Source organism: Diadema antillarum, unplaced genomic scaffold, assembly GCF_040938485.1.
Source record: "Diadema antillarum isolate AM-2024a unplaced genomic scaffold, OU_Dant_1.0 scf00000106, whole genome shotgun sequence".
Classification (NCBI taxonomy): domain Eukaryota; kingdom Metazoa; phylum Echinodermata; class Echinoidea; order Diadematoida; family Diadematidae; genus Diadema; species Diadema antillarum.
The window spans coordinates 495502-639680 of NW_027270995.1; the positions used below are offsets into that span (position 1 = coordinate 495502).

General features: G+C 39.2%; 7 protein-coding genes across 7 annotated transcripts in view; 2 read left to right on the forward strand and 5 right to left on the reverse strand.

Annotated features, from left to right (window-relative positions):
• Positions 1 to 722: 722 nt before the first annotated feature.
• On the reverse strand, positions 723 to 18231 carry LOC139719170 (eukaryotic translation initiation factor 3 subunit I-like). Its single transcript, XM_071630603.1, has 9 exons — positions 18205 to 18231; positions 17686 to 17866; positions 15877 to 15942; positions 13996 to 14145; positions 10669 to 10796; positions 9124 to 9237; positions 8064 to 8153; positions 6091 to 6257; positions 723 to 804 (listed from the first exon to the last, which is right to left on the reverse strand). The coding sequence occupies exons 1-9, from the start codon at positions 18229 to 18231 to the stop codon at positions 723 to 725; spliced, it is 1005 nt and encodes a 334-aa protein (XP_071486704.1).
• An 18569-nt stretch (positions 18232 to 36800) lies between these two features.
• Positions 36801 to 90550, forward strand: LOC139719171 (acetyl-coenzyme A synthetase, cytoplasmic-like). Its single transcript, XM_071630604.1, has 16 exons — positions 36801 to 37198; positions 66737 to 66828; positions 68095 to 68198; positions 71255 to 71327; positions 74500 to 74575; positions 76801 to 76909; positions 77892 to 78007; positions 80530 to 80722; positions 82040 to 82173; positions 82369 to 82501; positions 83919 to 83975; positions 85146 to 85226; positions 85573 to 85681; positions 88616 to 88819; positions 89595 to 89636; positions 89829 to 90550. The coding sequence occupies exons 1-16, from the start codon at positions 36873 to 36875 to the stop codon at positions 90032 to 90034; spliced, it is 2055 nt and encodes a 684-aa protein (XP_071486705.1). The 5' UTR covers positions 36801 to 36872; the 3' UTR covers positions 90035 to 90550.
• Positions 43509 to 49041, reverse strand: LOC139719155 (zinc finger protein 862-like). Its single transcript, XM_071630588.1, has 6 exons — positions 48490 to 49041; positions 46389 to 47012; positions 45168 to 45391; positions 44676 to 44881; positions 44152 to 44266; positions 43509 to 43863 (listed from the first exon to the last, which is right to left on the reverse strand). The coding sequence occupies exons 1-6, from the start codon at positions 49039 to 49041 to the stop codon at positions 43509 to 43511; spliced, it is 2076 nt and encodes a 691-aa protein (XP_071486689.1).
• LOC139719164 (zinc finger protein 862-like) lies at positions 53011 to 58543 on the reverse strand. The gene is made up of 6 exons (XM_071630599.1): positions 57992 to 58543; positions 55891 to 56514; positions 54670 to 54893; positions 54178 to 54383; positions 53654 to 53768; positions 53011 to 53365 (listed from the first exon to the last, which is right to left on the reverse strand). Exons 1-6 carry the CDS (start codon positions 58541 to 58543, stop codon positions 53011 to 53013), a joined length of 2076 nt encoding a protein of 691 aa, XP_071486700.1.
• A 10121-nt stretch (positions 90551 to 100671) lies between the features above and the next one.
• On the reverse strand, positions 100672 to 112428 carry LOC139719157 (replication protein A 32 kDa subunit-like). Its single transcript, XM_071630590.1, has 8 exons — positions 112264 to 112428; positions 109180 to 109298; positions 107582 to 107683; positions 106293 to 106406; positions 105423 to 105617; positions 104809 to 104925; positions 102302 to 102396; positions 100672 to 100855 (listed from the first exon to the last, which is right to left on the reverse strand). Exons 1-8 carry the CDS (start codon positions 112277 to 112279, stop codon positions 100774 to 100776), a joined length of 840 nt encoding a protein of 279 aa, XP_071486691.1. The 5' UTR covers positions 112280 to 112428; the 3' UTR covers positions 100672 to 100773.
• Positions 112429 to 112533: 105 nt separating this feature from the next.
• Positions 112534 to 117462, forward strand: LOC139719158 (ethylmalonyl-CoA decarboxylase-like). The gene is made up of 3 exons (XM_071630592.1): positions 112534 to 112558; positions 113731 to 114126; positions 116478 to 117462. Exons 2-3 carry the CDS (start codon positions 113820 to 113822, stop codon positions 117170 to 117172), a joined length of 1002 nt encoding a protein of 333 aa, XP_071486693.1. The 5' UTR covers positions 112534 to 112558; positions 113731 to 113819; the 3' UTR covers positions 117173 to 117462.
• Positions 117463 to 131197: 13735 nt separating this feature from the next.
• Positions 131198 to 144179, reverse strand: part of LOC139719159 (L-threonine 3-dehydrogenase, mitochondrial-like) — a 15093-nt gene continuing 2111 nt past the window's right edge. Inside the window, exons 2-7 of the mRNA XM_071630593.1 lie at positions 141811 to 141924; positions 137068 to 137183; positions 135257 to 135463; positions 134035 to 134125; positions 133028 to 133294; positions 131198 to 131477 (exon numbers count right to left, since the gene is read on the reverse strand). Coding sequence (XP_071486694.1) covers positions 131308 to 131477; positions 133028 to 133294; positions 134035 to 134125; positions 135257 to 135463; positions 137068 to 137183; positions 141811 to 141924 — 965 coding nt within the window. The 3' untranslated portion in view covers positions 131198 to 131307. The remainder of the gene's footprint in view (positions 131478 to 133027; positions 133295 to 134034; positions 134126 to 135256; positions 135464 to 137067; positions 137184 to 141810; positions 141925 to 144179) is intronic.

Genomic DNA, 144179 nt, shown 5'->3' on the forward strand with positions numbered 1-144179 from the left:
TGTGTGTAAAGGGAATGACAGAAGATTGGGACTGTAACATCAGTACATTGTACAATTTGCATTGTATATAAATGTATACAACCTATGAATGTGACAGAAGGACCGAAATCAATAATTCATGTCTTGGGGAAAAGTGATAAAACTGTGAAACAAGTTGTTTTTGCTGCTGCTTTTTTAATGCATGATCGGCAAATGTCTGGGAAAGAGTGAGAAGACTGTGACACAGTTTTTTGGGGGGTTTTTTCAGTGCAATTTTGGTAAAATTTCTACTGTTCTCCTCCAGCTTATTCCACCCAGTCTATCAAAATCCACTCAAACCAGGAGCAAATCATCTCTTTCAACTTTTCCAGCAAGACGATGTCTCACCAAATACCATGGCCCTGCACCCATCAGGCAGATAACACTCGTCAAATTGTTCATGATATCACTAAGCCTCCAAGTCTGGATCAATGAAATGCAATCGGGAGAGAACTCTGGTGATAAAGAGCCCCGATCAGCGGACTGAGATATGGTGGCACCAAGCTCTTTCAGTAGCTCTTTCAGTCACATAATTTCTGCAGCATGTATTCGTCAACATTCGGTGAAGAGACATGCATGGAATCAGATGGACAGGGAGCGTCTTTGTGCCCGATTGTGGGATTGGGAAGGAGAAATCTGACTTTATAAATAATAATATCTCAATGAGAGAGAAGAAAAGGGAAGGTTCTGGAATCTGCTATTGTCTAATATTCAAACTCAAAGTCATAGTATTGCGGATCAAACGTGTGGACTCGGACATATCCGTCTTCCCCGCCACTGCTGTACCTGTGACAAAAAAAGAAAGTGTGAGAAGAGAGGGAGAGAAAAAAAAAATAAGTGACAGAGATATAATGCAATAACTGATGATGTTTTCCAAGTGTACAATTTACAATAAATGCAAGAAGAATATCACTGAAGAGAGAAAAGGAAAATATTCCAAATTTATCACACAAATTGCAAAGCTGCTAATCTCTGCAAATCAAACACATTACTAATACAGAGTTTAAAAAAAAAAAACAGAAACAGAAACAGCGAACTTGTTCTGAAGGCAAAAATATTTCAGTTAGAAGATGGAAAATACAGTGGGCTCCCAAAACAACCAACTTCTCAGGACTCGAAAAGTTACTTTCTATAGACATTTAAATTCTTTTATATCAGCAAAAGCGAAATACAAAGAGTAAGGCACTTTCAATATTGGGTCATGATTATTACTGTATTTTTTTCAATAATGGAAGTTTGTTTCATAGGCTTTCTTTATAATGGAAGTCCACTGTAACAAATATGGTCTACTAAATCAAATTTCAGGAAAAACATTTTTCATTTCAAATTGATATATTCTCCATTTGGACAAAGAAAAAAAAATGTTCTGTGAAGAAAAACAGCATAATGGTTGACAGCTCTTGGAAGATGGGGAAATTCAGCCTGTTGGCAGCAAAGTTTTACTGTACATGTTTTTTCTTTGTCAATCAATAAAGCACTTGACCAATTTTATTTACAGAAAAAAAGATATATCGCTACGGCTACTGATATGCCTCCGCCATAATGCATGGTTCTCCTAATAGGTCTACAGTACAATGTCTTGACAATGTGTGATGACAGTTTCACACAATTGGCAAAATATCAAAATGACAGGTTTGACACAAATGTGCTGAATGTTCACTTTCCTAGAACTAGATTCAATTGGATGAATGATTAAAATGTCAGAGTGCAGGTATTTGGGGGAACTGATGATCTTTACTTGACTTTTGACCCTTTTATAAGTTTATGCATTGAGTAATTTTCAAGGTATTGAAAAAAAGTATAATTTCAGTATCAAATGGGAAAATAGCATTATCTAAACCTGGCCTTTGACCTTTGACCTCACAGTTCCAAAGAGAATCACTGTTAGGTTGAACATGCATAAATATGTAAGTTTCATGATGATATCTTGAGTTACTTTCCAGATATGGAGGAAAAAGTGCAATTTAGCACTTTCACTTGACCTTTTACCTTTTGACCTTTGACCTTTTGGCAAGAAATTTCCCCCAAAATATATATTGGGTAATACATGCCATACATCAAGTTTAAAAAAAAAAACCTTCAGGCATATTGCATTTTAAGGAAAGTAGTGATATTTTGAGGAGTTGACCTTGACCTTTGACCCCATGACCTTTGACCCATGACCCCCAACTTCCCTAGATAATCACTGCCTATCGGTACAAGCATATATACTAAGTTCCATGAAGATACCTTGAACCATTTGCGAGATATGGAGAAAAACATGAAATTTCTTTTTTTTTCTTCACAAAATAACCTGTGACCTTTGACCTTTGACCCTGTGACCCTAAAATCCACACAAAGTATTATCCCCCAAGGATATACCCTCATACCAAGTTTGATGTAAAACCACCACACGGTTCTTGAGATATCGACAAAAACAAAACGGGACGGACGGACGTACGGACGGGCGTACGGACAGACGGACGGACGGACGGACAGACGGACGACCCAAAAACATAATGCCTCCGGCCACTTCGTGGCGGAGGCATAAAAATGTCATAGGTAAATGGGTAGCCAATGAGAACATAAGAGCTGATAGCAATCATAACGACAGACATGTGACTGCACCATGATGTGCACACTTACATGTACAGGGGAAAGAAATCCAGATACAAATGTGGATTGAGTGAATGCAGCAACACAATCAGTGAAGATTGATAAAATCAGATAATCCATTGAGAAGTTATGATTTTTTTATGTTTCAATGCCTCCATCGCTAGATGAGAAGACTACAACTATTTTTGACATCATGCATAAACGATATTATCAGAACATAAAGAAAATTCTGACAACAAAATGCCAATTTACTATCATAATGAAAGAACACTTGACATGCTCTGTTTCAGAAAACAGGTGAAATAATATCACCCTGAATATCACAGAAGGAAGTCTAGGAAATGTGAACCGTCATAGAAGAAAAATGAAATTTCCAATACTGCTGCATTCACTCCATGTGTTGTGTATACCATGTTGGTTTTCATCCCCAAGTAAAATTCCTTCAGCTTGATTTATTTATTTGTGGGTTGTTGTTTTTGTATTTTGTTCGGGGGGGCACAGAGCCAATTGCCCCTTGCCTAAGGAAATCAATATTCACTGTGTGGCAAGTACAACGAATGGCTTCTTGCCTGAACATGTAAGTAAACATATGAGCCCCTTGCTCACATGCCCCTTTTCACTGGTGGGAAAGCTGCACAAAACCTTTGTCAGACAGAATTGACAACTTGTCTAACTTTCTAGACAATTCATCACTTTTTGGGTGTTTGAGTTTTCCCCAAAAATTGTTACTGCTCTACTCTGACTTTTCTGTTTTCATACGATGCAACATAATGTCTCAATGCAATTTCCCATAAATTTGTATAATTTAAAGACAGAGCACAGCAGTAAATCAGAATTACTTAAAAATTACGACACCGTGTGTGTTCAAAACTAATGAAAAGTAGTCCATAGCATGGCTCTAATGTGATGACTGCCCTCTAGTGTTCGCTATGGTCTACAGTAGCTGTATCATTTGTATTTCTTGCAGATCTTGTTTACAGTTTTGCTTATTCAAACTAAAAGTGTCTTCATCACTTTATACCCTGTAATAAGAGTTTTGGTTTCCTTCAACAAAAGCTTCACCACTTACATCATGACATCCTTGATAAGCTTTGACTGGAGTGACAGGAATCAAAAAGAAGAAAGGGCCTGGCAAAAAGAATCGCACAGGATTGTTACAGCACTGTAACTTTGGTAAGTGGCGCATATCGACACTTTTTGTTGAACTTTCAGTGATTTGTTTCGCCACATTCAAGCATCAAGCATCTCTCCACACGAGATGTATTCTCGTATTACAACATGAAACCTTTCAGTTTCATACATACCTCAACACCAGAGCTAGTTGAAGGAAATACATCCTAATTAATTGGGGGGCCAAGCTTCTTTTAATAGACTTTTTTTTCCCCTGTTTTGCTTTACGTCTCCTCCCCTCCAACTGCCCCCCCCCAAAAAAAAAAGACGAAAAAAAAAATAGTTTTAATATTTACTTAACTAGTAGCTATTTTAACACTTTGCATGCTGCCATTCCGAAAAACTTTGAAAACAATAGAAAAACTGTCGCCAAACAGGAAACAATGCTTCCGATCATCTTAAATCAACTGAACAATCACAAAAATAGAACTACACCTAATCTATCAGAGATGGCCATGAGGTAACAATGTTGGCTTAACTCGAAAAAGACTGGGGAGGGGGCTGATTGAGCCATCCCCCTTCAACATTTTTCGTGATAAATTCGTAACGTACACATCTTGGGCTGTGACATTTCATGACTTTTTTCTTGTAAGTCTTGTGCAACTTTTAAGACCAAATTTGCGATGCCCAGGTACGCAATTCTGAAGTTACACAATATCATGTAAGTGCATATCAGACCCAAAATTGCTCAAAAACGATTTCATGTACAAATCCAATGAAAATTCTATTTCTAGCCAAAATTCATAAATGTATCGTTATTTTTAGTTTTACCGATTAAAATCAATTAATTTCTTGTTGCTTATTATCAGAATAGTGTCCCCGATGATTTCCACCGAAAAAGAAAATAAAAAACAAAAAGTCGAAAAACAATGAAATACATGAGGAATTTTTACAATAACGAAATATATAAGAAAAAAAATTTGATACCGTCAAATTTTTTTATGTACATCCTAAAAACAGTACCTAGACCAAAAAATAGCACTTTTGGACCTTTATTTACAGATTTACAGGCAATATTTTAATTTCATGCACAATTAGCATAATTAATTAGAAATAAATGTGAATAATTGGGGAATAATTCACGATTCAGTTTTGTAGATTAAATTATGGGTGACATGCGTACCAATTTTCATCACGATCATGCGGTCAAAGGCCAGCCCCCCCCCCCCCCCCCCCCCCCAAGTCTTGCTAGGCATCTAAATAATCAAGTCTTTCTAGGGTTAAACACATAAGTTTGAAAGCTGCAGCAATATAACATGCTACAAAATAAGTATAAATTTACTCAATAGAAATGCCATTCTGTTTCAAAAGTGTGATGACTAATCACTGCTGCACATCATTGAAAACCCTGGCCCCTGCTGCATAAAAAGATGCAATCAAACATAAATCAGATATCAGCCAATCAGAATCTGGGATTCATAGACTTTACCCTAACTTACCTGGTGGGGGGGGGGGGGGGGGCCCATAATGGCCGCCCCTCGACAAATTCCGCGACCATTCCGGCGCCCAAAACTTTTTGACCGCGCCGCTCGCTGACTTTTTACTTTCAAGTCTCGCGCAACTTTTGAGACCAAATTTGTCACGCCCGGGCATACCGTTCTGAAGCCACGCCCCTTCAAAAAATTTTCGTCAACCCCAAAATTGCTCAAAAACGTGATTTTGTGTACAAAGTCAATACAAATTGTGTTTTTTCAGTTAATTCATATAAAGATTCATATTTTTTATTTTAATGGCTGAAATCAACTTATTTTAGTCTAATTATGCTTCAAAAAATGTGTATGACAAATTCTGCTGAAAAAACAACAAAAACAAAAGTTCGAAAAAACAAGGAAATACATAAAAAATTGATTAAAACAATAAAAAACATAAGAAATTAATTTTGATACTGAATTTTTTTTTATGCACAAATGTTTGGAATGTCACTGGGAATATTTACACCAAAAATCAGCGTTCCATAAACTTTTATAAGCCAATTACAGACGAAAATGAGGTTTTTGCATATATTTGAATAATTAATTGATTTAAAATAGAAAATGCTAATTTTTTGAAAATTTAACTGAACAGTCTTGTAGATTACATCCAGCCTTATGTTCATGCAAAATTTTGCGGCGATAGCGCGATCAACAGCCGAGATCTGAAGGGGGGGCCATAATGCCCCCCCACGAATTCAAGCTCGCTAAATAGCCCAGGTAAGTTAGGGTTAAGCTCTATTTTCTGACTTTCGCCATACTTTATGTTTGATCTGAACCTCTATGAATTGGTATAATTTTCTTTTTTTTTTCTTCTTCTTCCCTACAGACATCTTACCCTCGTCCATCAGGATGGAATGCCACACTGTTGATTGGACCAAAGTGGCCCTTGACCTTGCCAAACTCGTCCTCAAAGACGGAATGGAAGAAGCAGGCGTCAAACTTGCCGATTCTGCTCGACGTCCTCGTCACGTCCATAGCCTCCTGTCCTCCTCCAACAAGCACCTGCATGGCGAGGATGCGTGAGCAATGTTCAGAGACATTATTGGAAGACACATGCTACTAGAGTGAAGCCAATGACAAGCACTTGTTCAGGTCACATGACCATGCATTCATTTCTCACAACATGCACGTGGGACACTCAACATTCAAAACATTACCAATCATCTGGATGTTATACAAATGAACAGTCAACCTTGCTTACAAGTGTAAGTTGACCTCACACAAGTTGAATAATCGCCTACATGGAAGGTCTTTTCTAGTCCTCTTGTCTATACATTTTATTGATTTTAATCACTCATATTAGCCCAAAGTCGAATTTTCTCTCGGTTGAAGCTATTTATTTAGTCCAAGTAGATTCGACTTAGGCAAGGTTGACTGTAAAGCATTGCTTATTATTTTTACCATTATCACTATACTGCAAAAACCTCTTCCTGTCTCTTAATGCTGCGTTTACACAATGTTCCCGGCAACCATGGCAGTCCCATTTGCCCGAAACATAATGCACAGTGAGTAGATGAGAAATTCTCCTGTTTTTCCCCTTCATATTCTAGTCTTGTTCGTTCCAGTCCTTGCCCCGGTGAACGTATAGCTATCAGACCCTGTCCTTATGGCGTCTGGTCAGGCTAGACTATCAATATTTTCCATCACAGCCCGCTACGAACCGTCTCCCAGTTTTGTTACGGCGTACTGTGTGCCGTCATGTTTTGCTCAATGCTGCGTTCGCCCTGTTTTATCGCGGCATACAACATTCCTCATAAGCACCGGGACTGCCGTGGCAAATTTTTTGACAGTTTAAAAATCTGACACGGCATCGACGGCAATCACAGCCTGTCCCATTTGCCTATCCTGTCTCACCGCGTTGTCTCGCCTCCAGCCCATTTTGTCCAAGTTGCCCTGAAACATGACTGCTGTGGCCACCGAGAACATGGTGTGAAAGTAGCATTACGGTGGCATCCTCTTCCCCTCCATCCTTTCTCTATTCGTCCACCTCTTTATCCTCCTCTTCTTCATCAACCCTCCCTCCTTCATCCCATCTTCCTTCTTCGTTCTTCTCCCTGATTTTCCTCCTTCTTCATCATTCTCTTTTTCTCCATCTAACTACAGTGAAACCCCGTTACAACGAGGTCCGTGGGAGCAGTGATATTACCTCGTTATACCCGGTACTTCGTTATAACTGTACGCATCAAAAACAAAGTAAAACATAAGCAAGTCATACCCATCATCATGATGCACGGAAAATGTCCTCGTTATAACTGGAATCTTGTTATAACCAAACTCGTTATAACTGATTCATTCTGCCATAGGTTTACACGCAAAGGAAAATGGGGCTGATGCGATCACCTCGTTACAAGCGGTTCCTCGTTATAACCGAACTTGTTATAACGGGGTTTCACTGTACCAGCCATCCTCCTCCTATTCCTCCTTCTTGTCATCTTTGTCTTGTCATCCCCCTCCTCCTCTTCCACCTCGTCTTTCTTATGCTCCTTCTCCTCCCAGTTCATCTGGTATTTCCTCCTCACATTCCTCCCCCTCCTCCTTCTCTTCTGACCCCACTGAAAATTTTGGTCAGTCAATGGCTATACAGTGGACTCCCATTATAACGGTGTTCTTGGGACCAGCAGTTTTCTTTCGTTACATCAAAATTTCGTAATAAACAAACAAATAAACAATAACAATACATAAAAGAGGATAATGTGTGGCCTGAATTCTTATTTCGTTGTAACTGGAAATTCGTTATAACCGTGTTCGTTATGAGAGGAGTGCACTGTAGAATGAAGACAGAATCATTTGGGAAAGAATTCTACTCACATGGTCCCTGAGAGGTGAGATGGCTGCTGAGTTCACAGGCCTTTCTGTCTTGTAAGTCTTCAGATGTTTGAGGTCTGGCAGTTCTATCAGCTGAAAATCAAACAAATAAATGAATTCAATATGAAGGAATAAAATGAGAGACAGACTGTATTAACAAAGAAAAACCTTCCAATGCAATCTCATAGAGTGTCTACCTTACATGGGCAACAGCAGCAAGCATTTTCATTCAAACAAAAGAAAAGCAAGAAAGAAAATTAAGGTATGATGGCATGACAGGAGACCTTTCGTAATGTTCTCCGATGAGCAAAACATCCTCCTGTACTCCAATGGAAAAATATAGTAAAACCAGAAATTTTCGCGTGCATCAAACTTTCACAAATTTCATAAGGAGCCAAGATTCCTGAAAGTAATATGCACACACTAAAAAAAAAAAAAAAAAAAAACTTTAATGGATATTGAATGAAAATTAAGGGTGTGTTTCTGCATAATCAGTTCACTAAATTTTCGTTTTCTATACAAGAAAGACGCGAGTGCTGACAGTCTGTATCACATATGGAGGTGTGGTCTTGGAAGCAGAAAATGAATACAAACGGACATCCCAAAACATTAACTAAGTACGCACTGGGCATGACTGAGCTGCAGAGACACTGTTATACAAACTGTAATTTGGCACTTGGTGTTCTAGAGGAGAAGCTATTTAAAGATTCCTCAGTTTAAGGGGTTTGGAATCCCATGAGGGCCGCCAAGGGGGGCACGGTGCCTATTTGAACAAATTGTGATTCTATCTGCTTTTCAATAGGGATGCTACTTGCTAAGTTTGGTGAAAAGTCATGGAGTTTTCAAGAAGATCAAAACGAAAAAAAAAAAAAAATAGGCATGACGCACAACACACACTGGATGGTGAGCAATCACAACAGCTCACTTGAACTCAGTTTACTATTTTTTACCAGACATCATACAGTTTTTGCCATCAACCCGTAGCCAAACTCATACGCCAAAAGCAGATTTACTGACTCAGCAGGTAGAGATCCAGCGAAATAGGCCAAGTCAAACAACTCACCTTAGCTGTGTTGTCTTTGGATGCTGTCACGACGAGGTCATACTTTATGTGCTTCTGCAAATCGTTTATACTCTTGGAGTGAATTTCACTGTTGCTTTCTATGCAGTCTTGCATCTGGATAGAGAAAATTAGAATGCAATGTTGCAAATGCAGCTCAGTTGAATTGATCATGCTGATGAAGTTGACCTCATAGATGAAGTGTTCTATACAAAAGGCAATTTTGTGGTGCTTAAATTTTCATTCCCCCTGCACACTAAATGAAGTAAAATGAAAATAAAAACATGACTGTTTCCTTTTGAAATGCTACTTCATAAACAGAAATACCAACACCTAGAAAATGTGCAACTGATTGACAAACTGCCCTACATCGACGTACATGTAAATAAGCACTGAATTGATCAGTGTTTTAGTAGTAGCAATGATAAAAACATCGTGGGCGTACTTACTCGAGCAGGATTCAAACCTACGACCTCCTGATCTCCGGACAGGTGTCATCTCCAACTAGACCACCGAGCTTCCGCCCGACAGCGAGTGTTGGTTCTAATCCTTATAGCATGCAGCGGGTACTGCAGGTATTTACGCCAATGTAGGGCAATTTGTCAATCAGTTGCAATGAAAACACCTCAACGGTAAAATTTCATGAATTTGGACTTAGAAAATTTGTAAACAAGCACAAAAGTTCCCTGAAATCTGTCCAATGTGACAGCAAAATTCATTTGTGACAATTGTCCCTTGTAAGTCCTATTTCGTGGAATATTATGTTTACCAAAGATATGACCTACACCCTGTACAGATGTTAATGGAAACGCAAATTTGGAAAACAATGACCTTCATGTGTAGGTGTTTAGGTGTACTTGTGTGTGTGTGTGGGGGGGGGGGGGGGGGGGGGGGGGGGTTCAACTGAAAAATTACAAAAAGAAAGGAAACAGCAGTATGAATGTATGTGTTTGCTTGTTTTCATTTTCCATCTGAGAAGATGGCTGGATAGCCCATATTCAGCTACACTATAACTGGTCTTCCTTGGGGTCCAGCTGGATGTGGGGTGGGACCACTTCACCAGTTATGCACTCTGCTCTTGCGATGAATGAATGAAGCAGGATCTTCTGCATGGGACCTCCATTTTATGTCCTATCTGAGGGGCAGAGTGTCTTGCCACTACTAAAGGGGACAGCATGATAACACACAGCTTTGCTCAGGAAGACTTGCTGCTATTCGAATGGTGACACAACATTTTATCCTGTGTCGATTGCTCCAGTCTTATTTCCTCCAAGGACTTTGGGTTAGGGTTGTGATAGGGGTTTAGGTTTTTAGTTTGATGTGACGATTAGGATTAGGGCTAGGGTTATGTTTGTGGGTAGAATTTACGCTTGGCTTAGCGCAGATATTTCATCGAGGGAGCAATCATCTCAGGAGCAAATGTCATGAAACCATTTGAACCCACAGCCAAACTTGAGCCAAGTGATTCCAAAGCAGATACGCTACCAACTGAACCCCATCCGCCAGGCACTTTGGTGAATGCATAATGGTTCTTTTGTTAAAGCTAACCTTGACATCCCAGAGTTTGAGGAGACCATCTTCATGGCCAGTCAGAATGGCTGTGTCCTGGTGTGTCCAGATAGCTGAGGTGATCTTCGGTCCATCCATGGGAATGCGCATGAATGGATCATTGTTTTCTGCCCAAGTAGAGAGAGAAATTTACAACACATGTAACATTTCAAACAGTCAGAAAAATAAAAGAAATGGAAAAAAGAATGCAAACAGTCATTGTCAATGCAAAAATTTTCTTCTATGAAAGTTTGGTAACAACAAAAGCTTATTTTTTAGAGAAGATGGCTTGCTTTGTCCAATGCACTAATAAGCAACTATATGATTTAAAAAAAAGATAACAAAACAAGAAAATCACTCGGAGAGTACAGATCTCCACAAAGCAGCTCATTTCCACCAATACACAGAGTTAGGCCTATTGAAGCCTTTCATGTCATCAGCTTCCAGCTGAGCGGCATCTCACCCAAGCAGAGCATACTGTGCTTTCGTGCGTGTATTGCAAACCTCAAATACACACAACTCGAACTCCCACACTCATTGACTCCATCTGCCGAAGTGATGTTTATAATCATGTTTTTGTCGAAAAATGAAAAAAAGTAACTGAAAATGAATTGAAGACCAAACTAGAAATGTCGCTATGGCGACTGGTATGCCTCCGCCATAATGCATGATTCTCCTAATAGGTCTAGATAGTCCATGTGGACAATGTGTGATTACATTTTCACAAAACTGGCAAAATATTGAAATGACAAGTTTGTCAGAAATGTGTTAAATGTTCACCTTCCTTGAACTTGGTTTAATTGGATGAATAGGAGAGCATGTATTTGGGGATTTAAGGACTTTAACTTGACTTTGACCCATTCATACATTTATGCATTGAGTAATTTTCATGGTACCGGTATGGAGAAAAAGTGCAATTTCTGTACTGAATAGTAAATTGTTACCATGTTCATCTGGCCTTAGACCCTAAAATTCATAAGATAATCACTTTCAGGTAGAACATGCATAGATACATGTATGCAGTAGGTTTCACGATAAATTGAGCCACTTCCGAGATATGGAGGAAAAAGTTAGTTCAGCACTTTCACTTGATCTTTGACCTTTTGACCTTTGAGGCAATAAAAAAAGAAAAAGAAAAAAAACTCTCCAGAGAATTTCTATTAGGTTACACATGCATACACCAAGTGTAAAAAAAAAAATACTAATCCTGCTGGCATTGCATGAACATGAGGGAAATAGTAAAATTTTGAAGTGTTGCACTTGACCTTTGACCCCTGACCTTTGACCCCATGAACCCTACATTCTCTAGATAATCACTGCCAGTCAGTACATGTATATATACTATGTTCCATGAAGATACCTTGAACAATTTTCCAATTTACAGAGAAAAAAAAGAAGTTTTAATACTTTTACTCGACCTTTTGACCTTTGACCTTTGACCTCATGACCCAAACTTTCACCAGAGAATCTAAATTGGGTAATACATGTATACACTAAGTTTCAAGAAAATATCTTCTGGCATTGCATAGATATGGTGGAAATAGTGAAATTTTATGTATTTGACCTTGACCTTTTGACCTTTGACCTTGAGCACATGCACCCAAAAGTTGATAGGCACAACTTCACCCCCTAATACACATACATGCCAAGTTTCATCAGGATACCTCAACAGCTTTTGATAGTTACCTTGTCCACAAAATTCATTACGGACGGACGGAAAGACGGACGGACGGACGGAAGGACGGACGGACGGACGGACGGGCGGAAGGACGGACGGACGGACGGACAACCCGAAAACATAATGCCTCCGGCACCACTTCGTGGCGGAGGCATAAAAATCCTTCATAAATAAAAATTATGAGATTACTACCAAGATTTAATCATCTGTTCCTTGTGCCATTATCAACTTTTCCTGCAAGTTTCAACCAAATCCATTCACAGTGTTTTCGAGCTAACAAGCAAACTGACAACAATGAAAACATGAAATCTTGCCTTGGCAAGGGTAATAATAATGCCTTTGGAGCAGGGACATATACTTAAAGTTTATTAAGACTGTACTCAAAATAGAGAGTGCAATTGTTCAAGAGGAGACATGGGCTTAACACACATGCACTGTGGGTGATGTTAATACATACTGAGGGTACAATCTTTTATACTTTGTCAAATCTACACTGCATACAAGATCACTTTTATTTTCTGCTACGAGTATGACAGTAAGCAGCTCTGTATCTTTGACATGATGTGCGTTTCTAAACTCGCTCAGATTCATAAACTTTGAAGTCGTAGAAAATGTGCATACAACACAAAAGGTGCGGTCAGACTGGCAAAAGATCAAGAAGATTAAGTTCACGATCTTTAAAGGCAGCCGATCGCCATCCCTAATGGTACGTAAACTCCGAACGACCGAAGTTTGTGCATGCAATTGCGCAATGTCAGACTCGGTGCTATATCCATAAACATGTGGGACAATGCTACCACTGAGACAAGTGTGTGTGTGTGCGTGTGTGTGTACGCATCATACACAAACATTGTCACCGCGAGCTGCGGTGATTGGAGGAGAGAGGCCAGAAGACGCTGCGGCGTGTGTGTGTGTGTGTTTGTGTGTGTGCGTGTGTGTGTACGCATCATACACAAATATTATCACCGCGAGCTGCGGTGATTGGAGGAGAGAGGCCAGAAGACGCGTGGCTCTTTTGGCCTCTCTTCATGCGCATGCCCACTGAGAGTGTGCGTCCATTCGGAAGCTCTCGTGGCTCGCTGGGACAGCCATTTTGGGTTAGGAGATAAGCACAGGGAGCTCTCTTGTAGCCTACCGTATTTTCGCTGACCCATTGAGCCAGCACTATTCTAATTCGGGGGTCACTACACTTGATACAGAATGGGGGAGGCAGCGTGTTGCATTCGTCTCCGTGCCGCACAAACCACTCGCCACGACTGAGTGTCTGTAAGATCGCGAAGTTTTGCCAGTGTGACCACAAAATTCCCGCAAAACTTCTCGCAAAACTTCTCGCAAAACTTTCCACCCCAGCTAGAGATATTTACCTCGCCCCCAACAAACTTCTCAATCTGTTCGTGGGCGGTGTCTCCGAAGTGCCAGGCCATTGTCATGTACAGATGTGCATTGTTACATCAATATCACTAGCCATCTGACGGCACGCTCTTTCTTATTTCTTGCGCGCACGTACCAATGACCCAAACTTCTTGATCCAAGTTTGGCTGCCTGTGTGACCACAAGACAAAAGATCGCAAAAACTTCGCGATGTGAAACTTCTCTATCTTTTGCCAGTCTGACCGCGCCTAAAGAAGAAAATTGTCCCCCTTTAATACCGATTTGGTTGCCATCCCTGAGGTCGTAGACGCACAGGTCACTGGTCTGCCCCATGGTGCTATCGGTGGAGGTGAAAAAGATGTTGCTGCTGTAGCTAAAGCCATTCGACCTAACCGCTGACTTGTACTCCAAGGTACCGATGCACTTGCCTGTTGGCAGGAAGAGACAACAAAGATGATACGTAATATATAATTTCATCTATATGCTTTTTTCTCTCACTCAATCTATCTATCTATCTATCTGTCTATTATAAAATTCAAACATACTGTACATAAAAAGACAACAAGAGTCACCCAGACAAAGACAGAGGAACATAATAATGTTTGTTTGGGTTTTTTGTGCATGATGTGTTTTTTCCCTGTCTCACTGCATGGACTACTGTATACGCCATATATTTAGCAAGTCTAAATTTTTGCAAGTCGAGACTTCCCGACAATTCGCAAGTCGTTAAATTCGTGATCGTGGCATCCTGTACAGAATGGAAAAATGAATATGCATACGTCACAGTCATATCAGGCTCAAACTCAATATTTTCATGCGTCTTTACAATTTTTCGAAAATAGCACCTGACTTGCAAAATTCAGGAAAATAAAAACCTTGCAAAATATTCAGCGTATACAGTATCTAATCACATTTAAAAACAAAGTAATAATATCACAGACATCCACAACTTCACTGGTTTCTCTATCTTTTATATTACCTTAATGCAGTGGTAAGAAATCATCCAGACTGTGGCTTCTACACAGTGTATATAAGCTAAATGGAAGGGCTTTTTTACCGGTAACCATCAAAAGACTACTGGTACTATTAAAGTAGTCCCAAGTATTCTCTAGCTGGGGTTACTGGGAATTATGCATCGTACAGGAAAATCAGTCTGTCTTCAACAGGTTAACCTGTTGAAGATGAGTCCAGAGTACACTCGTGCAGGTGTCTATGTTATAGCAAATTCAGTCTGTCCTCAACGGGTTAAAAAGTACTTCATTTCTCTTGGTATCTTATTCAAGGTATTCATATTCCAAAGAAGATGGAAACAGCAAACAAATGCACAATACAATCTGCATGTACATGTCAGGGTTCGAAATTGGCAATGGTCCGCTGGCCATTGGCCACCCAAAATCACGTCGGACTAGCTAAAAATCATAAAATTCTGAAGTAACTAGTCCGTCTGGCTAGCCAAAATATTGCTTCAGTGTCAAAATTGATTCTAAGTAGTCCGCCTGGCTAGTAAAAAAAAAAAGTTAAATGCGACCCCTGCGTACACATTGTACATGCATGCTCATGGATTCTACTTAAAACTACACTTTGTAGAACAAAAATATGAACACACAGACACTTGGGAGGGATTTACGAAAGTGTACTGTGGAACTTAAGTCCTTAAAAAATTAAGAGGAAATGCAAGCAAACTACTCATTTGGCTGAGTGCAAAATACAAGTGGTGCAGAAGTTTCAAATTTGGCAGTAACATACAACTTCACCATCATGTCACATAACAGGAACAGTTCGCATGCTTTTGTTTTATTTGTCAATGTCAGTCCATCTCGTCAATTATCCATGGCTTTCTCAAACTGTGCATTGTGCATGTGAGATGGTACACCAAATTCATACGCATTCCAGGTCTACACTGACATGTTACAATGTACAAAAGTATTCAACAAAACAAGGATACTGGAATATTTGGGTGGGATTTTTATGGTCCAATTTGTGACTTTCTTTTGGATATTAATTTTAGGATTTCTGGAGCAGGTAAAAGGAGGGTGATGAAGATAGATGAGAGAGAAAAAGAGAGAAGAGAGAGAGAGAAGAGAGAGAGAACGTACATCGTATGTAATTGTGTGAGAGGGTGGGGGCAATAAAACAATGTGTAAAAAGAATAAGAATACCTGTTTTGACATCCCACATTTTGTGACAATTATCAGCACTTCCTGTAATGGCTTTTGTTGTTTCCCCTGAAAAATACTGTCAAGGAAACATTGCTATTGAAGACAAAGAAAAAAAAACAAAGTCACATTCATTTTAATATAATGCTCAAGTTTGGTCACAGAGAAAAAAATATTACAGTCTTTTATTTAATAGCAGGGGGGTTGATGCATTTAATTCCTTGAAATCTGCTTAAAATATCTTCTTTGACTATTTTTTCCACTATGAGTTTACTGAATTGGAAATAGAATGAACAGTGCAATGGTTTCTTTCGATCAGTACTAAAACATGCCATCTTTTTCATTGGCGTTAGCATGATCAGCAAAAATCCTGGCTATATACTGTAAAACATGAAATATTCGCGGCATGAAATTTTCGCGAATTGGAGCCGAAAGCCTTTTTCGTGGCATGAAATTTTCGCGAATTGCTACTGGCATTCAATGCATGTAGTGTAGACAAAAGCTTTCGCGTGCATTTTAATTTCGCGAATTTTGGCGCTCGCGAAATTCGCGAAATTAAAATGCATGCGAAAATTTCTCGTTTTACAGTATTACAATTACATTCTGCTGAATTAATCAATCAGATGGGTATACCACACAGAAGAATCCATGAAACAGAACAAATGGTATAACATGCAGTCTCCTCGAATAAATAAAGAAAATGATGAAAATTCCCTGATACTTCAATCATTAGTATATCTTTCCTCTCTTTCATTACAGGTCATCAAATTGTAGGTGTTTTCCAGAAAGATGCATACTACAGCAAGAGTAGGGTCTTTAAAAGTATTTGTACTTCCTACATTGCAACCAACATCCTAAAAAATCTCAAAATTTATTTTATCAATAACAACAGCTAGTTTTTATATCACAGAATTCAGAATTGTTAGAAAATTCAATGCTCTTTGCTATTTATTATCATTTTTTACTCAATGCACATGAAATGGGCCCGTCAATCACTTGACTTGCAGAATTAATCTAATCACAGCCACAAATAAGCAACATGTGAGCATTTGGGCTTCTTTTGACCACAAACTGTTTTACATGTATTTTTTGCATGAAACACAGAACATGCACGCATCACTTATTGATGCCACATGAAAATGCTGATGACAAGTGGTATTTTAATGATATTGCTGGTTTTTAAGGGCCATTAAATAATTATGTGCAGGTCAGTAGCTTTAAAAGACTGAGAATCTAAATTGTCTGAGGGACAAATTTTCCTTTAAATAATGATAGCTTTGAAAGTTAAGTCATCAATTTTTTTCTATTGCATGGCACATGCTAATTCATGATTTTTGTTTTTTCATTGCATGGCACATGCAGATTTATTGGCTTGATTAGCATGTGGGGGTCACATCATTTTCCATGGAGGTTCGTTAGTAATGTTGGAAAGTATATTAATGTATGTACAGCTGTGCATGTCATGATAATTCTGGGAGAAAGCTATTTTTCCATTATCTGTCAGTGCTTACAACAAGGTAAAAGGAATACTTTTGTTTCCTCGTGCCTAACACCCGGTTAGGAATGTACACGGATCTTCTATTGTGTCACATCTGTTTCATTCTCAAGAAATCCCACTTTGGAATTGTTACCAACTTGATACCTTCAAATCTGAACTGAAGACCTATCTTTTCCAGAAACTTTGTGAATGATGTGTGACCCATCATGTGGCAGCCAGGTGTCTTTAAATGTGCCTACAGATAAATGGGGCTATATACAAATCCTGTTCATCATCATCATTGTCATCATCATTACATCATCATCAAAGGATACAGTCCACGTCTATGCACCACACTGCTCCACCGTGTCCGTCGAACGTCCCCAACCTCTCACCATTCAGGGAGAACCAGATGTTTGGGGACGTATCCTTGGCGCAGGAGAAGAGGAGGTCACCCTCTCGGTTGTACTTGATCTGGGTGATGGACCGCTCATGGCCGAACAGAGCGATGGGTTTCTGGAGAGGGCAAGATGTTGCAGTTCATGAGAGTCAGTCGTGTGCTTAGCTTGTGATTGGATTTCATAAACAAAATCATGTGAGGGTATATTTTTAAGTTCCGCATGGGCAGAATATTCTACCATGTTTTTTCTCCTGTAAGAACATCTTTGAGTGCAAACAAATGACGAAAGGTACAAATAGGATGCAATGTATTTCAATGTGTGTGTGTGTGTGTTTGTGTGTGTGAGCATGTGTGCAACTGATTTTTTTTTTTTTGTCAGTAATGTTATAACTGTTTTAACTTCAAGTTTACTCGAAGAAGGTCTTACTTCGCCGATTGACAAAGAGGATCTTACGCCACCGATCGACGGTGGCATGGCCATGCCAGCAGGTAGCCAGGTCAGCCAGTCAGCAGCAGCACAAATGATAACGCTACCATTATCGTGTACATACAACTCGTACACACACAAAATGTACTGTATATGCCATTACACGTAGGGCCTTCATTGCATTTTGCACACATTTGCATTTACAAAGTAAGTGTTAATATGAGTAATTAGTTTAGGTACAGGCTGCGCATGGGAAGTTGATACTATTATAGTCTCCATCCCATCGTAGCATTGTAATTGATCCTAGTCTAATCAATGATGTCCTGTCTCGCTCAGCACACTGCATGCATCATGCCATTTATCCCTATCACAGCAGACGACAATCTTGTATTGGTTGATGATTGGTTTGCTATCGTTTTCAATTATGAAGGGCTTTCCTTCATTGGTCGGGTTGTTCTCCCACAATGCCTTTCAAAAATGACATCACCGCTTTCTTCCATTCATATTTACTCAGCTCTACATGTTGTTATCAAGTACTCCTCCATGGCTTTGTGGAAACTGACATAAATTTTCCTCATAATTTTGCCCGTTCTTATGGAATTTTCCAGAAATTTGTGCCGGGAATATGTCATCAATGGAGCAGTTTTGGTCCTACATGCATCAGTCGCCACGTCTGCACTCAAGAATTGCCACGCCGCCGCGCCTGGCGACACTCACGCCAGTAATCGCTCGCATTTCAGCATTCGCATGGGTCATTTGACATCGCATTTAAATCCATGATTTTAGATATGATGCCTCGAACCGATTTTGCTCAAATTTCGTAACTAGGAAACTTGTGAAGCTTTATGGACATAATCAAGTGAATTGCCGCAGTCCTTTCATTTTCGCGTTGCATTGCAAAAAAGCGTGGAGACTCCTTATAAGGGGTGCCCCGGGGGTTACTTATAAGGGGGACGGGGTTACTTATAAGGGGGACGGGTTAACGGAGGGGCCCCCCTCTTGTGAGTGGGTTTCCCGAACTGAATCCTATGTCAGGTTGGTGTATGAAGCTTTTCGTTGTATAAATTACAGCTACAGTAAATTACCGGTAGGCCTATAAATATTTAGGCATTGGCCCTATTATTACGCGGTAAAATTTACTATTTCTACTAAAAATTTACACATTTCCACACTGACAGAGATCGCAGTGTATGGGACCGATATCTACATTACGCACTGCATACTACACGCGACGCAACGCCGCTGCGGTCACCCGCCATACGTTGCATAAGATGAGAGAAAAACTGTTGTTTGGATAGTGATTTAACAGTAAATATCATTAACAACGGCCGTAAAAATATATGATAATGGTGCACCTTCGACATCTTACCATTTTGAAAACCGTATAAGGCTAGCACAAAAAGGTACAAATTTTTTTCACTGGTCAGAACAAAATTCAGTCGTCGCACGTGTGCGCTTCCCGCATGATGAGAATGGATATGTGAGCATTATATTGTGCAGCCCCGCATTCCGTGCGCTTCTATACTCTTCGATCTTTGGTTCTGTACTTTTGGGGGTTTGACTACCGAACTATACCGAACTAATAGTTCGGTGGGTTTGACGCGCCCGATGCTACACAGGTACATGTACAAATAGTACAGGCACTAGGTACAGGCGCTATATATCACTTGTAAATATTAAAATAAATGTGATTAGCTTTTTTTGTAAATAATTAAAAGTAGTATAGGTTTTGTAATTGAATTTAAAGGTATATTTGAATAATTATATTTTTTGGAGCAAATTGCCCACCCGGCAGAGAGTTCCAACAAATCCAAAACAACAACAACATACAGGCGCTAGGCACATACACTGTCCTTGCGGTCGGCTACACGTCACTTCCGGTCGACTGGAGTGAAAACAAACAGCTTGCAAGCGCTAAGCCTGCATTAATGCGCATACTGCATGCTGTGCATGTGCGACGCGTGTAATTTATGTGCAACTCTACGCAGCTCAGACATGGGGACTGTTTTTCATTATTCATTTTGTCATTTGTGCCATCATTCATGAGATACATGCATCATGTCTTGCCAGCAATATTCTAAAAATCTGGATCCTGTCGATCGATCGGTCCCGGTATTTTGCCAAGTTTAAGGCGGCCGGACTGGACCTATGCCCGTATGAAATCGCGGCAGGACTCTGGATCAACGACCCGACAAAATGGCCAGATGTGCAGTAGAACCTCTTTGAGTAGGCCCTACCCCGATATCTACGCTTACTTAGTACCTCATAGAAACTTCAGGTAGGTCTAACGTTAGTACTGTAGTACTTTAGGGTAGGGCCTAATTTAGAGTAGGCCTAGGGCCTAATCCTGCCGCCCGCACAGCTACAGTACGAGCTTGCGCTAGCGCTATGCTCGCGGGGCGCCCCGGCAGAAAACACGTACAGCGTTCACTCCAGGCTCACGCGAGTGGTTTGTTTTCACTCCAACGCTATCCATGACCCCGTGACACGCAAAATACCCGGATGTCCGACCATCCCTGTCATTCATTCCCGGTCCACTCATTCTTTGATTCATTGCTTATCATCATACAGTAATTAGCTAGCTACGCCTGATTAGTAGTAAAGCTGCATCCTGGCAATCTGTATCCGAGATGGCTTTTGATTATTGTATGGTCCTGGTATGCACCCTATTTGTCATCTGTGAAGCTGGAGCTCTCGGAGGTGAACGATCAGACTTGAAGTTGGAGTCGGACATGCTGTCTTGTTCAGTGCATGGTGGCGGCAGTGGATTGGGACAAGGCACAGAGCCGTGTGTGTCCTACCTTCACCCACATTCAGACTCGATTCCGCAGGAAATCTGTGAGGGGTCTGATGTGAAAATACAGGCAAAAATTGACCTTCCGCATTCGTGGGATCCTGGACAACTTCCTCCAAATAACATTACTGTTGCTGGACGGGAAAATGGCCAGATCTACATTCGAGGAATGGATACCTCGGGTACAAACGGATTTGTAAGTTCTGATAATCCTGAAAAAGGCCGCTGGAAATCCTGTGTGTGCTACCATGATTTGTACTGTGTGATACTCTCTGTAAGCGTACGTAGTGTCACTTCTATCGACGAACATACGATGTGTATACAACTGGAGCATGGCAATGTTATATACCGACACTGCCTTAAAAATGCATGGTTTCATGTGCTTAACAAGACAAATGAGATCTGCCAAAGGCAAAGCACCCCAGTTGATCAGGAGTTGGTAGATGACACGAGTCATCCACACAATGATTCGGGAAACAATGAAACTTCTGGTGAGAACTTTGTCTACTCTGCAGGAGACCTGCGGGCTATTTTGGAAGAGACACTGCTGACTATTCAGAGAGAGACACTGCCGATTATTTTGGAAGAGACACTGCAGAAGTTTATTGGCAGACTGATGTCAGATAGATACTCTGTAGTTGTAACACTTTTAATAGTCATACTGCTCACACTGTTGTTAATTGCACTGTTCCATATTTCCAAAGTCAAGGAATATACTCTGAAATTAGTGAAGTACATTTGGAAGAAATGTCTTGAGCCCATATGGAAATTTTGTAAATGCTATGCTTGTTCGACTCCGCAAACTTCAAGAGAAGAGACTGTTGATAGTGAGAGTGGTGCTGCTGGTGGTGCTGAGAGTGGCATCAACGATGGTATTGCGGATAGTGCGACAGGTGGTACCGATGGTGGCATCACCAGTGATAGCGCAGATGGCGCTATCGACACTAGAGGTGCTGGGAGTATCATCTTAGACAATTTAGATGGTGATAGTGCTCAGGATGGCTCCGCTCTTATGCCTACTACTAGTACTGGGGATCCAATCGTGCCCAGGTTGAGTTTCACATTGCAAATCGATGATCCAGATGATGATGATGCCTCACTCTACAGTGAACAGAGTCAATCGACTGAGGGCCAGCAGTTGATGCCAACTTCTGCAATCCAGCATTCCTCAGTGTTAGATGGGGCACTCGTACAAAACAGATGTACCGATGGCTGATAACACTAACAGCTGAAATGAATGGACATGATTGCAATTGATATTTTATTATGTACTGCATATACTTACTGAGCTTACCCAATGAAGTGCTGCACATCCATCTTAGTTACATGTATATTATTTATGTAGAATGTAGTGTGGCAAGGGTGAGGGGGATATTTGCCCTTAGTTAACCAGAAATGATCGTACAGAAGCTCTGTTTTAAAACTGTTAAGTGTACTGAAAAATGTATGTGAGGTTGTGTAGTGCAGAACGCAGGAAGTACTTGTTTTATTTAGGTCTACAAGTATGTTTGAGGATGAAATTGCCTTTTTATCAAGTTTGAACATTAGAATATGAAATTTCAGCCTCAGAAAATTTCTCATGATCTTTCTGCAACATGAATACTTCCTGGTACAGTTTGTTTTAATTACTACATCTTACTTTATTCATTTTTGGTCAGTTTTCGTCTGTTTCCGTTTGTTACAAAATAAACATTGGCCGAATATAGATCCTTCGGAGTTCTACAAGACGTTATTGACTGATTGATTGCATACAGAGCATGCAAATTTGAATCATGAGATGTGATGTGTTCCTTTCCAGTCATGTTCTCTCATGGCAATCTAGCAGATACATGTGTACATGTACAGTGTACCTGGTAAAGTGTACATACAGTTGTATCAGGGAGGTTGTATGTACACAGTGTAATGTACAGAAATGTTGTTCATGTAAAGTTGTAGAGTACTTCTTCTTCTTCTTTCGTTTACTTCCTCCAGTCCTGGAGAACTGCGTTGATTTGCAGAAAGAAATTTTAGCGATACACTAATCGTCATGTACTAAGGCTTACTACATTGTAATGTGGTCAGGATTAGAACCAAAGACAACAGACAAGAACCAAAGGAGTATAAACAGTAAAGAACAGAAAAGATGAGGAAGACAGGGGTTTGATCATACAGAATGTATGTGTATGAACTGGTTACAACACCATGGATGAACACATCACATGCATGTGTACATGTTACGAACAATGTATCTGCAGGGAAGCTAAGGGAGTTGATGTGAAGATCTGCAGATTTTTTCAAGGGGTTGTTGGGGTCATTACATCATAGTTCTGACAAATATCAGGCAAACAGCGAGTGTGGCATGCTTGTCTAGGGGTGTCCGGGAGAGCAGTTTCTGTATACTTATACGAAGGTGTGTCTGGATGAGATATACAGTGTACAATGTACACTTTGTATGTCTTCCTCTCCTATAGTGTAGACTAGTAAGAACATATAATATTCCCCCAAGGAGATGTGTAATGATCTTGTCTTCCAACTACCTAACTTGCCTAATGCCATGTAATGCTCTGTAGTGTTGCTTCCCTATCTGGGCTGGAAAGGTGTTTGTACAACCTTGTAGAGTAGACACCACACAACAGCTGGTATTACACTTGTATCTCCTGACACTTGTGACAGAGTGAATGCGAGTTAAAACAAGTAGGGAGAAGGGTAAGGGTAGTTACCTGTGCAGGTTCCATGGAACTGTGGCCAGCAGATGAAGAGTAGACTTGGTGGCCATTCCCTCTGTCAGAGACTCCAACCCAAAGCACCTTCTGATCGGGAGATTCTCCCGCCTGAAACCCCTAGCAAACGGGAGACTCCAATTTGATGTGCGCGAAGTTCCTTGCTCTAGGGTTCTAGATGCTCTCTTGTGTTATCTAAGGCTTACTTTTTCAACATACAATGATGTTAAGTAAGAAATCATTTCAAGCGGGCGACACAGAGCCAGGGCGGGAGAAATTAAATCTCAGGCGGGAGAACGGGAGATTTTGCAAAAAAGGGATTTCGGCGGGAGATCTCCCGTCGAAAACGGGAGAGTTGGAGTCTCTGCTCTTGGACTTGCCTTCTCTGTACTCTGTAGTGCATACAATTGCAAGTACAATGTACAGGTGTAGGCCTACATTGCATGTACTTTACAATGCACAGTCCGACCTCTCCTATCTGGCCTCCCTTTTTTTTTTATCCTGATCTTTCTATTAACAGGTATCCAGTTGCAATCTCGGTGTTGTTGTTTTTTTTTTCCAACCTAATAATTATGGGAAAAAGGGGGATTCCAAAATTCCCACACAAAATAACATGAATGACACATTATTCTCAACATTTTTATCAACATACATTGATTTTCATCTATAACATGCATTTAGACAGTCACCACCCCCCAATCACTGCAAGAACATGGCGGATAGAAAACTTTTCATTAAATCAAGACACAATACAGGCGATGACTCTTCGGCAGCTGCATGTTTTAAACATTGAGTCTCCCATATCTAGCCAAATCCCTTATCCAGATTAGCATTGATCCCGAGATGTCTGGATAGGAGAGGTCGGACTGTGTGTAATTGTTACAAAGGGTGAGTACAGTAATACACATGTACACCATACACATGTACATGTAGGCCTACTGTATGTACATGTAAGTAGGCAGTTCACATGTACTGCATCTGCAGGGCTCATAATCTTTGGAATGGCCTGCTACTTTATTTGAGCTGTACAAAGTTGTAAGTTATTGAAACTAAATTGCAAGAAGTTAATTCAAACAGTTAGCCTCTGCATCATCAAGGGAAAGAGCTTTGCTCACTGTACATGTACTGTATATAAGACCTGTACTGTACATTGTGCATGTGCAAGCCATGTACCTGGTAGTACACAATGTACACACTGTATGTTTTTGTTTTGTGTGCAGCCAGTGCTGTTCCGGTACATAATACCTCACCTCTCTCTCTCTCTCTCTCTCTCTCTCTCTCTCTCTCTCTCTCTCTCTGATCATGCAGTGAATGTTCTGCAACCCAACCCACTGATACAAAGAAAATGGAACATTTCTATAAATTGTGAAGGTAGCAGTACAATGTACTACAGACATGCAAGTGTATGTACTATTATACAGTACGAAACGAGTGTACAGTACAGTTGTACTTTTATATAATTTCAGTGACACACGATTACCCAATGTACATGTACAATGTACACTGTCTGTAATGAATACCATACTGATATGAGAAGAAGGGCATTTGAGGATGCTATTGCAAGGTGACTGAGGCATTTCTTTGAATGAATGTGAACAGAGAATATTAAATTGGAACTGCTTCATAAATTGCCAAAATAACTATTTGGTAAACTTACTGACTTCATCAATCCACCTTAATAGAAAGTACAGTAAATTTTGGCACTGTAACATACATTGAACAGTTTTATCAAGTTTTTTTGTTTGTTTATCTTTGTGTAATATTGTGATGTGCTTTTGCCACAAATGAAGATGAAATAACTTCTTTCTGAAATTATTATTTTGTGAGCATTTTATTGGTGCATTCATGCATCTACATGTAGTGTATCTGCTTGATTTTCATGTGCAGTGGTTCATCAGAGTGTATTCAGTGCAACCAGGAGGTAGACTAACCTAGTGTATTTAATGATTCTCCTTAATAGACTATCTCCATATTGTGAATTCTTGGTCATGTGATTATACATTGTACATATGTACTGCATTACTTTTGTCTCGTCTGTTGTACATTTTGAACACTACAATGTACATGAGTGCAGGGATGATTGCAGGATGTACAGGTATTTAATCAAGAATGTATCTTCAAGAATAGATTATACAGTGTGTATATAAGCAGAAGTTATTACAAATGTATAGGAGAAAATACATACAGTACAGCTGTATGTACGGTACATACCATTAATGTGTTTTGCCAATTTTGTGTTACATTAACCTGTTGAGGATGAATCCTAGAATACTCGGGCAGGTGTCTATGGGAAATGTGTGTTATAGCAAAACCTGTCCGTCCTCAATGGGTTACAAAAGTAAATGTACACAGAGTCTCTATACATGATGTACCTTACATTGTACAGGTAGTTGTAGGTACATTGTACAGTACATGAGCAGACAGTGGAAATTACATCTGCATTACACATGTACATTGTACAGTCAAACTACAGAGTGTATGACAATCACTGATTGATGTTTACTGACTTTGATACACAGTGGTACAATGGAAAGTAACACAATAGTCTTTATCAGGAGATTTTATGCCCCATTTTGTTCTTTCTTTTTTTTCGTGTTAAAGATGTCTCTCTTTTTTTCTATCACATTCCATACTGTGTATGATTACAGACAGGTCTACCAGTTGCCCAAGCTAGTGACGTTTCTGTTTTTACTGGTTAACTTGTATTTTAAAAACTTCTCAAACGACATACAGTTTTTGGGCAAGTCCAAGGTATTTTGCACCAGTAACGTGTGGGACATCACAAGAAGATTTAGCCCTATATTGCACTGTTAAGATTGAAATTTCATATGTTGGGTTGCTTTTGATAGCTAGTAGGTATCTTCATTCAAAACAATAGAAATAATGAGAATCACTCGTTCAGTATTTAATTTATGCAAATTTATTCTCCAGTAACGCGTGGGACCACAAAATTTTTTTTTGTTCTTTTACTTTTATCTCAATTATTGTGAAAATACTTGGTATACTATAAAATCATTACAAACATCTTTTTCTACAACAATAACTGTACCTGAAACAAAGCATTTCAGAAAAAATCATGAAACTGTTTTCTCTCAAGGTCAATTATAGAAAGATAGGTATAACCACGCGTGGGACAAGTAACGCGTGGGACATTTTTGTCACTATGAATATTGTGATGTGAATTGCACATTTGCTCAGAGAAACTTTAATATGAGGTACTAATTATCTGAATAGATGTATTTCTAATAAATTCTTGCAAATTCAAATGATTTAGACCCACCAGAACAATAGATATAATAAAAAATATGAAATGCCTGTGTTATCCTTTATTTTTTGACATTTGACTTTGAATGTGACCTTGAAAATAGCATGTAATGATCTTTTGTGAATTATTTATCCAAAGTGGAACTTTTCACCAAATTTCAAGTCAGAATTCAGAAAATTACAAAAAATCCCTCAATAATGTACACATTTCCCATAGAAGACTAAGATTTAGTACACTTCCATTGACTTGTACACAAATCGTCCCACGCGTTACTAAATTTAATTGAAAATTGCAAGTATGAGATTTATCAGACTAACTTTTTATCTCTTGGATATGATTAGGTCCATTGTGAATTTGGTCTTTTGAAAGTTTCAGGTCAATTAAATCATTAACTTTTATGCAAATGAGAAATAATGACCTAAAAAAGTAACGTGTGGGACATGCTGATTTTGGCCCATCCCTCATTTGCATATTTAATCAGTTGATAAACTGAAAATCACAGTCATGATAACTTGTTAGTCAGACTTAAGGTCACCATACTTATTTTCATAAAAACTTGTAAAAATTAAAAGATACATTCTAAAATGCAGAATTTTTGAATGTCCCATACGTTACTCTAAATTGTAATTTAGGCAGATTAATTCATTTATTGCTGGTTATGCGGAAGGATTTCTACTTTTTCTTTTTGAAATTCATGTATTTTAACTTCTTAGCTTTAAAATGATACCAAGTTTATGTAGATTGACCCATTTTGAATTTTCAGTCTTGTGAGATCAAATAGCTTGGACTTGCCCTTGTACATGTAACCTTGAGTTTTGCTGTTACATGTACATGTACACGTGTACAAGACATGCTCAGTAAAACATTCCAAATTTGGGGGTACATTGTATTTAAAGTATAATATTTGCAAAGTACACTGCATGTGCTATGCATATTAAATGTACTTTCATGATACTGATAGCTGTTTTGCCATTTTATATTTTTGAAAGAACATTTGAAGGTCACCATGTATTTTGCTATTTTTTGTTCATGTTTTCATTTTAAATTTCTCTCTCTCTCTCTTGTATGTTCGCCATCTGTCATCATCTGAAATTTTACATTCTCTTCACATAGAGGCAAGGTTTCCCCAATCATGGAAATTCTGCGAAGGACAGAACGTGATACTTGAAAACTTTTTTGTTTCTATGTCATGGAAAAAGGAGAATGTACGTAAATCAACACAGCAAAGGAATGAAAACTGATTTTCCTTCAACTGCCATTTGTATTCTGAAAATGTTTTCCCGTAGGTTCTATTTTAAGGTATGTACATGGTATGTACATGTACTAGAATGTACATGTACATGTACAGTGTTCAGTGTGATGTAGTTGTGCATAATTGTATACAGTTGTATTATAATAACATGCGTATTTTTGTTTTATTGTACAGTCATTTAATTCATTTGTTAAACATGCAGGAACCCTGTCAAAATCAGTGGTTTGAAAGATGTGTTCAGTGTGAACAGTGTGCATTGTGTGCCCCAGTGCTTCACATGACGGTTTACAAATTTTGTATTTGTACACTTTAAACAATGTGTCTACAGATCTCTCAGTGGGATTTCTGCGTGACTCTTTATACTTGTATACACATGTGTGTTTTAATGTTTACTTTTTCATGAATATGTTTAAAAGTACTGCACATTGCAACAACTGATGCAAAGTGTAATATAGCAAGTACTATTTAATTCTGATAGCGGATTAATTTATAGCTCTTTCCAGCTTTTAGTACCTGCACCTACATGTATGAAAAATGTGAACGGTTTCTTCGCATGTACAAATGTACAATACATGTACGTGTATGTACATGTACATTATACTGTAGGAGGATTGTTTCAAGATGAAGCAGGGGAGAGTATTAAGAGCTTTTGATATGTGCCTACCGGTACTTGTAGAGTGGTACATGTAGCTGTGTGAAAATTTAATAATTTTTTATGATACAGATTGCTCCTCAGTGAAGAGCAGATGCAATGTATTCTCAAGAGAGAATGTGTAGTATGCAACAGCAAGGGTTTGAGCTGAAGGAGTGTAACATTTTATATTTTTTTACTTGCTGAGCCAAAGGCTCAGATACACTTCATTGTACTTTGTAAGCATTTAAATTATCCCTTGTCCAGCATGTGTCGTGTGTTGTGCATTGTGCACCGAACATAATAAATTTTCACCAAACTTGCCAGGTAGTATCCCTGTTAGTACCGTATTGCAAATTCACCTTCCGCACATTTTTGCATTTAAATACAGTACTAGTAACCAGATATTTTCACATGCATGAAACTTTCATAAATTTCACGAGAAGCTAAGATTCGTGAAAAATGCACACATTATAAGGGTTTTGTTTTCACAGTGCTTTGAATGCCAATGGCAGTTTGCGCAAGTTTCATGCCATGAGAAAAGCTGTTGGCTCCATATGAGTATGTACTACGCCCATGATTGTTATCGTGGCTACTACTAAAACACTGATCAATTCAGTGCTTATTTACGTCAATGCAGGGCAATTTGTCAATCAGTTGCAATGAAAGCATCTCGACGGAAGAATTTCATGAATTTGAATAGTTTTGTTTGTTTTATACAGTCTGTTTATAATGCACAGTTGTACTTGGGGCAATACACTACAGGTGTATTGTGTTAAAGTATACACACGATATGTATGTGTGTACTCAAGATGTGTACTGGTATTCATGAGAACAGTTTTGGACCTGATGCTTTCATAAAGTGCACTTTGGTGAAACAAATGTACATGTATGCTGTACATTGCAGATAGATGAGGTACATCCGCGTACACATTGTACATGGTTGTAATGACACCACTGCCTCCTGTGTCTTCCATGGATTGACCTACTGTATGCTAAATCTTATAGCTTTTTTTTTTTTTTGGCATGATTTCAAAGTAAAAAAGTATGTCTGTCACATCATATTTCTTGAATTGAGGATTTACCGATGAAGACTTACAGGTAGAAGGATGAAATTGCTAGTAGATTAGTGACTAAAACAGCGTGTGTACTGTACTTCAGTTGCATGTACAAACTTTTGTACTGAATGACTGTTGGCAGGGTTGATAGTTACATTGTACTACAGTGTACATCATCACTTCAATCTGTTCACCTGATTTTGCAATATGTGATTGCAAGTTAGTGCTATCACTATTTTGTGAAAAGGAATAGTCACCTTACAGTGCAGTATTTTTCTGAATTTTAATGGAGCTTCCATCAGTGTTTAAATAGCTTGATAGTAATATTTCTCTCTTTTGTGATATATCACTTGAACAGAATTGGAAATGATGCTCACTGAAACATTTGAACAAACTTGGGAGAGCTTTAAGACTGTAACCTTACCTGTGTGTATATGTGTACGGTACAATGTGTGTATGTTTGTATAATGTATAGTCCATGTGTGTGTACACAGTGTATGGGGGGGGGAGGGCTGATGACATGTCAGTAATGGAAATGTATCAAGAATAGTTCTGTGTTTTATATGTTTATATCTGGTAAAAATTATAAATTTCTGAAATTCAAGTCAAACTGAAATTTACCATTTTGCCAATTTTTGTAGAAACATTGCCATTATTTGTTTCCTCTTTGCCTTGCTAAATCGTGTTCAGGACCATAGTGTGTGTAGGTTTAACAGTGTCACAACAGCTTGTACGTGTATATAGGGTCTTTCTGTGCCTTTGGGCAATACAACACGTAACTCACCTTAGAAAGACCTCCAAAGTATAGTCTATGAAAGTGATCCATTCTAGTAAAATATGATGTGAATCAATTTTCTGTATTTAAAAATTCAAAAATTGTTTCTGCCAGTAAGTAAGAACGCAAATACCCGCCAGTCTTTCTTGGATGCTGCAATACAATTATATACATTCAAGAAAAAAAAAATCACCTTTGCCACATAGAAAATGGATTTTTATGATTGTACAGTTAATCCTGTTAAAATGAACATTAAGATTTTTTGTTGTTGTTTGAAGTAGAATTCAGGTCCCAAAACTCTCTGTATCTTTATGTAGTTTATTTATTTATTTATTATTATTTTTTTTTTTTTGCTATATTGAAAGAAAACTGTTGGTCCCAGAGGATTTGTTATTACAGGAGTCATATGTGTGTGAGTTACAATGTAGTGTATAATTTCAAAATAGTGCTGTTCATCTACAAAGACTGTGGTAGGACTGGGTTGTGAGTACAATGTATGTGAGAGTGTAAAGTACTGTCCATTAGCCTAAAAAGGGTTATATTGAAATTCCTGTTTATACAACAGTCCTGAGGACTTTTTGTTTTAACGGGAGTCGACTGTAATATTTTTCATTCTGGCTGTGTATCCACACAATAGTGTCCAAAAAAAAAAAAAAAAAATCAGTGCAGTACTTATAAACATTGTATGTACAAACTGTAAGTAGGTAGAGAATGCAGCTTAAAAAAGAAAATGCAAATTATTCTTCTGTGCAAGATTGTTCTTATACTGTACATACAAATACAGTGGTGGTATGTGGGTATGACGCTCTTCTTGTTTTGAAATTTCTGTGTATGCACTGGAATTGTAAGCCTACTGGGCAGCTGCCTGGTAATTTGTATATTTTAACTCATATGGTGACCAGGGATGACATGTCATAGCACTTTGTATCCAGTGGAAAAGGTGCTCTAAAAATATCAACTATCATTAAGAATGTACATTATGTACAGTATCTGATAAGCTAGTAAAAATCAAATTTAGCATGCATCTCATAGCTTTTGATTTATCAGTCAGGTGAATTGTACGCCTTAGATCAACATGGATCATTGTTACCTCTACATGCGACTATTGAATTATTCTATAAAGGCAGCACTTTTTACTTAAAATCAGTCTACCCAAAATAACTGTATTCTGATCAGAGTTTGTTGCCTCTCTTGAATCAGATGGACTTTACCCCCACCCCTCCCACCCCCATAAAATCTTGGATGCAATGTGTCAATGTGAGAGTACAGTACAAGTGCTTGTATTACAAACAATATTTTAATGTGCCTTAAGGTTTTAATCCCTCCCTCCTCAAAAAAAAGACAAATTATACAATATGTCTTTATCAGATTTATATCATAGCAGTGTCAAAGGGTGCCTCCACCCATTCCCCAAATAGATACATACACTTGTACTTTGTACATTGTGTAATAATAGCAGTCAGAACACTTTCTTAATAAAGTGCCTTGATATTGTACACCCCCCCCCCCCTAAAAAAAAAAAAAAAAAAAAAAAAAAAATGGAGTGTAGGCCTACAATGCATTAATATCAGAATCATGGCAACTTTTGTATCCAAGTGTTGGATTGCAATGGTTAATTAATTGTAATAAAATCATGTAGACCTGCTACTCAGACATCAAGTGTTTTGTGTCCTGAATTTATCATTACTGTGTAATTTTTGAAGTATAATAATGTTCACATACACCGTATACACATACACTTGTATATGCAAACAACCACACATACGTGTATACTACAAATCAATATTGTAGTTGCTCTTTAAACCTGATGCACACTGTATGGCCATGTACAAAATCTATCATACATGTATCCAAGTTTTATTTCAGTAACACACACATTAGTACTCTCCAGTTGCCACAGTTCACCATGTCCTGGAAACTGTTTCATGAAAGAAATAACCATAACAGCATAGAATGAAGTGCAATACAGATGTACATGTGTACAGGTGTATATGCACTTAACTTGTTATCATGACAAATGATATCTCTGGAACAAACTCTAACTGCGGTCACCATGACAACTATGAGTGCTTAAATCTCTTGACTGTCACAATACAGTGTATACCCCGTACACTGTGTATACACTGCGTATACACTCAGAGTTTGTTCCAGAGAATTCACTTGTCATGATAACAAGTGAAATGCACTTCTTCAATATGTCAGTGGAAACTGCTGCCACAATATAACAGGTTTTCCATGTACATGTACATGACCCACGCTGCAAGCATTAAAAAAAAATAAAGAGTTTGGTCGCAAAAACCGATAAGTCCATTTTTGAAGATTTGGAAGTATGGTCTCTGTCATAAAGTACAAAATACATTACCTTTTAAATGATATATTGGTCACGACATAAAGGTATGGTCAAAAAGAAACAACAGTTTTCTTATTAATTTACTCTCTTTATTTTCTTTGACCTTGAATCGCAAATATCTCCATTTGGCAAATATGGACTTATCGGTTTTTTGCGAACAAACTCTTCAAATGTTCTATATAATAACAATTTGTATGCAGTACCGGTAGTACTCTATTGTAAAACAAATATTGTTACATCGTATGCTTATACACACATCCATCAAAATGAAGCTAGTTATGAAATTGGTATGTAGAGCAAATGACACACACACACACACACACACACCCACACACACTCATATATGCATGTATGTGTGGATATATTATAACCCATTGTGCCATAAAACTTGTTATAATGTAAGCTTATGTATAGAAATACACTAACATTATACATAATGAATTATGATATATATGAAGAGTTTTATTGCAAAATGAGCTAAGTGCCATCTTAAAATATTTCCAAGTAAGTCCATCAGATAGAGCAAAATTAAATCTTTCCAGTAATACTTCACTTGTGACATAACAAGGAATATTCTAGAAGTTTTGATTAAAATATCCTATATTTTCTTATTATTTTCTTTGTTTTTAGCAGCTTTATCCCCAAAATATCTCAACAAGGATGGATTAAGCTCATTTTGCGATTAAACTCTTCATATGCATTAAATATGTATACTGCAGAGCTAGAATGAATGTCTGTTGCATGAATTTTTTGCAAATTGCAACTGGCAAATTCAATGCATACAGTGCAGACAAGAACTTTCACATGCATTTTGCAAATCTTGGCTCTCAAAATTTGTGATATGGAAATGCTCACAAACATTTCCAATTTTACAGTTTATAATATATTTTATTATCCTTACCGTACTACTACTACTACTATTTCCATTTTGATTCATTTCACTATGATGTATAATGTACCACATGTTTTACTCTTTTGCACTGTATCCGGGCAATTACCCCCCCCCCCCCCCCCCCCAAAAAAAAAGGCAATTACCCCCTGGCTACACACTGGATCTAGGGTTAGGGTTAGATCTAGGGTTAGAGTTTGGGTTAGGGTTAGGATTAGGTTCTGAATTAGGATTAGGGTTAGGGTCAGGGGAAGGGTCTGGGTTAAGTGCCCAGAGGGTAATTGCCCTGGACTCAACCTTTTGCTCAAAAGGGTTCCAAAGGCATTATGTTGACCTTGGTTAGATACCAAATTTTGAACATCTTTTATGTGAAAATTTATATAATAATTTGCCATGGCATGCCCAGAGTACATGGTGATCAAATGCTGGAAAATATCCTTACCGGTAAAGGTCATAAAACCTTGGTAAAATTGTACAATTGTATTCACATCATAAAACAATTCAGCCATAGCTTGGGATAAAAATACAGATGAGGTCAACAGTTGAGGTAGTTTGGCTAAAAATGTAATTTCTAAGCTTTAGCTTTTACTAGGAATGTCGGATACTGCCAAAAGGGGTGGGAGGGTGGATACAGTTGCATCCAAACATTTATCATTGCACCCAACCACATATGAAACCACTGAACCCGCCCCCCTCAAAAAAAAATAAAAGAAGAAGAAGAAAGAAGCAACAACAGTAACAACAAAACATAGAAATTAACAGAAAAAAGTCCCACAGCGATTGGAGAGACCACCAATTCAGGTATGTCCTGTTTTTTACTTTATGAGTCTACTTCTGTGTGGGTGTGTATATATGTGTGTGTGTGTGTGTGTGTGTGTTTATAGGCACTTGTGACTGATTTTAGTAGAAGGTTCTTGGTGTGGATTAAACCCAAATATATGAAGAGTTTGTTTGCAAAAACCGATAAGTCCATATTTGCCAAATGGAGATATTTGCGATTAAAGGTCAAGAAAAATAAAAAGAATTATAAGAGAATTGTTGCTTCTTTTGACCATAACTTCAAAAATGTACCTTTATATGTAGTGACCAATATATCATTTAAAGGGTATTATTTTGTACTTTATGACAGAGACCGTACTTCAAAATCTTCAAAAATGGACTTATCAGTTTTTGCGAACAAACTCTTCATATTTCTTCCCTGTTAGTGGCCAATGGAGGAGATGTTTTGTACATTCATTTCCTTTTCAACCCTTGGATGTGCATTGGTGGGGACCTAGAAATGTTCAATAATAACCATTACAGGGCCCTCTGGTTTTTACTGAGCAGTGGCAGCACTGAGAAAAGAGACTACCCCTACAAGATCACATGTTTTGACCAAAGAGTATAAAAGTGCACACAGTGCGCTTCTACGCTCTTTGGTTTGGACGCGATGCTGAGTGATAATGGTGTGTTTACATAAAAATATTGTAAAAACCATCACAACTTTCAATTCATATATAATTCATTTATATATCAGTGCAAAACATTTCAACTCGCTAGACTGTAAAATGTTTTCATAATCTTGAAAGTCTACTCTGGCTTATAATGATCATTCAAGAAAAAAATACAGTGTATCATATGGAGACATTTTTATTTATCACCGCTAGTGACACTACCCTTTTGATTTTAACCCTTAAAAAAAATCAGTGATGCAAATATTATTTTTGCTAAATTTACATTCTCATTATTCACTCCAAATAGATCTGAGTAGATGTACATGTAGGTTTTTTTTTTTTTTTTTTTTTTTAAATAATGAATAGGCCCATGTTTTCTTTCCCTGTCCCATCTTAGCAAGAATTACAGAATAATGTAGGCCTACATATACCATATTTCCAATTGATTCTAGGTACCGGTAGTCCTGCTCAGAAATCTGACAATCTTTTCTTTCTATTCAGCAAATTCAGTGTAGGACTTCAAAAGAAAGAAAAAGAAATGAATAGCAGGTCCTCCATCATAAAGAAATATTGCCATCAATCATATATAAGTCCCCCATCCAAATGCAACTATGCAACATCTTATAAATGAGTTGTTATTGATATACAATGTACTTGTATCAGGTTTTAGGGATGAATTGACCACAAATCTGATATGAAATTTTAATCAGTAATCTTTTTTTCATCAAACTTGCCTTTTTCATCAAACTTGCATATGAGGCTATCTTTTAAACTGTAATCAGAGAGGTGTGAGACACACCTCGGTGGTTAGAGATAATGTGACTCTTTACCATTGAAGTAAAAAGATGACTGAACATTCATAATACATTATTTTGTAATGCAAATTGATACAATAGTTAGGCAGGCCTATATTTATTGTGTCAGCGTTGTAAAGTCAAGACAATTTATACAGATTGATTACAATTTGATACGGATCTTCAAAAGGACGGATGTTTGCAGTTCATCGCAAGCTGAAATCAATTGCAAGTTTTGTGATAAATTATTACGTTGAACAGTGAGTTGAAAATGATGTAGCGTGTACAAGACAGCAGTAAACTTGTAGGACTAAATTGAGATTAATTGGGACTTTTCGACTAGGCAGAACTTAACGCCCAATGCCCACAAGAGGACGCTCTTTATCTACGACACACTGGTGCATCGACCACAATACAGGGCCAGGGGCTGTGTAAATTACGAACAGAATCATCCGACCACTGGCGACCCAACCCTGGGACAGCGTGTGGCTTGATCACCTCCATCGCCTGATCGGCCTCGGCAAAAGTGGCAGCAGAGACCACAAAACCACCTGACTCTACTCGGACTCCGTTGAATCTATAGGCATTTTCATTGCATAGCTGCAGCATCGCAGCGCGTATAATCCGGATCTATAAAGCAGTAGTAGTAGTATAGTACAGTGTAGTCCCACACGCTTGTATAACTGAAGTTAGTGCAAGTATACTCTGGTGGACGACCGTGTTGCAGGCTAGATTTTGAAGGTGATTTGGCAGTCATGGCGAACGAAAGTGGCGACCAAAAAACTGAGCTCTATTATCCCAACGGTGATTTGCAGAAAAATGCCCACGTAAAGTCGCTTCCACAATACAAAGAGCTTTACGAGCAATCAATCCAAGACCCGGAGGCGTTTTGGAGTGAAATAGCCAAGCAGTTTTATTTCAAAACCCCACCAACCCCGGGGAAATTCCTGCAGTACAACTTCGACGTCAATGATGGGAAAGTTTTCGTGAAGTGGTTAGAGGGAGCGACGACGAACGTCTGCTACAACGTTCTGGATCGTCATGTAAAGAATGGTTTGGGCGACCGAATTGCATTCTTTTGGTAAGTAAGACATGGTAGATGGCTAAACAGGATGAACAAGCTCATATGACATGTGATAAATCAAATGCCCGACAGTAGACTTCTAATCCTCGAGTTAATATGTGAATAACACGTTAACAGTCTGGGGAAACCAGAGGGCCAGGGAGGGGGGGGGGGGGGGGGGGGGGGAGGGTTCTCTGCTGCAGCTGCTTAACGTTAGACAGAAAAACCTGTTTGTCATGAGGAGTCTTATCATTTTTTGACTTTATCTGCTCTCCTCTGTACAGTCGCAGCGGACGGGTAGGCCTACAATTAACTCACTGTTTTCATTTTGACCTGACTTCGCTTTCCTCTTGAATGAACACGTTTCGCACGAAAACCGCAAGGAAAGTGTCGCAGCAAAACTGCTGTAACTTTACTATTTATTCATATTTTTTGATAATCCGAACGGTTATGAAAAGTTAAAACCTCATTTTAACCTGCCATTGTGTTACCTTTTTTAAATAACGACGATAAGATATTCCAAAATGGAGCATAACTTCACTCTCAAAACGGAAAATAATTGTCAGAAATCGTTGCTAAAATTTCACATTTTGACTTCGTGAACAACAAAAAACTCTCAAGTATGTTACTAAGACGAATAAGTATGTATTTCTTTCCGGAACTCTGAAATATCACATTCGAGAAGTCATGCGTCCGGATATGTCTGGAAATAATCGAAAGTGGTGCACTTTTTCTAGCACACGGAAAGACAGGGTACAGTCCCACGTACCCACATCTTTGTCGCTCTCACGTCACCTGTACTTCAGTGCCGTACGGCACTGCTGTACTCTGATCGTAACTCGTACCGGGAATTCGTTGTTGTAGTAAATGTTATTACTAGTGCAGTAAATCTGCGTTAAGTCCGAATAATCCAATGTCATGAATTTGCAATTGGTATCATAGCTGATAGATATTCAAATATTAGCTACATTCTTTTTAATAGGCCAGTTCTGATAAACGCTTGTTTTTGAGGTGGCGCAGTCCCCTGCAGCGCACTGCTACATTGTGCTTATCGACACCCCGCGTCGACCACTCTCATAGCATGCATGTGCAGTGTACTAGGCATCCGCAGCAGCCACCTCGCCATCGCACAGTAACAGTACGCTGCATTGCATTCGACCAATCAGCTCAGTGGATCGAAGCGGCATGGGAAAGTCCATTTATTGCGCAAGCGCAAATCAGGTTTTCTTAGAATATGACGTCATTATTCTCGTTTGCTGCTCTGAGATTTCTGACAAGATACCTCATTTATTTTCACTTGTAAATTCAAAAATAGGTCTTTGGCAAAGCGAACAGGGCTACATTGACGTCCGCACATGTCTTATGACTATGTATGTCAAGTTTCATGAATATTAAGTGGTGCGTCCAGATGTGTCTGGAAATAATCGGACGGTAGTTTTCCGAGACAGCAAAACATGAAATGTTGTATAACTTGAAAAGTTCTCGATCGTTTCACGTGATTTTTCGTATGACGATAGAAATCATGATTTTGCATTGATACTGAAAGTTTGAGCGATTTTGGTCGACGTATAGCGGAGATATGAGAAGGTGAAATTTTGGCGAAAATGAGAACGTCCGATTCGCACTGCCTCGATGACAGTTGAAAGTTCAAAACGTTTCGAGGGTTTCGGGGGAGTTAATTATAGTCGTCCGCTGCGATTGTGTAACCGTGGAAGAGCTGTTGAAAAGGGGATTCCGTGAAGCCAAGCCAGATGCAGTCTCCGCAGAACGTATCCCCAACGGCAACACTCAACACACGGCATGTCCAATGACCAGATCCTGCTTGATATGAATCTCTCCTCCTCACGCACTCCCATCCTGGGCCCTAGAAAAACGTTACCGGTAGCTATTTTATGAAGAGTTATATAGACTCTTAATTGATTATTCCCTAACGTCATCCTCAATTTGCGTGTATTTCCTATGCACTCCCGGGTTGGCGAACTAACGATAGGCACTGAATTAGTCCAATGCCCATAGCACACCTAACTATACACAGCGCAGTCGCTGTACTTACAGCATCTGGTCGGGCTTTAGCACACCATGTATTACTGTATACGCTGTTATTTTTGCGTACAGATATTTTCGCGATTGATGAGGTTGTAGACATTTTCGCGAGATGTTTTCGCGAATCGACGCCGATGCTTACGTTATAATAGTATTAACAAAGGGCATGGAGACAATTTTGTGTGTTGTTAAATTCGCGATCCAACTGTGATTCATGAAATTTGCAGAAATTAAACCCTTGCGAAAATAACAGCTTACCAATATAATACCACTCGCATGTGTTATACCCCATATTTATTCCCATACACACTTCAATGGAGGATGCGTTGTGCATCATCGCATTTGAAAAACTTTGTTTTAGAATCAGCCACCTGAAATCCATTCGATATCAAAAACATTCTCCGAAATGGTGCTGGGCCACTGCGGTGATTGTTTACACAGTCGTGCGTTGAGCAGATATTATGCGTATTATGGGTTAACTTACAAATGGGTAATACCAAAACCGAATAGGCCTAGTGCATGCGAATTTGAGTTGCTCCAAGTTGTTTCAGGCGACGCAGGGTAGGATAGTAATTCAATATGTGTTGGGTGCCTTCATATGATATTAGAATAGATAAGGGGATCACTAATTACCGTGTTGCAGAAGGCATCTGTGTCCTTTGTCCTTGGCAAAATTATTGTATGAAATAATGACTGTAGGATCATTATTTTGTCAGCTAACTTTGCTGTATCTTGTTTGCTCGAGATCCCTTTGCTGTCTGTCTAGACCTTATTAGTAGATTGCTTTTCAGCACTGCCTTGCAGTCTAGTGCAGTAATTCAGTTCAGTTGTCACCCCCATGGTCATTGCTTCAGATACAACAATAATGTACCTAGTTCCTCTTGATCAGTTTTGTCACCATTCTTTCTTCATTCACTCAGGTGTGTTCATTCATTCCACCTGACTCCTGATTATTTAGTTGAGCCCAGCTCTCATTATGTGATCACCCCTCCTACTTCTATCATTCAGCCAGTACATGTACTCTATTTCTATCAAAGGTAAACTTATTGTCATTCAGTCAATACTCTATTCCATCCCAAGGAGGGGATCACTACCGGTAATTAACCTGTTGCAGAGGAAATGGTAAATAATGACCCCAAAAAGGTCCTCAAAAATCTTATCCCAATCCGTCTGTTAGTGCTACTGCACCTTCGATGGTTTCTACACAGTTTCAAATACAGATTTGCTGTACAGGCAGCCATCAAATGCACACACACCTGCCTAGCCTCCGTGGGTCGTTTGCGTGAGTTTGGGCAGTGGGGGATGGATAAAGGAGGCATACAAATATTTCCGTGATTGTTGTGGCTAAGATAGAATAGGGAGCTTTAGATTTGCAGTGCAGACGCTTGAGACGACGCTTGAGCTGGACGTTCTCCACTCCCATGCGTTGTGCTGAAAAGTAGCTTTAGATTACGCTGGGACACAACATGTAAAAAATAAAATGGCGCCCCCATATGATCGGTGCATGAAGCAGCTCCCTATGTACGTCGTGAATCGAGCGGACGTAAAAATAGCACAGAACGCGTAGTGAAAAACGCAGGAGACGCAAGCTAAAAATAGAACGACTTGATGCACGTATCTGCGCATGCTCAGAACATGTTTTTTTTCCTCTGAACGTCCCCGTCGCAACGCGAAAATCTAAAGCTCCCTATTGTTAAAAATTGGAGGCTGTTATGGGCCTACTACATGTAGTAGCCCAATCAGACGGTGTTGTCACTTGCTGTGCGGCGATAGGGCTGTGTATAGTTAGTATGGACCCCGTTGCTAGAAACTGAACATGCACAACTTCACATCAAACGTCGTGTAGGACCTGGTATCACCTGGAACTGTTCATTTGATCAGTATCAAAGCAAAGTCACAGAGTGTACATTGATTCTTGTAGTTGGTACCCCAATAATTTTCATGCCAGCACTGTCCGGAAGAATTTTGTTACTTTCATTTCATTTCAGTAACTGTTTACTGCAATTAATGCAAAATGCAGGTACAACAACTAGGGCACATAACTTTTCAAAGTACCAGCGTACAATGTACCTGTTCCAGGGCTTGACCTTAACTTTTTTTCTAAGAAGCCAGCCGGGCTCCTCAGAGACCTTTTTAGGGAGCCAAATTGAGTTTTAGGGAGCCACGTTTCCCTAAGTCACAATCAGCAGTTATATAACATGCATTTCTCCACAGACACAAGCCTGAGATACCTTGTTCTTAGTCCAGGGCTTGACCTTAACTTTTTTTCTAAGAAGCCAGCCGGGCTCCTCAGAGACCTTTTTAGGGAGCCAAATTGAGTTTTAGGGAGCCACGTTTCCCTAAGTCACAATCAGCAGTTATATAACATGCATTTCTCCACAGACACAAGCCTGAGATACCTTGTTCTTAGTCTCTAACGGGTTTTAGCACAGTGACAGTGTGTGTGTGTGTGTGTGTGTGTGCTCGCATGTGTGTGTGATGTGTGTAACTGTTTGTGACTGAGTGTGTGTTTAATTCTTTGTGTGTTTAAGGGTGTGTGATGTGGGGCCCATCATGGTGATTTTAAGAGGAAACATCAACTTCAGCAAGACTACATCAAGCAAGACTTCACCTGCAAGAATCAGAGATAGAACCGGTCCTGTACGATGCAATTTAGGAGCCTGACTGATAACAATACATCAGTTAACAAACAAATATCGATTTGGTCGTATTTTATTCATTCAAGACAACAAACACTTGTTTCATGTCATGACAATGAATGATTGATTTAACTATTCATTTTCAATTTTTTGAGATAATTACTCACGTATTAAAGTCTGTTACACTACAGTCTGTTAGATAAACACACAGTGATTAACTAAGTATGTCAACTCTGTATGTGCCATAGGATGGTTTTAATCGGACATCCCCTGTGTGCCACATTATTCTGATACAGCAAGTTCCAATATAGTCCTGCTTTGGGAAAATATTCTGTGTTTCAAATCTATGTAACTTTCATAAATTTGTGTGGTCCTAGAAATGTAGTGCGCAACAATGTAGAGAAAATGGCAAACTTTGCTTTGATATAAACTGTACTCTCAAATCCAGTAGGAATCACCGCTAGATATTCAATCACCACATAAAAAACAAGCTACATGTGGCAGGAGTGCTTTTATCGTACTCTGGCATCTGGCGATTCATCGTTCAGTTTGGGCAGGTTTGTGGGTTTGAGCAGAATATGCAAACAATGTAACAGTGTAAGAAAGGCATGACTTATTTCCAACAAAATACTGAAATAGATACAAGATATCGAATACTGTTACTACGCCTTTACAACCAAAAGGATTGCACGCAATTACAAAGTCTTAAAATTAAAAACACCCTTATTGTGTGTAGAGAAAATGGCACCCAAACTTTGTTTTGATTAACTGTACTCTCAAATCCAGTAGGGATCACTGCTAGATATTAAATCACCACATAAAAAACAAGCTACATGTGGCAGGAGTGCTTTTGTTGTACTCTGGCATCTGGCGATTCATCAATCAGTTTGGGCGGGTTTGTGGGTTTGAGCAGAATATGCGAACAATGTATCAGTTTAAGAGAGGCATGACTTGTTTCCAACAAAATACTGAAATAGATACAAGATATCGAATAGTGTTACTCCGCCTTCACAACCAAATGGATTGCACGCAATTACAAAGTCTTAAAATTAAAAACACCCTTATTGTGTGTAGAGAAAATGGCGCCAAAAACTTTGCTTTGATTAACTGTACTCTCAAATCCAGTAGGAATCACCGCTAGATATTCAATCATCACATAAAAAACAAGCTACATGTGGCAGGAGTGCTTTCATCGTACTCTGGCATCTGGCGATTCATCGATCAGTTTGGGCGGGTTTGTGGGTTTGAGCAGAATATGCGAACAATGTATCAGTGTAAGAGAGGCATGACTTGTTTCCAACAAAATACTGAAATGGATAGATATCGAATAGTGTTACTCCGCCTTCACAACCTGACAACCAAAAGGATTGCACGAAATTACAAAGTCTTAATTCAAAACACCCTTATCAATTCGGGTATCTTTCCCTTCTTATAAATCACACAATTACAGACAAGGTTTCTTTACAACAAAAATTCCCACAAGATTCACTGGGCAATACACGGTGCAAGGCGATATTCCACAACTTTCAGGTAGTCTTATGAATCCTCTGCTAACAAATCGCTGCAGTGAATGAGTCTAATAATGTGTGTCCCAATCGTAGCTCGACCAACAGGAGACCAATATGTCGATAAGTGTCCCGAACTTTTTAGTCCTGTTCGTCAGATGACTGATCATCCTCAGAATGAGAGGGACTATGATGATGACTGTCGGGGCGCCTTGTCCGTGAACCCCCAGAATGCCACAGACTGATGGCTTGTTCTGGGTCATATTCACTTATGTCCGCAGCGTGTAGCATGATCAGGAGCTGGTCTGTGACCCTGTCGTCACCCATAACGGAGCGTAGATTGGATTTGACGAGATTGAGGCGGCTGAATCCTCGCTCGGCATCCGCGGAACTTGCAGGAACTGACAGCATAAGATCCAAAAGGCAACATATGTTGGGCAGTTGATCACGAAGTGCAGGGATAATGCTGCTCCAATCCTGGCCCTTCTTGCTGTGTCTACAAAGTGACAATTAAAAGGAAAAACTGCATTCTACTTAGCATTTTCTGCATTGCATTTCACCTACCTGGACCATAATGAAATATCTTCCCCAAAAATCATGCGTAAGAACTAAGCTAGTTATCCATTAGCTAAGTTTAAGGTAAAGTGTTTTAAATCAACTACACTGTAGTATTCATTTTAAAATCATTCAGCTATTACATGTAATATATGCTTCACCAAATATGATTTCAACATAATAAATTAATCATGAAAAAGATGTTCAGTGCTAAGCTTACTTGGTGTACATTCTTGCTTTCAGAAGATCCCACTCCACTGCAAGTTTGCCTCTATTGACCCCTGCCCCTTCCAGAGAACTCTTGAAGTGCTCTCCAAGGGTACGTACAGCTTCGTCTCCGAACGCTGAAACGAAATTAAACACAGGAATGTATTTAGTCTTTGTGCACTGCTTGTAAAATTTTGAAGAACTTGTCATCCCACATTAACTCATAATCATCATTGCCTGCCCCTGCCCCCCACACACACACAAACACACAAATACAAACAATCTATAAATCAAAGTGGCAAAACATAAAACTTTGTCAATCTTTTTAACAGCATAAACCAGCAGTCCACAATTTTTAATTGTTCATACATTCTGTTACTGGTGTAGTGAGCTGGATCATGAACAATGACCCCCTCCCTCCCCCCTCCCTACCAAAAAAAGAAAAAAAAAACATTGTGTGTAATCCAGCTCGCTATTCCAGTGCATTCTGTGGAAATTAGTGAGTGATTCAAAATATTTTGCTTTGATTATACACCATTATCTTACCATCTTCATTTTCCTCTGGCCAGAAGTCGAAGCTGGCGATCCTCCATGCATCCAGAACACCCTCATTCATGTCGTTAAATCTGCCAGTAAGACTTGTCTCTAGGCCATCCAACAAATCCCTGATTCCTACTTCGATGTTGACGTCTCTGGTAAGGTCTTCATCTCCAAAGCACCTGTGGAACTCTAGCATGCCTGGTGATGACATCCTAAGCATTAATGGCAGGAACATTGGGAAAGATTTAATTTACTTTAATATCATGTTTGGTATGTTTAATAATCATGTCTGAATTGGTATATTAGTGAAATTGGATTTTACATTGAAATATATATATATATATTTTTTCTTTTTTGTGATTTGATTTTTGTAGTGACCAGTCACTTCCTCAACAATTAATTTGGCTTCAGTTTGTGGTGTAATTTCTTTGTTCAAATTTATCACATTTTAAAGTAAAATATGAATATTGTCCAATTCAGTTGTTTCTTAGTACTTACCTGTTCTTGTACTTCCTGAGAGTGACTTGAGAAGCTTCTATCGCAGCTGATACATCTGCCAGTGTCGACACCTGCTTTTGTCCAGTGAGGGACACTTTGGAGAGCACAGTCACTACATCCAGAAGGAAAAGGGAGTACATCAAGACATCTCTGCGTTCCAGCAGCCGGAGATACCCCTTGGCCTTGGCTCTAGCGTCATTGGTGTAACCTGGTTGCACTTCAATCTAAGTAAAAGAACAATCTGATCATTAGTTTATATTACAGACGGGGCATTTTCTTTTGCATGCCTTAAAAGTAACATTGTGTAAATACACTGGTGTATAAAAGAAAATACCATTAACCTTTAGGAAAAGTATAGGACCTAGAATTTCACTTTTGATGGAATTTTAGTGACCGTTAGATTTTTTATTCAATTACAGTATCATAGAGACGAAAATTCCTAGTGTACTTTCAGACCCTAACACTGCTGATATGTGAAATTTATTTACAATTTACAAATTGTACCATACTACACATTCATTACAAATTTTATGCATACTCGTGCAGATTCATAGACCAATATTACTGAATCTGAAGTAAATACTACTGAACTGACTCGGTTCAGTTAGTTTCAGATGGAAACTAACTGGCATAATGCAGTGTTTGGTGCATTTTTCAAATTCTAAGTAATTACTAACTGAGCTTCAGATTTCACAGACATGTCATTCAACAGCCTAAGGGCATTAGTCAAGATGTTTTGTTGTACTGCTGAAGGGCTGCAAATGAGATTACCTGCCTTTGAAATAATGGGGTATAAAAGTTAGATACAGGAAAAAAGTAATCAATGAATTAATGTTTGTTAAATAGACCAATTGTCATTTTGCAGGGAGTCATTTCCTAAATTAGAATGTTGGCGCACATGACAGAGAATTCTAGTAGATTCCATAACTCAAAGGGGTGAACTGAAATAGCAAAGATATCATTTTTTCTCTCTCCATAGCTCATGAATTGATTTAATTGAAATAAACAAAAATACTCTGATTGAATACAAGTGAAGAGTAGACTGTATACACTATATAAATCTTATGCACTATTAGTATTACTATTTACTTGTATTCAATCAGAGAAGCAATATGTTTACTTTTCAATAAGAATATCACTTAGTTACTAACATGTAGATGATTTGTTTGGCAGTTTAGATCACCCCTTGAGTTAATAGAATCTACTAGAATTCAGACCTACCTGATGGAGATGAGTTACCAGCGCACGATAGCCTTTCACAAGAGTCTTGAGAGCACGCTCCATGTGTGGAAGCCACCTGGTTCCTCCAACTCTGGTAGGGATAGCTATGGGAGCGCCCACTGCTTCAGCAGCCTCCTTGAGAGCACTCCGATTCTTGGAGCTGTACTTGTAGTAGAGGTACAAACTTTGAAGTAGCGTGTTTACATTGTTACACAGGGGTGCCTTTTTCATCGCATCTTTAAAGGCAAGTTCCAAGCGATGAGCGGTGCAATGCACAGCTTGTAGCTCTGGATTCAGTTCTCTGAGTCTTGTTGACACACCATTATTCTTGCCAAGCATGACATTAGCTCCGTCAGAGCCAAAGCCCACCATCTTTCGAGACATACCCTCAGGTGTGATGCCAAGATGGTCGGAGAGAGCACGTATGATGGCATCGGTGATGGACTTGGAGTCTGCTGTGATTACCCCCGTCACAGCAACGAACTCGAGGTGTATTTTGCCATCTTTTGCGTGGCGGAGGTAGACTATCTCATCTTCAGTGACGGATGCATCAGTTGTTCCATCACTGATGACGGAGAAAAAGCTGGATTCCTCAACGCGTTTTTGCATCTTGAGTCTTTCCGCCTTGAAAGAGAATAAAATATAATAATTTTATTAACATTGCAAGACATATTGTGATTTGTCTGTCCAATAGTTACAATCATTCTATAGTGTTAGTAGCTTGACTGATCATCTGGAGGTTAAATTTCAGAATATCTGTTTTTCATACTGGAGGCCACAAGACAAATTGAAAGTTGAGCAGGTGTTTTAAGAGACAATGCATGAATATACACGCTATCGGGAGGGTTTCTGTGATCTCCTGCTGGTTTCCATGCGTTGCGTGTTTGTGGTTGCGAGTGTGTGTGTGTTGGTGTGTGTGTGTGTAAAGCAAAATGTCTTCGGGTAAAGCTTTGCTTTGCCGGTGCTATCATGTTCCGAGATTGTAAAGCCCGAGATTTTAAAGCTCGATGCGCCAAAAACTATCTTGTACACACATATTTTCTTCAGTGCACTCTACAGCTAGCACCGCATGTTGTAAGTGTATACATGCAAGGTGTGTGTGTGCGCGCGCACTGATACATCATGCAGAAAATGAGGTGGGACGGCCGTAGGCAATCTGATGCTGTGATTGGCTTTCTACGTAGGGAATTCCCCATCTTCACACACACGCAGTCATACCGGTAATTAATGTACGTATACAGAATGTGTCGCATGCACACACAGCATTATGCAGATCATATTCAAGCTTTCCACACACAACACACACCCATACCAGCCACGTACACACCAATCCACAGACGATCTTGACACAATCGCAAGCTATATAGATTTACGAAATTCACCCAAACATCTACAATTAATAAGAAACACATTCTTGATATTGGATTTCATTGGCAAAAAACATCCTCTTACCCATAAAGATGAGCAATTCCCTCACACACATTTACCAAGTTATGAGTATTGATTGAAAGATGATGGGTAGTCCCACATGTGCAAATTAATATCGTTATGTATGGTATTTAATTGCTTTCTTTTTTACCAACTGATTATAACGGGATATCGGCTAGAACGAGGAAAACGGCTCGGCCATCTCGTTATATCGAGTTTCCCTTGGGGTACTACCTCCGGGTAAAGGAGGCGGCCCCATGGGGGAGCTGCGGGATGGAGTGATTGTTTACTTCTAGTCTAGACTAGTACTACAGGATCATAAAAATCTAAAAGTAACTACATTAATGTCGTTGACCTGGGACGTAATCTACCACAGTCACACTCTCACCGCGCACACACAGAGCAAAGAAAACGGTGACACGTAAACAAATCAGCAATCGTCGACAACCGAATATCACGGACCGTATCGCAGAGCGGATTGATACTTTATTATGGTTGCTATCGGCAAGCGTAATTATGCTCTTTAATTTTCAGAGCGATTTGCGCTATCCGTGATTCGCTACCAGTATTCTGTAATTTACCCTCTTCAATTAGCTTTTATTATTTACCATAATCGACATCTATTTCAGCACTAGAAAATATTTCATCTTATCATGTAAAATCTATAACTTACTTTTGCAATGTAGTGGGTGAAGACTTGCGCATATTTGTCCGTTCGGTATGCGGTCCCGATGTCAATGCCCTTGGCCTCATCCAGCTTGCACAACCACACAAAATCGGTGAATGGACGGCACTGTTTTGATATGGCATGTGCATTTCTGAAAAGATGCGTCAGTCGATTGACCACAGTCTCATTCATTTTCCGGATCGCCTTTTCAGCTTGCGATGTTCCGGGAGGCGCATCGTTGGCGGCCTTGATTCTTAAGGCCACACGGTGATTTTCACTTGTTTCATGTTTTTTGACCGCTTCTAGTTTAAGGTTTTTGCAACCTACATAAAACAAATTCTGGCCTCTTCCTCCTACTGCGCCTTTCGTTTGCGTTTCTCTGCATACAGTGCAGAACATAACCTTTTCCTCCTCATTGTACCTCAACCACGTGTGGTCCCTCTCCCACTCCTTTCTGTAATTTCTTACCCTAGCTGTTTGTTCATACTGTCTGTCTTTTTCTGTTCTTCTTTTTTTAGCTTCGAGTTCAGGGTTGGAAACATTCATGTAACGCCACATGTTGTGTAACTGATTGGATCAGTCTGGATCGCTAGCCCATCGATGTCTATCTAGTGTAGTTTGTAGTATGACATGGCCAGGCAAAGACGCTTATTAACAGATAAGACAGGAAAGTGCGCGCTAATCCTGTATGTAAATGGACAACGCGCGGTCCTCATGCGTATTTACGCACATCACATGAGACCACTCAGTTACTTTCAACTTTCAACTTACTAGTACTAGTCACTTCAAAGACAGTGCGTCTCAGGTGATGATGATGTGCGTGTTTGCCTCAGACGCGCTGTCTTTGAAGATGTTGTTTATCTGAAAGCGTCCTTTTGATTGTGAGATCATGGTGTTGCCAAATTTTTACCTCCACGAAATAATCATTACTTTCAAATCTCGATCTTCAAAATAATCCCCTTAATCGAAAAAAAGCTACGACTATAGTTTTTAAATCTTTTTAAGATAATAAAGATACCACTTACCTTTGGAAATGAATGATGTTCCTAGGTGTACTAACTTTGTACTTAGCTCTACATTGTATTTTGTATCTCATGTACATTGTAGTTTCAAAGTTTAAAGTTTGAAAGTTTATTTATTTACTCAACAACCCAAACTCTGGGTATCGCCATTCGGAGCCCAATGAAAAACATATCATAGCACATTATCATATCAATAAATAATAATTGAAAATAACTCTGAAAAGTGTACAAAACGATTATAACAAAGAAAATAATGAAATGCGATTGGTGAAAAGAAAAAAATGTACAGAAATATACAATATATACACGATATATGGTGAAAAAAAAACAAAAAAAAGGAAATATTGAGAGAGAGAGAGAAGGAATATGGAGGTGAAGAGGGAGAGTGAGAAGGACACAACACTGGTGAATTAACAAAAGATATACGAGTGACTTTTGGTTCAGGAAAAAAAAAATAGAAACAAAAAAAAAACCCGCAAAGACATACAAAATTGTATTCATACGCTAAGTGAACAAGAATGAAGGAAATATGGAGACGAGAACGAAAACAAGAAGTAGAGAGATGGAAGAAAGAAGGAGGAGAGAGTGAAAAGACAAAAAAAGTTATGTATCAATTGTAAAGAAGCCACAGCCTGTAAAAAAGGCTTATATGTAGTATTTGCAAAAAGGATAAGAAATACTAGTATTAAGTAATCTAAACATGTGTCATTATATAACTACAAAACTTGGTTAAATTGGAACGGACTGTTTTCTTTTGACAATTATAAAAATTGATCCATCTTCATAGTGTTTGGGTATATCCAGTAATATTTTTGTAATTATTTCTTTCGTAGCCATTTTGTGTCCATCTTTATCGCGCACCTTCGTTTGGGCATGGCCAAAGATCAAAAAGCACACTCTTCGCACGTGCTTAGTCTTGCTCTCGTGGCCATATCGACGATCCACGTGTGCATGCAGCGCGCGCAGTACAACACTGAGCATAGCACTAGTAGAACGCGTGTTCTTTGATTAATCTCGCAAGATCGAGCGGTAGTCTGCATAAGATATGAAATGAGGACGCGCGGCTCGGCGCGGGTATATTATGACTGGGCTAGCGTGTCCGGACTGAAACTTGTGCGCACCACGATCCATTGAGGGGCACCCCTCCCCGATCCCTGAGTGATGCATGCAATCTTGAATGTCACCCCCATATACCAGCGCATACTTGCAAAGGCCTGGCTACTACTGTACATACACCCGATGCAGTGTACTACTGTACGCAGTCGTGGAGCGTACGGAGATTACTGAGTACTAGTATACGAACGGGCCAGCGGCGAATGGCCGGGCGGCCGGCCGGCCAGGCATGGAAAGACGTCACGGTCATACGACTTATCAGTGATGACGAATGTGAGAGAGCCAGTATTTGATGTTTTTACGCTGGTTTTACCTGATTATGTGAGGATATTTTATCAACATTTCGTCAATTAAATGATAATGTGAGTGTGTACTGTGTTGAAACGTGAGGCTTAGACTATACGGCAAAAAAACTTAAGGAGCCAGCCGGGCTTTTTTCATACATTTTTAGGGAGCCCGTAGCGATTCTGGGGAGCCAATGGTCCCCGGGCTCCCGCTAAGGTCGAGCCCTGTTTAGTCTCTAACGGGTTTTAGCACAGTGACAGTGTGTGTGTGTGTGTGTGTGTGTGCTCGCATGTGTGTGTGATGTGTGTAACTGTTTGTGACTGAGTGTGTGTTTAATTCTTTGTGTGTTTAAGGGTGTGTGATGTGGGGCCCATCATGGTGATTTTAAGAGGAAACATCAACTTCAGCAAGACTACATCAAGCAAGACTTCACCTGCAAGAATCAGAGATAGAACCGGTCCTGTACGATGCAATTTAGGAGCCTGACTGATAACAATACATCAGTTAACAAACAAATATCGATTTGGTCGTATTTTATTCATTCAAGACAACAAACACTTGTTTCATGTCATGACAATGAATGATTGATTTAACTATTCATTTTCAATTTTTTGAGATAATTACTCACGTATTAAAGTCTGTTACACTACAGTCTGTTAGATAAACACACAGTGATTAACTAAGTATGTCAACTCTGTATGTGCCATAGGATGGTTTTAATCGGACATCCCCTGTGTGCCACATTATTCTGATACAGCAAGTTCCAATATAGTCCTGCTTTGGGAAAATATTCTGTGTTTCAAATCTATGTAACTTTCATAAATTTGTGTGGTCCTAGAAATGTAGTGCGCAACAATGTAGAGAAAATGGCAAACTTTGCTTTGATATAAACTGTACTCTCAAATCCAGTAGGAATCACCGCTAGATATTCAATCACCACATAAAAAACAAGCTACATGTGGCAGGAGTGCTTTTATCGTACTCTGGCATCTGGCGATTCATCGTTCAGTTTGGGCAGGTTTGTGGGTTTGAGCAGAATATGCAAACAATGTAACAGTGTAAGAAAGGCATGACTTATTTCCAACAAAATACTGAAATAGATACAAGATATCGAATACTGTTACTACGCCTTTACAACCAAAAGGATTGCACGCAATTACAAAGTCTTAAAATTAAAAACACCCTTATTGTGTGTAGAGAAAATGGCACCCAAACTTTGTTTTGATTAACTGTACTCTCAAATCCAGTAGGGATCACTGCTAGATATTAAATCACCACATAAAAAACAAGCTACATGTGGCAGGAGTGCTTTTGTTGTACTCTGGCATCTGGCGATTCATCAATCAGTTTGGGCGGGTTTGTGGGTTTGAGCAGAATATGCGAACAATGTATCAGTTTAAGAGAGGCATGACTTGTTTCCAACAAAATACTGAAATAGATACAAGATATCGAATAGTGTTACTCCGCCTTCACAACCAAATGGATTGCACGCAATTACAAAGTCTTAAAATTAAAAACACCCTTATTGTGTGTAGAGAAAATGGCGCCAAAAACTTTGCTTTGATTAACTGTACTCTCAAATCCAGTAGGAATCACCGCTAGATATTCAATCATCACATAAAAAACAAGCTACATGTGGCAGGAGTGCTTTCATCGTACTCTGGCATCTGGCGATTCATCGATCAGTTTGGGCGGGTTTGTGGGTTTGAGCAGAATATGCGAACAATGTATCAGTGTAAGAGAGGCATGACTTGTTTCCAACAAAATACTGAAATGGATAGATATCGAATAGTGTTACTCCGCCTTCACAACCTGACAACCAAAAGGATTGCACGAAATTACAAAGTCTTAATTCAAAACACCCTTATCAATTCGGGTATCTTTCCCTTCTTATAAATCACACAATTACAGACAAGGTTTCTTTACAACAAAAATTCCCACAAGATTCACTGGGCAATACACGGTGCAAGGCGATATTCCACAACTTTCAGGTAGTCTTATGAATCCTCTGCTAACAAATCGCTGCAGTGAATGAGTCTAATAATGTGTGTCCCAATCGTAGCTCGACCAACAGGAGACCAATATGTCGATAAGTGTCCCGAACTTTTTAGTCCTGTTCGTCAGATGACTGATCATCCTCAGAATGAGAGGGACTATGATGATGACTGTCGGGGCGCCTTGTCCGTGAACCCCCAGAATGCCACAGACTGATGGCTTGTTCTGGGTCATATTCACTTATGTCCGCAGCGTGTAGCATGATCAGGAGCTGGTCTGTGACCCTGTCGTCACCCATAACGGAGCGTAGATTGGATTTGACGAGATTGAGGCGGCTGAATCCTCGCTCGGCATCCGCGGAACTTGCAGGAACTGACAGCATAAGATCCAAAAGGCAACATATGTTGGGCAGTTGATCACGAAGTGCAGGGATAATGCTGCTCCAATCCTGGCCCTTCTTGCTGTGTCTACAAAGTGACAATTAAAAGGAAAAACTGCATTCTACTTAGCATTTTCTGCATTGCATTTCACCTACCTGGACCATAATGAAATATCTTCCCCAAAAATCATGCGTAAGAACTAAGCTAGTTATCCATTAGCTAAGTTTAAGGTAAAGTGTTTTAAATCAACTACACTGTAGTATTCATTTTAAAATCATTCAGCTATTACATGTAATATATGCTTCACCAAATATGATTTCAACATAATAAATTAATCATGAAAAAGATGTTCAGTGCTAAGCTTACTTGGTGTACATTCTTGCTTTCAGAAGATCCCACTCCACTGCAAGTTTGCCTCTATTGACCCCTGCCCCTTCCAGAGAACTCTTGAAGTGCTCTCCAAGGGTACGTACAGCTTCGTCTCCGAACGCTGAAACGAAATTAAACACAGGAATGTATTTAGTCTTTGTGCACTGCTTGTAAAATTTTGAAGAACTTGTCATCCCACATTAACTCATAATCATCATTGCCTGCCCCTGCCCCCCACACACACACAAACACACAAATACAAACAATCTATAAATCAAAGTGGCAAAACATAAAACTTTGTCAATCTTTTTAACAGCATAAACCAGCAGTCCACAATTTTTAATTGTTCATACATTCTGTTACTGGTGTAGTGAGCTGGATCATGAACAATGACCCCCTCCCTCCCCCCTCCCTACCAAAAAAAGAAAAAAAAAACATTGTGTGTAATCCAGCTCGCTATTCCAGTGCATTCTGTGGAAATTAGTGAGTGATTCAAAATATTTTGCTTTGATTATACACCATTATCTTACCATCTTCATTTTCCTCTGGCCAGAAGTCGAAGCTGGCGATCCTCCATGCATCCAGAACACCCTCATTCATGTCGTTAAATCTGCCAGTAAGACTTGTCTCTAGGCCATCCAACAAATCCCTGATTCCTACTTCGATGTTGACGTCTCTGGTAAGGTCTTCATCTCCAAAGCACCTGTGGAACTCTAGCATGCCTGGTGATGACATCCTAAGCATTAATGGCAGGAACATTGGGAAAGATTTAATTTACTTTAATATCATGTTTGGTATGTTTAATAATCATGTCTGAATTGGTATATTAGTGAAATTGGATTTTACATTGAAATATATATATATATATTTTTTCTTTTTTGTGATTTGATTTTTGTAGTGACCAGTCACTTCCTCAACAATTAATTTGGCTTCAGTTTGTGGTGTAATTTCTTTGTTCAAATTTATCACATTTTAAAGTAAAATATGAATATTGTCCAATTCAGTTGTTTCTTAGTACTTACCTGTTCTTGTACTTCCTGAGAGTGACTTGAGAAGCTTCTATCGCAGCTGATACATCTGCCAGTGTCGACACCTGCTTTTGTCCAGTGAGGGACACTTTGGAGAGCACAGTCACTACATCCAGAAGGAAAAGGGAGTACATCAAGACATCTCTGCGTTCCAGCAGCCGGAGATACCCCTTGGCCTTGGCTCTAGCGTCATTGGTGTAACCTGGTTGCACTTCAATCTAAGTAAAAGAACAATCTGATCATTAGTTTATATTACAGACGGGGCATTTTCTTTTGCATGCCTTAAAAGTAACATTGTGTAAATACACTGGTGTATAAAAGAAAATACCATTAACCTTTAGGAAAAGTATAGGACCTAGAATTTCACTTTTGATGGAATTTTAGTGACCGTTAGATTTTTTATTCAATTACAGTATCATAGAGACGAAAATTCCTAGTGTACTTTCAGACCCTAACACTGCTGATATGTGAAATTTATTTACAATTTACAAATTGTACCATACTACACATTCATTACAAATTTTATGCATACTCGTGCAGATTCATAGACCAATATTACTGAATCTGAAGTAAATACTACTGAACTGACTCGGTTCAGTTAGTTTCAGATGGAAACTAACTGGCATAATGCAGTGTTTGGTGCATTTTTCAAATTCTAAGTAATTACTAACTGAGCTTCAGATTTCACAGACATGTCATTCAACAGCCTAAGGGCATTAGTCAAGATGTTTTGTTGTACTGCTGAAGGGCTGCAAATGAGATTACCTGCCTTTGAAATAATGGGGTATAAAAGTTAGATACAGGAAAAAAGTAATCAATGAATTAATGTTTGTTAAATAGACCAATTGTCATTTTGCAGGGAGTCATTTCCTAAATTAGAATGTTGGCGCACATGACAGAGAATTCTAGTAGATTCCATAACTCAAAGGGGTGAACTGAAATAGCAAAGATATCATTTTTTCTCTCTCCATAGCTCATGAATTGATTTAATTGAAATAAACAAAAATACTCTGATTGAATACAAGTGAAGAGTAGACTGTATACACTATATAAATCTTATGCACTATTAGTATTACTATTTACTTGTATTCAATCAGAGAAGCAATATGTTTACTTTTCAATAAGAATATCACTTAGTTACTAACATGTAGATGATTTGTTTGGCAGTTTAGATCACCCCTTGAGTTAATAGAATCTACTAGAATTCAGACCTACCTGATGGAGATGAGTTACCAGCGCACGATAGCCTTTCACAAGAGTCTTGAGAGCACGCTCCATGTGTGGAAGCCACCTGGTTCCTCCAACTCTGGTAGGGATAGCTATGGGAGCGCCCACTGCTTCAGCAGCCTCCTTGAGAGCACTCCGATTCTTGGAGCTGTACTTGTAGTAGAGGTACAAACTTTGAAGTAGCGTGTTTACATTGTTACACAGGGGTGCCTTTTTCATCGCATCTTTAAAGGCAAGTTCCAAGCGATGAGCGGTGCAATGCACAGCTTGTAGCTCTGGATTCAGTTCTCTGAGTCTTGTTGACACACCATTATTCTTGCCAAGCATGACATTAGCTCCGTCAGAGCCAAAGCCCACCATCTTTCGAGACATACCCTCAGGTGTGATGCCAAGATGGTCGGAGAGAGCACGTATGATGGCATCGGTGATGGACTTGGAGTCTGCTGTGATTACCCCCGTCACAGCAACGAACTCGAGGTGTATTTTGCCATCTTTTGCGTGGCGGAGGTAGACTATCTCATCTTCAGTGACGGATGCATCAGTTGTTCCATCACTGATGACGGAGAAAAAGCTGGATTCCTCAACGCGTTTTTGCATCTTGAGTCTTTCCGCCTTGAAAGAGAATAAAATATAATAATTTTATTAACATTGCAAGACATATTGTGATTTGTCTGTCCAATAGTTACAATCATTCTATAGTGTTAGTAGCTTGACTGATCATCTGGAGGTTAAATTTCAGAATATCTGTTTTTCATACTGGAGGCCACAAGACAAATTGAAAGTTGAGCAGGTGTTTTAAGAGACAATGCATGAATATACACGCTATCGGGAGGGTTTCTGTGATCTCCTGCTGGTTTCCATGCGTTGCGTGTTTGTGGTTGCGAGTGTGTGTGTGTTGGTGTGTGTGTGTGTAAAGCAAAATGTCTTCGGGTAAAGCTTTGCTTTGCCGGTGCTATCATGTTCCGAGATTGTAAAGCCCGAGATTTTAAAGCTCGATGCGCCAAAAACTATCTTGTACACACATATTTTCTTCAGTGCACTCTACAGCTAGCACCGCATGTTGTAAGTGTATACATGCAAGGTGTGTGTGTGCGCGCGCACTGATACATCATGCAGAAAATGAGGTGGGACGGCCGTAGGCAATCTGATGCTGTGATTGGCTTTCTACGTAGGGAATTCCCCATCTTCACACACACGCAGTCATACCGGTAATTAATGTACGTATACAGAATGTGTCGCATGCACACACAGCATTATGCAGATCATATTCAAGCTTTCCACACACAACACACACCCATACCAGCCACGTACACACCAATCCACAGACGATCTTGACACAATCGCAAGCTATATAGATTTACGAAATTCACCCAAACATCTACAATTAATAAGAAACACATTCTTGATATTGGATTTCATTGGCAAAAAACATCCTCTTACCCATAAAGATGAGCAATTCCCTCACACACATTTACCAAGTTATGAGTATTGATTGAAAGATGATGGGTAGTCCCACATGTGCAAATTAATATCGTTATGTATGGTATTTAATTGCTTTCTTTTTTACCAACTGATTATAACGGGATATCGGCTAGAACGAGGAAAACGGCTCGGCCATCTCGTTATATCGAGTTTCCCTTGGGGTACTACCTCCGGGTAAAGGAGGCGGCCCCATGGGGGAGCTGCGGGATGGAGTGATTGTTTACTTCTAGTCTAGACTAGTACTACAGGATCATAAAAATCTAAAAGTAACTACATTAATGTCGTTGACCTGGGACGTAATCTACCACAGTCACACTCTCACCGCGCACACACAGAGCAAAGAAAACGGTGACACGTAAACAAATCAGCAATCGTCGACAACCGAATATCACGGACCGTATCGCAGAGCGGATTGATACTTTATTATGGTTGCTATCGGCAAGCGTAATTATGCTCTTTAATTTTCAGAGCGATTTGCGCTATCCGTGATTCGCTACCAGTATTCTGTAATTTACCCTCTTCAATTAGCTTTTATTATTTACCATAATCGACATCTATTTCAGCACTAGAAAATATTTCATCTTATCATGTAAAATCTATAACTTACTTTTGCAATGTAGTGGGTGAAGACTTGCGCATATTTGTCCGTTCGGTATGCGGTCCCGATGTCAATGCCCTTGGCCTCATCCAGCTTGCACAACCACACAAAATCGGTGAATGGACGGCACTGTTTTGATATGGCATGTGCATTTCTGAAAAGATGCGTCAGTCGATTGACCACAGTCTCATTCATTTTCCGGATCGCCTTTTCAGCTTGCGATGTTCCGGGAGGCGCATCGTTGGCGGCCTTGATTCTTAAGGCCACACGGTGATTTTCACTTGTTTCATGTTTTTTGACCGCTTCTAGTTTAAGGTTTTTGCAACCTACATAAAACAAATTCTGGCCTCTTCCTCCTACTGCGCCTTTCGTTTGCGTTTCTCTGCATACAGTGCAGAACATAACCTTTTCCTCCTCATTGTACCTCAACCACGTGTGGTCCCTCTCCCACTCCTTTCTGTAATTTCTTACCCTAGCTGTTTGTTCATACTGTCTGTCTTTTTCTGTTCTTCTTTTTTTAGCTTCGAGTTCAGGGTTGGAAACATTCATGTAACGCCACATGTTGTGTAACTGATTGGATCAGTCTGGATCGCTAGCCCATCGATGTCTATCTAGTGTAGTTTGTAGTATGACATGGCCAGGCAAAGACGCTTATTAACAGATAAGACAGGAAAGTGCGCGCTAATCCTGTATGTAAATGGACAACGCGCGGTCCTCATGCGTATTTACGCACATCACATGAGACCACTCAGTTACTTTCAACTTTCAACTTACTAGTACTAGTCACTTCAAAGACAGTGCGTCTCAGGTGATGATGATGTGCGTGTTTGCCTCAGACGCGCTGTCTTTGAAGATGTTGTTTATCTGAAAGCGTCCTTTTGATTGTGAGATCATGGTGTTGCCAAATTTTTACCTCCACGAAATAATCATTACTTTCAAATCTCGATCTTCAAAATAATCCCCTTAATCGAAAAAAAGCTACGACTATAGTTTTTAAATCTTTTTAAGATAATAAAGATACCACTTACCTTTGGAAATGAATGATGTTCCTAGGTGTACTAACTTTGTACTTAGCTCTACATTGTATTTTGTATCTCATGTACATTGTAGTTTCAAAGTTTAAAGTTTGAAAGTTTATTTATTTACTCAACAACCCAAACTCTGGGTATCGCCATTCGGAGCCCAATGAAAAACATATCATAGCACATTATCATATCAATAAATAATAATTGAAAATAACTCTGAAAAGTGTACAAAACGATTATAACAAAGAAAATAATGAAATGCGATTGGTGAAAAGAAAAAAATGTACAGAAATATACAATATATACACGATATATGGTGAAAAAAAAACAAAAAAAAGGAAATATTGAGAGAGAGAGAGAAGGAATATGGAGGTGAAGAGGGAGAGTGAGAAGGACACAACACTGGTGAATTAACAAAAGATATACGAGTGACTTTTGGTTCAGGAAAAAAAAAATAGAAACAAAAAAAAAACCCGCAAAGACATACAAAATTGTATTCATACGCTAAGTGAACAAGAATGAAGGAAATATGGAGACGAGAACGAAAACAAGAAGTAGAGAGATGGAAGAAAGAAGGAGGAGAGAGTGAAAAGACAAAAAAAGTTATGTATCAATTGTAAAGAAGCCACAGCCTGTAAAAAAGGCTTATATGTAGTATTTGCAAAAAGGATAAGAAATACTAGTATTAAGTAATCTAAACATGTGTCATTATATAACTACAAAACTTGGTTAAATTGGAACGGACTGTTTTCTTTTGACAATTATAAAAATTGATCCATCTTCATAGTGTTTGGGTATATCCAGTAATATTTTTGTAATTATTTCTTTCGTAGCCATTTTGTGTCCATCTTTATCGCGCACCTTCGTTTGGGCATGGCCAAAGATCAAAAAGCACACTCTTCGCACGTGCTTAGTCTTGCTCTCGTGGCCATATCGACGATCCACGTGTGCATGCAGCGCGCGCAGTACAACACTGAGCATAGCACTAGTAGAACGCGTGTTCTTTGATTAATCTCGCAAGATCGAGCGGTAGTCTGCATAAGATATGAAATGAGGACGCGCGGCTCGGCGCGGGTATATTATGACTGGGCTAGCGTGTCCGGACTGAAACTTGTGCGCACCACGATCCATTGAGGGGCACCCCTCCCCGATCCCTGAGTGATGCATGCAATCTTGAATGTCACCCCCATATACCAGCGCATACTTGCAAAGGCCTGGCTACTACTGTACATACACCCGATGCAGTGTACTACTGTACGCAGTCGTGGAGCGTACGGAGATTACTGAGTACTAGTATACGAACGGGCCAGCGGCGAATGGCCGGGCGGCCGGCCGGCCAGGCATGGAAAGACGTCACGGTCATACGACTTATCAGTGATGACGAATGTGAGAGAGCCAGTATTTGATGTTTTTACGCTGGTTTTACCTGATTATGTGAGGATATTTTATCAACATTTCGTCAATTAAATGATAATGTGAGTGTGTACTGTGTTGAAACGTGAGGCTTAGACTATACGGCAAAAAAACTTAAGGAGCCAGCCGGGCTTTTTTCATACATTTTTAGGGAGCCCGTAGCGATTCTGGGGAGCCAATGGTCCCCGGGCTCCCGCTAAGGTCGAGCCCTGCTGTTCATTACCTGTACAGGTACCATTCGTTTTGTTCTCTGTAGAATAATGCAAGGCGAGTATATGCACAGACTATTTTTTTTTTTTTTTGACAGCAAAAAACAACATTACTTTAATAGTAAGTGCTTCTTCTTTTTTCAGTGTTCTGATTGACGTATTGGCCTTCCTCACCATAAATAAGCACTGAATTGGTCAGTGTTTTTATAGTAGTAGCCATGACATTTAAAAGAAATCATGGGCATTTGAGCAGGAAATTTACAGCAACCCATTCATGCCAAACAAGCACAGGTATGCGGGGAGTAGAACATGAAAAATGGAATTGCTATTGGTTATTATACCCCCGCCAAACGAAGTTTGAAGGGGGTATATAGGAATCAGCGGACGGTCGGGCGGTCGGGCGGTCGGGCGGTCGGGCGGTCGGTCGGGCGGTCGGTCCGTTGCAAATCTTGCGTCGCGAACTACTTCCTCAGTTTTCAACCGATTCCAATAAAACTTGGCACAGATGTGTGCCTTGGGTTGTAGATGTGCAAGACGTATTTTTTGACAGTACCCAAAAGTACGTTGCCATGGTAACGGCATATTATGGGCAAAAATGGGTACAAATCTTGCGTCGCGAACTCCTCCCACAGTTTTTGATCAATTTTTATGAAATTAGGTACAGATGTTCATCTGAATATGTTAATGTGCAAGACACATATTTCCGCAGTGGCAAAAAGTACGTTGCCATGGTAACGGCATGTTATTGGTAAAATATAGGGCAAAATGCTTCATGGCAAAACTGCTTCATCAGTGTTCTTCCAATTCTCATGGAATTCATATTGAATGTTTGTCTTAGGATATAGGTCAGCATGACACATTTCTTGACAGTGACAAAAAGTATGTTGCCATGGTAACAGCTCACATATTATGAGCCAAAATGATGGAAAATTTTGTGTTGCAAACTACTTCCTCAGTTTTTGCCCAATTTCCATGAAACTTGGTACAGATGTGTGCCTTTGGTTGTAGATGTGCAAGACGCATTTTTCGACAGTACCCGAAAGTACGTTGCCATGGTAACGGCATATTAATGGCAGAAGATCAAGGAAAGATCTTGCGGATTTAACTACTTCCTCAGTTTTTTGACCAAAGCTTATGAAATGTTGTTTTGACCAAAGCTTATGAAATGTTGTTTGGCGGGGGTATAACCAGTCGCTGTAGCGACATTTCTAGTTATTACTGGCACCTAGCAATGTTTAATGCAATAGTTTGCTATTTGGTAGCCAATGTTGGATTGTAATGGAATCTTTGAGATGCTGAAACATACAATGTATGAAAATACCATTCTGTGAGTTCAAACATTTTGCTAGTCCAACTTGTGCTGGGCCCTAAACCCCCTGGATTGTCTTTGAAAATCCAATAATGATATGTTCTTTCTTTTTCTGAACAAACACACGTGTGTACTACAGAGATGCCAAGTTCAAAAAACTTTTATGAGTGAGATTTTCATGACTCGGCGTCTCGGCGCTCGTGCGCATGCGCGCGTGAACGAGGGGGGTATTCCCCCTCCCATGATAGGGAGCTTTTTTAGATTATTAGCTCTTAATGATGCGATCTGGTGCATATATTTTTACTAATTTTGAAAGACAAAAGGGAAATATACCTTCAACTGCAACTATCACTTTAATCCTTTGAGCTATGCTCCTTATTTTAGGCCCAAATTGCAGACTTCACCCGATGCGTGAGAAAAATGGGTGCCATGCGTGAGATCGTGAGACAGACCCTAAATGCTTGAGTCTCACGCAGAATGCGTGAGACTTGGTAGCTCTGGTACTATTCTACAGTACCTTTTCTTGCCCCAAGTACTGCCTGTAATTTTACGGGATACATTGGATTTCTCTGTGTGGTACAGTATTTGAAAGAGTTTGTAGTGCTGAAGAAATTCAAATGTATAGGTACTGTAACTTACATTTCAGTGGTCATATTATGATTGCATTGACACCTCTGTGATATGTAGGGTCATTTCAGATGTTACTGAGAAATAAAAAGTGAATGCATAGACCTTCTATCAATATCTAGAGAAGTAAAATGTTATACACTGTGTAGTTGGTGTGATTTAAAGGGACACAGTCCTCACGAAATTAAAAAAAATATGTTGTTGTTGGTACCTCCAATGAACTACTTTCACCAAAAACAAACTTTAAAATCACCAAATAAGCTCGTACATTTTGGTTGAAAAAGTGTGACCCCGTATGGTGAATATGCTAATGAGCAAGTCTTGGCGGAGAGTCATACGTCATCGATGCACAACTCTTCCCAGCCGTGTTCTGCTCGTTATCCGTACGCTCCCGAGCGTTAGTTCACCGGATGCATGAAGACGTCGGTGGCTACTACGTGTAGTAGTATTTGACATTGTTTCTACGTTGTGTGTGTGTGTTTGTGTGTGTGTGTGTGTGTGTGTGTGTGTGTATTGTGTATTATAGTCGCACAGTACACGTGTGGACGGTACAACTAGATCTACGGTAGATACCCCGTACGCGGTTTGCCCTTCACACTTTTCCAGTCTATCACAAGCGCAGCTGCAGCCTTGTCGCCGCTCATGTACAATGTGATACGTTCTAGTACGTACAGATTGTAGGTAGAAACAGCTACACAGCTAGCTACAGGCCTGCTAGTACACTATAGGAGCGACCGCATTCAGCGTCGTCTGGTCAGGCTATCTTACATCAGTAGTTTTGCTCGAATCGTGCAGAAAATTTCCCAGGAAAAATCCTTTTTTCCGTCCCAGACCCACAAAAGTATCGTGAAAGGTGAGCTGTATAGCTGAGAAATCTCGGTACAACGATGCCGAACATAAGAAACTTAGGGCCTACAAAATCTCGATATCGTGTTGTGACCTACCTGTACGTGGACCATTTGAGAAGCGATGTTTTTACGTGGACCGGCAGGCTGTGGCCCTCCGGTTATAAACCGAGAAAACACCTGAAGCCAGATGCAATCCCGACCATTTGCTCACATGAGTTATAAAACAGAAACACCTCGAGCATCGACTTCGAAGAGAACCGAGGGAAAAAAGCGTAGAGAGGTAAGGAAAGTGGCTTGCTATGTTTCATTTACCGTGGAGCTGCAGCCGGGGTTGGACTGCAGTACAGTGCCACTGAGCTAGCTGCTGCCAGTGCCGACTGGACATGCACGGCAAAGTGGAGCGAAATCATATCCCTACGACCCCCTGTGTTTACCCTTCCCGGCTCACGTCGAGGAAAGGCGAAATCTGACTACTTACAAAAATATTGAGATACAAACAATATTTTCTTTGAAGAATTCGACTCTCTCATGCACAGATTATCTTCGGCAAAATCAGCTAGACGGAGTACTAGCACTGTGTACATTATTATGGTAAGAATTCGCACGCGAGAGTTGTTTCTACGCTAAGAAGCAACACGGACGGAAGCTAGAAAAGGACCGTGCCTATTTGATGTCAAGTTCATGGTATATTTGGTTTAAAAATATGTATAAATTTATGTTAACAATGTCAATTTTTCATGAATTATATATATCTAAGCTTGAAATATTTTGTTTGAAATAATAAAACCACAAACTTTCACATTATATGATAAAATTGCAACTAATCATTTTTACACTTAAATTGGTTTTTAGAGGCACGGCTGTCAACTTGGTGAGTAGGGCATGCACTACGTAGCATCTTTTTGCCGGCTCTTACACGATCGCTTGCAGGAATTATTTTTCAAAAATCGCGTAAGGAGACAGTTTTTCATTTACACGCGTATAAACTGGTGAGAGGTTATGTTTTTTACTCTTCTAATTATCATTACTTTGAAAATCTCAGGACTTCTTCCCTTTAACTTTTTGCAGCAGCTCAATTGTGAGCTGGGTACACAACACTTTGATGAAGTTCACGTTTGTATGCGTTCAAAATATTACAGAAGATCCATTTTTGTATTGCTGTGTACTTCACTGAGCTGTATCGTGGCTCCAAACCGTTCAGTGCCTACATGATACGAGTACCGGGTACAATGAGTAATCAATGTTTTTGGCCTGACTGCTAATTAAGTGACTAAATTGTCTAGAGGGTCAGCGGTCCCTGGAATCAATTATTTGTCATACAGTAGGCAGTGGCAGTGAGCTACAATGTACAATAACACACTAATAATTAGATTCTATATTACACTGTTAATACATGCTCACTATGTTTTGTATGGTTAACATCATAGTGCAGCTACATTGTACATGTACATTATGTGTATAGTCACACATGAAGCAATCTACTGTACAAGCTTGTACTGTATAGATCTTCATTTGATTCACTTTTATTTATTTTTACACTTGAAATTCATGCATCCACCCAGAACACATTTAATAACATTCCCACAAACAATCTTTTGATAGCGAACTCTACAATTTTAATACCGAACTCTACAATTTTAATACAATGCGTTGGGCCTGTATATGGGAAAGCAGGATTGTGCGATGGGGTAGCTTGGTGAAAATAAAAGTTCACAGACCTGATGGGAATAAAATAAAACCAGAAAGAGAATTGTTGAGAGGGGTTACAGTATCAAGGTCTTTACTTACAGACTTAGTTACACCTTGAATTGTTGCAACTTACAGACTCTAAGAAAAGGCCAAACAAACATGTACAGTACCGGTTTGTACATATCCCCTTCTTCAGGTTCAAAAAAAAAAAAAAAATCCAACAAAAGTTTTATTTGAAATATTAAAATCAACAAAGAAATAAAAGATGAAGTTTAGAGACTACTATGATCACTTTACTTGCATAGGGTACACAGTATGTACATGTATGAATATTCCAATCAACATAGAAAAGAAGACATGAAATACATGATACACAATAGACTTCCAAATCATTTATATGAATGTATCAGGGTTCATTGTTATAAAGTGCACTCATGCAAAGTAAGGTGGAGTTGAAAATTGATGATGATTTCCGCAATGGAGTTTCTGTACAGTGGGTTCCTCTAGTGAATTGCACCTCTGTGCAGTAATATCCAAATAGTCCTATATATGCATTTATAATCATGTCTGTCAGGTCAGTTAACAGTGTAGAGTGAGGTGATTGTGACAATGTATCCATTGCATAAAATCAATCAGTTGCTGTAAAACAACTCAATGAAAGGATTTCATGATATTGAATGTTCATGTAGCCATTGCTGGCCATTGCTGGGTAACATGTACTGAAAAAAAAAGGGGGAAAAAAAGGGAAAAAAGTTTAATATTGGTACACAAACATGTACCACAGCCAGTCAAAATTGGGCTTCAAGACCCAAGACTGAGGAACTGAAAAATGAACTGATCGTCAGACTGTAAACACAAGTGGTGTGATGTCTACCTTTTATCTTAAGTGTCGTACCTTTGCTGACACCCAACACGTGGAAATGTCCTGACAGGCATTGTATACAGCCATCATTACACTGTAGATAGCTCACCTGCTTTTATTTTTTCTTTTAAAGCTCTAATTAGAGATGAATCAATATTTGTTTAAGATTCAAAACACTGTGACTCGATTTTGCAAGGCTCAGGAGAATTATACTTCAGTAATCTCTGCGAGAGTTTTTAGAGGGAACATTTGTTCCATGGTGCATTTTGCAATACAAATTTGCCTTTCAGAAGTAAAGATTCTGAATCAATATTTGCACATGATTACACATTAATAATGGGGATGATATTATAGATTTCTAATCTAAACAATCTGATTCAATTCTGAATTGAGAATAAACATACACTCTATGCGGGGTCCCTTTAAACCTTGAAAAGAATAATTAACTTCTAATTCATGTATAGATAACCTATCCATTCATTATGATAAGTATGCAGTAAAGGAGGTGCCAGGCTATTAAAAATGCTCACACATTGATAATTTAGGCAGCAAAATTTCATGAGAAATTGACAGTCAGAAGAGAGAAAGAGAGTGAGTGTGTGTGTGTGACAGAGAGAGAAAACACTTTAGGGGGAAGCATAAAAAGGAATTTAATGTTTTAGAGAACCTTTGTATGAAAGCTTTGTTTAATTTACTGTAGTAGTGATAACCAAAACATACTGTACTGCTTAAGGCATGTTATCATGTAAATCTCTACTCCTGCCATACCCAGGGAAGGCAATGACCCGGACGACAGTTCAAAGGTCACATACAAGCAGCTCCTGAAGGAAGTATGCAAGTTTGCTAACGTCTTGAAGAACCATGGTAAGTGTGTGCAGGCTGGTGTGTCTCTTACCCCCCCCCCCCCCCCCCCCCCCCCCTCCATCAAAAGGGAGCAATGTCCCTAGGAGGAATCTTTGCTCATGTAACACTTACAACTTCCACCAGTTCTTATAAAATGGTGAAAATATTTGTATTGTAAGACTAGAAAAAACACTCGCAGAGTGCAGACCTCAGCCAAGTAGTTCATTCCACCCACATGTACTTGCAGTATGCTGAATATAGCCCTATTGTTGAGTGCAATTTATGTACAATGTATGTGCTCCTCAAATATGTGCAGCTTGAATTCCCTTGTTTGTTGGACCTATCTCCCAATGGTAAAGAATTCTTCAAGAAATTAAAAAAAAAAGAATGAAATTCCTGGATCCAAACAGTGATCTATCATATCACTACCAAAATTAAATGATGTGTTCAGACTGAAAATTGCACCCAAATCCCTTCACCACTTTTTAAAAATCTAGTTATTTTGCAAAAAGACAAACAAACAAACAAACAGACAGACAAACCAATGCTGACAAAAGCAACCTCCTTGGAGGAGGTACATTGTAGATATTGTGTGTATCTATCATGAATGACTGGACCTGTGCTTGTCAGGCTTTACAGAGTACAGGGAATAATTTTCCAACTCGAATAGCATTTTCAACTGATGAAAAGTATTTCAAGTGGTATCCTGTACACTTCTGTGGAAGAAAATTGCTACACAAAAGTTAGTTTGTATAGCAGTGGTGTAAAAATGCATAGCAAATTGCGATGCGATACCAGGAAAATTATTCCCTGGAGAATGTCCATTATAAATGCTGGGCAATGCTTGGCTATTGTAGGGGGGGGGGGGGTGGGGGGGGGGGGGGAGGAGTTTTATTTGACTGAGTTTCACTGTAATTCTAATACATAATATTCACTTTGATGCCAAAATTTTTATTGAATCGCATGTAAAATACACCTAAAGGAACAGAGATGTGTATAATTATGTGACATATATTTGCAAATATTCAGCATCGGTGTAGAGCAGCATAAAGAAATGTCTCATTCTTTTACTAGTAGTGATAGTTCATGTTTTTTTTTAATTTTGTGATTGTCATTACCATGATTATCATGATTATTATTAAAATAATTGTTTTCGTCATATGTACAGTGTATAGCCTGAATATTCTTTGGATGGAGAATTTGACTGAACAGGAGGGACAAATTCGCAGAATCACTGTCAATGTCAACACTGGTAATGGCCTTTTAATGATCATTTGTATTCCACAGGGGTGAAGAAGGGGGACCGTGTGGCCATCTACATGCCCATGATTGTGGAGCTGGTGGTAGCCATGCTGGCCTGCGCCCGTATCGGAGCCATGCACTCCATCGTGGTAGGTGGTGACCTTCTTTTGGGGTCTAAGGCAATTACTCCCCTAGGCAGTTACCCCAGACACTTCCCCTGACCCTAATCCTAATCCTAATCCTGAACCTAATCCTAACCCTAACCCTAACCCCAAACACCAAGCTGGGGGGGGGGGGGGGGGGGGGGGGGGTAATTGCCCTCGGGGGAATTTGCCCAATATGCTTCTTTTGGTATTGGAGGAGGAGTCCAACCCTACATTCAAACTAACATTTAGTTTTAAAAAAAATGAAGAAGTCAAACTCAAACAAAAGTGACAATTTCGTCACAGAGAGAAAAATGAAAAAAGTTTAGGAAATTTTTCAGTTGTGTATGTTTTCACAAAACAATGATAGTATTCACTGTCATGTTTACATTCTTTTCATTTTTTTTTTTTCATGCAAGGGTAGATAATATTTTGACTTCCCCCAAAACAGACACAAGAGCCTGCTCGTGTGAAATGTTGATGCTCGTGTACAAATGTATATAAGTAAGGGGGATAGATTTTCCCTCCCTACAGTATATATAATGAGGATGTTATTTGAAGCCAAAGTCAGCCTGAACAGCAAGTTGCCAATTTTGGGATCACTAACAGTTGTTGCAATTTAGAAGCTTTTGATGATTATACGACCAAAATAAAGCAATGTAGTACATCTCCAATGTAATGCTCTAATTGAAGAGTCTTCATTCCAGGATTCAAAATACATTGTAGTAGCAATGGATGATAGCAATGAAGGGCGAAAAAAGATGTACACATTGAAGCGGCAAACCAAAGAAATATGATTTCTTGGATGTGATAGAAAGACTGCAGCATCAAGCTGCTGAAATATAATGTTCTTGGTTTGAGAAGGTTAAGTATTAAAGCCAAAAGGGCAAGCAGTTTCTGTGCAAGCTCAAAAGGTGATATCCGGTATGAAACAAAGGACAAATACCGGTACATTACAGAATAGATGCAAGGTCATGATACAACAGTTGGTAGAACTCTGTAGAAGTACATGTAGGGGCCTACTGTAGTGGTACTAGAACTTATGAATATACAATGTAGTGACCTCAACAGGGAATAATTTTCCTGGTATCGCATCACAATTCGCTATGCATTTTTACACCACTGCTACACACACTAACTTTTGTGTAGCGGTTTTCTTTCATAGAAGTGTACATGATACCATTTGAAATATTGTTCATCATCTGAAATTGCTAATCAAATTTGAGTTGGAAAATTATTTCCTGCCTCAGTTAGACAGAATCTTGCAGAAAATGTTAAGTGGCTATTAAACTGCCTGTTAAAGGGAATTATCATACAGTATGATACAGTATTTCACATTATGAATTTCTCCTCACCAAGTCAACATTTGATATGAAATTTGGGCTACATAGGTACTTCTAGTGTTTGTATGTGATCAAAATTTCATTTTGTGTCATTAGTTCACCCTTACTGTGCTTTCTTTGCTGATTAGCACAGATGTCTGGAAGCTTAAAGTGTAGTTGTCAATGAGTAGAGATTACCTAATCCCCCAAATCCCTATTGTGTCAACATGGCTTTCCTTTCAGACTGAGGCACATGACTACACATGAGTATGTAGTAGGTTTGCTAACGTTACATCTAGTTCCAGTTTATAGGGACTGTACAGTACACGCTGAGGTGGGGATTCATGTTTTGAACATTCCTAAGTGAGATAATGAGAAACCTCCTATGAAATATGAAAGAGCATGTCATTTTAAGAAGGATTCAACGTTTATTTGATGAAAATTGGTTTTCAAATGGCTGAGATATCCAAAAAAGTGATGATAATAATAAAAGGCGACAGGCCACACTTTTTATTAGGATCTCTTTGTTTCACCTTGTTTTTGGATATCTCAGCCATTTCAAAACCGATTTTCATCAAATAAACTTTTGATACTTGCATGCTCTTTGACAACTCATAGAGTGGTTTCTGAATATCTCGCAAAACGTTAAAAGCTAAATCCTCACCTCAACCAGAACTGAACACACCCTTTAATGGATTACTGAATGCTATTGAAAACTAGTGACAGTAGGTTTAATCTGGGCAGGTTAGAAACAGTTTCTGGTGGTAAGATCATCTACATGTATTTGAGTCATGAGAGCTGCATAATGCAGGAAGTACATTGTCCATGTATTATACATGTATGTAGTGTGGGGGGGGGGGGGTTGGCAGGGAATGAACTGGTGTCAAAGTACATGAAATATATCGCACAGTGATAAACTATTTCTAGCTGTATTCACATGTAAACATTAGCTTTAAATACAAAAGCATATGTCACATTATGCTCTCAGTGGTTCTCAAAAAAGTTCATTCAGAATCATCCCACATGGATGGGCACATGCGTGAATGTGCTACACATGAATGATGGGAGAGCGTGATGTTTTGACTGGAGCTCATGCACATGATCGTACGATGGACAAAGAGCCTATACTGTCTTGCCGTGTCAAAGGTCACTCACGTGTGTGTGTGTGTGTGTGTGTGTGTGTGTGTGTGTGTGTGTGTGTACATATTCACAGCATGAATGGTACAATCCGTTTGTTGCTGTGCCTGTGTAAAGGTTACTCAAGTGAGCTTTAAGCTGTCATTAAAAATAAAATGTTGTATTTGACAAGTATCCATTTTCACAGAGACAGAAACATGCATCCATGTTTTTGTGTCTGTGTGTCTGTGTGTGTGTGTGTCTGAGTAAACAGAAGAATGTTATAATTCATTTACAATATGTACCTGCATATGTTCAGTCCATTTAGATGTAGAGCTTTTTAATAATCCCTTAGTGATCTTCAGGCGTCAATAAAAGTGGCACGAATGATTGACGAGCATCCGTTTTCACTGCTCACTAAGTTGATTATTGGCGATACACATACGTGTGGTCTACAACTGCAATTGTATTAGTATCTTGCCAGTTTTCACTCCCTATGGGTGCCAAAGATTAATTTATCACTGCATTTCTGCCACCATGTGTACAGTATGTTTGCCTGTAGAGTGAGAATCGCCTGAAAGCTTCAATAAATAAACGTATGCCTCATTATTTTTGTTTTGGCAGTTCGGTGGTTTTTCGTCAGACTCCCTCGCTGGTCGTATGCTGGATGCCAAATCATCCGTCCTTGTAACTGCAGGTATGTCTGACTCTGTTCCTAGACTTGCAACCCATGGCATGCAGGGTTAATTAAATTAAAACAGGATGTTCCTGATGTATGTGCGTTTTTGTATCACTCCCCCTCCCCCCCCCTTATCAAACCATAATAAAACAAAACACGATCATTTTGCTGATCTCTGTGGTTAGTCCTTGTGTGTGTTTGTATGTGCAGTTTCCTTGAATCATCTTCTGCCCATGTAATGTTTCAAACAGGCATTCTTTGTTTTGAATTTTATGATTTTTTTTTTGATTTTTTTTTTTGTGTGTGTGTTGCTGCTATTTAAGGAAGCTATTAATTTTTGCAACGGTACTGATGGCTCCAAGACAATAGGTGTATTTATCAACTCACTTTTGGTGGAGAATCAAGGTTTCCAAACAACTTTCAGGGAGTTTTTTGCAGTTTTTCGAGAATATTATTTTTTATCTATCGCTGATGTGTGTGTTTCAGTCCATTCCTCTGTAAATCAATTGTGGATGTCAAATACAAGTGTATGGATGTATAATAATGCGGTATTTACTCTAGTGCCTAGTACAATATCAAAATGTAAGTGATTATTGTTCAAATGTTGTGCAGTAAACATTTTATTACTAGAAATGAAGTTTGAAAATTCTTATTTAAGGTGTGAGTAGATTGAGAGAAATACACTGTAAATGGGATATGACCTATGACCTCAAATATGAGATAGCTGCACAGGTTAAAGTACAGCTTTATGATATTTTAATGGGCAGCAAATTGTATTAGATTGGGGTGGGGGAGGAGGAAGGTTGACAGTCCCTCTTCTCTTTTCTTTCCTTTTATCTTTTTTTTGAGGGGAGGGGGGGGGGGGGGGTAGGGGGTTACCAATAGTTCCACAGCTTGTGATTTTGTGTAGAACACACATGTAAATGCACGTGAACATCATGTTTTTCAGGCCTCAAGTAAACTAGTTACTTTCCATGCTGTTCATATGTTCTAAATCACATAAAGTGCAATATTCACATGTAGTTCACTTGTGCTGTTAAAAGGTTTATGTACCCTTTGGAGAAGTGTTCGAGCCGATTTCCAGCAGCATAATAGGTTTTAGTTCTACGCTGTGATAGTACATTAAAAGTGACTGTCAAAACCTGTGCAAACTGAAGCAGATGGTGGAGGAAGTGTGTATACATGTAATGAGCCACTTCAGACAGGGCAAACAGATATGTGTGGCAGTTCGATCCATCACCAATTATGACAAAAACAATAGAAGCAACAGGCAGAACAGGTCATGTCTATGTGAGCAGTATTCTTAAAATACCAACGAGATCAGACTGTGTTTAATCACAGCAGTAGACTTGAGGCAAATATTTACTCTTCTTGGGATAGGGGTTGGGGATGGTTATATGTAGTCCCCTTCAGGCATCATAATTATACTATTCTCTGTTTTGGATGTTTTTGCATAGTGTAGTGAAGAGGCAATGAAAAACTTGAGAAGCAGAGTTCTTGTCGAAAAAACAGAGTTCAATTCTCAAATTTGTCACACTCTGGCATTGCTTTAGGAACAATTGCTCTGCTTTGCATCCCTTGTTGTTGTTCATTGTATTTCTGTCCTGGAGGTGAAATGTTGCTAATTCTTTGTCGCTACCTTCAAATTCCAGTAGTGGAGCAAGTGGGCATTGTAGCAGGCTGAAGGAAGTGTGCTCAATTTCAATTTATTAACTCTTGTGTGCCACAGCATAACCCCCCCCCCCCTCCTCCTGTGTCACATCATTCAGAGACTGCAATGGTGAATGCATGGAAAACATTCTGTGTTTCAAGGCCATGCACTGTACTTTAGAATCATCCTTAAAGATAATAAAAAGTTTTGGTACCTCAAAAGCTTCCCTGAATTTCCTTGTCTTGGTTTGTGTTTCAGGTTAAAGTACGTTGTCTGTGAGAATTACTCGCCCCAAAGTGCTCTCATGTCTTAGTAATCATGCAATAATGGTTTCGTACCAGAGCCGACGCTGACCAGCGTCGATAAATATTGTACGAAACCACTGACTGCGACCAGCAGCGTGCAGCCCATTGTACGCATAGCTAACTGCGACCAGCAGCCCCATACGCATAGCGTAATGGGGCTTCGCATTGTAGCATTCAGGATCATGACAGAATTAGTATCGCGGGTAAATGTCAACTTAAAATCCAAAAAAATTTTCGATTTGAAGACTTACCAATTAAGTTGAAGTATTGAAAATAGGCTTCGAACAACGTTTGGTTCTGCCAATAGTCCCTTTCTGTTCGAATTGATGACTGAATGTGACTCGGTCGAGAGGACCTTGGGAGAGCTACATACACTGGATACCATGGCCAGCGCATGCGCACACAAACATCTTATCCGTTCATGGATTTGAAATTTGTGTGCATGTGATGTGTTCGCATGCACTGGCTGTAGTATTCAGTGTACTGTATGTAGCTCTCCTAAGGTCCTGTCGACCGAGTCACATTCAGTCATCAATTCGAACAGAAAGGGACTATAGGCAGAACCAAACGTTGCCCGAAGCCTGTTTTCAATACTTCAAGTTAATTGGTAAGTCTTCAAATTGAAGAATTTATGGGATTATAAGTTGACATTTACCCTGCGATACTAAATCTGTCATGATCCTGAATGCTACAATGCGAAGCCCGATTACGCTATGCGTATGGGACTGCTGGTCGCTATGCGTATGGGGCTGCTGATCGCAGTTAATTGCATGATTACTAAGACATGAGAGCACTTTGGGGCGAGTAAGTCTCACAGTGTTAGTTATATGAAAGGTACTTTAACCTGAAACACAAACTAAGACAAGGAAATTCAAGGACACTTTTGAGGTACCAAAACTTTTTATTATCTTTAAATGCAGTACAATAAAGTTTTAAAAAAAAGGCAAACTTTGCTGCAATGTTTTATTGACAAAGCTATTTATGGCAGTGATGCTTTCAATGTACTGTGGTACACTGCTATTTTACTGTTCAGTTTCTATGTGATTGTGCTTTTGAGCAAAATGTGTGAAGTTGGCAAGCTGTCAACTGAGTCGGGCATGTGCATGTGGCAAACTTAAGAGATAACCTTTTTCATTTTATGAGCTTGAATTATTCTTTCCTGGAAATTATATGTATAAGAATTTTCATACTTAGTACTATGTGCTATGTCCCTTTCTTTTCTATTTTTCTGAAGATGGTGTGTATAGGGGGAAAAAGCTGGTCAACCTGAAGGAAATTGCGGACGAAGCAGTGACGCTGTGCAAAAAGCAGTGAGTACATCATTTTCCCTTTATAGTTTCCTGTAAAGTGTAGAGTGTTGCTGGGTCCTGGGCCAAAGAGTCCTCAGACCATTGTGGCAAAAGAAGAAATTTTCATTTAAACCGTTGAGGACTGGCTGAATTTACTACTTAACACACATTTCCCGTAGACACTTGCCCAAGTATACTTGGGAGTCTCGTTCTCAATGGGTCAAACAGTTGGGGTCATACCACAAGGTATACTTACAATTATATCATGGACATACACAGTTATCGGCACAGCACAAATGCATCAGGACGAATTATGTGTGACTGCTCTAGGTTCGAATTTGTAGATTTTGATGGTGCAATAAAATGTGCGGTTGCTGGTAGGCTCACAAACTTGGCAGTGAAACACATGCTGGTAGGCTAGACATGCTGGCTCAAATCCACTTTACTTTCAATTAGTGGTACAGACCTCCCAACCATTCTGAATTTGGAGGAAAGAATCTGAATTTTAAGTATTCCCTGCTCTTGTTTCAGTAGGCGTTTCCTATTTTCCTTGATAAATTTTACCGCACACTCATGTCGGTCCTGCTACTTCTTCTTTCCTACTTTTGAGCCAAATTGTTCCTAATTTTCAGTTAGAGAGGTTAGGAGGTCTGCTATTAAGTTTTAGAGATAGTGGCAATCTACAAACCGTGTTATTTTTTCATTTAAAGAAAAAAATTATGTTTGTCTGATGTGATAGATGGCAGATGATCTTGTGAAAAACTGCAAACTTTTAACTGTTTTGTGGAGTATGCAAAATGACTGATCTTTATTGCAGTGTGGACACAAAAAGTTTGATAAAATTTGTGTACATGCTTTGAAGACTACAGAAGTGTAGTGTGCCCTCACAGCTTCCCATGGGCCCAACTACAGTTAAAGCATTGCCCATGGGATAGTTACTGTATACGCTATAATTTTCGCGTACATAAATTTTTGCGAATTGCCGATGTCACACATTTTCGCGAGTGGTTAAATTCGCGATTGGGGGACCAGAGAAAATATGAAGTGGCAAAGAAAGTGTGAATTTTCAACTTACTAGCATGTAAGAATGATACTAGTTATACACTGCATGAAAAAGACTTGCCAAACTCTGCGAACTAGTAAGTTAGAATTCAACATTTTTGAAGTGGAAAGTCTATCGCGCTAGATTTCTGACAAGTGGTCCCCTTGCGATAATGGATTGGCTCTCTACAGTATTCGTAAGTAGACGTGGACGTGCGTAAACCAGCTTAGCCAGTATGGTCTGTTCAGTAAGCCGTGACATGGTATTCTAGTACTGAAATGTTCGTATCATCAAGGCAAGGGATTCATTTTGGAAGGTAATATTTTCGCGTGTTGTTAATTTCGCGAATAGCTCCCGACTCGCGAAATTCGCGAAAATAAAACCCTCGCAAAATATATAGCGTATACAGTATAAGCCAGCTCTTTATTCACAGTGCACATGACTGGAAAAAAAGGTCATTAGTTATAACAGGCATCACAGTGTTAAAATTCACTGAAATAAGTGTTTGTGATGTAACGATTATTCATGAAATTCTTCTAAGTGGTGTTGGCCAGCACATCCACCTGACAGCAACAACGTTTTCCTTAAAGGGATGGTATAGTTCTGGTTGAGATGGAGATTCAGGTTTTAACTTTTTGCAGGATAATTAGTAACCACTTATATAAAATATAAAAGAACATGCAACTCTAGGAATAATTAAAAGTTTATTTGATGAAAATACATTTCGTGCAAAACAATGAAGTGGATGATCCCCAAAGTGTTAATTAAGGGCCATTCTTATCACATGATGCATGCAAGTTCATTCTTTTTTTGAACATGAATTACACAAACTGTCAGGTCGGGCAAGCTTGTGCATGTATATCTCTCTGAAAATGAGTGAAGTGCATGACCAACTGAGAAAAATGAAAGGTCATGTGCACAAGAGCAAGTTATGAACTGGCTATTGAAGTTTGTAGGCAATTCACCTGCAATGACATGGCCTTTTGACCCTTTGAAGACGAGTCCTGAGTATACTCAGACAGGTGTTTGTGGGTAAATCCGTGTTTTAGCAAAATCAGCCCATCCTCAACGGGTTGGTAATAGATCAGAATGTGTCCAGTTTTTGATGGTTTAAGAGAGGTTAGGTGTGATGAAATATTATGCAAAATAGAATACAGGCATTTTCATCTCTTCTATGTTGGTTGGTTATTTTTTTTTTTTCCAGAGACTTTGTCGTGGAGACTGTATTTGTTGTACGTCATCTGGGGTCACCTGATGCGACCAATGGAGACAGAACATCACCGGTTGCCAAGAGACCATGCTACACACTCAAGGTGAGACACCTTATAAACTTTCAGTGGCAGGAAGAGGCCAAGATTTTATGGGGGAAATTATGGAATGTGCTTGTCATGGGTATAACATCATATTTACTCCTTACTGTGAGAAATATAAAGGACAATATAGTGTATGTAGGTAGGCCCCTAAAAATTTAAACATGCACCAGTCACATTTGGCATCCTTTGTGTGTTTATGTTAGGAACATTTGATTGTTTGTTCTTATGCAGTAATGTCCCATTAACATATTAAATGTTTTTTGTTTTGATATCAAAGTTTGTATTCTATTTAAGACTTATGGGTACACAGAATTAAGCAAACCCTCAGCTGTAGGTTATAAAAAAAATGGATGTTTCTGTGTGTGAATTTGGTGTTTAACCTGTTGCCCTCAATGAGAGGTGATTTCCCATGGATATGACATAAGTACAAAAGTTTACCTTGTGCGATGGCGTTAAGCCAGGCGCAGGTGTGACTTATCGCGGTGCTTTCCAACACAAAATAACACACCACAATCCAGTGGACTTCAATATAGCACTTTCTATGCACATGTGCAGACTGCATTAAAAACAAAGATTTTACATATGTCACCACCTAGTAGATAGAGGGAGTTCTACCACTCTGCAAAATTTTTACAATGTATGATCACAAGGGCACTATCTACTGTTACTAAGAGTGGCAAGAACACTGGGCAAGATCAGCATGACAGAAAGCATGCATCACCTCTCTGATGCAGCCTGAGTTTGCCAGATGTAGATTTAAAATGCACATGCAGAGAATACAGTCCTGACAGAATACATAGTCCGTCCTCTAGTGATAATATTAAGTATGTAACCTCTTTGTGCCCTTCTCACTCTGTATGCTCACAGAACGAATGTACAGGGCGTATTGCAAGTCAGCGCTCTAGTACGTATTAATGTGTAAACTCTTTGATTAAACCATAACATGCGATTCAAACACTGAATTCCCCCACATACTTCGAAGACGGACTTCCACAAAGGTCGCGACCACTGGTGGCACGATGTGATGGAGGGGTCGAGCGAAGAGTGTGAGCCGGTCTGGCTGGAGGCGGAGGATCCTCTCTTCATGCTTTACACCAGGTGAGTGGCTTCACAAACCTTCCTCCTGATGATGCCACGGATGTGAGACTTCAGTGTTCAATCTAATTTCAGCTTCTTCTTCTTCTTTTTTCACTCTGCCCAAAAACCCACTTTTCAGACTTTTTGGCAATTCAAATGCAGTGAAATGTTCACAGTTTAATGCTCTTCAGAATTTCTTTCGCCATTAAGTTTTAGATTTTTAGCTCGCCTGAGCCAAAGGCTCAAGTGAGCTATTGCGATCGCTCACCATCTGGCGCCCAGCGCCCGTCATGTGTCTTGTGTCGTGCGTTGTGCGTCGTTCATCATGCATAAACTTTTTACATTTTCATCTTCTTCTTGAAAACCCCATGAACCAAAACTGCTTGAGGACAATTATTGTGGATGATCTGGCCTTCAGCCATTTTGCCTCACAATAGAGGGGAAAAGTTGTGTTTATACCTCCACATTGTGAGCATGGCTGTGTGTGATATTATACAAATATTCAATGTTTATGAGTGCGATGGTTCCGAATATTACATGAGCGTGCAAGTTTAACCGTTCTGTTCAACGATGCGAAGCGGAGTTGAATAGAACGGTTAAACTTGCACCGAATGTAATATTCGGTACCGTCGCACGAATGATAAACATTGAATATTTGTTTTATACAACACATGATATCGAAATACTTAGGCATGGTCTAGGGTTTGGACCAATAATAGATATGCTTTAACCCTAAATAGGTAGATCGAGAGCTACGCGAAAGCCTACGCCTAACGTTAGGCCAACTAGCTACGTAACGTACTGCCACTGGCTCGATAGCCCCCTAGGTCTTGAAAAAAAAGGTCTAACTAAACCCTATATAGCTAGGTCTAGAGAGTTTGCTTACCTCTATTTAAAGCATACTGTATTTGATCACTTTCTTAGTATTTGCTGCTGCATTATCCTCATCAGAGACGAGAACAAAGCTCGGGTGAAAAGAGGTAGGTCTACGTAGCCATGATAACGTAGTGGCATGGCCGAGCGACGTGTGTGGGTGACCGGTGGTGGTATGGTACACGTCATTAAAAAATGGTGGACTGGTGAACCGGTTGTTGCGTGCTGGCCAAGGTGCTGGCTCAGCGCAAACCCTACGGACGGGTGCGCGTATGCATCAATGCCAGTAGCTAGCTGTACGATACACAAGTTCAGTGTGTCCTCAGGTCTATTGCACTGCCGGCTCGCTTGTACCGCCGGCTCGCTTGTACCGTTCAATAGTCGACTATTGCACTGCCATTGAGTGTGAGCGTTGGATAGCCGATTCCTCTGAATGTCATGTGACCAGCATTCATCCAATCAGAAGGCAAGATTCCATACATGTGTTGTATAACAACAGCTGTGTGCTTTGCACACATTTCCAACCAGTCATTGAAGACAATAACTACCTGTACATCATAATAATCAGAGGAGTCTTTTCCCTTTCTCCTTCATGGTTTATGCACAGGAGATTGTGTGTATGTGGGGGGGGGGGGGGGGGGGTGGGAATGGGGTTGGATTTCTTCCACAATTATTGTAATTTGTTCTTGTCGCTGCTCCGCCTGGACTTTGAGACAAGTGCAAATGCAGAAACAGCTCCCACACCACAATGAAAATGACAGATCACTGTTCCTTTAGTGTAAATGATGCAGGGTTTTGGAGTAGCATTTAGCATATCTGATAGATCAAATGGTGTGGCTGTTGTAATGTAGGAAATGAAAGGGCACATCAAGTTTTTTGTTTCCTGTTTGTTTTTGGTGCTTTTTTACCCATTCTTCAAAATAGCTTTGAGTGAAGATAATGCTATGTTTTTGTAGATTGATGGGCATACGTGTAGGTCTGTGTGATTGATACCCACTTCCTTTTGAGATTTATCAGATACCACATGAGGGGGCAACCTACCCTATACATGCAATCAGCAAGTCTAATCTAAGTAGCTGATAGATAGGATTGCCTCACAGCTGTTTTACACATGTTCACATGTGTCCAGGGTACATGGGTGTGGAGAATTTTGTTGCACTGTAGAAGTACTGTATATGCTGAACTTCTTCGCATACTGATATTTTCGCGAATGAGGAGGTCCTGGACATTTCCGCGAGATGTTGTTTTCGTGAATCGACACAGAGGCTGTCGTACGTGCATGACTACCTTAGCGTATGGTGACATTTTTGCGTGTTGTTAAATTCGCAGTCCTACTGTGATTTGCGAAATTTGCGAAAATTAAACCCTCGTGAAAATAACAGCTTCTACAGAAGAAGTTGTAAGGGTGTGGAAACTTTTGCACATTTTGTGCAACATGAAACTTGCACGAAAATGAAAGCATGCAAAGTGTTTTGCTTGTCATATATGTTACAGTAATTGTATTTAATGTGGTGATGTCGTATATTTCAGTAACTGTGTCTTATGTTTTGCTTCCGCTGCATAATCTTACATGGCCCAACGCAAAAAATTACTCGCTTGAAAATGTCCTCTTTAACAGTAGTTAATATGCACTGTGTGCTAAAGTCATTATGATTGTCGTTCAACTCCAGTGGTTCTACAGGGAAGCCCAAGGGTGTGGTCCACACTCAGATAGGCTACCTCCTCTATGCGGCCACCACCTTCAAGTATTCATTCGACCACCACGAGTCAGACATCTACTGGTGCACAGCAGACATTGGCTGGATCACCGGTCACTCCTATGTGTGCTACGGTCCCATGGCCAATGGGGCCACCAGTGTCATGGTCAGTTGAGGTGCTGTCAGTTGGGAGTGGTTGGGGATGGTGGGGGTTGGTTGGAAGTGGTTGGGCTGGCTGGGGTTGGGAGGTGGAGGAGGAGGATGAAGAACATAGTTGTGTCAGTTTTAAATGAAGAACCTTTAGAGGGCTTCTATTGTCACAATTAAAGGGAAATTTTGTACCAGGTTGAAGTTTGACTGAACAGGAAGAGTAAAGTTTTACATGCACAGCAGTGAAAATTCAATCATTGTCAGATAGAATGAGAGAATTTGAAAAATTGTGAAGTTTAGCAAATTGTTGCAAAACAGTTGACAAACAATTGATATGAATTTGCAGCAAATGAGTGAAAAAACCCCTGTAAATTTCAAAATTTTTAGTACAAACTATATCATGGCAAGTTGTAAGATGATGACATCATCAACTTTAAATACTCATTTCCATACTGGTCAAGAAGGATTTTATGAAATTTAGCAAAACAATTTCCTAACTTATTTTAATGTTTGTCCAACTTGGTTAAATTTGTTCTGTTGTTCTCAGAAACTTTTACTCTTTCTTCTCAGACTAACATTTAAGTGGTCCGACATCCCTCTTTAACTAGATGGCCATAAAAAGGATGATATTTAGACCCAGTAGTTTTATTGTGCTGCAGAGTGTCTGCAGAACGTGAATTTTTTTATTTTTTGCAAATGATGCACGTTCTTCAAACTTAGGTTTGGTTCTGTTATGTAGCATTGTGTTGATAGAAATGCACAACCAGAGAGCAATGATCAGGAAGTGATGTCAAAATAGTTCTCCCACCTGGCCAGAAAGAGAATTTTATAGGCAAGTGTCATAGCCATTTAACAGTCAAGGAAAGATCCATATTTACTTGCCCCACAGACAGCTCCTGGTTGACCTGGGCAAGCCAGCATGTTGGCTTGTAACATAAATGTATGATTCGTGATTATCTTTGTAGATTGCAATGTTGCTAGGTTTATGTTTGCCCAACTTATGGTGTCTTATATACACAGAATATACTTGAAGCACTTGTGACAGAAATGAAAAAAAAAATGATATAGTCACAACCACACATTTTTCCCTGTTTGTATTTCCACAGTAGTTGTGGGTATTGCCCAATTCTGACAATCTTCTGGAATGTTCCACGATAATGTCAGAGGAGATTGAATATATTCATGTGAAATGACTCCAGAGCAGAGGTTAAAATACAACAACAAGCAAACACAAAGAAATTCAATTTATTTAGGAATAACAAAGAAGCCTACTGTTTAAAGCAAATTTTCCGTCATTAAAAAAAAGTGCCTCCTTGGTCTTTGTGTTGTGTAGTTCGAAGGAACTCCTCTGTACCCAGACGAAACCAGATGCTGGCAAATTGTCGACAAGTACAAAGTGACCATCCTCTACACAGCACCAACCCTTATACGAACGCTCATGAAGTACGGGGAAGCTCCTGTCAAAAAGTAAGTCTTGAATATTTTGGCATACCAGCAGTAAGAGATGATCAGCTCTAAAGCACTTGGGTTGTAGACTTATGTACGTCAAAATCTGTACATAGTAAGGGAAGTTTTATTCAAAATCTATGCACAGTACAATGGGTAGTTATTCATTTTTATTCGTTCTACCTGTTCAATACTGTCTTTGTCCATTGTTACTAGGTATAGCCGAGAATCACTGCGGGTTCTGGCCACAGTCGGTGAACCAATCAACCCAGAGGCATGGCTGTTCTACTACAACGTCATTGGCGATGCACGATGTTCCATCTCTGACACGTTCTGGCAAACTGAAACAGTGAGTGTTGAAAAAGATAGAACCCAAACAAACATAAAGGAACACTTATTGCCCTGTTTTTACTTTTATTACCTCCGCCAAGGGAGGAGGTTATGTTTGGTTTGTTCGTTTGTTCGTTCGTTCGTTTGTCTGTGCGCAAAATAACTCAAAAAGGAGACAACGGATTGTGATGAAACTTGCAGGAAAGGTTTAGAATGACACGAGTTATAAACGATTAACTTTTGGTAGTGATCCAAGAATTTTGGGGGAATTTATGAGGGATTTTTGATATTTTGGCAGGGAGAGTCAGTGAACTTGGGAGTTCAGGCTGCGCGTATTTGAGGTTTGCATGCGCGCACTAAAGTGCGTGCTCTAGTTTCTGCTGGGGTGAGGCGCGCTGTGCAGCTGAGGGTTTATGACGTAACAAAGGCTTCTATATTGGGAAATCGGGAGACTTTCAGCACACTACGTAGTATTATACAAATGTATAAACACTTTCAGCATGCTATATAGTATAAGTACGTATGGGTGGAAATCACTGATATCTCTATGGAAGAACAAGATCAGTGATGGAAATGAGCTGCATGCTTGGCGGAGGTCTGCGCTCTCAGAGTGCTTCTCTAGTTTGTGTTGTTTTTGTTCAATGTCTGATGAACCTATATTGTAGTATTCCAGTAAATTGAATTGCTTAGTCATCTACTATTCATTGTTTATCAATAAATAGTCAGAATTAAGTGCATCATCAATATGTTGTAAAGTTGAAGTGACGTTTATTTTGATGGAAAAATGGAGACAGAGAAAATCATTATCATCAAAACCAATATTGATATCAGAACCATTATCTTAACAGATATTTATATTAATAAGCTTGTTCAAACATATGCCAGGAAGTGAAATGAGCATTGCAATTTTGACAACAATGTGCAAATTGTGATTATGACAACAAGAAAACTTTCTTGGGGCCTGCGCCACATAGCAACAGCTAGTGCATACAAATATGATCTCAAATACTTGAATGCATTTTAATAGCCTTGTGCAGATGGGCAGAATAGCCTGTTTGTTACCAGGTCTTTCGAGCAAAAGAGATATCTTATATGTAGATATAATAGTAGCTTTCGTAATTCAGCAATAGTTGGTAAACAAAGAACATAACAAGCTGTATCTTTCGCTACATGGCTTCATAATTTTTTTCCAGGTGCAAGGACTAAGTTGCAAGAGAAAATCACAATTCTAAGGTGCCGTGAAGGTTGCTACTGTATCCCATTTTCATAATACTTTCTTAAATACATCAGTTAACCAGCCTATCTCCAGGAAATATAAATCCAGAGTGCAGTTCAATAAGGTACACTATTTCTCCGTCTTGATGCTTCTTCGTCTTGCCCCCCCCCCCCCCCAACACGTACCTGTCTCTCCCTCACACCTGCATTGCTCCTTTCAGGGAGGCCACACCCTCACCCCTCTTCCCGGAGCAACTCCCATGAAGCCCGGCTCTGCGGTAAGTTTAGCCACTTTTTCCCCCTTTCAGTTTTCAATGTGCCATTTGCCAAGCACTGAACTCCTTGACTGCCCAATTTGTTTAGCTGGATACTGAATATATGCCATACACAGCAGCGCAGTTAATTTGCTGAACTAAAGCTGTGGAGGTATTCATCATTGTTCTCCTCACAGAAAATGTTCTGACAACAGTTGCAGTGCACCTCCTAGTATTTGCTATCAAATGATGTGTTTTCTCAAGGATGTTTGCCAGAGTATTGCAGTGGTTGCTTTCAGTCTTTCAGTGGTCGTTCAGCGATATCTCACTGACATTGTCAAAATTACTGTGTAAAATTCACCACCTGCAGCATATCTTGACAGGCCTCATTAAAAGAGGAATCATAAAAAGATTGTTGAGGCTGTTGAGCCCGAGTTGAGAGATTGTTAGGCATACACCGAGAACCACTGTCCTTAGAAACTACTGAGAATCTGCCCTGAAACAGTCTGTTCAACTTTGCGAAAGACTGCTGACTGGATAGAACTGAACATGGTGCTGACAGTGAAGAGTTATCCTGATATTCTTGAAATCTAAGATTTTGTCCAGTGGTCATTTTATGGATTTAACAACGTGGACTCAGCTGTGTTACATAGAGTGTGCACAAAGCTTGGGGTTTGTAAACCTGAGACTACCTGACCTTACATCCTACCAAGTGCATGTGTCTTTTTCAGAGATGCTATCCCCTCCCCCTCCCCCTCCCCCATCCCCCATGATGGTTCCATGACATTTGCTCCTGCCACAAATGTACCCATGAAAATATCTGCAAACTAAGCCAAACAAAAGTTCTACTCTCAAGCATAACCCTAACCTTAATCCTAATCCTCACATCAAACTTAACCTAAAATCCTATCACAACCCTATACTTAACCCTAAGTCCTTGGAGAAAATAGGACCGGAGCAATAATTGTGGAGCAAATGTTGTGTCATTCGCATGATCTCCCTTCTTTCCCAAGTGTAAAAGTAGCTACTTGGTATCTGGCAATGCGGGGATGATAAAATAACAAGCCCCTGTGGCAGGGCTTACTGGCTAACACTGAAGAGGCCACCCCTTGGTGTCAAGGTGTGGCCACACCACCTTATCATATGCATTTTGGAACGCCTTTTGAGATGTCATCCTCTTCTTAAACTTTTCAGACCTTTCCCTTCTTTGGCATCGATGCAGCAGTGGTCAACGAGAAGGGAGAAGAGCTGGAGGGTGCATGTGAAGGATATCTGGTAAGTGGTCATCTTCTACCCCCCCCCCTCACATTTTTATATGAAAGTTTCATAAAACTTTTTATGCTATGACTGGCTTAGAAACACACTTGTCAGTTTGATAGCAAGTGCTGTTCACTTGTGTTACTATCTGCTAAGAAGAGGAATAGTAAGTTGGTCCCTGTGAAGAAACTTCAGTCTGAATTTTATGCATTTGTAAGATTTTTTTTTGTATTGTTTTTTATATTTAGCTAAAAATGAATGATGGTACGTAACTCCCTTTGTACATGTCCTCTTTGAAAAGATTTCAGCTGTATTTCAATTATTGTTTGATTTCTTTTGTTTCCCTTGATATTCAACCATTCAGGTGTTCAAGAAGCCATGGCCTGGTATAATGAGGACTGTGTACGGTGATCACAATCGCTATGAAGATACCTACTTCAGGCAGTTTCCTGGATACTACAAGACTGGAGACGGTGAGAAATTCCTACCTCTAGCATCCCTTTCCCTCCCTTCTCCCATTCTTCTTCCCTCCCTTCCTCTCCCCTTCCCTCCCCTCTTCCCTTCTCCCCTCTTCTCGCTATGGTGACATGACTTTTTGCTTGTGCAACAATTGTCCTGGTGTTATTTTCTCCAACGACATGTAGTTGGGGTAAGGGTTGTGATACGGTTTTATGTTTAGTTTGATGTGAGGATTAGGGTTAGGGTTATGTTTGTGGGTAGAATTTATGTTTGGCATATAGTTCAGATATTTCATGGGAGCAATTGTTGCAGGAGCAGACATCATGGATCCCTCCTTTCACTTTCCCTCCCCTTGCCCCTATCTCTTTCCACCCCTCCCTTCTATCCCTCCCCGTCTTTCCCCTCCCCTGATCTTCTTCTCCCTTCCCTATGCTCCCCTCCCCTCTTTTCCCTACTCCCCTCCCTCTCCCTTTTCCTCCCCTCACCCCTCTCCTCTCCCCTTCCTTCCCTCCCCTCCCCTCCCCTCTTTTCCCTACTCCCCTCCCTCTCCCTTTTCCTCCCCTCACCCCTCTCCTCTCCCCTTCCTTCCCTCCCCTCCCCTCCCCTCCCCTCACCTAACCCTCCCTTCCCCTCACCTTCCCTCCTTTCCCCTTCCTACTTTCCCCTCTCCCCTTTCCTCTCCTGTTCTTGCATTATGCTTCAAAGCAAATACTTGCCAACTTTTTATGCCTCCGCCAACGAAGTGGCCGGAGGCATTCTGTTTTCGGGTCGTCCGTCCGTCCGTCCCGTTTTGTTTTTGTCGATATCTCAAGAACCGTGTAGTGGTTTTACATCAAACTTGGTATGAGGGTATATCCTGGGGGGATAATACTTTGTTTGGATTTTAGGGTCACAGGGTCAAAGGTCAAAGGTCACAGGTTATTTTGTGAAAAAAAGGTTGAAATTTAATGTTTTTCTTCATATCTCGCAAATGGTTCAAGGTATCTTCATGGAACTTCGTATATATGCATGTACCGATAGGCAGTGATTATCTAGGAAAGTTGGGGGTCATGGGTCAAAGGTCAGGGGGTCAAAGGTCAAGGTCAACTCCACAAAATATCACTACTTTCCTTACATTTATGCAATGCCTGAAGGATTTTTTTTAAAACTTGATGTATGCATGTATTACCCAATATTTATATTATGTGGGAAGTTTCTTGCCAAAGGGTCAAAGGTCAAAAGGTCAAAGGTCAAGTGAAAGTGCTAAATTTCACTTTTTCCTCCATATCTCGAAAGTAAATCAAGGTATCATCATGAAACTTACATATTTATGCATGTTCTACCTAACAGTGATTCTCTTTGGAACTGTGAGGTCAAAGGTCAAAGGCCAGGTTTAGATAATACTATTTTACCATTTGATACTGAAATTGTACTTTTTATGCCTCCGCAACGAAGTGGCCGGAGGCATTATGTTTTCGGGTTGTCCGTCCGTCCGTCCGTCCGTCCGTCCGTACGTCCGTACGTTCGTACGTCCGTCCGTACGTCCGTCCGTCCCGTTTTGTTTTTGTCGATATCTCAAGAACCGTGTGGTGGTTTTACATCAAACTTGGTATGAGGGTATATCCTTGGGGGATAATACTTTGTGTGGATTTTAGGGTCACAGGGTCAAAGGTCAAAGGTCACAGGTTATTTTGTGAAAAAAAAAATTGAAATTTCATGTTTTTCTCCATATCTCGCAAATGGTTCAAGGTGTCTTCATGGAACTTAGTATATATGCTTGTACTGATGGGCAGTGATTATCTAGGGAAGTTGGGGTCGTGGGTCAAAGGTCAGGGGGTCAAAGGTCAAGGTCAACTCCTCAAAATATCACTACTTTCCTTAGAATGCAATATGCCTGAAGGTTTTTTTTTTTTTTAACTTGATGTATGGCATGGATTACCCAATATATATTTTTGGGGAAGTTTCTTGCCAAAAGGTCAAAGGTCAAAGGTCAAGTGAAAGTGCTAAATTGCGCTTTTTCCTCCATATCTCGAAAGTAACTCCAGGTATCATCATGAAACTTACATATTTATGCATGTTCAACCTAACAGTGATTCTCTTTGGAACTGTGAGGTCAAAGGTCAAAGGCCAGGTTTAGATAATGCTATTTTCCCATTTGATACTGAAATTATACTTTTCCTCAATACCTTGAAAATTACTCAATGCATAAACTTATAAAAGGGTCAAAAGTCAAGTAAAAATCATCAGTTCCCCAAATACCTGCACTCTGACATTGTAATCATTCATCCAATTGAACCTAGTTCTAGGAAAGTGAACATTCAGCACATTTGTGTCAAACCTGTCCTTTTAATATTTTGCCAGTTGTGTGAAACTGTCATCACACATTGTCAAGACATTGTACTATAGACCTATTAGGAGAACCATGCATTATGGCGGAGGCATATCAGTAGCCGTAGCGATATGTCTAGTTCTCAATACCTTGAAAATTACTCTATGCATAAACTTATAAAAGGGTCAAAAGTCAAGTAAAAATCATCAGTTCCCCAAATACCTGCACTCTGACGTTTTAATCATTCATCCAATTGAACCTAGTTCTAGGAAAGTGAACATTCAGCACATTTGTGGCAAACCTGTCATTTTAATATTTTGCCAATTGTGTGAAACTGGCATCACACATTGTCAAGACATTGTACTATAGACCTATTAGGAGAACCATGCATTATGGCGGAGGCATACCAGTCGCCGTAGCGACATTTCTAGTTTTTTTTTTTTTTTTGGTGTGTGTGTGTGTAAATCCTTTGAAGCAGAATCATTGTTCTAATTGTGATAGTCCATTTTCTTTATTTTTTAGAAAAGAAATGCAATGATTTAGAACAGGTTTAAATGGCTTGAGCAATGAATCAACCATGAATCTGTTGAAAAAGCAATCATAAAGCAATTAGCTGATCAATCAATCCTGTCATTTTCAGGCTGCAAGAGGGACGAAGATGGCTACTTCTGGATCACAGGGCGAATTGATGACATGTTCAACGTCTCGGGCCACCTCCTCAGCACGGCGGAGATTGAGTCTGCCGTCATTGAAAACCCGAAGGTGGCGGAGGCGGCCGCGGTGGCCTACCCTCACAAGACCAAGGGAGAAGCCTGCTACTGTTTTGTGACCCTAGTCGAGGTGAGTTGGATGTTTGAAAACTCAAGCTCAGTTTTTGCATATATGAGGACTGATACATCACTTCCTCAAACTCTTAGCATTCTGATTGGATTTTAATTTAGATGTTAGTCCTTTTATTCAAGGAATTTGAACGAATTTCCACGCCAAGGGCAACTTGATTTCTGTGAATAATGTAGACTCTGATAACTGTAACAAATTAAAGAAGGAATTTCATTGAATTGGAGAAAACTCATAGAAATACTTGTCACAGAATTGGAATACTTACACTGTATGTTTTCACAAAAAGTTATACTGGTCACAACCACTTCTTGCACTATAACAAATTATGGGATTGTCTTTCCCTGGACATGACATGCCATGGTGGCTTCATTTTTTGGGGGATAAGACAGCTTAGATTCGGACAGAACATTACTTACCAAATTATCTGACAATTAATCCAAAAAAGTCATTTTCACCAAAATCTGTGATACAAGGTTTTGTCACCTCAACAATGTTATTCAAATATTCATGAAGTTAGGATGTCATCACCTGATGAGTCTTTCGTTGACCTGGACTCTAAATGTGTACTTCCTCTTCTGTTTGTTTCAAAGTAATCAAGTAAAACAAATTATGTCATTCACATTTAATCTTTATGGAATGTAAAGGACTCGTAGCAACCTGATTACTTCAAGATGAAAGGATTTACATTTTTCAATTTACAAACTTTTACTGGAGAAGTGATCAGAAATACAAATGGAGATGTATTTTAACATTTTCTCTTTCTTTTTTTTAATAGGGAGCCGAGTTTTCTGGAGAACTCATCAAGGAGCTTGTTACACATGGTAAGTGACTGAGGCTGTCTTCACACGTACCAAGAGTGCGTAATTTAAACCACAATTCTGATGATGCATCACTTTGTTTTAAAAGAGTTTGTGGATACAGACTGTAATGATCAAGGGGAGATTAATCCACAGGTGTGATGCTGGCAACTGTGTATCACAAAAATTCCTTGTCACACCTTGTTTACCATGCAGTCCGTGCCAAGATCGGCCCGTTTGCCGCCCCGGAGGTCGTCCACAATGCGCCGGGCCTGCCCAAGACCCGCTCCGGCAAGATCATGCGCCGTGTGCTGCGCAAGATCGCCGTCAACGACCACGACCTCGGCGACGTCTCCACGATGGCCGACTCCTCCGTCGTCGACGTCCTCTTCGCCAACCGTCCCAAGCATCTCGATTCATAGAGCAGCTGTGTTCAGTTTTGTCCAGGCTGAAGATTGTGACAGAGCAAAGCTATGAAAACTTAAATTCTCGACAGTTGCCATATTCATTCAGGTTGTGATCATATTATTCAGCTCCTACCAAGAATTGTGTCAAAGATTCTTTTCAGATCTGCGAAGTTCATGTCAATATGTAGGCCTTGTTTTTTTTACCCTTTCTATTTGGCCTTATGTGATCCTGAAATATAAAGGTGGGTAGTCATGCTTTTAGAAAAAAAAAGTCATACTTTCAGTTGATTATTGTCTTTATTTTTTTGTGTATTTGGTTTTTGTTGTTTTTGTTCTAAGTCGCAAACTTGTAGACAATCAGTGGAATTCCTAGCAACCTATGTGGTATTTCTGAATTATTGTTGTGCTATTGTTGGGATTTTCCCTCCTCTACCTGGTCTCTTTTTCACAAAAACGATTGCTGTGGTAATCAGTCTACAAGAATGGCTGCTACTGTCATATCTTGTTACAGGAGCCAGTAATGTATTGTAACTTGGCAAAAAATATATATGCCTATATATATATATATATATATATATATATATATATATATATATATATATATATACTATATATATATATATATTATTGAATTACTACCCCTGTCTAGACTGTGTCAAAGCAACTAGAATATAAACACCAAATGCATATATATGGGTTTCTATTTCTACTGAACAATGAAGTTGACAATTCCAAAATTCACCTGGACAGAATGGAAAGAAGTATGTATAACGTATAAGTTTCTATATATCTGACGAATCCAGAAATCACACAGACACAGCAGTTTGTTTAAATATATAGCAGTTTGTTTAGATATCTAACCACTTCACCTTTTACCATGAAATGATATGCTAAACTGCACAAAGTTGTATGAATCTCTTCAGATATTGTTTCCATATTTCTTTTTCGATGAATTTATCAAAGTTTGAGATGTTTTGCCTTGTATCACCAAGATTAATGTTTTATGGATCACGTGTGGTGAAATTCCTGTTAATTTGTTTTGTTGTGTTTTGTTTTTGTAAAGCGATTTATACATCTTTACTGGCCTGCCGTGCCACCAGATTTTCTTTGAGCGATGCCTAGTGCTGGATTGATAGTAATTTCGTATCTCGTTTAAAAGTTAACATACAGTTTTCATGCCAAATGTACAAAGCATTTGAGGATCAAATCTAATCAGTCTTTCAATAGTTAAAGATAGGAGAAAGAGAAAAGTAAAGAAGAGATGTGTTTTACTTGTGCAACATTGCTTTTGATTGAGAATGCAAAGAGTTTCAATCTCTCTCAGGAAAAGCAAGTTTCTGCTGCTGCACTGATTTTGACGCAAGTTTGTTGCTTTTTGTCAACTTTTCCTTTATTTTTTTCTTAGCCCAAGAGATACAGCATATGTCAGTATTGTTTGTCATGTTACAAAATTTTTCTCGCTGAAAGCTGCCCAAATTTTCATGCATTTCTTCTTCAGTAGAAATGTCATCATTTTTGTTAGTATGTATGCTTGACCTTTAGTGTAATTAACCAATAATTTGCTGGTGAAATTTTCATGTTTTGTCTCGGAATGTTCCATTTATGCTTGTGGCTGACATATTTAATTCATGTACCCTGCGCATGTGGCCATTTCTAGAACACTGGTCAGTGTAGATTGTGTGCGTGCAATATTGCAGTGGATTTTCACATTTAGCTAGCAGACTGCAAAAAAAGACTTAAAGTAACCATCCATTCCAACTTCACAGCAAAATCTGCTAATGTATTATGTTTCTTTTGTGTTGCACGAGTATTGTCATCTTGGAATATCCACGTCGGCGCATTTAGCGCAAGACTTCGGTCAAACCGAACTGTCATTGTCGAAAGTCAACGTCAACAAAGTTTTCCTCTGAAAGTCCAACATGCCACAGTGTTACGGACTTTGCTCTGTGTGTGTACAATTTCCTGTTTCATTAGAGGATAGGTGCATACCATCTAGGCACTCCTCTCAGTTGTATTAATGAGGGTCTGTAAACTCCAAAATATGGTAAGGTGATTCGGCCAAATTTAGTGGTAGAAGGCTTAATGGTGCACCACATATTCTTTCTTGGGTATGTATTTGGCCCTGGAAAGGGCCTACCCACTCCCAATGTTTTGGCGAGCATGTTTTTGCCGTTTTTTAAGAGGACGTGGTGTTGTCTCTTTTATTTTGCAATAAATGTTGTGCTCAATGCGCTTGGCATGCCATACTCAGGAGTACAGCAGCAGCTGAGTATCAGTGGCTGCAATGGAATTCACACCTGCAGTTTTATGCCTGTGAGATTTGACAAAAATATTTCAGTCATGCTCCCCATCTTGCTTGCCATACACACTTATATATATATATTTCAAAAAAACTCAAATCCCTCAAAACAATATCAGTATGCAAAGACAATACTCACTCCAAGACAGAGAAGAGCAGTGAACTTATATCCAAGCATTCTTCATACCCTGTGCAGAAGTCATCATTATGCGGACAACTCCAAACGCCATTGTTGCACCACGTGTGTTTCCTATTCCGCCAAAGTTGTAGTTCTTGCATGATGATTTAGGTGTACTGGGACAAGTTCCCAGAAGATAACCAATGGCAAACGGGTATTCAGGTCACGTTGCTGTGCATTAGTCTTGTGTAGCCCACTCTGTGCCGTAGTCTTGCTGCGCATTTGGTCACTGTAGTCATTCTTGACGCTGCAAGCATTGCCTAATTTGATCACAAGATCTTACATTTGCACATATTCTTTCTGTGTAATGCGAAAGCTGTTTTCAATGATTAATGATGGTATCTTACTATATGATAATGTGTAGTATGTAAGGTAAATCCAATTGAATCTAGAAAGAGATCATTTTTCTTGCATAGTCAAGTTATTTTATGTACTTATACTTTTGATCAATGGTTTCTCCTGACAACCAGACAGTTTGCATGAAGGCCTGCCTCAGGCTTTCCTGACATAGCAACAACTACAATGCTGCAAATTGCATTCCAAGTGTTGAAATGCATCAATTATGTGCAGGTGGAGACAACAGCTTGCCACCTTTGGTGATGAATATCCATAACATTGTGAAATCACTTGCAAACTGACCAATCAACAAAGGAGGGTCAAAGGTTAAGGCACAGTACAGGACTTGGAGGTCGTGCGTGCATTGTTTAATAAGGGTCTTTGCATTGATACAGCTCCAGGAAATGTGGAGACTGTTGTGGTCATACAGCTGCATTTAGTCGCTGAAGTCCACACTAATCTTTCACCCACTGCCATGGTGCTACAGCTTTAATTATCTTGTAGCAGATTACACTCACACTCTGTTATCTGGTCATGTTGGGACTCGCGCCTGCCAGGTTAAGCGCTTTGTCCGGATATGGAAGAAACTGATTTTTATGTGTATTTGAGTACAAGTAGGCTGCCGACCCTGTGATAGCTACTATTGTACATAGGTACATTGTAGTGTATACTTGGGTGACCCGCACCTCGTCATAGTTAATGTTTGCCCATATTTGAATCACATTTCGCCACTGAAATTCTTTGAAATCCAACTCACATACAGGAAAAATGCTGAAAATTCCAATGGAATCACAAGTTCACTGATCGATATTGAAAATTTGCAGCTATCGTCGTCAAACGCGAACGATGCGAAAAAGTTGCGCGCTAAGGAAGGGGCCCGCAACTCGTCACCCGCTCTCCCATAGACTTAGCACGTAAAAGACGTGTGCGGGTGACCGTGATGTTCCCATAGACATACACGTAAAAGATGTGTGCGGGTGACTTATAATACGTATTCCTATAGCCCTACTAAAATTTCATATTTTCGCGAAAAACTGTTCGGTTTTCACCACAATTTGCTTGGTTGTGGTAGCCCTGCCAAGTTTCAAGCGTACTGAACACAGTCCCGGGTATACATTTTTGTTTAGTGGGCTCAAAACAATTTTAAGCGGGGTGACGGTATTCGGGCCCCTGACGAGGTGCGGGCACCTCACTATACACTGCAACAGTAATGTGTAATTTACGCTAGCCCACTTAAAATCATAGTCATGAATTTGAAACCTTTCACTCTAAAATCCACAACATGTTTTTGGAGGGAATATCATGGGTAACTTACAAGAGTTTTGTCAGACTGTGTTTCAAATCACTCTTTTTGTGTGTGTCTTCACTACTTGGAGGCAGCCAGATGATAGAGAAGTTTGAATAAGAGAGGGCCGGATAATCAAGGTCGGACTGTAGTATAGAAAATCGGAGATAAAGATCATAATATGTGACTCCAGCAGTGAAGAAAATGAAATTGTCCCAAAGACTATTGCTTGCTGAGACAAACATGTCACATTGTAATGTAAGGAGATTATCCCAAAAATGGAGTCAGTTGTGTGTTCATTACAGTTTGACAAGATCAACTTTGCCGTGGATTAAAGCAGTCACAAACACTGCATTCTGTCAGAGAATGTACATGACACTTTGGAGGAGTAATAATTTGCTGTACCACCCAAGATAAAACGTGTATGTCGATCAAAACTATGAAGTACAATGTAGTTTAGATGTTTTTTGGTTTTTTTTTTCTTCATGCTGCTGATTCTGCATTACACAAATAATGTGAATCATAGACTTGCACAAACCTTCAAAGGTGAAATATGAGTTGGTTTTTTTTTTTCACAATAATTTCTTACATCTTTTCTTACAGGAATGAGCAGACATGTGCTTTGTATATAATTTGAAGGATGTTTTAAGATATATTTTGAAAATATGTTGCCAGGATAGAAAGAAGTTCTTTCAGTATGAAAGGCAACTTTATATGAACAACTTTGAAATGCGGAGAGAAATTACATGTATTCCTTATTCACATACCTAATCGCTGTGGTGCATTTCAAGTTGTTGGTCGCACAAACTGCACTGTAACTGTTAACAAATCAGTTGCAAAGTGTATTGATAAGAAATAAGCACATGGGGGGGGGGGGAGGGGTGGTTGGTATAGAGACAGTGAATGCTAAGAAGAATAAAGAAACCGCCCCTTCTAACCAATACACAGTGATAGTGGCATTTAATGCCTATAAAAGTTTGCATAACAGCTCTTCCTTCAAAGGCACCCACTACATTTGTCATGTCCTGTTGTTTGCACTGGAGACAGTGTTCATTTTTATGCCTCCGCCCGAAGGGTGCCGGAGGCATTATTATTATTATTATTATTATTATTATTTTTGTTTCCTATACAGTGTAACATATTACTGACATAAACTTGTGTTTGTAGGTACTGTGTATGAGGTTTATAATGGTATTTTAACTTTCTCACTTTTACTCAGAATCCTTCAGTGAAAAGGTGACATAACAATGTGTATTCTGTAGAGTTCTTATTTTGTTTTTGTTTTTTTCTGGTACAACTATATATGAGTGAACTTTGTTACCTAAGCTCTGAATATTGTGCTGAGTAGAACATGTGAGTATGAAGGGGGGTGGGGGGGGGAAATCATTTGTAGGTATTGTTACCAGGTACTCCACTGCCCACTCAATTTTTTTAAAGATTTTTTTTTTTTTTGAACAACTACTGTATCATTTTGTTTCACCCTAAGACCTTTGGAGATCTTGATCAAACTAGGTTTGGGGTTTTCCTTTCGAGTCCCAGGTTTTCTACTGAGAAATGGAGCAGTCCAGCCAAAATTTATTTTCTTGAGGTTTCCTTCAGTGGTTTGAAGGGGGAAAAGAAAGACATTATGGACTTCTCAAGGCGAATTGTCTGTCCAAATCCACCAGATTCACCTAAAGACTCTAGTATCTATGTAGAACACTCACTACCTCTTATCTGTAGAGAGAGTAGATCACAGAAAGAGCGTAAAATCGAATGAATGAAATGGTTTGGTCAGATTGAGATGGTATTTCCTTGGCAATAAAGATGTATATAATGTTTTGAACTTCAAAGATGATGTATCCTGGATGTGGTTCAAGCTGTTTTAATTCTGTAAAGCCATTGTGTTGTAATCAAGAAGTAAGTATGATAGAAGTTGTAGAATCCCAGCTCATTAATAATGGGAATATCGTTGATTAATGCTCAGACAATAAAAGATATAATTGTCTATCACCTGGTTTGCTGATTTGGATTTGTGTATTTTTCCTGAAATTGGTAATAGTAGTAAAGTCAAGTAAGGTGTGTGTGTGTGTTTGTGTGTGCTTGTGTGTGTGTGTGTGTGGTATATGTATGTCTGTGTGTCTGAAGATAGAGAAAGAGACATAGCTGAGCCTTGAACATGTTTTTTTATCATTCATGGCATGAAATTTGTGCGTAGCGGAGCCATGGGCCTTTTACACAGCATGAAATTTTCTCAAATTGCTGCTGGCATTCAATGCAATTAGTGCAGACAAGAACTTTTGTGTGCATTTTAGAAGTAATTTCACGAATCTTGACTCTCGCGAAATCCGCAGGATTATAATGCATGCGACCATTTCTGGTTTTACAGCAGTCACCAACCTGAAAGTGTGTGTCGGTTTTGGATGTTAATGTGTGTGTGGGTATGTGAGTTTACTGGGTCTGTCATCTTCTTAAAGGGGAATTCCAGACCAGTTTAAAGTTGTCCAAAAAGAAGGAGTAAAAATCTCATAGCACAAGTGAAAAATTTGATAGAAATCAGATAAAAATTAGGGAAGCCATGAACTGATTGGGTTTCTTTAACTTCTGAAAAAGTTCACTCATACAGTTGATTCAAATTTGAGGGGACATAATGAATCACCTAACAGTGTATAATTACATGTACATGTATTTCAACCCATTGAGGAAGGACTGATTTTGCTATAACACGCGTTTTCCATAGACACCTGCCCGAGCATTCTCGGGACTCGTCTCCAATGGGTTAATACATGTATTCAGGAAACTTCAGGTTTTCACCATGATATGCACTCTGCTTGCCTGTGTCGACAAGAATGTTGCTGTAAACAAATATGTTTTGCAGATAGAGCAATATTTTCTTTTAGCATATTATGTGAGTATTTTTCTTAATCTAAATAAGGTCGTTCCGCAAATAGAATCATCTCAGTCTTTGCAATGAAAAGAAGATTTAATCTTTCTTGGGTGTTAGTGAGCAGTCCACTATACTGTAATAGCGAATGTGGTAATCCTGAGAATTTTATGCTACCAGATACAAGTGCAAAAATAAATGGACATCTTTTTGATTGTTATGTGTAACATTACAGTGGACTCCTGTTATAACAAAGTCCCCAGGACCGGTAGTTTTCTTTCGTAATACATGAAATTTCATTATAACCAAATAAATAAACAATAGATATATACACAGAGCAGATAATGTTGCAGCCTGAATTTTTACTTCCTCGTAACCGGAACTTCATTATAACCATGTTCCTAATAACGAGAGTGCACTGTATTTTATGTTTTGATTCTGTGGAATTAAAAACACACAAAATTCCTTTCACCCTGCAGAGCGCGAAAGTTCACTTACGCCAAAAAAAAAAAAGAGCAACATTTACAAAAGCTGTCCCAAGTTTGCATCTGCACATTCATCACCACACAGAACAATGAGACAAATTTTCAGGCACAATGAAAGCATCTCACATGTTTCGTTTGGAAACTTTGTACATACATTTTTATTACATTCATCATCGCCTTCACTCACTTGTTCTTTAGAGGCAAAGTGCTCCTTTGGAGTACCTCTCTGCTCAATACTACATTGTACTTTAACATCCACCATTTATGTTATTTCGCTCAGAATTTACTTTGCTATGTAGTCAGCATTACCAATGTACACACATTGTACATGGAGAGAAAATAAGTGGATATCGTCGGCTGAGAAACAGAAAGGTGCTATCGCAATTTTGGGGGGTATTGCATTATTGTTGTTATGTTGTAGAGCTAGATCTCCTCTACAATATGGTGTCAATATTTTGAATTATTTCCATTTTCAGTAAAATGTTCAAAATGAAAACCACAAGGGCACTACTTCATGCCATACTTCGAACTACAAATGTATGCATATAAATTAGCCTACTGTTGATTTAACAACTTTTATTTCATGAAAATTGATTGTTTTGTTTTTCATTTATGCATAAAACTTAGAATACGATAAACACCCTTCTGTTTCTCAGCAGACTATACGTTCAGTAGGTCAAAAGTATAATATGTGCTTAATTGGCTCAACTGGAAACACTGGATGAAAAGTCTAAATGCTCAAAGGAAATTCTATTTAGGATAGCATAACTTCTCACCAGAAGTGGGCAAATGTTATGATTGAAAAGAATGAAAGGAAGCATCATAAATTCATTTATGAACATGCCTTTAGTTATCTCCTAAGATGAAACTGTTCCCCTGTAGTTTACAAATGAACTGTGGAAAAAACAACAACAGCGGTGTAACCGCAGAATACCCTGTCATGGTCCAATGTCCGTACTTGCGTGCACATCTGTGCGTTAGCAAGCAAGGGTAGGGTATTGTAGATTGATATAGTATTGCGACCGCCCTCAACTTTATAAACGGGTATTCTGCAGTTGTTTCAAACCAGCAACCCAATACTACAACTGAAATATTTAATCCCAATAATTTGTGGAATTAGCCACCAAAGCAGACTATTAAAGGATAACATAATCTATATCAGATTGTGGATCACTTTGACTTGTCATTACATATCAGTTCTTTCCTTAGTTCTATTCAATCTATTCAAAGCAGAACAACACTTTTAAGCTTTTGCTAAAAGGTGTGAACTACTTGAAATCTATTTGAATCAAATCATACCTATCAATGCAAGTTCTTGTTGGTAACATATCGTTATCCATATGCATTCACAAAGCTGGTAAAAAAAGACTTTATGATGCATATAACATGTGATGGTAGTTATGTCATTACCACGGATTGCTAGTACTTAAGTTACCACGCTTATTTCAAGACATCCATTTCTACTTCTAGTAATACTCAAGGATGGAAAAAAATATGTAAACTTTGTACACAGTATGACGACAAACACATTAGAACATGATGAGAATGCAATCAATCATAAATTTTTTACACCGTCAAACAATTCTTTTTGTGACAGGTTCTTCCATGATCTACTTCTCGACACATTCCAACAGAAGAAGAAAATGTGTGAGAATCACTTTAAATGGAAACGCTGCATTGTACCTACATTTTTGTGGCACCGCACCACGTATGCAATGTCACAAAAGCCATTGGCAACCACCACCAAATATGGGAGCATCTTAATAATTATAATTGTGCTCTCCAACAAACTTCACAACTGTGGCACATAGGCTCACAGCCAACCTGTTGCTACAACACAGTGGACAGTTTTTCCCCTTCTTTTTGCTTGATCAATTGTCTTGCTCTTAGAATAAGGCACCTTGTAAGAACAGGGAACTGTCCTTCACAATGGCAAATGTTGGAGAATGCACTTAAAAGTGTGTGCAGAATGACTTTCATTCACTTCAGCCGGTATCGTACTTCTCGAGGCGAGGCTTCAGAAAACATGGATGAAAAGTTGTGAAACAAAATGGTGAAAATGTGAATCACTGATAGGATTCTCCTTGTGCATAATAGTGCAATATGTGCATGTACATATATGGTCATTTGTTGCAAACGTGTACAAAATCACTCCATCTGACCTGGGAAAATGCCCCCTCCTCAAGAAGGCTTAACAAATGACCTTTAATAAAATCTACAAGATGAGGGAGAACAAATAATGGCAACTTGAGAAACAAAAAGGCCTTAACATAAGGCTGTAAAGATTGCATTTTTCTGCCTGTTGCTAGTTTGGTACATTTTGCAAGCAAGAGTGTCATTGGAGCAGACATGTCGTCACACTGTATCAACCGAATCAGTACATACGAGTTTCTACGAGAGCACTACAATGAACATTGCTGAAGTGTTTTAAGGTGCTAGACAGGCATTGTTCAACCTTTTCTGTGCCAGAGTCTTTGGACAATGCATACAATGCTACAGCTTTTTCTGTATCTATTGGCACTGAAAGTACATAAAGGATTCAGCATGTTTTCAGTTTGGAAAGTCTGAGCTTCTTGGGCGAATACTCTTTTAATGCCTCCAATACTGTGTAAAAATGAAAGCTACAAAAGTAAATTGTATTTGTTCATGATCATCAAGAACTTCAAATCTGTGCACTTTTTTTAAAAACTGACTCAATTTAGCCATCAATTAATTTTTCCTACAGACATTGGTGTTCAAATAAACCATATCAAATACAGTTTACTTGCAAGGTGATTTTTGTCCATGGATATCTTGATAACGACAGCATAGTCTTTTCATACCTTTTCCGGGGCTTAATTATTTTTTCATCCATTTGAACAACAGTCTACAACTCTGTCAGCAAAGTTTGACAAGTTTGAGAGGACTTTTTTCTCATTTTCAACTTGAGACAAGGTACTGCAAAACCAGAAACATTCGTGGGATGAAAACTTGTGTGAATTGGAGCGGACGGCATTTTTCGCTGCATGAAACTTTTGCAAATGGACGACTGGTAGTCAATGCATCATGCAGAAAAAAAAAAAAAATGCCTGTATTTAATTTTCATGAATCTTGACTCCTAGTAAAATTCACAAAAGATTCATGCATGCAAAAATTTCTGTTTTATACAGTAATGTTAAGCAAACAATTCTTTACTACCAGGGAGGCTAAAGGATGGAAGTGGAAAAAAGGGTAGCTGGTAAAAACAAGTGGATCATGTGAAAAGAAAGTGATGTTAGTGGGGACTTTGGGGTTGGGAAGGTTCGAGGGTGATCGATTGGGGGAATCAATCAACCCTCCGTCGACTTGAAGTGGTCGTCGTCGATGGTGGAGTAGATGTGGCCCTCGCTGCTCAGGAATTCCACGGCTTTCCTGGAAGGTCGGAGAAGAGAGCATAATAGAGCAAACAACATGCAGAGAACATGAATTAAACGTATAAGGCAGTTACTTTATATACTTTCTTGAGTTTATTTTTATGCCTCAATTTCAAGCTGAATCCAGATAACACTTCATCTTGTTTTGTTTTGTCTTTCAAATGAGATATAATGCTGACAGTTTGCATCTATCATTCTGTCCCAGTCTGTATCTCCCTGTCTCATCATGTATCTATCCTTGGCTCTGTTTTACACTGTCTATCTTTGTCTGATTGTCTCTCCCTCTCTCTCTCTCTCTGTTTCTTTATCTGGGTGTTCATTCCTCTTTATCTGTCCTTATCCTTCGCTCATTCTATCTCCCATTTTCTTTGTCTCTATCTGAAAGTCTATCTATCTGTTCACCTTTGGGAGCAGTGATTTTAAATTTTTGAGTTATCACATTTGATGCATATGTGTAGGTCAATTGTATCACAAAACATCCTATCATATAAAAACTTTGCAATACAACCTAAAATGTACGGAGATATCACTCTTTTTCTCATTAAACCATAACTGCAGATGGTTTAGTCTAGAAACGATTTTATTAGAACTATTGTTTACATTTTGTATATTTAATAATAATAAACACTGATTATCCTGATTGAAATTTTTACAATGGTCGTTTCTATGCCTAACTCATGTTTTAGAACTATTTTGAAGCACTTAAGCTTGGTTTTTGTTTCATCTGCAAATGGTAAATAATGCCTTTGATTAGTATACGCCCCGTCTCATGCCCTCTCAATATCTCTCACGTTTTTCTCTCTCTTGGGCTCTGTACCTGTCTTGCCCCTCTATATCTGTTCTTCTTTATCCCATTCTGCCTCTTTAATACTATCTCTCTTCCTCCCACTGTCTAGCTTTCTCTTTATATACCATATGTCCCCCCCCCAAAAAAAAAAAAATAAATAAATAAAAAATAAAAAAAAAAATAAAATAAAAAATACAATGGGACCCTCTGCAATGATAACTTTGAAAACAGTGAATCAATCTAAATACAATTTCAGAGTATGAAACTATAACTTATCACCCGCGTCTTGCACAAAACTCCATCCGATTTGCTTCAGTGAACAAAGAGAAATTAGGATTTTTGTAGAGCATGTCCGGAATCCCTTCCCCCCGAGTTCTGTCCACTGTGTTCACACATTAATATGAAGTTCCAAGAGCAGCCAAGTGCTCAACTTGGGAAGAATCACATCCACGACATGCTTCACAACGATTCACATTTCTCTACGACCACCGAACCAAATTGAATGGGGTCTTCTGCAAAATATAGGTACGATGTTATATTTTTAGATCCTGAAATAGCATTCAAACAGATTAATTACATTGGAAGTTATCAATGCAAAAATCTGATTGCAAATTTTTTGGGGGGGACATACTGTATCTCTCTCTCTCTCTCTCTCACCTGATGGCATCTCTTGACATGCGCTGGAGCTTCCTACAGAGAGCATCCATGCTGATGCCTTCCTCGTCACGGCAACCGGTGATAAGCTGATGGACCTGGACACGAGTCAGCAGAGACGGCATCAAAAGTTAACAATACAAGACTTTCCCATCCTCACATCTTTATTTTTTAAAGTTGAATAGGAGAACTTTATCCATGGAAGACAGATGTAATTAAAAAATATCTGCTTATACACTGGTGTACAGAGAGGAAGGCTTGACATTTAACTTTTTCTTTTGGTAGCCCGACAATGAAATTTGGTGGCCTGGGCCACCTACACATTCTTTCCTTAAAAAGTGGTGGTCTGGCATCTATATATATATATATATATATATATATATATATATTTTTTTTTTTTTTTTTTTTTTTTTGGTGGCCTCGGGCTGGCCATCGTGCAACCACAATGTCAAGCCCTACCCTAAAGTTAAATGATATGGGTTGTAACATGAGAAAAGGGCCCTTGGGGCATAAAATACTGAAAATGAGTTTTCACCACCTCATTGTAGAATGAACTCTGACATACTTTTGTGGAGATATGCAAACCATTTTCTGAAATTCCACTCCTAAATGCCCCGATTATGACACTTAAAAAGCATGTTTTGTCAACGTCCTGCCACTCTTTGATGCATCTATGCTCGCGTGCGCAGCTAGCTGACCCTTTTTTTAAGCGTGTATTGGTTTGTCAAACATCCGCACCGTTTTCTGGCATTTGTGCGCAACAGAGCTAAGAGCCCTTTTTTCGTGTCATGGCCTATATGAGGGTAATTCCATGAAGTTGGGGCAGTGTCCATGTAGCATCGTGATATTTGAAAAATACATTTCAGCATAACTCAATATTAATTATGCTATACATTTATTGTTTGTAGGCTTTACATTTGCATTGAGGCCACACATTTTCCTGGAAATTTTGTGCCATTCAGACTCAATTTTGATGAAGTTATTAAACAATATGTAACGGTGTCCTGTAGCATCATGACGTGTCCATGTAGCATCATGAAATTTTAACATTTGGTCCTAAGAGACAAATTATGGCAATTAGCTTGACCCAAATTTGATGCAACATGCATATTTACTAGATTAGTCAGAAAGCTAAATATCTCAAATTTCCTGTACACAGTTTTAAGCTTAAAAGAAAATTACAAAATGTATCTACGAGGTGTCCTTTTTTGTTACATTTGGTGGACACTGTGTAGCATAGTGACACATTGTGTAATTTTCTTGTAAAAGTAAAACTGTGGAAAATAGAGTTAAGATATTTAGCTATCTGACTAATCTAGTAATTATGCATATTATATCAAATTTTGGTCAAGCTAATTGCATTAATTTGTCTTTTAGGACCAGATTTTAACTATCACGATGCTACATGGACACGTCACGATGCTGCAGGACACCGTTACATTTTTTTTTTAATAACTTCATCAAAATTGAGTCTGAATGGCACAAAATGTCCAGGAAAATGTATGGTCTCAATACAAATGTAAAGCCTATAAAGAATATATATGTATAGCATAATTAGTATTGAGTTAAGCCAAAATGTAACACTTTGTGCCCCAACTTCACGGAATTATCCATGAAAACATGCGTACATGATTTATATCTTATGAAGCAAAGTTTGCAATTGACATTAACTGCACAAATTAACTTTTAACAAGATCTGTCAACATGACTTTTCTGCCTATCATGAGTTTTATCATCCACATTGCACATATCACGATACTACTTTCCTGTCATTCATGTGATTTCTATCAACATCATGTCATCCTCTTATTAGTGTCACATGAAGTCTTGTACAAGTCTGTGTATCATCGTGATTCACAGGCCACTGAAGGCTGGCCCGACTCTAGCCCTGTTTGGGGCTTTGGCACATTCCTCCTGACTATTCAACAAAGATGCATGCACACAATCTTTCCCTTTCTGAGTGAGAAATGACAAGAAAGAGTGGTAGATTGGGATTTCACTCTTGCTTTGCACTTGCTCACTTGAAACAAAACATTAAAGGGATGGTACAGTTTTTATTGAGATGGGGATTCACCTTTTAAATTTTTGCAAGTTAATTTACAGAGACCACTAGGGAAGTATCAAAGAGCATACAATTCTATGAGAAGAATTCAAAGTTAATGTGATGAATATTAGCACTGGAATGGCTGAGATATCCAGAAACAAAGTAAATCAAAGTGACTCAGCCATTTTAAAACCAGTTTTTATCAAATAAACTTTGAATTCCTCTAAGAATTGCATGCTCTTTAATATTTCCTAAGAGGTTTCTCATTACCCCACAAAAAAAAAAAAAAATCGGAAACCTGAAGCCCCATCTCAAGCAAACCTATACCATCCTTTTAAAATCTCATGCACAGTGCAGCTTTTGGAATTCAGAGTCTCTGCATTGCATTAATAATCTTGATCTCAGCCCACTGTGAAATAAAAAAAAAAGGGGGGGGGGGGTAAGTTTTCTCCCCTGCTTGACCCACCTGTGTCTGTACATCGCTGAGACCGTTGTTTGGTATCATCCCACCAGCGGGATGCCCTGCTTTCACTGGTGTCTGGAAGAAGTTTGAATCCACGCTCCCGCCTCCGGCATTCCCAGCCTGATCAGAGGGACCAAATCAAATCATGTTGGAAGAGAATGTAATGCTGCCATTTTTCCCACAAGTTAAAAGGCACAGCTTCATCCACTCATTCATAAAATATACCAAGTTTAATTCGGATACCAGTCCTCAAATGAGTGTGAAGTAACATCATCCACACAATCAATTATGGACGGAAAGATGGAAGGATGGAATAAAGGAGGGACAGAAGGATGGAGGCAAGGACAAACAGAAAGACGGACGGAAGGACGGACAACCCGAGAAAAAAACAATGTCAACGATGACACTTTACAGCAGAAGCATACAAAAACAAATCATTGCATAGGTCAATGCACCGAACTATGGGGCAAACATTTTACAGACTCGTGGTCACATGCAATTTGAAAAATATGTGGAAAAACGTTGTACTATGCTTTCATCACTGCACATCCACTGGTTACATTCACACAGTGCACAGACAGACAGACGCACAGACACCCACACACACAAACACTCACCATTGTGGCCATCTTGCTGAGCAGCATGTGCGCCTGAACGACCTCGGCCATGTGCATTGTGACCTCATTCATGTCCGTGATGGGCATGATCCGGAAGGGGCCGACGCTGCGCTTGCCCCCGAAGGAACGGATGTTGCCCGCCACCTTGATGTACGTGTTCTCCTCATACACTGTGGGCTGCTGCTCTGTGGTTTCCTGTTTTAAAGACGAGAGAGGCATAATAAATTGAATCTCCTTTCAATACAAAAACTTTTTGAAGGAGTGGTCTATTTGACGCTCACTGATGGGGTTGGCTGGTCAAAGATATAAAACACATAAATGGTCTATAAAATACTGGGCTGGCTATTGGTCACAATGCAACCATTCAACTAACGCACCACAGATCAGAATTCTTATATTGCAAACAGCGACATCATGTCAGGTAATATAAATGTAGAACTTGACTGGCTGCGATAAAGCTGGAAAGTCTGAGTTTCTCACAACCCACATGAGCTGCAATTATGATCGTATCTCACGTGGGATGCATGAAACTTGAAGTCGTAATAAAGCATCGATTAACTGCTAGTCGTGTACCTATGTGAATGTTAGTGTTATGTAATATACAACTTCACAAACTGTACAAAAATACTGCATACTCAGTATGCAAACGTTTTATTTAAAGTAGTAACACAACAAAACCAGAAATACAAGAAAAACCTAACCCTAACTCTTCTCTCTTTTGAGATTTGCCATCTTTCCAGGATTTTGAAAGAGAGAAAGATGAATACAGGCTCTCCAAAGTGGATGTTTGCCCTAGTCTCTCTAACAAATTCAGAAGAAGGCAAAAAGAAGTCACGATAGCATGAAAGATAGAGAGAAGGACTGACTCACATCTGATTCTATCCACTGTCTAATCTCCATCGTGGGTCCTGACATGTCGTCCAGTTGGTACACAATGTTTGTTGCGGAGATTTCGGCTCTTCTGATGACCCCGACAAGGCATACCTGGTGATGTTATTATAATGATAATAATGATGGTAAATGAAAATGATACTGATAACAATAATGATAATGATGATAGTAATAATAATCATACTAAAATTACACAAATTTTACCACTTTACTCATAATACTTTGGGCTTATTTCTCAAAGTCACTTTAACATTCTGAACTACAAAATAATAACTATTTAATAAACATTTTCTATTGACAATTTCTTTTCTTTTTTTGGCTGGACATCTACTCAGAATGAGAAGTTGCAAGCATTAAAGTTAAAAACTGGATTGGACCTCTGCACAGAATAAAAGCAGCCCAAGCATATATTGCGCAAAGATTGCAATAATTTAAATTCTGAAAAGATTTATATTGCATTACTGCACATATATCTACTGATGATATGAGAGTCAAATATTAGAAACACAGTATATTTTTGTGGTATTTTTGTCTTTGCTAATTTTGCTAGTCAACTGGTATTTACAAACTTAACAGGCAAAAAACATTGCCTTCCGGAAAACACACGTATTGTATGTGATCATCGGGGTGGGAAAGAACTAACTTTTCTCCTGAAAACAGATTACTGGTATGCGTACAATTTTCTATTCTGTTACTACGGATCTCGATCACAAAATTGTTCTTCTGGTCTCTTGAATAAACTATCACACTTGAGAAATATTTGGCATATACAGTTATAACATGACTACGCTGAACAATGTGATGTACATTGCAAGCACTCTGAGCCTATTGGGAAGGATGCGTGAAATGCTCATTGTATATTTTATATGTATGTTTTCTGTAAATCTCTTCCTCAGTGCAAACCAGTAGTTGTATGCTGCCCCCCCCCCCAAATAAAAAGCAAAACATACTGTAAAAGTGACTATGTTTGTGTGAGTTATTTTTCGCGATTGGCCAAGGAAGTAGAACTTTGCATATTTTTAATTCTGCAGAATTAAGAAATTGATTATTGGAACATATGGCATGCAAAACTGTTCTCATGCTTCCATTTTTGCGCTAGCTTCTGGTTGCGAGAAACGCGTGAAAATGTCCACACCACGAAAATTTCCACTCTTATAGTAATACTATACAAGCCCACATCAGTGCTCATTTAAAGTCTATATCACCTTTCCTGGTGTACACACATTCACAGCTTACAACATACTGTAGACAGAAAAGGGTCAAATTACCTGGTGAATCTCGACATCTCCGATCTTGAACTCGTTGTCATTCTGTGTTGCTTGGAGGATCTGTGCTATGTTACATGGGATCAGCTTCTGTGCCCTTTTTCCCTGTTCACAACAAAAATGCAGACAAATACAACATAAGCCAATCCAGTCATGCGAAAAGGTTTCTGTATTTAGTGTCAAGACTGACCTACTGTTAGTCATGTATCAACCTATCCCTTCAATGTTGTGAGTCATACAACACACAGTGAACCATTCAAATTCATAAATTTCTTCCGTCAAGTTTTTTTTTTTTTTTTATTTACGTCGATGTAGGGCACTTCCTAGCAATGGGAGATTAGCACCTTTGCTTTCGCTGAAAACACATTAAAGGGATCACATAGTGTTGGTTAAGATGAAGCTCAGGTTTCCGACATTTTTTGGTGAGAGAATGAGATACCTCTCATGAATATGAAAGAACATGTAATTCCCAGAGGAATTTTATGTTTTTTTGATGAAAATTGGTTTTGAAATGGCTGATATCCAAAACTGAGCAATCCTAATATAAGGTGGGACCCACATCTTATTAGGACCGCTTAGTATGACTTTGTTTTTGGATATCTCAGCCATTCCAAAACCGATTTTCATCAAATCAATTTTGAATTCTTCTTAGAATGGTATGTTTAGCACTATTTCATAAATGGTTCATTGGTATCTTGGAAAAAGTTGAAAGCCATATCCTCATCTCTACCAATACTATCCCTTTAAGGGTCACTCTAGTCCAAAAGCCTCATAATATATTTCTTTGGGAAAGGAAATAAAACACTGCCAAGTCTGGCTCCATGAACCCCTTCAGACACAGACCAGTCAGTGGAAGATCACCAAAAGAAACAGGCTGCATCTTTTAGACCAGTAGCAGTGTAAGTCATGTCACACTACTGTGCTGCCACAAGTTAAAATGATAATAATCTAATAATAATAAGGTGATATTTTTATAGCGCCTTGTCCACTGGATACAAAGCGCTATGAGATTTCATCCCTGGTCGCCATAGGAGATAAAATATTTGTGACCCTGCACCACAAAACCAACAAAACATCGCCAGACATGGATTTTTAGTTAAGGGCATATTCTGAAAAAGCACACTCTAAGCTTTAAAATGATATATAAGTCAATTAAAATGGATTCTCCTAACCTATATAAATATTGGAAAGAAAGCCCACACTCTGGAAAAGTTTGAACTGAGAAAAGAGGCTCTGAAGTACAGGGTCTATTCAAGTGCTTAATTTTAAAGAATTGAAAAGGGGCCTCTAAGAAAAACCTGATCACACTACTCTACCAAAAAAGGGGTTGTAGAAAAACTGCTGAAAACCCACTTCCCATTCAATTTATGATCCCAAATTAAAGAATAATGTAGAAGAAGAATAGCTCTTTCAGAAAATATGGAAAACTCAAAATTGATTCGGTTGACCCGTTTCACCTATTTTGAGACCTCACGTAAAATCAAGGGGTGCAACTTTTTGTTTGTTTTGTGATGCATGGTCACATATACAAATTACCAGGCAGTGATAGTACAAGTCCAGTGCATACATAGGGATTTATGGTGAGGGTGAATGTGACAAACCTTAGACTGAGAGGTGCCCACTCCTGGTGAGTTGAATCCACCACCTCCTGGTCCCGGGGAGTTGAATCCGCCTCCGAATCCCTGGCCCTGGTCCATCCCGCCGTAGCCCCCATCAAATCCTGGTCATAACAATTAAAAAAAATCATAACTCATGAATGCATGGGAATCATAATGCAGAGGGGTGAAGATAGGGAATTGTAATCTTACAAATACATTTGTACAGATTAGAAATCTTTCATAGTGCATCTTCATCCCTCAGCATTAATATTCTCTGGCTTTCATTCAATATTTAAGCCTTGTCCGCCTTGGACTAGCCTATCTAAAACATAAAAATGTCAGAATTTCAGAGTTTGAGCATTTGTTCCAAGTTCACTGTGTCACTGCCAGCAACAAGGGATATCCTGGTGATAGTGTCACTGCCTGGAAAGCAGTACACTAGATGACAGGTTTGATTCCAACCGGATCATATGTCCGACATACTTGTTAAAATGTAGATCAGTGCTTGCGATCTTTAAAAATGTACATTATTTTGCACAGAGGGTGACAAATTGATTTTTTTTTTAATCCCCACGTACCAAGACATAATTCACATTGTTGTTGACACCTTTACTGACTTCAAGAGTCCACTTAAAATAGTCATGGGCACAGACTTGTCTAAACTGATGCAGAAAAAAAAAAAAGCTTTGCTCTGCAGCTCACTGTCCTTATAAAATCATCTTTTAAGTTAAGTTATACTAAACACACTGGACAGATGGGATGTCAGTCCAGTTATTTAATCTGCTTAGTCTAGAAAAATCTAGAATTAGAATGCAATCCAACAACACCACATGTCTATGTACAGTACGTCATATCAGTACCCTACGGCATGTACATCCACCATCCATAGGCTTCATTTTTTAACCTTTATGAAGTAATCTTGGCCCTATAACAGCTTGTCCATGAAGATTGCTACGTGTAGAATGTCTACATGTAAAACCTAGTGAAGGTTCTAGAAATTTCTTTATTTCTTTATTATTTACCAATTCATGAATTAAAGCAGATTCTAACATGAATAGGTATAGGATCTAGAGGTACTAGGGTCCATTATGACAATAAATAAATGGCCGATTCATTTATATGTGAAATATGTACCAGGATAATTTAGATTTACAAAGATTTGCTCGAATAGACTAGATATCGAAATTTGATTTGCAATACAGTAAAATCACCAATCTTCAGCCACTCAAGATTTTCTGCAATATTTGTTCAACTCAAATAATAGGTATACAAAATTATATCTATAACAGTGTATGTCAAATATATATGAAACTACTTTTTCCCAATATTAATTTTATTGAATACATCATGAAATTCCACAAAATCCCCAAATATTTTCACTATGATAATTCCCCAAAATTCAGACAGTGTCTCCAAAATTTGGACACCCGCTATGCGCATTCAATGTCAATACGCATACAAGGCCGCTGAAAAATGAGCGCGCGCTATACCTCGTTTGCACAAAGTTGCATCGGGGACGTTGCGGTGCCCGTTCGTGTCCAAATTTTGGTGACTTGGCACTTGCATTCAGCCCCTGTACATTTATTTACTGCATCGGCATGTACGGATATTTTGTTTTTCTTTTGCATTTTTTGAGGATACCATCACACCCTGAGCTTGCAATAAGCAAAAAATCTCGCAACAGAATGGCATAATTTTTCAATTTTTGGCGCATTTTCGGTGACCCTACAACATTCTTAACACAGCGTCTCCAAAATTCGGACATGCGCTATGCGCATTCAATGTCAATACGCATACAAGGCCGCTGAAAAATGAGCGCACGCCATACCTTGTTTGCACAAAGTTGCATTGGTGACGTAGTTGCGGTGCCCGTTCGTGTCCGAATTTTGGTGACTCGGCACTTGCATTCAGCCCCTGTACATTTATTCACTACATCGGCATGTACGGATATTTTGTTTTTCTTTTGCGTTTTTTGAGGCTACCATTACACCCTATGCTTGCAATAAGCGAAAAACCTCGCAACAGAATGGCATATTTTTTCAATCTTTAGCGCTTTTCTGATGACCCTAATTCTTAACATGGACCTATAATTCGTGCCGCTTTGGAAAAGTTTTTTTTGCCAATTTCTGTGGGCAAAATTTCGGATTTTAGATGGATCTTTGTAGGTGACTCAGGCACTTTCCTTCGCGCAACCAGAAGCTAGCGCGAAAAATAAAAGCTCACAAACATATTTGTGTGCCATATGTTCCAGTACAGTAGTTGATGTCTTGATTCCACGGAATTGAAAACACACAAAACTCTTCTTACCTGGCCAAGAGCGAAAAATTAGTCACGCAAAAATATCCACTTTTACAGTAGACCCTCTACTGCTAGTGTCGTGTCAGTACAAACTCAAATTGTACAGTTGCTCTCCATCTGTTTATGCATGAACCAAGTGCATGTGCACGTGCATATCATGCATGATGCCACTGACATCGTGTATTATTGAACTTAAACAGCTGCACCGTGCTTAAAAAGATATAATATCTACCATCAGACCATCACAAATATCTGCACAAATCGATTCCTCTCTCACATGTTTCCCTCTTCATTTTCAAGAGCAAAAAAGCAAAGCATTCCCAGCAGCCTTGAACAGAAAACACAACAAAACAAATACGAAATAGACATTCTAATGCAAATACTAACGTTAGGCTAAATTACGGGACCTAACTTTACTGTAGTACGTCAAGTCCTAAAACAAATTCATGACACGATTTTGTTAACACTGACTTACACATGTTACATCTCCACTCTGCATTTTCAGTAGTGTGTCATATTGTATTGTCTATCACTTCACTTTCGAAAAGAGGACAAGAGCTGCTACTTCAACCTTGGTCCTTGCCCTTTTCATTGGTTCAACAATACTACCTGCCATATTCTCAACACCACAGCAAATTAGACAGTATGTCGGACTACACATTAACACTAGAGTCTACCTCAATTGGATATTGCACAACGTGTACTACTGATTCGGCATGTGCAAACTCGTACCCCTTTCGTTCCACGAAAGCAAATTCATAATTAAGACGATAGAACATGACAACTTACCTCCACCGTAATTCATTGCAAGCCCTCAATTTCCTTATACAACGCACACCTAGAATAAGATCTTGCTAAAGACAATCAATGGAGTATTTCCTAAATTATGAGCGAATGTTTATCGTCTACTTGCAACAACGAAGTTCGCGGGAGGATGACATGGCGCGCCACAATGACGAAATTGACCAATCACAAGACGAAATCTTCGCTGGCAGCAGGCGCAGGCAGCATTAACCTCGCATGCACGGAGTACGCGCACGATTAGTTAATGTGTGAAAACAGGGGCCAAGCTGCGAGATACATGGTTCGTATTCGAGCAAATTTCACTTGACTTTTGGCATGCTTTGCTGCGAAAAACCAAATAGTCCGAATTTTATGTGTTTAACCAATTGATGAATAAGTCGAAAGACCAATTTATTCGTAACATTTGTCATTGATTATGGTGGGTTGTTTGGCAAGACTTCGCTTGACTTGAGCGAACGCTGGGAAACTTACCAGCCCGAAGTTCAGCGTAGACGCAGGTCGTACTTCACCCTACTTGCGACGTCAATCTGTGTCGTAGCCCTGCCCTGCTAACTATTCAAAGCTCTGTGTAGTGGAGCAATCTAGTACCGCGTAGGGCCTAGTCTGCAATTGCAAGTGATGATAGCCTTAGGGCACAGCATGGTTAGAACCTATATTGATGTGCTAGGGAGATTAGTTCAGATCCATTTTTGAAATCTGTAACAGAAAGGTTAGAGGGCCAAGGCCAAGGGCTGTCTGTGAAGAGTGAGTACATTTAAAAACAGCGTTTTTTTTTTTTTTTTTTTTTTTTAATAGCATGTTTGGATTTAAAACCATTAAAAAATAAAAAAAGAAAGAAAATGTAACAAATTAGGGGGTATGATTATATTAATGACGTTATTAATTCAAAGTGTCTCGTCAAATTGATGCCTTTTCTCGCAACAAAAGTAGTAATCCAACATCAGGCAACTCATATTAAAAAATCATGAATCTAAATTGTATCTGCACCCTCCTCCCACTGATGAATAAACAGACAAAAATTTTGTCGTCGAAGAAAATATTTCCTTTTTTGAATATGGACCAAAGAAAGGGTGTGGATGTAATAACTAGTATCACCAATATCACTAGGCCTAGGGTCTAGACCTATATCAGGTACTTAGTATGAAGGAGTGCCTTTCTGACTAGGTTAAAGGTAGGAAGAAATTTGAAGAAAAAAAAATATAGACCTAGAGCTATATATAGTCGGGTTCGAAATGTACCGGTACCTGTGTGTGTGTGTGTGTGCGTGTGTGTGTGTTTGAATTTTTGTATACCTGGTAATATGTGTGTGTCTGTTTGTATGTACGTACTTTAGAGTTCTCAGATTATTGATGCACAGTACTGACAATGTATTCTCTCTTCCTTTATTTATATGTTTGATATCCCTTAATTTCTGCATCTGCGCTCATTATTTGTTTCCTCTATTTCGTTCAGTGTGTGCTTGGGTCAACAGCGTATAAAGTAGCCTTCCGTTTCAAGGTTTCTGTCCAGTCTTGCTGAGCTGATTTACCAAAGTAAGCAGCATGCGTCACATCTTGAGGCTGGCACTCCCGCTGGCCCGGCGGAGCTACTCCTCCTCCTCCAACATCCCCTACAAGACGGAGGCGACGCACTCGGGCGTCAACCTGGCCGAGACCACGCCCAGCCACCGCATGGACCAGACCATGGTGTTGACAGACACCTCGGTGCCGCACCTGGTGTTCAACGAGAAGCGGATCCGCCTCCGCCTCCAGGAGCTGGAAGGGGGCAGTGTGGATCTGGTGAAGGATAACGAGACGGGGATTGCCAGGGTCGTCATCAACAACCCCAGCAAGGGCAATGCCATGACAGGTATGATAATTGTGGATGATGATGATGATGATGGTGATAACTATGGTGATGATGATAGTAGTAATGATATGATGATGTAGATGATATGAAAATGATGATGATGATTAATGATGATGAAAATGATGATGACTCCATGATGATTATGATGATGATGATGATGATGATGATGATGATGAGTATGGCAGGGCTGCACACCCATTTTTTCTACTGGTCCAATGGCCTGCCTGTCTGGCCAGGAAGTACCCAGTTTCTCCATTTTTCATTGGTCCATTCCTGAGAAAGTATACTGGTCCGACAGTGATTTTCGGACCAGTGCTGATGCGCGGCGTTGATTAAGGCAATGATGACCATGATGATGATGATGATGATTGATGATGATGATGATAATGGTGTTGAATGACGATGATAGTAGCTGTATTTATAGACAGAAAGATCCGTCTGTCCGGAGGACTCTTTCATATTTTGCCATTAACGCTGTCCTCCGTAGACAGACGGAAGGTTGCAGTACCCATTGCTGTGTGGATGTTCTTAACCACTATCTCTATGGAAAATTGGGTGAGGTACCTCACCCTTCTCGATTGCGTCTAATTCACGGCCCTAGGTCGGCAAATTTAAGCTTGTATGGTGAATTTATTTTTTTAAGAATACGTTACACTCACCAGATTAATGAATAATCCAACATTTTAGGAGAATTTTCAACGTAAAACACAGCCTGTCGCGTCGTCACATTCAAACTGCAGAAACATACACTATGAATCTATTAGCCAATCACATGCGAGGTAGTTTCTACGTGTTTGTTTTACTAAAACACGTACCTCGCATGTGATTGGCTTAGCAATTGTTACAGATTCAAAATGGCGACTTACTCCTCGCGAACGGCGATGTTGCGATATCGATAAAATTTCTGCATTATAACCGAGGTTATGTGAGTATTTCGATTGCACAATGTGAGAAATTTATCCCAAATATTGCTGCATAATGTGTCATGTCATGTCATACTTGTTTGAATGTAAAAAAGCTGTCTGAAATTTGGTTTATCGTAACGTTTGATCTGTGCGCGACTGCTCCACACAGGAGCCGCAATCATTGACTTCGGTCTGTATACGGAGGGGATCCGTGAAGCCAGACGCAGTCTCCGCGGAACATTCCCCGACGGACAGATACAGACCGATCTTTCGGTCAACTGTATTTATAGCCACATGTCTGCCTTTCAACACTCGTGGCAAAGGAAGCTTTAAAGATAAGAATCTCAGGACTTGTGTATTTACTAGTATGGAAGCAAAAAAGGTGAGGGGTGGGGGAATGGAAGGATTGAAAGTACAGTAAGTAGCAAATGTTGATTGTAATATAAAACTTTCAAATTTGTACACTACCACTTCCAGAAATATGTGTTTTTGTGAGGAAGATGGTAACAAAACATAGCTGTTCAGTTTAGCAAGGAATAAAATACCAGCATAAAAAAGCATCAGGGGTCAATGGCCTTTGCGTGGTCTGTTTAAAGTTAAGCAATTTGTGATACGCATGTGCCAGTCAACATTAGTTGTGCATTGAATGTTTGAAAATATTCTTTAAGCCGTTGAAGACTAGTCATGAGTGTATACTTAATACACTAGGCAGGTGTCTATGGGAAATACGTGTTGTAGCAAAATCAGCCCATCCTTGGTGGGTTAACGATTTGGAATTCATTGCAGATAATCACTCAATGATTTTGTTTCACAGGCAATGTATGATACAGAAAACAGCAGGTGTAAATCTCGGTATAAAGATATGGGAAGAGGAATACTGCTTAAAGGGTGTGTACAGTTCTGGTCGAGGTGAAGATTTAGCTTTTAACGTTTTGTGAGATATTCAGAAACCACTCTATGAGATGTCAAAGAGCATGCAGTTCTAAGGGCTATCAAAAGTTTATTCGATGAAAATCGATTTTGAAATGGCTGAGATATCCAAAAACAAGGTGAAACAAAGAGATACTAATAAAGTTGGGGCATGTCGCCTTTTATTATTAGCACTTTTTTGGATATCTCAGCCATTTGAAAACCAATTTTCATCAAATAAACGTTGAATCCTTCTTAAAATTACATGCTCTTTCACATTTCATAAGAGGCTTTTCATTATCTCACTTAGGAATGTTCAAAACATGAATCCCTACCTCAACCAGTACTGTACAGTCCCTTTAATGTACATGCGATTATGGGCTCTGGTTGTACTCCCTGTAGATGAGATGAAAGTGCTTTCTTGGATTTTATGCTACATTCAGCTACTCGGTGTTCAGTGTGCCAGATGTATGATTTTGAGTATCTGTTTATAATCTATATTATGTGAACATAATTTATCTGTGTTTGAATTTGCAGGAAGCATGATGGTTGATCTGGCAGACATCATCAAGGAGCTAGAGAAATGGAGGCGAGGGAAGGGCCTCATTCTTCACGGCAACTTTGAAGGCAGCCATTTTTGCTCGGGTGGAGATGTGGCTGTCCTTCGGGGTCTGAATCAGCCGGAGGACGGAGGCATGATGTGCCTCTACATGCAGAACACGCTGGGTCGTCTGCAGCGACTACCTCTTATCACCATGGCGATGGTCAGTGGGCAGGCGATAGGGGGTGGGGCCGAGCTGACAACGGCCTGCGACTTCCGTGTGATGACGGATGACAGCCAGATCATGTTCAAGCAGGCCCAGCTGGGACTGTCCACGGGCTGGGGAGGGGGCACACGGCTGGTGCGCCTCGTCGGACCGCAGAAAGCGTTGCAGCTCCTGGCGGGCTCCCAGTCGGTGTCCGCCGCCGAGGCCGTACAGATGGGCCTTGCCGAAGATATCTTGCCGAGAGGGGGCGACGTCCTGGAGAGTGCCACCAACTGGCTGGGACAGTACACGAGGGCTTCCGTTGACCTCGTCCAGGGGATGAAAAACTTGGTGCTCGCTGCCGGAGCCCTCCCACAGGACAAGGCCCTCAAAGCAGAGAGGGAGATATTCAGGGGACTCTGGTTTGCCCCAGAACATCGAGCCAAACTTGCAAAGCTGCTCGAAACTCTCCAGAAAGAAAACTGAGATACAAATTAAAGCTATATTCAGGCAAACCCTGTTATGACAGGATAGACAGGACAGCAAGAATGTTAGCTTCAAATCAGACACAGCAAAAAAGGAAGCTACAGTTTTACTTCTTGTACAAATGAAATCTAGTCGTATCCATTATCGTTATAATGGGGTTTGCCTGAACATTGATTTAGTTTCATGATTGGTCTATTGAGGAGTCAGATTTGGTTTTCAAAGGTGGTGTAGAGGTGTGTCTCTATCTTTTACATTTCTGAATTGAAGTGTGGATCAAGATTTGCTGCAATTAGGGGTTTTATGGTTGTTGTTGTTGTTGTTGTTGTTGCTTTTACATGTATATCCACTACCTGGCATGGCTGACTGGATGTATGACAGTGTAAGTGCATAGTAGCCCTTTATCAGAAAACCCTAGATGTACCATTGAGTTTCATCTCAGGATGTTAAGTAATATCTGGACAACTTGTGCCAAATTTCAGATGGCAACGGTAGAAGATAGCTCGAGAACTTCCTCCGTATGTTGGCATACTCGCAGTGCATTTAAATGTCTTCCAGTGGCCTGGACGTATGTGAAAACTTTTATCTTGAGGAAGTCTCACAACTCCAACAAATCAACAAACCTACTTGGACAAGAAGAGAGGACAATATTCTGTAGAGCTTTGAAAAGAGGTGTCAGGCTAGCAATTCATTCATCCATTTACGTGTATGACCTATTGCCAGTAGATTCAGTATTTCTGTTTTTGTGCTGGTTTGTCTTCACTCTCCACAGCCAGAGCTACCAATAACATGCCCGCACAAATGTGAATTGTTGGGACTGTGTTCACTGCTATAGCTCCACAGGAGCCCATTATATAAAATTATAGTAACTTTACACTCAATGGTACCCCTGCAATAAACGATAGCTATCGGTGATTTCTTGGCTTTGGTGGGCCATGTATTATTTTTGCTATGATAGTTACCATGGATTGCAGAGTTATTAGTAGTTGAAAAGTTCCAATAGTTTTAACCCGTTGAGGACAAGTCCCGAGTATACTCCGGCAGGCGTCTAGATGGGAAATGCGTGTTATAGCAAAATCAACCTCTCCTCAACAGATTAAACAACGATGCCCAGATATCTTTTGGGTCCTTTCCAGAGATACTGTATCATGTGTAGACTTCCAGGAGAATTTATTTCAAGACTACAGTGTTCTACTATGAATATCAACCTGACAATGTTGGGCTACACTGACATACTATGATATATCAATACTGCTTCTTTTGGACTGCTATAATTTGCATCACACAGACAGCAGAGAAACAGACAACCTCAAAAGCAAGGAATTTGTCCAATCTAGAAATGTGAGTTTTTACTTCATTATGTGGCTCATTGTGATATGTGACACCTTGACAGTGCATCAACAGTGAAATAATGTGTCTGTAGGTCACAGAACCACTTAAGCTTTACCTGGCCTACCAGTATACTTTTTCTAGGACCCCCACCCCCTTATGCATGATGCATGTTTTAATAGCCATATACCAGTGAGTTTTGTTTTTCTTTTAGTTTTCACAGCTCCATAAGAAAGTTTAGAGACCTCAGTCCTATGATAGTGCATTTTAAAAAGTCAGGCTTAGAGTTTACCAAATCTTGCAGAAAGCATTTATTGTAAAGTAACAAAATATATCTATGACAATATTATCATTGAGAAAGTAAAAACATGTTTCAGACCAGAAAGATGCCCTGTTACGGAGATAAAGCAATAATAACTCTACCTCAAAATACGTTGTTATTGAATTTTGTAAAAGTTGTACAAATGACAATCCATTTTTCTTGTCTTCTTCTTCATCATTTTCAACTTCGGTCTTTCATTCTTTTCTCCTTAACTTTTATAGGTGCAGGGATTCTTTCTTTATAAGAAAAACCTGGATACTTTAAATAGTAATGCGTGCATTTGCTAGCCTTCTTTTGTCACACAACTCCAGAAAAATTAATCCAAGCTTTAGTGCTACAGTAAGTGATAACAGTAAATTGAATTGACTTTAGCTTACCGCAATGTGCTCAATAGACCACGATGCTAACCTGTAAAAGTAACTAAAAAAATACTCCATGATTCACTGCTGCCACTTTGCTGAAAAAAGAAAATCTTAATCTCAAAGGTGGGAATTCACTGGCATTAGATGCAGATGTTTTGTTGTTGTTGTTGTTGTTGGTTTTTTTTTTAGTCACAACCACATCTATGATGTTAGGAAGATAGGGTAAAAGTACAATGAACTTATGCTGCCATAAAATCATGATCTTGTGCTTGGACACAGGTAGATTTTTTTCTTGTTTGTTTGCTTTATTTGTTTTTGTTGTTTTCTGAGTCAGCTGCACAATGCTTTTACCACTGCCAGGCAATGCAAGACAATCGTAGTGCTGCAAACTTGATGAGCTCGGAGCAAAAGTCTGGAAACGAGACTACAGTAGACAGTGGACCTAATATCTTAAAGGGGCATAGTCCTGGTAGTGTAGAGGGCGCTGTTGATGATACGAAGATTACCAAAGTTGAGCTGTCATCAAGAGTAAAGTGCGTAGGTGTTGCTAAGTAACGGTGCCTTCGTTGTCTTCTCTGCGCATCGCGCAGTCTGTAGTAATGCCAGGGTGCGTGCATATGTGCTTGTTATTATGACATCACAAAAGAAGTTTGCTAAAGCTGTCATCCCCCTCAGCCGAATCATGAGCCGAACTGTGATCGGACCACTGACCACAGTGGCTCGGACTTCTTCGGACTCGGGGAAGTGGGCCAAAGCGTAAGCGCTAAAGAGGAGTCAATAGAGTATGTCTCTATAGGAAACTTGCGCCGTGCCCTTTGCGTACGCATTTGACTAAAACACCAGGACCATGCACCTTTAAGACACGGTAGCAATGGGACATTATGCAAAGGGCCGGAGGCTGGCCGAACTCGGACATATTTGAGAATTCCTGTAAGGAATTGTGTACAGCTTTATCACTGGTCTCCGAGTACGTACACACAGAACCCAAGAATCTTGACTGGCGTTGAATGTTCCCAATGAGCATATCGTCGCTGGGGCGACAAGACCTCGTATCTACAAAATGTGAGATGTTCAGGAAAGCCAAAAAACATGGCGGCCAAAGCACTGTGGCGAATGGGAAAGTCTTTCCCTTGACATGCCATGGTGGCTTCATTTTTCGAGTAAGACAGTTGGGATTTGGACAGGACATCACTTAACCCATTATTTGACCATTAATCCAAAAAAGTCATTTTCACCAAAATTGCAGGTACAAGGTCTTGTCACCCCAGCGACGATATGCTTTGATGCACACACTTATGGGCAATTCTAGTCTAGGCAGGCCTTTGTTATTTGTGGTTTTTGAATGTACCATGGTGGGCGGCGAATGAACATCGATTGAATCTGGTCAACCTTCTCTCAACAAGCTTCCGGATCTCTAAAGTGGAAAGTGATGGAGTATCTAGAGCTGTTTTATTTGATGCCAAAGAAATCTTTAGAGTTCCATAGAGGGCCAGGAGTGCTGTTGTGATGAGTAGCTGCGTGACTGTTTCTTCTTGTGCCATCATGAAGACTGTGATAGTTTTTGGACCAGAAGAGAATACTTACCTATGATGAAAAAATTTGGTGGCTTTATTTTTCTTTTACAGAAATTTTATTTTTGATCCCCATTTTTCATCTGTCACCGTTGAAAGGATATTGAAGATTGAGAGTATATTGGGTGTTTTTATAGACAGCCAACTTTTTAGTTGTGTGTAGTTTCTGAACTGAAAATGTTCAAATACAGTGCATTTCAAATGCAAATGTAAGTGTGTTATTTGTGAAGATATTCTCATGTACCGCACCTCATGTTCTTGTTTTATTTTGAAATGGAATCAAAATTAAAGTTAGCAGCATCCGTCAATCAGTGCAAGAAAGATGAGAATATGTGAGTTCATCTTCGATAGGCCTTTAATGTTGATGTGCACTACTCATTTCGATACTATGTGCATAAATATGAAAAAACAAAAATATTCAGAGCTTTATGGTATGAGAAGTGGACATTTCATGTGCTGTATTACATAAAGATTTTGTTTGTTTGTTTGTTTTTCATGGGCAAATCCATTGCTACAGAAAGACTTCATTGGCTGGAAATGAAAGCTTGCCCACAAGTTGCTAAAGGTTGTTAACAGCCTAACTTCTGTTGTAATTTCGATATTATTGCAAAGATGTTTTTTCTGCCTCTCTGTCTCGCTCTCTCTCTCTAATTACAGTATGTTCAGACAGTGATTCTTCACCTCGAGGATGAGGATAAGCTCTATGACATGCCAAGTGTCACACAGGTGAGTTAGATAAAAAATCAGTCACTTTGTTGACGAAATGACTGATTTCTGATTTCGTAACGAAATAGACCATGCGACACATTGGCGCCCCATAGAGCTCATCCTCGAGGTTAAGGATCACCGTCTGAACTAATAACTTCTGACACATGTGTAAATGGGACTTGCTAATTCTTCATGTTGGAATGTGTTGAATACTACTATAGTCTTGCATTATTGTTCATCTGTCTGAAAGGAGCAATTAGCTGCCAAATTAGGATTCATGGTAATATGATCTGCATTGCTGCATTTTGAATTTTATTACATGTCACATTTCATGGTTTGTTTTGTTTTTCAATGCTGAAATTTTATTGTGGCTGAAATATTTGGTGTGATATATTCTTGGCAAAATGTGTTCAGCATGCCAATGAATGCAAATGCTTGATCTTGAAATTGCTGTGATATACAACATACGATGTACCTTGTATGCTTTGTTTTTCTTTCTTTCTAGCTTCTGGGGAATGAAGCAAATTCAAATTTCAGTCTTTTTGCAGATGGCAAAAGTTCATTGACCACTGTGCAATGTCTTAGAAGAATTCATTGCTATCTTTGATGTGCTAGTGCAAGTACAGAATGAAAAAGGGGCATGAAATTAGCAATAAACGGCAAACTTCTTTTTTTTTTTGTCAGACGGGAAGCAGATAATGCGAGATTTTGTTGGTGTTCATTTCAACTTTGCAAGATGGAACTCGTGAGACTTTAGAAGGAACTTTCTCTCGACTATTAGGAGACACTTTTTTGAAAACTGTATTCTTACGTGACCGAGGAATGGAATCTGGCACCAGCAGCACCGGTTTGTTTGGCATGTAGTAGAGTCAAATACAGTGTGCTCCCGTTACAACGAACATGGTTATTACAAAATTCCAGTTGCAACGAAATAAAAATTCAGACTGGAACATTATTGGTTCTATGTATTTTTATTGTTTATTTGTTCGGTTACAACAAAATTTTGATATAATGAAAGAAAACTGCTGGTCGCGAGGACTTTGTTATAACGGGAGTCCACTGTGCAACATGGACAAGATGAGTAGGGACCTTTACTGAGCAATGTCCCTGCGGCGCGTAGCTCAAGTGAATTCTGATAAATGCTGTTTTAGTCTGAGAATGTATGTAACATAACATCTATTGCTTATATTAACATCCAATATTAATTTTTATTTTTTATCTTAATATTTAACTTGTATTAAGTGATAGAGTTCTTTCTTGGTGTCTTCATGATATGAATAAAAACTTCACTTTATTATCTTATTTCACAAGATGTCTGTAGTTGGTCTAATGTACTTGATTCTCAAATATAAGACTAACAAACAGCAGCTGTGTAGCTGTTTCTTCTAAGCCGAGAGCAGCTTATTTATTTTCTGAAATAGCAGCTTTTATCTTTCCTGCACGGCACATCTTTTTTCTTGTTTTTCTCAATAAAGGAGGGAAAAGTCTTGTTGTCTGTCTGTTTATAAAGTTTGAAGAGAGTAGATAATGCATGTATATTAGATATAAATAAGCTGCTTGATCAAACACTTGACTACACTTGTACTTACTTGGATCTTTTCCTCTTTAAAATATTTCAAGATTATCTCTTTGATGTACAATTGTACGTATTGATGTGCCAATGAAGAATTACAGTAATAATGAACTTGAACATTGAGATTTTGATTCACTTTTTCAACTCAGTCTGTGTATGCGTGAACATGTAGGTGTCCAGATACTGCGGGACATGTTATATTGTCTTTAACTCCTAGTATGCTTTCAGTGCTGATTATGTCAGGAAACCCCATAGCATTGTACACACTCTCAAAAGTCCTTTGTACAGAAAGGGTTAAGGGAAACTCCACTATTAGAGCATTGTTCAAGTTGACTTTAAAGGGTGAAGTCAATCAAGTCATCAAATGTGGACTAAGACTGTTAAAGGATGTGACAGAGATAACCAGCAGCACAAAGAATTATGTTTAAAAGAGAAAAGGAATGTGAAAGTTTCATTAAAAATGTTGACTGATGAATGTTATGGAATTGCAATTATGGAGTTCCTTACATGTTTGAGGCTTGATGCTCTTGATCACTTATTTCGTATTAAGTCCCATTACACATTTATCATTTGCTGAGTGCAGAAGGAATTTATTTTAAGAATCCTATTCTGTCCATAATCTGCCATCTATAAAAGCTCATGCCAGGAGAGTTCATTGTTACACTCTTGCAGCACAAGGATAACGGTAATTTGATGGAAAATACATTTGTAATGATCTTTTCTCCACTCAGTTCATACTAAAGGACATTTTGTGAAAATTGATAAGTATGTGTAATCCAATGAAGCACTAGCAAGGCAAGTACATTTGCCTTCTATTATCTACCTAAGCGAATATTAACAATTCATTAGTATGGCAAAGATCCTGCAAATTCGCCAAAGCCCACATCTTACTTTAATTTTGGGGTCTATTTTACTGGAACTTTCAAGTTTAACAAATGTAAAACTTGACATGATGCCAACTACAGGCAACATCAGTGCAAGGAGTGAGATGTGGGGGGAAAAGATGATTTTGCAAGCATGGTGTGTGTGTTTGTGTGTGTGAATACAGGTATATACAGTACTGTAAAAGTGGATATTTTGGCGTGACTAATTTTTCGCGCTTGGCTGGGTAAGAAGAGTTTCGTGTGTTTTTAATTCCGCGGTATCAAGATATTATCTACGGGAACATATGACAAGCAAAATATTCTCGTGCTTTTATTTTCGTGCTAGTTTCTAACTGCGCGAAATGCACGAAAATTTCCGCTTTTACAGTATATAGGCCTACAGTCAACTCTGCACAAGTTGATCTTGACAGGACTGGGGAAAATGCAGTAACTTGTCACGTGGTATTCGACTTCTGAGTGTACATATGATGAATATAAAGACACAAGGGTATGAATTATCGACTTCACCAATTATTCGACACATGCACTGTCTACTTAGGCTGAATTGATTGTAAACATATGTACGTACATGTATTTTACTTATGTTTATACATCTCTCCCTCTCTCTCTCTCTCTCTCTCTCTCTCTATACTTATGAGGATATTTATATTTAACCAGTAATGACAAAACACAGACACAAAAACTACAATTATACCAACTTGATCAATCCATTCACCATTTTTCTCACAAAAGTGTTTATTATCTGCCCTTGCACAAGAGAAATATTTACAATAATTCACATGTGAATTTATGAGCTACAAACCGACACTTAAGCGCAATACAATTTACATTCAGAAATATAATTTTCTGCAACTAGGCAAGACCATAGAATATCATCACTGCACAGTTGAAATCGAATCTCCATCAAAGGCAACAGCATCATGATTGGGTTTATACATTATTAATCTATGTCAACTTTATAAAACTTTTATTGGGGGGCAGGGAGGGTTCATAAGTAACTTCAGGCACTGAAAGTGTCACAAAAGTCACAGCTATAGATCTAAAGAGAGGAAAATAATGATTGACTTCATAAGTTTTTCATGTACTCCATTCAAATAGATTTCTATTTGCAGCTTCACAGATAGATCAACCGTTCAAGTATACCATGTAATTATTCATTGGAAATAAACGTTGATGTAGTATTATGAGACTAAAGTCTCTGTAAATATGTAGGCCTAAAGCTTCTAGAATACATGTATGTACGCTATGCAAGACATCATTTTCACACACTGTTGCTTCAAACATTTTCCCAAAAAACTTCTGTCTCTCTTTCGAGACATAAAGCTGCAATACACTTGTATTGTGCTTTCAAACTATCACTACACATCTCGCATTCCATACCTACAATCGCAACTGTTCCATAAATCTTCATTTTACATTATGGAAGAGTTTCGTCAGAACAGTTAAAATCGATAAAAATACAGGATTCTCCCTTGTATGCTCATGCTTATATGGTCTCCCATGCACAACAGAAAGCCAGTTTGTAATTAGCTCATGTACACCTTGGTACAAATGACCTTTCTTTTTTCTCAGTTGGTTAGGCACTTCACTCGTTTTCAAAGCGGTATAATGCATAAGCTTGCCCGACATAACAATTCATGGAATTTGTGTTCAAACAAAGTATGAACTTGTGTTTAGACCAGGTGACCAGAATAGTCCGTCAGTTGACGCTTTAGCAGGCATCTAATTCATTGTTTTGTATCGAATGCAATAACAACCTTTTTCTTTTGATATTGCCACATACCAGGCTTGCTGTCAGGTGGATGTGCTGGCAAGCACTATTTAGATAAGGATCACTTGAATAATCATCACATCACAGATGCTTATCTCAGTGACTTAATAAACCAAAATGCCTGTTGGTACAAATGACCTTTTTCTGCTCATGCGCAAAGTGGAATTACAAACTGGTCTATTTACGGGAGATAAGGTTAAATGTCACAACATTAATCCCAAAACTGTCATGGATACATTCTTCTGGTAATGAACAAATTCAATCCTTAAATGTTGCACACAGATTTCACACAAGGTACATTGCACCTTTATGCAATTAGCTACTTATGAGTAGTACACTGTATTCCTGCTTACTGGATTACATCAACATTAACCTGTTGAGGACAAGTCCCGAGTATACTCGGGCAAGTGTCTATGAGAAATGTGTGTTGTAGCAAAATCAGCCCATCCTCAACGGGTTAAGGTAGTTCCTACATACAGAAGAAAACAACGGCGCAGAAAATGAATATAGATGCATAGTATAAGACACAGAATACACATAAACAAATAATTTTTCATGAAACAACAGCTTAATTGCATACCATATAACCTTGCCTCCTAAAACTGAATGCTACACTATATGCCTAAACACCTTTCATCAACACTAATTCTAAAACATCTTGATCAAGACAAATGCCAAAATTAAATAGGAAAACAAATTAAAGACCTTCAAAAGAGTAGAATTGGCCATTCAAACTACAGTTGCAACCTATAGCTGGCGGGGTCATCCGCATTTATTGTACAATTTGTAAGTGTGGAAAATGATCAGAACATATTCCATAAACAGCTCAGATTGAAGACTAGCTAAAACTTCAAGAGCAGTTGCATTTCCCATACACACGACACACACCGGTTAAGACTGTGTGTACTCCAGCGATTCAATGTACATATGTTCATCAATACTATTGAAGACCACTATTTTTTGGTGAATGGGCTACCCTGACAAAAGATCAGAAATAAATAAATAAATAAATGAATAAATAAATAGATGAATAAATAAATAAACGAACAAATGAATGTATAAATAAGTAAATCAATCAATAAATAAATCAATAAATAAATAAGAACATAAATAAATAAAAAAATAAACAAACAAACAAATTGTACTAGTCCCTGGGCACTTCCAGTTCTGCTTATTAGCCTTTGGATTTCAATCTGAAAACATAACTGCACTTAGCTAACTACTTACTGTAAACATGATATATTCGCGGCATGAAATTTTCGCGAATTGGAGCCGACAGCCTTTTTCGTGGCATGAAATTTTCACGAATTGCCACTGGCGTTCAATGCATGTAGTGTAGACAAAAACTTTCGCGTGCATTTTAATTTCGCAAATTTCGGCGCTCGCAAAATCCGCGAAATTAAAATGCACGCGAAAATTCCTCGTTTTACAGTATACAGGAATTACGATTATAATTCAATAGTCTAGTGCCTTTGAGGTTACAAACTATTAACATTTTTATATGATTCAATGTCTTCAGCTGACAAACTCATATAATACAAGACTCAATGCTTTCAGTTTGGAAGTTGATACCATAGTCTACAAGACTCTTGTTAAAACAAATAAATAACAAGGTGTTGCAAATATTAAATAGCTTTAATACAAACATACGACATGGACAAGGTGGAAAGTCATGAACACACAGACCTCTTCTTGCTGGAGAAAATGGAGATAAACTTGCACAAAATGCACACCATGTAGCTGTCTTTAATATGGGATTTTAGAAAATGGTAAATGACACAAGTTAGAACTTGTATGATGTGATGCATGACAATCAATTAAATTTGTGACTGAAAACCAAAATAAGATACAAGACTAGTGTACTCTCTATGCAAGATGCATAGTTAGCAACTTGCCACCTTAGTGGTGATGTACAGTGAACTTGTGTATCTAAAACCTTGCAAAATTATAGGTTGAATACCCAATTTTTTTTTTTTTTTTTTTTAATCAGACCACCACAAAATATGTGGGGTATACAGTAGCTGACAAAATGCTAGATGTAAAGGTGAAAGCATAAAGACTGATTTTGTTTGTAATTACATACTAGGTAATTGTCTTTACATTATGCAACATTTTACGATGTGTTTCAGGGCTCTAAAATGGTATGAAAACTTCACAGAACATCCTAGGCTCCATGGGAAATATTTGACAAGTACAACATCAAAACATTTTCATATTTTTGAGAACAAGCATGACCTGGATAAGAGTCCAAAATATGTGATCAAAAGGAACTTCCTATGATTTAGTGGGATGCTGATTTCAAGGAACAAAGTGATGGCTTGCTCAATTACAGCCAGGGAACAACAGCAACAACACATTAACATATGATATGTCAATATTCTGAATGAAAATCAGCAATCAATCTTATTTCAATATTTAAAAAAAAAAAAGAACTTCTGAATACTGAAGAGTATGGATGCAGCTTGGAGAATGTTTTGATGTTATCTAACATTTCAATACAGAAGAGGAGTTTTTGCCTCTTGTTAAACTTGAAGGTTACTGGTCAAGGTCTAGCACATAAAGTATCAGCCTAACATGTTGGAAACAAAAGGAGGTGTTCTACAAAATACATAAAAACGAATTGAAGAAGAAAAAAAACAAGTAACAAGTTGTGAATAAATGCGCAGAAGTACATATAACACACACACGAGTCTCCGATCTTCACAGCATCACTGTGAAGTACAAGAACACAGTCGTATAAAAGACATCAGAACTTGAACATCAAATGTTCCCCTTTTCAACCCCATCCACTCAGCTCTAACCCAATCCCATCTCCCCTCCCCTCCACCACAACACACACAAACACACACACACACATCACCTGATGAAAAAATATATAACAATATTCATATCCTTCTCTTGATTACAATTACACAATTCTCATAGTATTGCAGATGTTTGTATCATTAGTATTAAAGGGGGGGGGGGGGGTGTCAATGCCTTTGATGATCACACCTGCGTGGACATACATGCTAACCAGTATAGGGCATTTGGCAAGTGGCAACTAAGATTAGTGAAAAAATATTCTCTGCCAAAATGTGCAGTAAAGATTGCAGTACTCCCTAGTTAAAGATGCAGAGAGATGAATAGATAGACAGATAGATAGATAGATAGATAGATAGATAGACAGACAGACAGACAGACAGACAGACAGATAGATAGATAGATAAATAGGTAGATAAATATTATAGACCATAGATAGATAGATAGATAGATAGATAATAAATAAATAAATAAATAGGTAAGACACACCAAAAAAATGTGAGGGATATAAATACAATTAGAAAGATAAATACAATCACTAGGCAAATAGACAGATAAATAGATACATAGATAAAAATAGAAAGAGAAAAAGAGATATCTCAAAGATTTGCATGCATACCCACCAAATGAGTGAATATAAAGAAACCCTGCACTACGTGTACTACAAATAAGTTACAATTTACATGGCATAAGGAGAGATGCTGCTACAGTATAAATACAAAATGCAAGCAAAATTGTTTTGGAAAAAAAAATCATTTAACCAACCACTGCAATCTGTTAGACTCATATAATTATAGACATCTTTTCCATGTACATATGTACAGTCTTACAAGTCACTGACCAATCTGGGCCCGTTTCATACAAGATGTTAGGATAGAACCTCTTGTTGGAATGACAACTTCCCGTAGCAACAGCCAATCAGGAAGCTGAATTCGCGTCGTTACCATGACAATTGCCATTCCAGCAAGAGTTGCTATCATATCAAGTTTTTATGAAATGGAGTCCTGAATTCAACATCACATCTCAATATGTCAATTTGTCTATGATAAAAACGACATCATAATCATCCACTAAGTGAAGCTGTGGCATCTTGTATGCTGGCTTCATTTTCAAATTCAAACCTTCTCTCTCACAAGCCTACAAACTTGTATGTTTTTGCATAGGGGGGAAATGGTACATCTGTACATACACTGTATTTAATACATACATACATGTACATACACTGTACATACAAAGTAGATGCATCATGCAAAAAGTACAGAATGCACACATTCTTCCCCAAACTCATTCACGATAGTCTGCAAATCCCCGTTCCCACATTTGAAACTCTTGAAATCTATTCACTCAGGCCCTTTCAAACATCTGAAAGCATGTTGGATTGAAATACTGTCAGTTTCATATGTTGGTAATTTGATGATGCTATACAGTCAAGTATGCTACTATTAGATGGTGCTGTTACACAAAAGGAGACAAGCTTTTTAAATTGCCCCCATCTGAGTTACAAACATACCGGCTCATGTAATCATCAGTATTTCTGTTTGGTTAAGAAAAAAAAAATGGACAAAGATATCTGGAAAAAGAAAAAAATTGCAGTCTGCTTCTTGATTTTACAATTTGTGAATGATTTTGGATTCCCGTACAATGACTGCCAGACTTTTTACTACACCCACAATCTCTGAAGTCACCGCTGTGCCATTAGGCCTATGTCTTTCCCACAGAGTTGATTTGTAGATAGCTTCACTCTCACGTCAGCATCTTTGAGAGTTGTGGTATATACTTTTTCTTTTGTCAATGCTTGGCAGAAATAAATGCTACATCAACATGTATGTCACAGGAATTTTGGATATCATTTCTTAAAAAAAAAAGAAGAACCATTAAAAGCTTCCCATGTTCTAGATCAGTGTCAACTAACATATGGGTATGAGCACAGTAGTCTCCCCTCCTCCAAATCATATAGCCACTCCTTCAACTTTCTCACATATTGTGACTAAAATAGAACAAATAAAAGTATCTGTCACAAGAATTATTATCAAAATGCCTCCAACACTTGAATTCAGTTAAGCTTCACTACAATCAAATACACATGCATGTCTGGTCGATCTCTAACTGTCTGTTCCCGCCACAAAGGGAAGTAGCAATGATACATACCTAGTAGTCTATTCAGAATTTTACCCTGTCACCAAAACCCTGACCTTTGAACCCTGACAGTTGAGATGACTATCAACATAAAGAGAATCAAGTTCCACATTGCTGAACTTTAGGACTTCCATCTCGGGGAGAAAAAAGACAACTTGAGACTAATAAATAAAACAGAGTCATACTTAATTTCTTGGGGTATCCCCATTTAAACCACTGCAAATTGAGATAATCCTATTTTACAACATCTTAAGTAATAGAAAAAAAAAATATATATATATATATACCAGTTTGGAACTGCACCAGTGGAAGGTTACTGTCACTTATGCTGCTTGCTGCAAATGGAAAATCAGAATATCATAAAAGCAAACAAAAATTAATCCATTGTAAAATCATTGTCAAATGGGTCATCTTGTTATAAAATGCAGTTTTATGAAGCAAAATATTTGACATTGAATATTTGTGGAACCACAACTGCAAAACGCCAGTGGTGTAGCATCACTGCGAGGGGTTATGTCGGAGGTACAGTCTAAAGAGGCAGACAGAACCGCTGTTTGTAAGATTCTTGTTGGTGCATCTAATTCTGCCAATTGGGTGTGACCAAAGGAAGATCACCTTTGCCACTTAATAAGCTGCACAATACCGATGGATGCACTTCCAGAACTCCCCTGCTGCCACGGTTATGGGATGCTGGATGCGGTCGTGTCTTGAAGGACCTCCTCGGAGATGCCCAACCGCTTGCTGACGACCTCAAGCATGATTTCGACCAGGGCGTCGATGTCGTAGTTGTGTTTCCATCCCCAGTCCTTCCGCGCCATCTTGTCGTCCAGTCTCTTCGGCCAGCTGTTGGCTGCGATACAAGCAAAGGAAGTAGGGGATGATAGTTATGCAGCTGGCACTGGGGTATACCAATCCAACAAAACATTCGCACATTGCATTTACATGTTTAATGACTTCAAGTCAATCTTTTTCCGTCTTTATTTGTTACATACTCAAAAAGCTGCATCACTTCGGTGATCCCTCGCATTTATCCCTAAGTTGAATTATCATTCAGGTTTATGCCAGGTTTAAGTGTGCACGTGTGTGTCACACACAAACACACTGCTATAGCTTCTGACCACCCGAGCATTGAGAATTAAGGGTTTCTGGGATGAACACTGAACTAGGGCTTTCTATAGCTCAGTCGGGACAGCACCCGGCTAGCATCCGGACGTCTTGGGTTTGAATCCCGATGGAATCCCATTTTCTTTGATCAATTTTCCACTAATAATCTATATTCTTTCTGGTCAGTTTTTTCTGTCTTTATCTATTTAGACTTATGACAATTCAGAATAATCATATAGACAAAATACTTTTCAATTTGGTAATGTTTGGTATTCAAGACTGATAGACAGGATCCCATACACTTAGTTTATGTAAATGTGTGATATTTGTGTACTAGGGCTCATTGAACACATTTTTTAGGTCATGCCAGGGAGCACCTCAGCAGAGCAGCTTTGTAATTGCATCTTCAATTCACAAAAGAAGAGAGAAAAATTCTTCCAGCCTTTAACATATATTATCAAAGGTCATATCAGACATAGAAAGTACCAGCTGATAAACTGAATGAAAGGATAGAGCGGAGAACGTTCAGTGGTGTAGCCTGTAACATATGAACAGGGTCAGTCAGCAGGGTGCTATGCAAGATAACAAATACACAGAGATATTACCCACTAGGTCGTTCGTTGCTGCATTTGTTTGTGAATTACGAAATGCACTGCACATCACGCTCATTCACACACAGGCAGAGGACGCCTCAGTTCATGCTGTAAGCTAGTCGCAAGAAATATTCAACCATCCTCTTCACTTACTTGCATCTCATTACTGTGATGTCCTACTCATTTTTAGCTCCATTTAAAGCCAATTCAATCCTATTCCCGCCCCAAGTAAATTATCTCATTACAATAAAAAAAACACACAGGGTCCTGCATTTTTGTCAAAAAAATATTCCATGACTTTTCCATGGAAAATCTTAGAAATCCAGGACCCTTTTTCAGAGAGTAACTTCATGAAAACCTAAGTAGTTAGTGGTAAACAAATGGAAATGACTACAGATAAATAGTGTCCATTTAAAGTGTCAGTGTGTATACTACACCAAAACTGTCAGTGGCTGACAATTTGGTCTGATTTTATTTGACGAAATGTTTCCCCTTAGAAACAAAACAATATTGCAAAAAAAAAAGAAAATAGAAAAAGAAGAATAACTGAAAAGCAAAAAATATATGAATGTATAAATTGCCATGACTTTTCCATTAAATATTCATAATTCTGCATTTTCCATGACTTTTCCAGGTTTTCCATCATCGCAGAAACCCTGAAAAAAAAAACCACACAACACAAAAGAAAACACTGAACACTTACCAATATCCTGCCTCTGGTCCGGATTGTACGAAACTGCAAACTCAGGGATGTGCTTCCTGATCGCCGTGGCAATCTCGTGTGGCGTGAAGCTGACGGCGTTGATGTTGTAAGTCCGCAGGGAGAGGAGCTCCGCTGGGGCCTCTAACATCTCCAGGATGGCCCGGAGGCAGTCCTCGATGTAGATCATTGGCAGAACGGTGTCTTCCTCTAGGTAGCACTCAAATCGTCCCGTCTGGAGGGCGTGGTCGAAGATGGACACTGCATAGTCTGCATGGAAAAAAAATAATAGTTGTGCAGTTTGTTATCAGTTTCTATGAGAACATGAGATAGAAAAAATATTCATGTTATACCCAAGCTGCATTCAATAGAAATACAATTCATAGAGATTTTGCATCACAAAGAGATTTTGAACACAGCAGTTTATACATTACTGTACATACTACCAAGGTATGTATAATATTTCAAGGCTTGAAAATTTTTGTGAGTTGAGTTATACACTCCACTCAACGAGTGCAAACAACACAACATCAAAATAATTTCTTGAGATGCTAAAGTATGTACAGAAATACAGAACCTTCACCTGTCTGATTACTGCTTAATTGTAAGAAACTCAACTGATTGACATCGGAGGTTGTTAGCTGGATATGCCCAACAGTCGCACAAAACAAGTCTAACACACATCAGATTGACTAGATACTTTAATGTAACTTATGTCGACTGCCTTGACACTTATCTGATACTGACTGGATTGGCAAGCAGAAATAGCATCTGATGGCGAACTAAGCTCTGAGCATAGTTCCTTCACCTGACGATCTTGCCTCATTGGATCACACCCTACATGTCTGACACTGACCTGATAGTCGACCAACCAAGTCAGATTCATCAGACTGCAATCTGATACACTTAGGTGGGTGGCCGGAAGCAACAAACTTTGCTTCTGATGAGTGACCAAAGAGAAAAAAATCTCTGTGGTACGGGGGTATGAAAGTGTTAGATTGCTGTCTTACCTGTTGTGCCGCCACCAGGGGTTGTATCACCAGAGATAACACCAGGTAACCTGAGCGACCTGAAGTCTACGCCAAACTTGTGATGATAGTACTAAATTTGGAGTAAGACAGAGACACAAACTATGAGGAACTGGACATTATTTCAAAGCAAAGCATTATTCATGAATAAATTCCATGTTGTCTTTTAACTTACATTTAGATTCCTCGACTCTAGCCACTCAGGTGATTGTTAGGTCATAGGTGTTGTTGCGTGCAGTCGGGGATGGCATTACAGTAGCAAAAAATGTCGATATTTCAAGCTTTGCTAATTTTTAGAGCAAGCAGAGTGGTTAAATATCACGACCTTCAACACTGTGAGATTAACCCTTTGAGCACAAGTCCTGAGTATACTCAGGCAGCTGTCTATGGGAAACGCGTGTTGTAGCAAAATCAGTCGGCCCTCAACGGGTTAAGTCAATGAGAAACAGTGGATGAGCCAACTCACTATGATATCTTGATTAAAAATAAGCATAATTCCCTGGCATATTGTTACTGTGATGACAAGACCTTGTATCTCAAATTTTGGTGAAAATCACTTTTTTGATTCATTGTCAGACAATCTCTTAAAGCCTTACAATCGTGGCGAGTGGTTTGTGCGGCACGGAGACGAACGCAATACGCTGCCTCCCCCATTCTGTACCAAATGTAGTGACACCGAATGAGAATAGCGCTGGCTCAATGGGTCAGCGAACAACACTTTAGACTACAAATCTCCTGACCCAAAATGGCTGCCCGAGCCACGAGAGCTTCCGAATGGACGCACACTCTCAGTGCGCATGTGCATGAAGAGAGGCCAAAAGAGCCATGCGTCTTCTGGCCTCTCTCCTCCAATCACCGCAGCTTGCGGTCACAATGTTTGTTTATGATGTGTACACACACACGTGTCTCAGTGGCAGCATTGTCCCACACGTTCATGGATATAGCACCGAGACTGGCATGATTGCCCAATTGCATGCACAAACTTTGGTCGTTCGGGAGATTACGAAATAACGCACCATTAGGGGTGACGATCGTCCGACTTTAAGTGATGTTCTCTCTGAATCCTACGAAGGCACAATAGCACGTCAAAGGAAAGGTGATCCCATTTGTTGTAGTGCTTTGGCTGCCATGCTCCTGAACATTTGACATTTTTGAGATCACATATACAAGGTTTTATGTCCCCCAACAGCAACATACTATTTACCTCTCCCAGCAGCTCAGCATGAACTTTGGCCACGCCATAGATGGTCCTGGGCCTCTGGATGGTAAGGTCTGGGGTCAGCTCACGGGGCGACTGAGGGCCGAAGGCGCCGATGGTGCTTGGGCAGAAAATGCGCAGCTGGTACATCTTGGCTAGCTCCATTACGTTGTGCAATCCCTGCACGTTGACTTTGATGGCGAGGGGAACATCCTGGTATTGAAATGAAAGAAAAACTACATCAACAACAAAAAGGGTAAACATGGTGACTTATTAGATTTGAGTGCCAATATATCATTACCTTCTTTCAAGATTTTGATTCTCTTCCCCAATCAGTAACTTTGGTCACAGTCACATATATTACATGCAAATCAGATGAGTCAATGCCTCGGAAGTTTTCTATATGCTTCCTCTTAACCCTAAAGGGGCCGGGCTTTTTTTGGCTATGCTCAGACCGCCGGGGGGGGGGGGGGGGGGGGGGGGGGGGGGGGGGGGGAATGGATTCTGCCCCCCCCCCCTCAACCATCGGTGGTGCGATCGCGATGAAATTTTGCATGCGTGAGACCCGCATCATAATCTACAAGATTGTGTCATAAGATTTTTTGAAACAATCAATTTCTAATTTTAATCAATTGATTATGCAAACTAAGCTCAAGATCATATTTTAGCCTAATTAAAAGCATTGAGAGTCTAATTTTTGATCTGTAAATCTGTTTTAGCATATTCAACAATTGCACATCACAAAAACTTCCAAAATTCATTTCAATTCTTATGTATTTCATTGTTTTCAGAATTTCTTATGTATTTCTGTGTTTTTCAACTTTTGTTTTTTTTTGTTTTTTCATTGGAAATTGTCACTGACCACTTTTCTACTATAATTAGCACAAAACCAATCAATGAAAGTGATTAATTATGAAAATAATCAGGTTTTTATGACTTTCATGACAGAGCACTGTTTTCCATAGGAACTGTACACAAAATCACAAAATTGTGCCCGTTTTGGGGCGACACTCTGTTACAAAAATGGGCATGGCTTCGCGAAAGTATGTGCGGACGTCGCAAATTTGGTCTCAAAAGTTGCGCGAGACTTGAACAAACAAAGTCAAGAAGCCTCGCGACGAGGCCTTCTCGCATTACAGAATTATAGCGCAAAACGTCGAGGGGGGGCGGATTCCGCCCCCCCTCCTCCCCAGCCCTTTTAGGGTTAAAGTTTTACTAAACTTCTATTTTTACATAAATTCTAAAAGTCTGCCTGCTAAATCAAAGTCTTCGAAAATTTTTAACGAAAAATTAGCAATTATCATTTTGTAAAGAAGACAGGGTCATTGCAGCTGAATTACTGATATGAAGTGATACTGATTATGAGATATTATGTTACCACCAAGTAATTTATCAAAAAAAAACAAATATTAGGGGAAGGAGTGATATCTTTGTCCTTTAATGTAATTTTGACTGTTTTACTGTATTACAAAAACTTCTCAAACTTTACATTTCCACAACTTTTCCAATCTTGTGTCCAATTTTGACACCATTTTCACCACAGTCAACTTGAACACAGATGATATTTTTATGTTTGCAGATCTTTAATTTTAGTAGTTCAGACAACTGCAAAATCTATTAACCCATTGAAGAATAGTTCCAAGTATACTGGGCAGGTGTCTGTGGGAAATGCATGTTGTAGCAAAATCAGCCCGTTCTTAATGGGGTAAAGGTATATATTATATAAATCCTTTAATTTCAATATTGCAAAATACTCAGTTTACTGAATCATTAATAGCTTCTTAACTGATGCATTGAAAACAAACCCTTTTCCCCACCTGTTCTCCAACTGCGCTGAGGATGGCACTGAAGTGCACCATCCAGTCGATGCTCTCGTTTACGATGATCTCCTGAAGGTTCCGGAAGTCCAGAACATCGACAAAGGCATATGGACCTGAGGAGTATACAATGTAAAGGGCAACTGAATATGAGCACTTGCATAATATCATATTAAAAGGACAAGTCCACCTTCATATACATAAGGATTGAGAGAATGCAGCAATATTAGTAGAACACATCAGTGAAAGTTTGAGGAAAATTGGACAATCAGTTCAAAAGTTACGCATATTTTAAGTATCTGCGCCATCACTGCTGGAAGAGAAGACTACTACAGTGTATGATGTCACATGCGTACAACTATATAAGGAAAATAAAAAGAGAATTTCACGAAACTTTACTTTTTGAATAAAGTGCACAGTTAAGGGTAATATTATTCCCCCTGCCTTCTGAAAGAGAGAAGTCGAGTGTTCTTTTGTCGTGGGAGAAAAATGGAAATATGTTGAATTTTCTTTATTCTTTCTTTATATCGTTGTACTCATGTGACATCACAAGCTATAGTAGTCTTTTCATCCAGCCGTGACTGAGCAGAAACTTCAAAAATTCATAACTTTTTAACGGATTGTCCGATTTTGCTCAAACTCTCACTGATGTGTTCTACTAATATTGCTGCATTCACTCGACCCACATGTCTATGAAGGTGAACTTGTCCTTTAAAAACTTCAAGGTTGACTCTTTTTTAAAGACCCTCTAACACATTGAGGACTAGTCCTGCGTATACTCCGGCAGGGGTCTATGGGAAATGCATGTTGTAGCAAAATCAGCCGTCCTCAATGGGTTAATGTACAATGTCGTTGTCATTGCTGTTGTTTTGAGTTTAAAATAGCATATTTCATTGGTAGATGAAAAACACTGTTGATGATTCATTCATTCATAGTTTACAAATTTCTCGGTTTGATTTAATTGACGCTGTATTCATTTTGGTACCGTGTTGATGACTCATTCATTCGTTCCTTTTAATACAAATTTCACAGTTTGATTTGACTCCAACCCTATCAACATGTTTTGAATTCTGTTATTTCCACTGACAGTTGAAACTCTCTTTTTTGCCATTATTGATCTTTTAATTGTTTCTCTTCTTTCAGCTTATAGCCTTTAACAATCCATGAAGAATGAATGAGTTACTGGAGTAGTCTCACTGCCAGCATGTCTTGAAACATACACTGTAATCCATTTCTAGACAATGATCTTGGCCCTCTGTTAATTCAAAGAGACAAGATTCAGTTTGTGTCACTATATATACACACTTCGAAAGAACCAATTACTGCAGGATTACAAGGGAACAAAATGTCTCACACTGTAAAAGTGGTTTCTTTCGCGTACAGAAACTTTCGCGGTTTCCATCGGTGCCGACTTTTTCGCGTGTGTTTAAATTCGCGGTCGGTAATGATAGCGTTGTAACAAGCATCGAGTTCAAAACATTTTTGCGTGATGTTAAATTCGCGGTTCAACCTCAAAGCGCAAAAAGTGCGAAAATAAAACCACCGCGAAAGAAACCACTTTATACAGTGTACCTGTATAGCTTGATCTGGGCACACAGATACAAGCGATAATACAGTGTACATTGTATGTGTGTTGTGTGGGGGCGTGGGGGTGAGGGGATCAAAATCCTGTTTATGGAAATGCCACAATACTTTCATTTCATATCACAAGGAACTCCACTGATAGCCTGTTTACTGACCACAGAATTAGTCTGGTTTCCAGTCTCACTGCCACTTCTACTGCACAGATTTAAAATGCGCTTATAATCTAACAGTTAAATCTCTTTCTGTCTTTCATTAAATGTATCATACTCAGAAACAGTGGAATTTTTTTTCTATTTCTTGGATACACAATGAAGACATTTCATTCTTTGCACAGTACTTAAAAAGAACTGTTTGATAGATCTATATCAAATGTATTCACTATCTATTCAAAGCATGTCTTCATTGATTCAATTCATGTTGATGAACATAATTGAACTAAAAGCACTCGGAGAGTGCAGACCTCTCCCAAGCCAGCAACTCATTTCCACCTTTACACGCATGCAATTTTCCAATATAGTAGCCTTTTGTGTACATAGTATCAGTTTCCAGCTCTGCTGAAACATCACAGTGGATGGGTCTGAAAAATCAGACTAGACATCCCCTTTCTGGGAAATTTCCATTGCAGACTGCCACATCCATTGACCACAAGGATACTCAGTAACATGTGATGATGTATGCATATTGCTTCCTCACGTAAGCCATTTCAATTTTTTTTAATGCAACTTTAATATGCACCCTGTGATATTGTAAGGCTGTAGTTTGCTCATAATGTGATATCCTGTTGTTACAAACACACACACACACACACACACAAAAACAAAACAACAACTCCTATTTGGTACACATGACCATATGATATCAAGCATCACCATGCTAATATTAAAAGATATATCATCATTTTGCATATTACCCAGAAAAAGTAGCCAAGTGCTTTTAATATCTCCACTGGCCATTGGAAGAATGCTCATACACAAACACATACACACATTCTATCACTTCAACTTTTATTGATCGATTGACAATCAATGGTGTGACTTGTTTTTTGTGGTGTGTATCAAAATCCAAATCATGTCTGTGGAATGTTGGTTCACAGACTATTTTCCCATTACAGACAAGGACAACTGTGCTGGACAGCTATTAACCTGGTACCGGTACTCAACCCCAGTCTTTATACTGTGTTTGTGCATGAGCGAGTGTGAATGCACAGTGCAGATGAGTGGTACTGGTAGTGAATGAAAAATGACGAAAGTAATATGAATGCTGCACTGGGTGACTGTATTACAAGTATAAAGTTGTCTTATACCCTGCTTTAATAACACACATAAGGAGCTGTCAAAGATTACAGTTGTATATTGTCAGAGTAACAGGGTAACAGCTAATTTTTTGTTGTTGTTTGTTTAATGCAGATGACCCAAGAATTAACACAGTAATATCTATTATTTGCATTTTTCCCTCCTACAACAGAAAAGCATGTAAACATGTATGACAAAACAGAAACATATTGTGTCAGACCTGCAATGCACTTGAAATCGCCAAGCTCATGCAGGGATATTGGTGAAATCTCATGTCCACCATGGAGAGGTGTTAATGAGCATGTAATACTTCTTATCATCAATTGTGACTATAAATGCCCCATTTATACACAAAGCTGGGCCAATTAAGGAGCACCCGGAATATAACATACATAGGCCTAGATGTACAAAGGGTATTCCTCTGACTCTGTTCATACAGAGAATCATCACTCGCTGAGACCTTGACACGAAGTGGATGAGAAGGCATACGTAACTGTCATGGGACCTTTGAGTATTGTAAAACAAGGAATTTTCGCGTGCATCTTGATTTCGCGAATCTCGCGACGAGCGCCAAGATTCGTGAAATTAGAATGCACGCGAAAGTTCTTGTCTACACTATATGCATTGAATGCCAGTGGCAGTTCGCGAAAATTTCATGCTGCAAAAAAGGCCGTCGGCTCCAATTCGCAAAAAATTCATGCCGCGAATATATCATGTTTTACAGTATGAGTGTGCTGGAACTTTGAACATTGAACATAGGCCTACAGGCTGTATGCACAGTGCGTACCACATTCAACTGCTGGAGCACTTTGAACATTGGTGGCTGTTTATAGAGTGTTTAGAACACTTCAGGAGCGCTCCTGAGTCTAGCCTCAAGACAGGGTTAACATACAGTTGTAAGAGTGCTCCAGGGCCAGACCTTCTGTTTAAATATGGAGTTTAGAGGGGTTCGGGAGTGCTCCCAGGGTGCTCTTTAAATGGCCCGAAGAATGGGGTGCAACACCCCTTTTATGCAGTGATTCCTGCAGCACTCTATCAAAACTCTGTATAAAGAACAGACAATCGGGCCCTACAGCACTCTAAAGTTAACCCTCTCACAGCTGGGTTTAGAAGCTCTCATTAAAAAAGCTCTATACTCTGGTAGCCAACGTTTGGAGCACTCTGGAAGTGGTAGGTATGCTCAAGTGTACATTTCAAATTCTCCGCACTCTCATCGGTAACCATGACAGTTACCAATCTCTCAGCCACTTTGAGCGTAATCTCAGTGGTTGTTGTATGAACAAATTCTCTGGAGTACAAGTCATATCACTGCAGGAGGGGTAGAACGCCTGTGTCTAACTTTGTGTGTCCATGGGGTATACTAGTATTTCTTCTTTGAGCAGCACCACAAACATTGCCCCTAATATTCTGATCTGGAGGTCTCCTTTCTCATCATCATCGGAACAGCATTTGATCTAAAAATCTGACACCGGCCTATAGCAGTATCGATGTAATTCTTCTATCTCAAAAATAACATTCTGGGCCATTAGAAACTAGTCATGTTCAAGTTTTTTTTTTTTCAGAGACAGTCCATTTTAACATTTCAAACTCCATGAAATAACTGAGGATTGGAGGAGGGAAAAATTAAACAGAGCATGAAAAGAAAACAGTACAGAAATCTTTTAAAAAAAACAGACGAGAAAAATAGGAACTCATACAATGAAGGAGAAAAGGGGGAAAACAAGAATTTCAAGTTCAAATATATAAAAAGATAACAGAGGAAAAGAAAGGGAGAATGGATGAGGAAGGACAGGATACAAAAAAGAAAGGAGGGATATCATTGAAGCGTATAAAAAAGAGAGAAATTTTGTTTTTAGTGTATACGGACCTGCATCGACGATATGCCTCGGTGGTTTAACGATGTCGGTCAGTATAACATTATCCCGGCCATATTTACTCCTCAAAACTTGGGCTAACCCTTGCCCAAGCTGACCTAAGCCACCTGTAAGTGGAAAACAAACAAACAAACAAAATACACAAGGTTAAATCACAGCAAAAGGAACAAATAAACCCCTTCTCCATCCAGCCGTGACTGAGCAGGAACTTAAAAAATGTATAACTTTTGAACGGATTGTCCGATTTTCCTCAAGCTCTCACTGATGTGTTCTACTAATATTGCTGCATTCTCTCAACCCACATGTCTATGAAGGTGAACTTGTCCTTTAAAGGAATTTTCAATAAAAGTAAACATAAAAGTGTAAGATAGCAGAACAAAGTAAGTCTGTACTTCTAGCCCAAATTTCATCACCATCCATCATCTTGGTTTCTCCCAGAAATTAAAAGGTGCCATTGCATACAATAGTGGCATTCACACCAATGCGAATTTGTAGGATCCAAACCTTGTGATTTGCACCAAGATCCATAACTGAAGATTTGTGATAGTGTGGACATGAGTATTTAATACTAGATAGTATGATCAGCATTGCAATCCAAGTCTCAAGGAATCTTTCAATTTTTTTTCTCACACAATAATCATGATTACCTGAGAAAAAGCATGATGATTTTTCACAGCGGCAAGTGACTATAAAACAATGCAGCAAATCAGCTCGATCGACATCTCACTATTTTGTCTATGTGAATGATACTATTGACACACTTCGATTCACAATGTGCAGTTCCTGTGCCACAATGTTAATGAATAACAACAAAAAAAACAAACAAAAAATGAAGAGCTATTAAGCTAGAATCAACAAATACAATGTATCATACAGAGTGGGAGCATGCATTTTAAAAAAGTAGTGTGTAGGCCCTACAAGGTTATCTGCGATGTAATCAGTGTATGACTGGATCACAAAAGTTGTATACATATAAAGTGTAAATGCTATTGTGTTCTTGCACATTATGCGATAAAGGCACATATATTTGTGCAGAGACATTTTGCAGATGAATTGAAAAATTTTGCCATAACTGGAGCATAAAAGGCAAATGAGAATCTCTTTCCCCCCAACCCAACAAACAAAAATAAAAATGAAAGAGAAAGACACAACAAAAGAAATGATACCAACTATGAATGTTTCGACACATATCACTGTGTACAACCTTGCCATTCTGGTCACGGATGGATTAATACAAAGTACTTCATTATGTCTTTGTCAACTGTATGGTAGCACATTGTAGACATTATTTGGACAGATCGTGACTTGTTTTCACCTGATTTGAATTCTATACTCCAGCCCCATTTGACAAAAACATTCTGGAATAAACAGAAAAATATTTGTCATCCATTGTGTGTTCAAAATATTCAGAATTCATCCAACAATCGGTTACAGGTGGGCCTCCCTCCCCAAACAAAAGAGAATAAAATCAATCCATCATAGCTGCATTAAGACATACTAGGCATTTTCACATCAGCCGATGTCTCGAAATAGCACACTATTTTCTGACTTGGGAAATTAACCCGATCACGAAATAGCGTGCTATTTGATCATGTGAACACAAATTAGCGAGCTACTAGTAATTGTCTCACTCTGATCGAGAAAATTTCTCGAGTCCAACTCGGGAAATTTCTGAAATAGCGGGATAATTGGCAAACTAGCGCACTATCTGATGATGTGAAATCGCCTCAAGAAATTAGCGTGATGCATCCCATCATGCCTAGCGTGTGTGACCCAAAAGCGCATGCTCTACTGGTATATCCGACACTGTTTGCACATGCTCAGCTGTCGAATTAGCTCGAAAAAATTTCGGGCTAATTCTCCTCGGGCTGATGTGAATTGGAAATGAAATAGCGCGCTAATTTGCGATCGCGAAAAATATCTCGAGCTTGGGTTTTTATCGGGCTGATGTGAAAACGCCTACTGAGTATACAAAATAGTGGGATGATGATCACACTCCAAATCTCAGGATTTTTAGCAAGCGTTCACATGTGAGAAATGGTGGGATAACAATTGCCCTCCAAATCTCAAGATTTTTGCAAGTGTTCACACAGACAGAAATAGCCCGCTTCATCATATTGGCAATCGATAAATCAATACCGGTAAATCTCTTGTTCTTGTGCATCACAGTAGTGTGGTTCACATGCTGTTGTGATGTGCTCTTTGAATGATGAGATGTAATATCTCGACATTATTTGCTCTGACAGTTTTCACAAGGTCACTGTAGGGCGAATTAGTGCACTAATGCAGAAATAAGTACTCTGTAAGATTTCATGGCAATAGCATTGTGATGCTGATCGTGCTACTTTGTGGGATTTTTGTG

Excerpts from the sequence above, each read along its gene's own strand:
- LOC139719164 (XM_071630599.1), bottom strand. The coding sequence starts at position 58,543 with ATGTGGCGTTACATGAATGTTTCCAACCCTGAACTCGAAGCTAAAAAA. Across the intron at positions 53,769-54,177 it reads GCCAGAGGAAAATGAAGATG|CGTTCGGAGACGAAGCTGTA; the intron begins GTAAGATAATGG and ends ATTTCGTTTCAG. Across the intron at positions 53,366-53,653 it reads GATCTTCTGAAAGCAAGAAT|ACACAGCAAGAAGGGCCAGG; the intron begins GTACACCAAGTA and ends GTCACTTTGTAG.
- LOC139719170 (XM_071630603.1), bottom strand. The coding sequence starts at position 18,231 with ATGGCCATGCCACCGTCGATCGGTGGC. Across the intron at positions 14,146-15,876 it reads AATGTGGGATGTCAAAACAG|GCAAGTGCATCGGTACCTTG; the intron begins GTATTCTTATTC and ends TCCTGCCAACAG. Across the intron at positions 9,238-10,668 it reads TCAAACTCTGGGATGTCAAG|ATGCAAGACTGCATAGAAAG; the intron begins GTTAGCTTTAAC and ends TTCTCTATCCAG.
- LOC139719155 (XM_071630588.1), bottom strand. The coding sequence starts at position 49,041 with ATGTGGCGTTACATGAATGTTTCCAACCCTGAACTCGAAGCTAAAAAA. Across the intron at positions 44,267-44,675 it reads GCCAGAGGAAAATGAAGATG|CGTTCGGAGACGAAGCTGTA; the intron begins GTAAGATAATGG and ends ATTTCGTTTCAG. Across the intron at positions 43,864-44,151 it reads GATCTTCTGAAAGCAAGAAT|ACACAGCAAGAAGGGCCAGG; the intron begins GTACACCAAGTA and ends GTCACTTTGTAG.
- LOC139719158 (XM_071630592.1), top strand. The coding sequence starts at position 113,820 with ATGCGTCACATCTTGAGGCTGGCACTCCCGCTGGCCCGGCGGAGCTAC. Across the intron at positions 114,127-116,477 it reads CAAGGGCAATGCCATGACAG|GAAGCATGATGGTTGATCTG; the intron begins GTATGATAATTG and ends TTGAATTTGCAG.
- LOC139719157 (XM_071630590.1), bottom strand. Across the intron at positions 105,618-106,292 it reads GACAGTGGATAGAATCAGAT|GAAACCACAGAGCAGCAGCC; the intron begins GTGAGTCAGTCC and ends TCTTTAAAACAG. Across the intron at positions 100,856-102,301 it reads ATGTCAAGAGATGCCATCAG|GAAAGCCGTGGAATTCCTGA; the intron begins GTGAGAGAGAGA and ends CCGACCTTCCAG.
- LOC139719171 (XM_071630604.1), top strand. The coding sequence starts at position 36,873 with ATGGCGAACGAAAGTGGCGACCAAAAAACTGAGCTCTATTATCCCAAC. Across the intron at positions 66,829-68,094 it reads TAACGTCTTGAAGAACCATG|GGGTGAAGAAGGGGGACCGT; the intron begins GTAAGTGTGTGC and ends TGTATTCCACAG. Across the intron at positions 88,820-89,594 it reads TGTGACCCTAGTCGAGGTGA|CCGAGTTTTCTGGAGAACTC; the intron begins GTTGGATGTTTG and ends TTTAATAGGGAG.